Source organism: Ambystoma mexicanum, chromosome 1p, assembly GCF_040938575.1.
Source record: "Ambystoma mexicanum isolate Mex_15411 chromosome 1p, UKY_AmexF1_1, whole genome shotgun sequence".
Taxonomy (NCBI): Eukaryota; Metazoa; Chordata; class Amphibia; order Caudata; family Ambystomatidae; genus Ambystoma; species Ambystoma mexicanum.
The window spans coordinates 1,419,172,557-1,419,316,735 of record NC_090921.1 but is presented as its reverse complement, the minus strand read 5'-3'; positions in this window follow the sequence as shown (position 1 = coordinate 1,419,316,735).

Genomic DNA, 144,179 nt, shown 5'->3' with positions numbered 1-144,179 from the left:
CAGTACTGCCGTCCATTCTTCCTCACCCTACCCCAGTTCCCGCTGTTGATTCCTGGATTGAGACATTAATCAATGTGCACAAGGAAGCTAAAGAACACCTAGAAAAGGCCCGAAGAGACGTTAAACATTATGCCGACTCCAAAAGAAGGCCAGGACCTTCCTATTCAATAGATGATAATGTCTGGTTATCCTCAAAACTCCTACCACGTCACCTACGGCCAAATAAATTGGCTCCCAGGTTTTACGGACCCTTTTCTATAAAAGAAATTGTCAATCCAGTGGCCTTTCGACTCCGTCTACCAGAATCATGGAAGAGGATCCATCCAGTCTTCCACACTTCTCTGTTGAAACCATATGTTCAGCCCTCTCGAACTGCTCCACGATCTACCTCAGTGATTGTCAATGACCAACTCGAATACAAGGTCTCCAGAATTTGTGACTCTAGGTACTGACGTGGCCAACTACAATATTTGGTTGAATGGAAAGGGTATCCTCCTAGTGAACGCACCTGGGAACCCATGTCAAACATGAATGCCCCCCAGGCTGATTCGAAGACACCATTTTATCCATCCAGGCAAACCCGGAGGAGCTGGGCTTCAGAGGAGGCATACTGTCATGAACCATCGCCTGCGTCCATTCTGGACTTCGTGGTCCCTGACCCATAGAGGGCTGAATGCAGTAATCCTCCCAACATGGCCACCTGATACGGAATGCAGCCTGCCAGTCTTTGCGCTCCACGCTTTGCACACTACTAAACAGACACGCCCCGCGGCGCTCCGCGTCTGAATGCTACCGCTCGCTGTAGTTGGATGTGTGTTGCCGGAGTTCGCTCGGGGCTTTTTCCTCACTCCTGTTTCCCAGTTCCTTGAATCCTCCTCCTTCCTTCCTTCCCTCTAACTTACCTCCGAACTTCCTGGATTTTCCCCCGCAATCGAGTCACGGCGTTCCGTGCCTCCGAGTCCGGACACTATTCCTTCCTGGTTCTGTGTTGGACTTCTGAACGTATCCTGGAGTTGAAACATCTTTCTCACGCTGGAATCCGAAGACCAGCACACAGGCTTATATAAATCCCAGACCGTGCGAAAGAAGTCACCAAAGAAGATCACAAGCAAACCAGAAAAACAGGTGAGAAGGGGAGAGACTTGTGACACGAAACTCCACACGAGCCTCTGCAATATCTCCAAAGTGACAGAATCCGGGCCGGAAATGTAAGTAATTCCCGAATTACTTTCTTGATTCTGTCAATGCAAGGCGATCCTGTGGAGGTCAGATATGGCCAAAACAAGAAGAGTCCCCTCGCACAAGGTCTGGCTGACTTGCATGATTGTTCCAGAGAAAACTGTCTCGAGGACGAAATTCTTAAAAACAAGGACAACATGGAAGCATACCTCAATTCCCCACACAAAGTCTTTGAAGAAGACAAGTGTGAGGGAATGCCCACTGTCTATGTGGATGGATGCTCCTACCATATTGACAACAACCGGGAAAAAGAACTTGTGGCTGGCGTAGGGAATGCATGGGTGAACTAGACCCCAGAACCCTCCGCTGGGTACAAAATTGGTCCAGAAGTAGTCAAGTGGCAGAGTTGATGGCTGTGCATCAAGCCATCCTCACTGCTGTCCAACATCAACTCCACGAACTGGTCATAATCACAGATTCGGATTATGTACGGAATGGGTTCGTAGAGCACCTGGTTAACTGGAAAACCAGAGGCATGCTATGTGCTAATAATAAACCATTGAAACATGGAAAATTAATTCAAAATATTGCTGATCACCTCGAATGGGATGACCATCTACTGGAAAAAGATCAAGGGTCATTCCAAAGTAGAGGGACCAGACAAAACTGGAAATGATCTAGCTGATCAGCTGGCCAAAACCGGAGCCATCCAAGAGGATCTACTTGAGATTGAGTCCCTGTTGGTGGAAATCCAGTTCACTGCTATAACTAGGTCCCAGACAAATGCTCACAATGAACTCTCAACTGCACAATGGAGTAAGGAGACCCCAGATGCTGATTTGATTACGGCTCAAAAAGGGGATCTAATAAGGTAGGTTTTATCAACAGATTGAGGACCCTGAGAACTTTCCCCTGACGGATACCGATTACATAAGGAAAGAGGACCTCAGATTGTTGATGAAATGTCCAAAAATGTTCCGAATCCAAGACGGTTTGTTGGTAAGGAGATCCCTAGCTGGCCATGATCAGTGTGTGGTCCCTACCTCATTCCGAAGCCTGATGGTAAGTCACACTCATGAAGCGGCCACAGCCGGTCATAGGGGGTTTCATACAACACTTGAAATCTTAAGAGAGGTTGCATACTGGCCACACATGGGGCAGGATCTCGACCAATACTTGAAGGGGTGTTTTATGTGTACACAATTTCAGCCAACATCCCTCACACACCGTGCGCCTCTCCAAAAGAGGGGGATGACACTGCCATGGTCAGATTTGCAAGTTGATTTCATCGGGCTTGTGATCCGCTCCTCTAGGGGAAACAAGTACATGTTGACCGCAACATGCTTGTTTATTAAATGGGTGGAATGTCTCTCGGCCCCAAATTGCAAGGCAGAAACATCAGCTGCCCTGATGATCAACCACATCTTTTTGCGTTTTGGACTACCTCATAGGATCGAGTCAGACCGAGGTAGCCACTTTACTAGCGAAGGAATGACAAAGATGTGGGAGATACTTGGGGTCAAAAGGAAATTACACATTGCCTACCGGTAGCCTCTAGTGGTGCAGTAGAGAGATACAACAATACAATTGTGAGCATATTAAAAAAGTTTGTGGCAGATTCTGGGCCAAGTTGGGATATTCAATTACCTCTTGTCCTAATGGCCATCACATCTACCCCTTCATCTGCAACTAAAATGTCACCATTTGAGCTGATGACTGGACAGAGGATGTTGCTTCCTCAGCATCTGCTCCACAGAACCCAAGAGCAGACATTGATCAATGCCTCATCAACTCATGAGTATGTTGAAAATCTGAGAAAACACCTTCAACATGCTTTTGCCTATGCTCAGCGAAATCTCGAGCGATATGCCGACAGCATGAAGACCCACTATGGCTTAAAGAACACTAGAAAAGAATACCATGTAGGAGACCGGGTCTACTTATACAATTTCCAAAGGAACCAGGCCAAACAGTGCAAATGTATGCTTAGCTGGAGGGGCCCTTTTGAAATTGTAGACAAAATCTCACCAGTCGCCTACAAAATCCACATCCCCAAAGGCAGTTTGGCAGAGGAGAAAGATAAGTGGGTCCATATCAACCAACTGAAGTGTTGCCATCCTAGGCAAGGCACACTCTGCAGCAACTGGAGGAGTCCTCTGGAACCCCAGAGGGGGTCACTCCAGCTCCCTAGAATTCCCATTATAAAATATTCTATCTATATAGTCAATAAATTGCAAATAGAAAAATGTGCTCTGATATGTGAAATGTATGTGTCCGCCCCATTACACCAATAGTGGTGGGGAAATGTCTACAAATATGTTTTTGCTTTGTCATCCTAGAGTTGGAAACAATGGAGACTAAAACCAAAGTCTCCATTGAGACCCAGGGACTGGAAGCAAAGATCCAAGGGGACCGGGGTATCGCTCCATACTCACATCAGGACGGGGCGAGGAGAACTGGTCGATCCACCCCTGATGGGAGAAGGTGATGAATTTTGCAATTTGAACCAAAAGAAAAGATGATGAATTTTGCCATTTGAACCAAAAGAAAAGAAAGAGATCATCCCAGTCTCGCAACTGCTTTTGACGGATGGTCAACGCCAAATCGTGAGGCGGTGCTTGTGGGATGCATTGACCCACTAGGCTCTGCCCTGCGACTTCACTGTTTGCTGCTTTCACCAGAAACAGAATGGCCGCCAAAAAGCCCTGTGCGCTGAAAAACCTCTGAGAAGTGCGCAGGCAAAGCGGAAAAATAGGCTGCCAATCTACTTTGCCTGTGTCAGTGGTAGAACAGTAGACCACACTGCCAACACCTGTCATTGGGCTGCCCACAGAGTGAAATGGAGCTACCTGAAAAGGCAGTGCTTCACTGCCAGGAAAACCCAAAAGTGCTCTAAAATCCGTTTTTCCTTGGCTGTTGAAATTGCAAATTAATGGTTCCCAAACATAGGAAAAGATCCAACATCCTTGTTAGGTGTTAACCATCACCTTATTTAAGGAATCCCCATAAGCACAATGTCAGGAGAAGCAGATTTCATCACAAGAATATCCACATTAAAAAAAAGGCTTGCCTGGAAAAATCTGTCGGAATAGGGGCGAAGTACCGCCACCTGCCTGTATCAAAGATATCATTTACTTACACTGTTAGCTTAGACTTGTACATTAAGATCAAAGTGTTGAAAAAAGTGACTTGCCATCAAAAGCAATATAGGTTGCTACTAGTTAATCTCTATGTTTTAAAAAGACTGGAATTAGAGATCTGTTTGCCTATTTTGAAATGTAAGTTTATTTTATCAAGGACAAATTTAAACAAGTTGGGTTTTAAAGTGAACTAATACTAGCCAGAGGACTTCAAAGCACATTCCACAGTTTTCTCCAACAAAGGCAGCTATTGTTAAGGTGAGTATCACGAGAATGTTGCGTACCTGTCTGCTTGGTTGCTGATCTTGATGTGGCAGCCAGACTGACACCAGTTGCTAGATGAGCAAGTGACACGAGGAACCAGCCTCTCCTCCACCCAAGATTGATACTGGGTGGAAGATGGACCGACTCCCAACGTCACGGGATGCACTCTCCTGATTAGCATGACGTAGGGACTGTGCAGGCACAGACAGGAGAGGTGGGAGTTCGAAGTCCTTAGTCAGAAGATTCTTGCCAAAGGGTGAAATCCAAAAGAGCCACTCCCAGGAGAAATGAAGCAGATGCTGAGGCCGACTCAAGTCCAAGGCTGGCCAAAGATGATCACGAGGAGAAGATAGAGGCTGGTTGAACTCTGTCCACAGGAATGCGAGGAACTTGCAGGCAATAGGAAACAGGTCAGGATGAGACTGGCCAGACAGGTGAAACAACTGATTGTCCAAAAGTCCGGAACAAAGCAGGAGAGGACTCAGGCAGGAGGAAGGGAACTGATCCAGGAGCTGGAAGGCCCAAGTCCCAAGGAGGGAGCCTGAAGACTGGGAAGGGAACCCAAGGGAATCCAAACACAGGGAGAGGGAACCCACAGCCAAGCTAGGGTTGGACAGGTAAATGGCCCAGGGACCCGCTGGAGAGGGAGAACAGGTAAGGAGAGGAGAAACCAGGGCCAGTGCAGAAGGCAGGAGCAAACAGGAAAACTCGGGAGCCGAGCGAGCGGGCAACACGATCCGGAACAAACCGCGTTGAGACGCGACTTGCTCCTGATCACTGCTCCCTTTTATGGGTCGCCGGCACCCGTGAGGCTTGGGATGCAAGCCATTTCGTTGCCGGGCGCCGGCGGACCCAGAGCGAGGCTTGGAAGGTAAGCCCTTCCAATTGCGAGGGCCCAATCCATGGCGCATGCGCGGAATCGTGATTGCGTTTTCCCACGCATGCGCAGCGGAGTTCCAGCGCGGACCCCCGACGCTCTCCCTGTGGCGGATGCCCATGCATGAAAGCGCGGGTAGACACGCCAAGAGGTGGAGGGGAAAGCGGGTGCAGAGAATCCCGGTCTCCAGGTAAGTGGCGTGACACTATGCCCCCTCCCAGGAAGGCCCGGGGCCCTAGGTTTCCAAGGAAACCGACCATAGAACTCACGCACAAGGTGGGGAGCGTGCACATGCTGGTGCGGTTCCCAAGTACGATCACAAGCCTGGTACCCTTTCCAATCCACCAAAAAGTGGAGCACCCCCCTACGATAGCAGGCATCACAAATCTCCTGAACCTCAAATTCGGGAACACCTTGCACTAGGACAGAGGCTGGACGAGGACAAGAACGACCATAGGTGTCATGAACATAGGGCTTCAAAAGGGAGACATGAAAAACAGGGTGTACATGCCAAGAATGAGGCAACTGGAGACGGAAGGCCACACAGGACAGACGCTTGGTAATCTTAAATGGGCCAAAATACCGGGGAGCCAGCTTGACAGGCAAATTGCGAAGCGGCAGGTTCTTAGAGGACAACCAAACCCTATCCCCAACTCGAAAATCAGGTTCCTCACTCCTCCTCCTGTCAGCCTGAGATTTCATACGATCTTTAGCCTCCTTCAAAGTCTTGCGTGCCATTTCATGTTGCTGTTGGATGGTTGATATCAGGGCATCAGCAGAAGGGACTGCACTGGAAGGCACGGGATGGAAAGGCATCAATTTCGGATGCTGGCCTGTCGAACAATAGAACGGACTGACTCCAGTAGAAGAATGGACAGAATTGTTGTAGGATACCTCAGCAAGGTCTAGACACGCCTTCCAGTTGGACTGAGTAGCGTTAGCAAAACAACGGAGGTACTCTTCCAGAGTCTGATTAGTCCTTTCAGTGAGGCCATTGGTTTGTGGGTGATACCCAGAGCTCAAATCTCTGTGGATACTAAGATGGCCACACACCTTGCTCCAGAAAGAAGAGAGAAATTGAGAACCACGATCCGAAATAATCTTTTCAGGAAGGCCATGTAACCGATATATTTCATGTAGAAAGGCTGAAGCCATTTGAGTACCCATAGGTATTTTGTTGAAAGGGATGAAATGGGCATATTTAGTGAAACAGTCCACCATGACCATTATGCAAGTATACCCGTCAGAGGGAGGCAGATCCACAATGAAATCAGTGGCGATGTTGTGCCACGGTGTGGAAATCAGGACAGTAGCCGATGGGGAGTTTTTGTAGACCTTTATTACGCACTGGTTAAATATAATGTCTTAACCACGTGGTTGGACTCCAGGTTGTCCCACAGTTACTTCACTGTGAGTAAAAGGCACCAGGAGTTCCTCTCCGCTTGAAGTGTCTCCTGTTCTCACGGACCCGGATAGGCCCACCAGTTGCTCTCACTCTCCTCTCCTTCTCCCTGCAAAAAGCAACCAAACTGCCATTAGGCCAATCCCCTTTATATCCGGTGCTTGGGGGGAAAGAGGGCCAATCAGGGACAACTTCCCTCCCCCCCTTTCCGATTGGTGGGGACCCTAGGCACCCACCCTCTATGAGTAGAGCTGCCCTCTCCCCTCCTCCTCCTTTCCCTTGGCTGCCTGGTCCCGGCTCCCCCTCCCTGTTGTCAGCCACTCCCTGGTTGCTATCCCACCTGGGTCGTGTCTGACACACGCCCTCTCCATAGGTCCCGCCCCCCCAACATGGTGTCTCCCTTGAGGCATGCTCCCCGGAGGCCCGTCCTGCTCGAGGCTCCATGCTGCTGCTAGGGGTCTGCCCTGCTCGAGGTAAGGAGGGGGTTCTGGGTTGTCCCCCCTGTCTGGTTCCTGACCATGTGCATGGCGCTCCTCCGACGCCGAGCGGTTGGCACGAGCCGGGCTCTCGACTTCCCAAGCCCCGCCGCCGCTCGCCGGAGGCCTCCGATGCACGCCGTGTTCCCGGGTTGCTCAGCCGCAGCGCTAGTCGCCTGGGTCCTTGTGGGCGCACGCGGCACTGCGGCTGCAACGCCGGCACAGCCACGGAACGCCGACAAGGCTTTCCCGCTGACAGGGACACCTCCCTGGCGCCCCCCCTCAGCGCCGCACACGGCCGCGGTACAGCGGGCTCCTCTGCCCGGGCGTCCCGCTTTCCGGCGGCCACCCTCACATACCCCCACCACAGATCCAGGCCGGTCGGGCCGGATCGAACACCTGGACAAGTAATCCGCCACCAGCTGGAAGCTGGCAGGTCTATGTAAGGTAATGAAGTCGAAGGGCTGGAGGGACAGGAACCACCGCAGAACCCGTTGGTTGGTGTCCTTGTGTCTCGCCAACCACTGCAGCGGTGCATGGTCGGTATACAACGTAAACTTCCTCCCCAGTAGGTAATATCGTAAGGTGTCTACCGCCCACTTGATGGCGAGGCATTCCTTTTCGATCGTGGAATACGCTAACTCATGCGGGAGGAGCTTCCGGCTCACAAAACAGATCGGCCGTAGGAACCCGTCCACCTCCTGCGTCAGGACCGCCCCCAACCCCAGGCCAGAGGCATCCGTCTGCAGGAATAAATGCTTCCGGAAGTCAGGGCATACCAACAACGGGTGGGATGATATACTGCGCTCCAGCTCCTCGACGGCCAGCATGGCTGCGGGATTGGTCGACAGGTCCGGGGAACCCCTGATTTTTAACGCCTCGGTCAGCGGCGCAGCCAGGGAAGAAAAACCGGGAATAAAGCGTCTATAGTACCCTATAAACCCTAAGAAGGCCCTTATTTGTTTTCTGTTGGTTGGTACTGGGATCCCCTGAATAGCCTCGATTTTGGACACCTGTGGTCGAATCACTCCGCCACCGACTATATGTCCGAGGTACTTGGTTTCCTGGGTCCCTAGGACCGATTTCCCTGGGTTGATATGGAGTCCGGCCTGGGTCAGGGTGCCGACCACCTCGCGTAGATGGATCAGGTGGTCACTCCATGATGCGCTGTATATCACGATGTCACCCAGGTAGGCTGCAGTGTACTGGTCGTGGGGCTGCAGAAGGACGTCCATCAGCCTCTGGAAGGTGGCCGGAGCCCCATGCAACCCGAATGGTAGTACTTTATACTGAAAGAGCCCCTGGGGCGTAGCGAAGGCCGTCTTTTCTTTGTCAGATTCCCGTAGTGGGATCTGCCAGTAACCCTTGGTGAGGTCCAAGGTACTGAGGTAACGGGCAGCACCTAGCCTTTCCAGCAGTTCATCCATCCTGGCCATGGGATAGGCCTCGTAGTGAGATATCATGTTGAGCTGCCTAAAGTCCATACAAAATCGTACAGCCCCGTCTGGCTTGGTGGGTACGAGTACAATTGGAGAACACCACGCACTGGTTGATGGTTCAATAATGTCCAACCTAATCATATCTTCGATCTCCTTCCTAATGATCAACCTTCGGGCCTCTGGGATCCTGTAAGGTCTCAGCCGGACTATGTGTCCGCTTAGGGTTTCAATACGATGCTCCATTAGGCTGGTCCTTCCAGGTAAATGGGAGAAGGCGTTGCGGTGGGGTTTGAGCGTCTCCTGGATCTCGTTCTTCATGTGTTCCTTGAGTGTTTCCCCCCACTGCACCGCATCCAATTGGCCGGTTGCGTAGATCACCCCCGTACCCTGGGTGGCCAGAATGTCGACCGGGGCAGGCTCGGTCCATTTCTTCAGTAGGTTTATATGGTAGACCTTATGTGATGGGGTCCGGTCAGGTTGGTGTATCCGGTAATTCACTGGTCCCACCACGTCCTTCACCACATAAGGACCTCTCCACCGAGCCAACATTTTGTTCGTACTGGTGGGTAGCAACACCAGTACCTTATTCCCTGGTTCTAGCTTTCTTAGTCGACAGCCCTTGTTGTATGCCCTCTCCTGCCTGTCTTGGGCTATACCTAGATGGGTTTCTGCTAGTCCCCTCAAAGTAGACAGATGTTCCCTAAGGTCCTCGGCGTACTCGGTGAGGGATGTTTCCTTAGCGTTTTCTCAGTCCTCCTTGACCAGATCTAGGATTGTTCTGGGCTGCCTTTCAAACAGCAGCTCGAACGGCGAGAATCCTGTCGAGGATTGGGGAGTGTCCCTCAATACCATTAGGATCAGGGGTATGACCCTATCCCAGTCCTTCCCCTCTGGGCCTGTTACCCTTTTCATCATTTTCTTTATCGTTTGGTTATACCTCTCCACCAACCCATCCGTTTGGGGGTGGTAGACCGAGGTGTACAGCCGTCTGATCTGTAGTATTTCACAGACTTGTCGCATGACAGCCGACATGAAGTTTGTACCCTGATCGGTGAGGATTTCGGTGGGTAGGCCTACCCGTGCGAAGTAGGGGATGAGTTGGTCGCATACCTGGTTAGCCGACGTCCCCTTTAGGGGGAAGGCCTCGGGGTACCGGGTGGCATAATCCACAATGACCCCCAAACGGATGGGTTGGTGGAGAGGTATAACCAAACGATAAAGAAAATGATGAAAAGGGTATCGATATCCACGACTGACTGGCTCGAGCGGGCCTACCAGATCTATACCTATCCTTTGAAAGGGTATGGTGATTAGGGGCATCCGCTGTAGAGGTGCCTTGGCTGGCTTTTCCCCACTCGTCAGATGGCAGGTTTTGCATCCCTTACAGAATTTCGCCACCTCCCCATAGACCCCTGGCCAGTAGAAACGTTTTCGAATATTTTGCTGTGTCTTTAGGGAGGCCATGTGGCCCCCACACGGGTGATTATGTGCCAACTGGAGGACAATGCCCCTGTGTGTTTTGGGTAGGAGTAGTTGTTCCCTTCGTGCTCCTCCCTCCTCTTGGTAGACCCGATAGAGCAGGCCCTGTCTAGATGTAAAACCGGCTCCCTTGGTCAGGTCTGTGTCTCCATCTGTGATGGCTCTTTCGCGGGCAAGTGTTAAGGTAGGGTCCGTCAGGGTTTCTCCCCGGATGGAATCCTCATGGTCCTCGGGGTTCCAGGCTATCCGTTGGGTGGCATACATGGATGCGCATTTAGCAAGGCGAGCTTCCCTTCTTTTCCTAGCGGGTCTCTCCCGTCCCTGGGTGTTCGGGGGGATGGGTTCCCTGGCAAAGGGTGCTTCTTCCCACCATCCCTGGTCTAGGGCTTTGAGAGTCTGGTGGAAGTGGGGCAGATCGGTCCCAATCACCACTGGGGCAGGTAAGGAGGGGAGGACGGCAGCTTTCATCTCTGCAACGTTAGGGCCCACCTCTACTGTTATGGTTTTCATGGAGTAGGTCCTCACATCCCCATGTATACATCGAATTGGGATACTAACATTGGTGAGGTAAGGAGAATCACTTACGGTTGGTAGTACCGCCGTCTGCCAACTTCCACTGTCGAGTAGGGCCCTGGCTGGGTTCCCGTCTACCCGGACGTCCATCTCGTAGAGACCTCGGCAGCGTGGTCCTTGCTCCGTCCTCATGAATCCGATCTCCATCGGCTCGGTGCCTCTCTTCCGGGGACAAAACCGGGCTATATGGCCCCACTCGCCACAGTCATAACATTGCGGTTGCCGGTATCCCGTGGACAACGGGGTGGGCCGTGGGTCGGGACCGCTCCTCTTCTCCTCGGGTCTAGAAGGGCGTTCTTCCATTACTCTCCATTTGGGAGACACTACTCGCAGGCTCTTGGTTGTGAGGGGTTCCAACGGTGGCATCGGGTTGCGATTGGAAGAACCGACTCCAAAGGGTTTACCCGCCCCCCCGGCCTTTTGGTAGGCTGATGCTATGTCCACAGCCTCAGATAAGGTGAGTCTGTGATATTGTCGGACCCATCTTTACATCGGAGCGGGTAGGGCCTCGACGAACTGCTCCAGGGTGACCTTATCCAACACATCCTGTAGGCCCGTTCCCGGTGCTTGCAGCCATTTCTCGGTGAGGTCCTTAACACGGTAGAAGAGCTGTCGGGGGTTCTCCCCCGGTTTGAGTCTAGTGTCGCATAGCCTCATTCTGTAGGCTTCTTCGTCAAGTCCCAACCGGTCCAACACTGCCTTTTTGATTTCAGCGTAAGGCGTGGTTCCGTTTGGGTTAACGGCCTGGTAGGCACCTTGCATGATGCCAGACAAAAGGGGAGCGACATACTGGCCCCAGCGGTCCACCGGCCACTGAGCATTTCGGGCGATCCTCTCGAATGTGGTGAAAAAGAAAGCCGGGTCTTCGCCTTCCTTGAATTTCTGCAACACTGCGGAAGGGACCATGGGCTGGTTTCGGGTGCCGGTCACTGCATCCGTCAGGTGTTTTATCGTCTCTTGATGTTTGTCCTGAGATGTGGACTGCAGGGTACCCTGCATTTGTATTGCCTGCTGAAAGGCCTGGCGATCAGCGGCCGCCAGCTGGGCCTGAAGTTGGAAGAGCTGTTGTAACTGTTGTTGCCCCTCTGACAGTGTCTGTATTATTTTCTCCATCGCGTTCTCATTAATCCTGCCGACTACGCCACTTGTGGAAATCAGGACAGTAGCCGATGGGGAGTTTTTGTAGACCTTTATTACGCACTGGTTAAATGTAATGTCGTAACCACGGTGGTTGGACTCCAGGTTGTCCCACAGTTACTTCACTGTGAGTAAAAGGCACCAGGAGTTCCTCTCCGCTTGAAGTGTCTCCTGTTCTCACGGACCCGGATAGGCCCACCAGTTGCTCTCACTCCTCTCCTTCTCCCTGCAAAAAGCAACCAAACTGCCATTAGGCCAGTCCCCTTTATATCCGGTGCTTGGGGGGAAAGAGGGCCAATCAGGGACAACTTCCCTCCCCCCCTTTCCGATTGGTGGGGACCCTAGGCACCCACCCTCTATGAGTAGAGCTGCCCTCTCCCCTCCTCCTCCTTTCCCTTGGCTGCCTGGTCCCGGCTCCCCCTCCCTGTTGTCAGCCACTCCCTGGTTGCTATCCCACCTGGGTCGTGTCTGACACACGCCCTCTCCATAGGCCCCGCCCCCCAACATGGTGTCTCCCTTGAGGCATACTCCCCGGAGGCCCGTCCTGCTCGAGGCTCCATGCTGCTGCTAGGGGTCTGCCCTGCTCGAGGTAAGGAGGGGGTTCTGGGTTGTCCCCCCTGTCTGGTTCCTGACCATGTGCATGGCGCTCCTCCGACGCCGAGCGGTTGGCACGAGCCGGGCTCTCGACTTCCCAAGCCCCGCCGCCGCCGGAGGCCGCCGATGCACGCCGTGTTCCCGGGTTGCTTAGCCGCAGCGCTAGTGGCCCGGGTCCTTGTGGGCGCACGCGGCGGTGCGGCTGCAACGCCGGCACCGCCGCGGAACGCCGACAAGGCTTTCCCGCTGACAGGGACACCTCCCTGGCGCCCCCCCTCAGCGCCGCACACGGCCGCGGTACAGCGGGCTCATCTGCCCGGGCGTCCTGCTTTCCGGCGGCCACCCTCACATCCTCACACACGGATATGGTGCTAATTCCGTCGGTAAAAGCAATCCCAAAGGCTGTCTCCTGGGAACCTTGGACTGGGCGCAAACGGGGCAACTTTCCACGTACTTCTGGACCTCACCAGCCCATCCAGGCCACCAAAACTGTCGGGATATCAGTTCTTGCGTTGCTTTAACCCCTCGATGACCCCAATAGGTGAATCATGAAAGCCATGCAATATGCCATCTCGAATCGCCCCCTTGGGAATGTATAGCCTTTTCTGGAAAAACAGGAGGCCATCATGTTCGGATACCGATGTTTGTTGAAGTAGAGCCGGCCTTTCGGGATCCGTTTGAGTGGCATCTAATATCGACTGTAGGTGAGGAGACAACGTCAACAAGAAATGATGAGGAGAAATCAGCGGTCGATCCAGGCTGGAAGTCCCTTCTTCCTTCTCCAGGGATCGGGACAAGGCATCCGCCTTCAGGTTAGAAGTACCGGGGACGTAAGTGACATGAAACACAAATGGGGAGAAAAAGAAGGCCCACCTGGCTTGGCGAGGCGTTCGACATTGCAAGGAACGCAAATACTGCAAATTGCGATGATCAGTACGGACCTCCACAGAAAAGCGAGCCCCAAGTAGATGATGTCTCCATTCTTCAAATGTGGTTTTTATGGCCAACAGTTCTTTCTCGATATCCGCATAATTTCTCTCACTGGGGTTCAGCTTGCGTGAGAAGTAAGCCACTGGATGTTCAACTGACGTCACGGGATCCTTCTGCAGGAGAACAGCCCCAACGGCGAAGTCCGAAGCGTCTGCCTCCACAATGTAGGGTAATTCATCCTGAGGGTGACGCAGAATTGGAGCGGTCATGAAAGCTGACTTCAGGGTGTCGAATGCCCGTGTAGCAAGAGAATCCCACTTGTAAGTAATCTTGCTGCTGGTCAACCTGGTGAGAGGCACTGTGATTTGAGAGAAATGTGGGATAAAACGCCTGTAAAAATTGGCAAATCCCAAGAAGCGTTGTAAAGATTTTACATCATGGGGTTGTTTCCACTCTTGTATAGCTTGAACTTTCTTGGGATCCATTTCTATGTCAGTATGATTGATCACAAATCCCAGGAACTCTATTCTAGGTTGATGAAAGAAGCATTTCTCCGCCTTGGCGAACACATGATTGAGAGATAAGTGGCGAAGAACCTCACGTACATGCCCTACGTGTTCTTCAAAAGATCTGGAGAAGACCAAAATGTCGTCCAAATATATCCAGACCGAAATGGCAATCAGGTCACCGAAGATGCTATCCATGAATCGTTGGAAAATAGCTGGGGCATTGCACAGACCAAAGGGCATAACCCTATATTCAAAATGCCCAAAAGGTGTCTTAAATGCAGTTTTCCATTCGTCCCCGTTCTTGATACGAACTAGATGATAGGCTCCTCGTAAGTCAAGCTTGGTGAAATCCGGGCCGTGTGCAGGGTTTCCAGGATACTGCGAATCAAAGGTAATGGATATCGGTACTTTGTAGTTATGTCGTTCAATTGCCGGTAATCAACACAGGGTCTCAAAGTGCCTTCCTTCTTTTTCACAAAAAATAAGGGGAATCCTGCAGGCGACTTGGACGGTGTTATGTATCCTTTCCTTAAACAATCCAACAAATAGTCCTGTAGCACTTGTCTCTCGTCCTGAGTTAAAGCATACAGTTTCCCATGGGGAATCTCAAAGCCTGGCAACAACTCTATAGCACAATCAAACGAGCGATGAGGTGGCAAGGGTATATCTCCTGGTTCAGAAAATACATGTTCAAATTCGGCATATTCTTGTGGGATCTGAGAAATGGAACAAAGACTGACCCCCTTGCCAAGGGATTCCAAGGGAGTTGAGGAGACCTGAATCTGAGCTGACAAACTGCACTTCTGAGCGCAAAAAGTGGAAGAAAAGGTCAGGGTGTGAGTTCTCCAATTAATAACTGGATTATGATGTTGCAGCCAAGGTAACGCCAAGACCAATTTGTAGGTAGGGGACTTAATCACATCCAAAGCGAGATTTTCCAGGTGGTCAGCAATCTGAAGAGTCAGACCCACTGTGTGCAGTCGGACAGGTCCAGAAGATAAAGGGGTACCATCGATTACTTCTACGGGTATAGCTGTGTGTCTGGACAGGAGCGGGATCTTGTTGATGGTAGCAAATGTTTCATCGATGTAATTGCCTGAAGCCCCACTATCCAACAGCCCAAAAACTTCCAGAGTTTTGCCTGGCAATTGTACTTGAATCTTCAGAGTCAGTAAAACAGCTGGTTGCATGGGATGGAGCACAGAACAAGAGGTGGAAAGGTCTGAAAAAGGGATGAGACCTGTCGTTGCCCTTCCAATACACAAGAGGTCCTCTAGTTTTCCGCCTTCTTCTTCTGAGGGTGTAAAGGACACGTACCCAAGTAATGCCCAGCGGCGCCGCAGTAAAGACACAGGCGTAATGTCCTTCTCCGTCTCCTCTCTTCCTCTGATAAAGGACCCCTCATAGCTCCCAATTGCATAGGCTCTGTTCCAGACTCCGTAGAACCAAACGATCCGGCAGGTAAACTGGTCATTCTGGGATTAATTCTCTCAAACCGACGTCTCTCTGCCTTTCGTTCGGTTAGTCTTTGATCAATCCGGAGCACCTGATCGATTAAGTGTTGGAGGGTCTCTGGCTCAGGAATATGGAGTAGCTCATCCTTCCACTCCTCTCTCAGCCCTCGGCGAAACAGGGTCTTTTGTGTGATTTCTGGCCATTGAGAGTCGGTTGCCAGTTGGCGGAAGCGACTAATATATGTTATTATGTCGGCGTTCCCCTGCTTTATGTCCATCAGTTGATTCTGCGCAGCTGAGGCCAGGTTAGGCGTTTGAAAAACCTCCAGGAAAGCCTTCTCAAAGGCTACAAAGTCATTTAATATAGGACTGTTAGTGGCCACAAAAGGTGTTGGCCAGGCGAGAGCATTCCTATTTAAATTACCCAAGATGTATCCAATCTTGGCCTTATCATTATTGAAATGAGTAGACCTGAAAAGAAAATGAATTCGACAGTGGTTACAAAATTCTGCCACTCGTCGCGGATCTCCATCAAACTTGATTGGAGTTGTGTGTGCCAGGGAACCTTCAGCCTGTGAGGCACTCATTGCCCCTTGTGTTATCATTTGGCGTAATGTTTCATTTTCCTGGTGTAATGCGGTCATCTCAGCTCTGAGCGCTTGTAACTCATTCCGCATGTCTTGCGAGTCCTCCATCTCCAAATCTGAGGGCACGCGTCTCAATCTGTTAAGGTGAGTATCACGAGAATGTTGCGTACCTGTCTGCTTGGTTGCTGATCTTGATGTGGCAGCCACACTGACACCAGTTGCTAGATGTGCAAGTGACACGAGGAACCAGCCTCTCCTCCACCCAAGATTGATACTGGGTGGATGATGGACCGACTCCCAACGTCACGGGATGGACTCTCCTGATTAGCGTGACGTAGGGACTGTGCAGGCACAGACAGGAGAGGCGGGAGTTCTAAGTCCTTAGTCAGAAGATTCTTGCCAAAGGGTGAAATCCAAAAGAGCCAATCCCAGAAGAAATGAAGCAGATGCTGAGGCAAACTCAAGTCCAAGGCTGGCCAAAGATGATCACGAGGAGAAGACAGAGGCTGGTTGAACTCTGTCCACAGGAATGCGAGGAACTTGCAGGCAATAGGAAACAGGTCAGGATGAGACTGGCCAGACAGGTGAAACAACTGATTGTCCAAAAGTCCGGAACAAAGCAGGAGAGGACTCAGGCAGGAGGAAGGGAACTGATCTAGGAGCTGGAAGGCCCAAGTCCCAAGGAGGGAGCCTGAAGACTGGGAAGGGAACCCAAGGGAATCCAAACACAGGGAGAGTGAACCCACAGCCAAGCTAGGGCTGGACAGGTAAATGTCCCAGGGACCCGCTGGAGAGGGAGAACAGGTAAGGAGAGGAGAAACCAGGGCCAGTGCAGAAGGCAGGAGCAAACCGGAAAACTCGGGAGCCGAGCGAGCGGGCAACATGATCCGGAACAAACCGCGTTGAGACGCGACTTGCTCCTGATCACTGCTCCCTTTTATGGGTCACCGGCACCCGCGAGGCTTGGGATGCAAGCCGTTTCATTGCCGGGCGCAGGCCGACCCAGAGCGAGGCTTGGAAGGCAAGCCCTTCCAATCGAGAGGGCCCAATCCACGGCGCATGCGTGGAACCGTGACCGCGTTTTCCTGCGCATGCGCAGCGGAGTTCCAGTGCGGACCCCCGACGCTCTCCCCTTGGCGGATCCTCATGCGCGAAAGCACGGGTAGACACGCCAAGAGGTGGAGGGGAAAGCGGGTGCAGAGAATCCTGGTCTCCAGGTAAGTGGCGTGACAGCTATGGTGCTTCTCAGCAAAGCCAGAAACTCTCAGTTGGATGTTAATGGAGGGGGGAGGAGATTTTGCTGTGCTTCTCTGGGGAGAAACAATAGACTTCCTGGACTGAAAGGGTATGCAAATTCAAGTGTCAACAGAAGCCCCTGCCAGCAGGAAGAGAGGCCTGGATTGCTCTTAGCCCAAAAACCATGGGGGTGGGACCAGACAGATTTGTGTATCTTAACCCACAAGAAAATATCTTTTTTTTAAAAAAAAGACTCACAGAGAACTGTGCAAAATTTAAAAAATCTGTAAAATATAGGTTGTTAACATGAAAATTCTGCTCACAGTTTGAAACTACTCTGCACTCTGTGCTATGTTCAGAGACAGGACTACCGAAATTGTAATTTTATAGCAATTGTGTTGATGCTAGAAATATGAAACTTCACAGGATTAGGCCCAGATGTCATGCGCATATATGTAGAAAAATGTGGACAAATCTGACATTGGGTACCCAACCAAACGTGCGAAAACTGTCAAATCTGAACTAAAGCTCTCACCGAGATGGAACTCGGACGGATAATTGCTCTACTAAATCTGTGATGTAATTATGTATTGCTAGCAAGTTGGTTGCATTGTAAATATGCTTTATGTGAAAAATAGATTTACTGTACAGAAACAAAGGGGAGGTGCTCCCTGGATTGTATAATACAGCATCATCATGGCACCAGAGTTCCTTCTCAAATCAGGAGAGAACACTGACACTAAGCAATAGGATTCCTATTTCATTTGAAAATCTCAACTCTTTCTGAGAAAAACCGACCTCTACTAAAACCTCTGAAACTTCCGTACCATATATGCTAGAAACGAAATTTAAGTGTCAAATTGAAGCTAAAATCCTCCTTCTAGTTTTCCCGTAATTGCTTTTCTCACGCGTGAAAAGTTTGCCGCAAATCTTTCGTTTGGCTAAATTTCATCACGTGTAAAACAGCTATTCTTTGCACCCGACCTCAGAATTCAGTTTTCAACATTCTAGTTATTCAATCATCATTGCTAGTGTTTACCTGAAACTATACAAAGCGGCTCCCACTAGTTTTGAATCCAATTAAGTGAATTAAATCAATTTTTCAGTTTTTTTCCCATTAATTCAAAGCCACATTTAAAAGCATTTGACTAGTTTGCAATCATTCCTGTTTCTCTATCTATGCTTGCTTGGAGGGGGGGGGGAATTGGGACTGAAACTGTATTTGTTGAGTGTTTATTCCTGAAACCTGTTTTCTCTTCTTCCATCTCTTTATCTTACATATTGTGTGGAATCTGATAAAATGAGGAGCCTGGGATTGTTATCATTAGAAGAATCATAAGACCCATTGGAGAGAATAAGTACTCTTTGTTGCAGAACCAATACCCATTATTACCCATTGATAGAGAGTCATTATTTATTATTACCCAGCATTATCCCTTTAGGCATGGGTGCATCATGGTTAGCTATCCATTATTCATTCAGTTTAGTTCTGATTAGTATATTGTTGAAGTAGACACTATCCATATTATTAGACTGCCACTGTATCCATTAGCCATTGACATGTTATGCATTTGAAGACAGAAATAGGCCCTGTTGTATGAAGGGTTGGCTTTTAGAATGATATGTTTGCATTAGAATATAACACTTGCCATTAGGAGAGAAGCATGCTAGACACTTTGCCATTTGCAATAGAATGACACTTGCACCATATTTTAAAGTGCCATGTAGTGCTTTAGAGACATGGTATATTTGACATGTAGAGAAGATGTTATCTGTGTTTACATTGTAGCGCTTAGGCTGAGAGAAACGTATTGTTTGCAGGAGAGCAGAACGAATGAGGCCTGGAAATGACACAGTGCATATTTGAAATGCAATGAAGAGCCATTTAGAATGGCATTGTTATGCTTTGTAGTTACACATTTAGAGATATGTTTGACACACATGTATGTATGTTGAGTGTGTATTTAGAATGAGTTTGCATTATGTTAGCGCTTGCATTGCGAGAAGAAAATCGTAGACGCTAGAAAGCATTAGGCTGGCATTTGAATCCATTTTTGATGGAGACACACAGAAGTTGCCTGCGCCACTGGGTACAGCAAATATGTTATGAATTAGCAGTGTACCAGAAATTTGTAAACATTTGCTTGGCAGACACAGATAACATGAACCCTTGTCCGAGAAGGGAGCCTAATCAGCTTGAGCTGAGCTTTGCGGAGACAACACAAGGGTTGGGGCAATGAAGGGAGCGACATGGAGAGATATGAGGGAAGCCTTTTCACACAAGGAGTAGCTTTGAAAACAGGCACTAAGAGAGCATTTCGTAATGCAGACAGAGCCAACAGTGGAAGCAAATGGAGAAATAGGGAATTAGATGGTATTTTTCGCACCAGACACGCAAGGCCAAGTTAAAGAGATATGATGTTCTATGTCACACTGACAGAACACGCAGTGAAAGTACACGCAAACACAGGCTGGCAGGCATTGTTAATGGTGACACGAAGGGAATAGACATTCTTAGTAAAGAATGTAAGTAACCATAGAAATGGGTGCGTCATTGGAAACTATTACCAGAGCTGGAGAAAGAGGAGAGTGGCTAGTTCGAGGTAGTTGCTGTAGTTCTTGGTAGCTGCTGAGAGTCTGATGGAGGATGCAGCTAGACACTGATGGAGTTCATTCGAGCTAGCTGCTGATGGAGTTTGGCTGGAGAATGCAATCCTGAGAATGAGGGAGAGATGTTCAGTGCAGCAGAATCCGATGGCTTTGGGGCAGAGAGCTTGGCAGAGCTTGGCAGAAGCAGTTTTTGTGACCAGATCTTGGGGCCTGCCACTGCTGACTGACTGATTGAAGAGAGTAGCGGTAAGAGGAGAGATCTGGCTTGACAGATACAGAGCTGGAAACAGAGAGATACACAAGCAAATGGGAAGTATGGTTCATGGCTAGACAAACTGATTGATTATATTTAGTGGGGAATGAGTGGGGACACAATGGTGTGCCATGGAGATTGGGGGGACGTGCATCCCTGTGCCCCGCCCCACAATTACGCCCATGATTAGAATATGACACCATCTAGTTGTTGGTCAGACACTCACACAAACAGTTTTCAGTTTGGGAAAGGGGAGATCAGACAGGGATTATCTTAACTTAAAGAGAGTGAGTGTGAAGCATGGTGTGGATTGGTGTGGATTTGAAGAGAGGTTCGATTCTGTATGAAGGAGAGGATTGTTGGATGTTTGACACTTGCATGATAGGCTTGTATTTTAGACTGCATTAGAAACACACACTTGCATTAGACTGTATTAGAATGAAAGGCTTGCATTATAGGCTTGTATTAGCAACCTGAAAGGCTTATAGTTATTGCATGGTAGATTTGCACCAGAAACATAAAAGGTGCACATTCGATATAGGCTTATAGAGTTTTAGCATTGTTTGAATTATGCTTTGGCATTAGCATAAATAAATGTATTCCACTGTTATAATTGAATCGATTCATGTGTTGTTCTTTGTGTCTTGTTATTTATGTCCACAGTAGTAAGATAGGAGTATGTTGGTATTGTGTTGGTATTATTTGTTCTGTACAACATGGGTATGTTTCTAGAAGTAATCTAGGAGTAACACAGTGCACAAGGGGCCTGAGACATGGAGATTGGCGGTGGGGGTATAGGCGCCACATACACCTCCCTTAGGGGATTGTCAAAGATTGTCTGAGACCGGAGCATGCTTGCCTAGGGGGGGGCAAGACGATGATAGGGCTTTATTTTGCAGACTAACAATTGGGGGGGAATTGAGTAGTGTCCAGGGGGAAAGAGTGACATTTCAATTGACTGAACACACACAAAGGGCCTCATCACGAGTCTGGCAGTAACCCTTAAATGTGGCGGTAGCGCTATTACCGCCGCATTTAAGGGTCTGCCAGATCAGGGCTTTGGCGGATTTCCCCCCAGCTCTGAGCTGAGTGAAATCTGAGGCTAATTTGCCGATTTCCGGCGTGATTTTCGCCAGCGGGAAAACCACCGGCGGTAATAGTGCAAATTTTCCCCATTGGGCCCAATGGGGAATGAGGAATTCCCAAATGGGCCCAATGGGGAATGGGCAATAACCCTTCAGCCAAACCCGTGATCCGGCGCTAATAGCGCCGGGGGGGTTTGGCGGTAGCACTATTAGCGCCGGCGTTACCGCCCAACTCGTGATGCGGCCCAAAGTATTATTCTATGCTGCATTATTTTTCCTATCCATACTCCTTCTGATTAAAGAGATTGTTGATTGTAACATCACCCATTGGTGATCATTGTATAAATATTAATAGTGTGATATATATATTGTTCAGATTCATAAAATGAATCTTTTTTTAACTTTGCAAAACAGCCTGCTTCCTGGTACAGTGAGACCAGGGGGGATTCAAAGAGAGGGGCGTGATATAAGGGTACATCATTCAGATAAAAAGAACTTATAGACACAAATATATAATTAAGGGTTCCAGCTGTGCATCACACGCTAGGCATTGACTTAGGCGGAGTGCTGGGTTGAAATCACTTACACAATGGTGACAGGACCCAACTAACATCCTCTTAACAGTCATTTTCACTCAAGTCCTTGAAGAGATACCCTCTACTGTACCAATGTAACACATAAAACATATGTATAACACATTTTAAATGCATGCCTTAATATATACTATTCACACACAATAAATAAATATGCTTAAATTTCAATAGTCTGGCTGTGCAACATGTACAATAAGTCCACCTATGTGGTGGTTGACTCAACAGCCCATGCCAAATGTGAATTTAAAACACTGCAGGGGCACCATTTAACAACTTCTCTTAGTATAAAGGTTCACACATGCAATTGCCCCCAAAAAACACATTTTAATGGCATTTACCATCACATTGCCTTTCATAGAGTGAATATTGTTTTGTAACTACCGGATTTGACCTACATTACAAGTTCGTCTGGTTTTGAGGATCATTTTATTACAAATTGGAACTTTTTCCCCAAAAAGCAGAAGCTTGTGAGCAAATCCTTAAATAGGGCTATCAAATTAGTTAAAAGAATGAAACCTGGGGTAGCAATTGCCGGGATTGAAATACATGCAATTTGTTTTAGCTAGTAGACTGCATTGCAGCCTACAATTCTTTTCAGCTCTTCTTTATTTTACTAAATTGAGAATTTGATTTGTTTGTTTGAATTATTTTTAAATGAACAGTTTTCAAAAATAACTTCTCAAACATTGGTTATGAGATCATTGTTATTAAGGAAGTATATTGTACATGTACAACAGCTTGTTATACAATGCAAAGTGGATCTTATTTATGTAAAATTGTTGAGATTTTAATTCTTTGTTTGTAACCACGGCTCCTACCAATGAAACCTAATCTATTTTTCTGCATGTCCTTTTGACCATAGAAATGACACAATTGAGCTGTATGAAACCAAAGATCATACCAGAACCTCTGTTTTGTCAAAAACCAATGCAAACAGGAGTGTCGAAGTCCGAGAAGAACCTAACATGCAGCTCTCTATTTGGCTGTAGTGCAGCATTGTGACAGCAGCTACTGAAATTGGATGTTTTAGGCCTCCTACCCAGGGTTTCCCTGAAGCAAATCATGAGATGCTGAGGGCATCTCTGAGATGCCTTTGAGCAAATCTTTGTGAGTTACATTTGTACGTGAGCCCTTTAGTCATATCCAGATTTGCTTCAGTTTTAAGGTTTGTGAATCAGGTATCAGGTATTGAAGACAATTATTGGTGATCACACACATCCCCTCAATTGCCTGCTTGCATATCTTTTAGAGATAGTCCCACTAGTTCCAATCACTGTGCATGTTTCCCTCTTGCCCACCTTGGTATTTAGCAATGGAACATTCACAATGGGGGTGTGCAATAGCAGCTTAGTGTTCAGACCATCATCATAATTTCTAATTCAAATAAGGCAAGACTTCACAAACCTTGGAAATGTACTGACTATTCTTGAATGATTTATTTACAGTTAGACATGATATGACACGTGCTCTCCAAAAAAGTAAGCCAATCCCTGAAAATCCTAGAAGACAAGGTGGTAAAAAAGAAAACAGTAGAACAGTCATGGTGCTCCTGTGCTAGCTCCAAACATATATTTAGAAACAATTAAAACTATGAAAGAATGCCATAATTGTGTAAAGTCGTTATGACTAGATCCACTATCATACCCCATAACCTTATTCAGTAAATTAGGTTTTCTTCCTTTCACTAGATACCTTTTATGACTCTTGTCCTTTATTAAGAGTGCACTCCTCTATTGACCCCTGCCATTTCTCCGACCCAAAAATGCGATGGTACGTTTACCCCTCCTTGTGCAAAACCCAGAAACTTGTACTGTAGAAGCTCCTGGGAAGGGCAAATGCAATGTTAGCAAGGTGATATAAAGATATTGACTTACGTTATTAAGTCATTACCTTCAGCTCCCCTGCATTGTCAATTTCCTCATTAAGTTAGGACATAGTCCACAGATATTGCTTTGACCGGCAACAAGTTCACACAGTAGCATGCAAAAAAAAAACATATTGGATAAACTAAACATATCCTACTACAGCACCAGCACCAACACCATAACTGAGACTTTTAAATTGTTTAACTGCCCACAACTTTTACACTTAACAGACTTGGTTACAAAGTTGTTGCTTTTTTAGAAGGAATTGTATTTAAATTATAAGCAAGTTAATCTTGTACAGCTGGCACGCGTTTCAACCTACTGAAAGTCTTCTTCAGGGCTGTTTGTTTTATCAATAGTTTTACAATTTTTTCAATGTTACATAATTCAATATATTTATTATACAATCCATACAGAGCAAGTGGTTGTATCATATCAAAACAATTCAATAAAAGTGATTATAATAGCAAAAAAAAACAAGACATCACAGGCGAGGTAAACACACAAGGGTGTAACAGGGAGAAAAGGGAACAAAAACACAATTGTCAATAATCCATGAATGTCTTTCTCTGAACATTTTGAATTCTTCTATATCTGTCACGCCCTGGAGCAAGTGGCGCGTATGGGATCATTGGAAAGGGGGCCGCCATTAATTGTTCCATCACGTTTTCCTGCTGTGTCTGTTGCCGGTCTAGTTCTTTTGTTCCTATCCGTCACCAGTAGTTGATATTCAGCTACTTCCGGGTGATGGACGCGTTGCAACTTTCTATGTATCATCCTTCTTTGCACCGCTCTGCATCATTTCTCCTTGCGTAAACTACCAGCTTACCTGTTTTTCTCCTGCTCTTTGTTTCTTTCTTGTGGCTTACCTCCCGCTCATCTCTCTCCACCTCCCGAGCGGCTCCTCCCTCTCTTTCCCATTCTCCTGCTCGTTCCCCTTTGCTGCTGCTATTTTCCCTTGCTCTGCTTATTTTTCTTCTCCGTTTATTCTTCTGTTTAACGGTTTCACTCTTGTTCCTTATGTCCTCTTCAGAGTACAATTCCGGAGCATTTTTGTTCCTTTTCTGTTTGAGTTCTACAGCCCTCGACAAGCCGTGTCCAGCTTTCCTTCCATTGGGTGCACTCCTTGTCTTCAGCCATCACATCATCCTTCTTGTTTTTTTTTGTGCCTCTGGCTTTTTCCCCATCCCCGGTAGTCCCGGGGGATCGACCACCGTCCACGAATTCAGTGGAACAGTGGCGTCCTTCCGTGGCCGTGCGTATCACAAAAAAAAGGAGAAGCCCAGTCAGAAAGGAAGCAAGAAGTTGTACTCCCAACGGAAGGCCAAAGGTGAGGAGGAAAGGGAAGGAGGGGAGACAGATTTTTCTTCTGAAGATGAGGATATTGCAGACCCTTGTGATACTTTGCAACGCCAGGAACCCAACATGGCCACTCCACAACAAATACAAGAATTAGTAGCCGCGGTTCAGATTCTGAATCTGGAGGTTCAGAACTTAAAGAGCGCCAACGCTACCCTTCAACAGAGAATGACTGAGAGGAAACAACCTTCAGCTGATCTCCCCCCTCTACCGTAGTCTCAGGGAAATTTGACAGCTCACCCAAAAGGGTTAAGGAGTTTATGGATGCCTGTAATCTGCATTTTGCATTCTGAGCCAATACCTTTTCCTCTGATCATGCCAAGGTGGGGTTCATGATCACCCACATGACTGGCAATGCCCTGGGGTGGGCTACCACGTTAGTTAATCAAGCTGACCCTGTACTTCAGGATTGTAGCGCCTTCAAGACACTTCTTCAGCAGACATTTTTGAGAACAGAGAGCTCTTACTTGGCTTCAGAGGACCTTTTGGATATACGCCAAGGGAACTCAGATCTGTTATCCTATATTACATCTTTTAAACAAGTCGCTTCCGAGGCAGGATGGCAAGAGCAAGCTCAATACGCCATCTTTCGCAGAGGCCTAAGAGAAGATCTGAAAGACGAGCTTGCTCGCATAGCCTGACCTCCGGTGTTTGCTGATCTATTGACCGCAGTACTTCGCATAGATTTCCGCTTGATGGAACGCTGCTCCGAAAGAAGAAAGAACAAGAACTTGGGGTCTCTCCTAGAAGCCCTTTCCCCGACCTCCTCATCTACATCTCGACAGCCCAAAGAGGAGCCAATGCAAATAGGCACCACCCGAGCCCCTCTCACCCCTGAAGAGCGTAAGAGGCGAAGAGAAGGAAGTTTGTGCATGTATTGTGGGGCCTCCACTCATTTGTTGAGAGATTGCCCGGATGTACCACCTAGACGTTCGGGAAACGATCGCCCCCAGTAAGTGTTAGGACTAACTTCCGAGGGGCTCATACAAGTCCTTATGCTACCCTTTTGGTGACATCCTCCATGTTAACGGAAGACTTCCATCTCATGTTGATCCTTGTGACATTGAAGTTAGGAGATTCTGGATTGTGTAGCTGCCGGGAACTTCATTGATACACAGTGGGTGGAGAAGATGAGTCTACCCCACATCGCTAAGAAGGAAGACTAGAAAGTAGAAGATGTGGACGGTGAACCATTAAGTTCTGGCCTCATAACTCATACCACTGAGGAACTCACGATGAGCATACAACAACATTCGGAAAAGATCATATTTGACATCATCCGTGCCGCCCGGTTCCCTCTAATCCTCGGCATTGGCTGGTTACAGAAGCACAATCCTACAATCAATTGGACCAAGAACATTCTGAGCTTTCACTCCTCTTATTGTAAGTTAGAGTGTCTTCCAGAACCCCGATTCGAGACTATCAAGACTGTGTGCAGTTCAGAGTCGAGTACCATACATTGTCTGCCGAGCTACCTAAGTGACTACGCGGAAGTAGTCACGGAAAAGATTCCTCTAGAGTTACCACCACATCGGGCAGAAGATTGCTGTATTGAACTGACTCCTGGAGCTCTAGTACCCTTTGGTCATATATATCCTCTGTCTTTAGAAGAGAAGAAATATCTTAGAGAGTACCTAGACAATAATCTCTCCAACAAGTTGATTCAACCATCCAAATCTCCGACGGGAGCATCTTTATTTTTCATCCCCAAAAGGGGGTCCCAGGAATTGCGAACCTGTATTGATTACCGGGGCTTAAATAAGGTGACATTAAGGATCGGTACCCCATGCCGCTCATATCCGAAATCATACGAGCTGTCCAAGGTTAGACTGTTTTTACGAAATTAGGCCTACGCAATGCCTACCACCTGCTCTGAGTCAAGAAGGGTGACAAATGGAAGACAGCCTTACGTACCCCTTTTGGGCTTTACAAATACCAAGTAATGCCCTTTGGACTAGTTAATACCCCTTCCATATTCCAACGATTTATGGATCGTCTTTTCTCTGACTTACTTTGTCAGACAACCATCATATACTTGGATGACATCTTGGTATTCTCTCGCACCCAAAGAGAACATGAGGAGCATGTAAGGGAAGTCTTCCAGAGATTAAAAGAGAATCATCTCTCTGTCAAACTCAACAAATGTGTCTTTTCAGCCTCATCCATTCCTTACTTGGGCTTTATTTTGTCCGATGTTGGCGTCTCAATGGAACCCCAGAAGGTCTCCTCCATTCTGGAATGGCCCTCTCTGAAGATGGTTAAAGAGGTTCAAAGGTTTCTCGGGCTTGCGAACTTCTACCGGAAATTAATTCCTAATTTTTCTCAATTGGTTTTACCCATCACTACTCTCCTCAAGAAGTCCTCAGCTCCTTTCTGTTGGTCCCAGGACGCCGAAAAAAGCTTTTGTCACCTCAAGCAGTCCTTTTGTTCGGCACCCATATTACATCAGCCTGATCAAAGTCTTCCATTCATTGTGGAAACAGACGCATCCTCTGCTGCCATAGGGGCAGTATTATTACAGAAACACCAGGACAAGGAACATCCCGTTTCCTATTTTTCTAAAACACTCAACGCTAGCCAAAAGAACTATTCTGTTATTGAACGGGAGCTTTTGGCCATGAAGCTGGCCTGCCTGGAATGGCGTCACCTACTCCAGGGAGGAGAATACACCTTCATCATCCGTACGGATCATAAAAATCTACAGGTCCTAAAACAGTTTGAGTGTTACAATACCCGTCAGGCAAGATGGGCTCACTTCTTCGCACAGTTCAATTTTACCATCTCCTATATACCTGGTGCTCAAAACCTCCTGGCCGATGCTCTCTCTCGACGTTGTGACTACATCTCAGACACTGAACCGACAAAGGAACTCATGTTCCCCAAGACCAAGAAGATCGGTGTACTTTCCACCTTCTTACAGCAAGTCAGAGAAGCTTCTGGTGGTACTTTTGAAGTAGAAAAACACCCCAAGAACATGCATTATACCATCAATAATGGACTTTACTGTCATGATGCCTAACCCCGGCATCCGGACCAAGCCCATCAGCTCTGGAGCAGGCATCCAGATATTTAATAAAACCCCAGCAGCCCCGACTAGGGGCTGTCTGGGTTCAGTCCTGGCACCTTAGGCACCAGGCTCATAATAGAAATCAGTCCTGGCGCCATAGGCCCCAGGCTCATAGACATTACTTACCTCATGCGGACCATGCTGCAACTGAATCCAAGCCAACGTGAGGCTTGGATGGGACTATTTTGTTACAGGTACTATTTTTTACTCGGGTGTGGTTCTGGGGACTTCTTACCTGGAACTACTTTGGAGGCTATTTAAACCACGCCCGATCAGCAACACACGCTTCGCGTTATTCTGCATCCAGCAGCGTAACGCTCACCGTGCCTGCAGTCAGCATCCAGTCTTCAGCCACGCCCGTCTCGAATCCAGAGCTCCTAGAGAAAGAGGAAAGAAGAAGGAAAGGTTAGAACACCAACATTATTTCAATCCTTACCTGATTCCGGATCCATCACGTCTTCGAACTTGAAAAAGACATTATTTCTGCAGGCGTTACATCGCCAGCTGCAGCGCCACGCCGTACTCACCAGTCCTCACAGCATTTTTCGATCCGGCGCTGCCTCCATCATTTTCTTCGCCGAACTCCAGCACTTGGGGGAAAACAAATGAAACAACAAGGTGAGCCACGAGAGCCGACAAATACAACCTTTTACCACCATAGGCTTACCCGATTTACCACCGGAGGCATTACCCTTTAATACGCCTCATCTTCATTTGCCGCACCTATAAAGGGAGAAAACAACAAGTTAAACTCATGCAACTTTTACCGGTCAGTGTTGGGTAATACAGACTCTTACCTGAACGCCAGCAGCTGTCTCCAGGCAATATTCTTTGGAACCAGTTGCGATTCAACAAGGGAATGGAATAAGAGTGATCATCGGACATATTGAACTTTATAAACCCCGGAGTCAATATTCCTCCAGAACTCCTCCAGCACCTTCAAACCAGTGAAGTAACTGGTATCTACGCGCCCCTGCATGCCATGCAGGATGGAGAGCTCATCATTTAAAAACATAAGGTGAGGTTACTAAAAGGGGATATCGGAGGTGACAAGAGGGGAGAACGAGAACAGTGGGAAGGGCCATCACTAAAATCCACGGGTGGCTAAATCCCTTTCTCCACTTGCAGGAGAATACTTCTACGGATCAAGCAGACAAGGTTAGGTGGGCCAGTCCAGACAGTCATCTCGGCACTACGCATCACGTTGGTGGAGACCGCAGCTGTCCGGGTCCGATCGACGCCCCTGTGGGAACCAGGTGAGCGTAACAGAACGCAAAGCCTATCTACAAATCCCCACCCGGGCGTAATGGAAACCTCAGAAACCGACCAACTAGCCCTATTGTTAGGGGAACTTAGGGCAGAAGTGCACTCCGCACACCAAGAAACTAATGCCCTCAGGAGAGAACTGATTGTGTTAAAGGAGCGCACTGATGATCTTGCTAGACAATTGCTGCAAAACCCAGCTGGGCAAACATTACCTGGACTCGGGGGGAATCCAACTCCCGTTTTATCGAGCAATCCTGTGCAAGTGGTTCTACCTCGGAGTATTCCTTTAGCTCCACCCGAACGTTTTGCTGGGGACCCGAAAAAGTTCGCCGTGTTTAAGAACCAATGCCGCTTGTACTTTTTATGCAGACCTGGAGCTTTTCCAAACGACCAAGCCAAAGTAGCCTTTGTACTATCATACTTTAGTGGCAGCGCAGCGGATTGGTCAATTCCACTAGTCAACCAGGATGACCCTCTTCTTCGGGATTTTCAAGGTTTTCAAATAAGCATGGAAAGACTATTTGCCAGACATTCACAGGGACAGGCCCTGGATAACGAACTTGTATCCTTACGACAAGGTAACCAGGATCTACTAACCTATATCGCAACCTTCAATAGGTTGGTGGTGGAAACCGGATAGCCAGAGGTAAAACAAATTACATTATTTCATCGTGGACTTCGGGGTGAACTCAAAGATGGTTTGGCCCAAGTTGTGAACCCACCACAGGATTGCGCAGAATATATAGACTTAGTGGTCCAGTTAGACCACCGACTTCAGAATAGAAAGGCTGATCGAGCTAAGTTCGAGAATCGGGTATTGGTTAAACCCAATGTTACCCCCAAAGAAACAAATGCATCAGAACTGATGCAGATCGAGGGCGTTAAGGGACAATTGACTCAAAAGGAAAGAGAAAGGAGACGGCAGATGCAATTGTGTCTGTACTGTGGGGCCTCATGACATTTTCTACGGGATTGCCCTATAAAACCATCCAAGAAAGTAGTCGGAGTTGCTGATATAAATCAAACAGAGCCTGATCCGGGAAACTATCACGCCCGACAAGCGTAGAGGTCCGCTTGCCGGGCTTGGAGGATACTCAGACCTCACACCTCATCATGCCTATGGTCCTTATTGATCCAAGGCAGCCATCACGTATGCACGCAGTAAAGGCATACATTGATAGCGTGGCCGTAGGAAACTATATGGACCACAAATTGGCTTCTAGGATGAATGTACCTCTCTGAAAAAAAACCACTTCGGATGTCATCACCACAGTCGATGGAACCGAAATTGCCTCTGGGCCTGTAACTCATTCCACCACAGAGATGACACTGTTGGGTCAGGATGGGCATCGAGAGACTATTGTGTTTGATTTAATCAAAGCCCTGCAGTTCCAAATAATACTGGGGATACCTTGGTTGGAAACACATAATCCTTGTATTGATTGGCGAGAGAAGAGAATAACCTTCCCGGATTGTGCACACACCTGTTACCCGAAAAAACCCTTGAACAAAGGCCTGGCCACAGTTGCTACTCCAGTCATGCAGTTACCTCAGGAATATCAAGAATTCCAGGATGTTTTCCAAAAAGAACAGGCAAACACCTTACCACCTCACAGATCATACGATCGTCAAATCGACCTCATACCCGGTGCACAACCTCCATGTAGTAGGATCTACGCCCTTACGGAACCCGAAAATCTTCACCTACGACAATACTTGGACCAATACCTTGCTAATGGCTTCATTCGTCCACCCAAGTCCCCTGCATCCTCAGCTTTGTTCTTCGTGCCTAAAAAGGAAGGTGACCTCAGAACGTGCATAGTCTACCGCGCATTAAATCAGATCACGGTTAAGAACCGATACCCATTGCCTCTGATCCCCAAATTACTAGGCCAAGTAAAGGATGCTTGCATCTACCCTAAATTAGATCTCCGAGGGGCATATCATCTGGTACGTGTAAAGAAAGGCGACGAATGTAAGACTGTCTTTCGCACCAAGTACGGGTTATTCGAATACCAGGTGATGCCCTTCGGGTTGTGCAATGCACAAGCAGCCTTCCAGTTTTTTATGAACGATGTCCTTCGTGAACTCATTGACGTCTGTGTTGTCGTATACATAGACGATATTCTAGTGTACTCCTCCTCAGAATCAGACCATGTGAAGTACGTTCGTGCAGTCCTTGAGAAACTACGCCAGCACAAGTTAAACGCAAAATTGGAGAAATGTGTTTTTCATTCTACAGAAGTTGAATTCCTTGGATTTATCCTGACTCCAAAAGGAGTTCAAATGGACTCTCGAAGGTGGACGCAATCCTCAAGTGGCCCTCACCCAGGTCAGTTAAAGGGATACAAAGCATGCTTGGATTTGCTAATTTCTATCGCAGATTTATTCCTGAGTTCTCACATATTGTACACCCCATCACAGCACTTTTGCGAAAAAACAAACATTTTTTGTGGACTGAAGAGGCTGAAAGAGCCTTCCAAGAGCTAAAATCAAAATTCACGTCTGCACTTGTTTTAAAGCATCCACGCCCTGAGCTTCCATACATAGTTGAAACCGATGCATCCAGTTTAGCCATGGGACCTGTCCTGTCCCAGAAGGATCCTGAAACCGGTCAACTTCATCCAGTAGCTTTCTGGTCACGAAAGTTCTCTGCACCCGAGTTAAACTATGCGGTTACTGATAAGGAGTTATTAGCCATCAAGTCCGCCTTCAAGGCTTGGCGGCATTATCTTCTCGGTGGTAGGCATACCATCACTGTAATCACCGATCACAGGAATCTGCAGTATTTGAAAACAGCCAAGGCCCAATCATCGCGTCAACTTCGATGGGAATTATTCTTTGCCGAATTCGATTTCGTGATCACTTATCGACCAGGTTGTAAAAACGGCAAGGCAGATGCCTTATCCCGAATAGGGATGGGAGAAGGATATTCAAACCCGGAACCGGTGCCTATAATTTCAGAACAAAGAATTCTTGGCATAACTACTCTACAGACTTTAGAAGATATTCATTTAAAAATCCAACAACTTTTCGATCCTGCAGCCCTGCAGGACTGGGTAAAGAAAGGCAAAGATTATTCAGTCAACAATGACCTACCTTACTATCAAGGGCGTCTATTTCTACCACACAAGGAACTACAAGAACTAGTTATCTCCAATTATCATGATGCTCTGATGGAAGGACATCCAGGTATTGCAAAAACTGAAGCTAAAATTAAAAGACAATTCTGGTGGCCCACCTGGCGAAAAGACAGAGGCCCTCATTACGACCCTGGCGGAAATCAACCGACCGGACCGCCATAGCGTAAATAGCGTTTCCGCCATTGCACGATGGAGCAAAGTGCGGCTCATTCCGACCCATCGGGCACGAGCACCACGCCATGGCGGAAGTGCAAAGTCCAGCGATGGCGGAAATGACCCCAAAACGGCCCACACCACCGCCGTACGGCGCCCTAGGTGCAATACCGCCACCCATCTCAGCGGACACCGCAGTGAGCGCCAACCGGAAAGTACGGTGACCGTAAATATACGGAAACGGAAGTAAAAGCATGGTCCCGGAACGGGAAACATCACGCCGTACACCTATAAAACCACAAATTCCACACAACCATTAAAAATACTACCCTGAGACACATCCCAACCCATCATCCACCCTAGTGAAACCAAGAAAAATGGGAAAAGTAGCGAAGAAAGCATGCGACCGCAAGCGGCAGGTCCACTTCTCCCGTGAGGAACTCACCGTGCTCACAGAGACCCTCCAGGAGAATGCTGCCGCCGTCTTCTCCACGCAAATGACCAGGACGGCACTTGCGAACAAGAAGGCCATATGGGCCCTGGTGGCACAGCGGGTAAGTGCGGTGGGGACCGCACCCCGCAACCCACAGCAATGCAGAAAGCGATGGGACGACCTGCGGATACGCGTCCGTAGCATACTTTCTGCCAACCGCAACATTGCCACAGCCACCGGGGGAGGATCGGAATCACCCATCAAGTTGACCCCCTGGGAAGAAATCTGTGCCTCCACCATTGGAATGGAGAGCATAGAGGGAGTCGGAGGGATGGAGAAAGGAGTGCAGACATCCGAAGAATCAGGTAGGTGTCCCAAATAAAACAATGCCAAAACCACAATGTCCAATCATGTGAAGTACCACGTGCCCACATAGTGCAACAGTAACACATGTCCAGGAGAACGTCCACATACATAGGCCTGATAGCACACTTTAAAACTCACATCAAATACATAAATAATTAAAAATCCTAAAAACACCTCTACACGTGCAGCAGGCACACCCTAACTGCAGGCTGCCAAACAACTGCACCCTCACTCCACACACAAATGAAACCACCTCCAAGGCCCCGACCCAAATCACCCTCAGGTACCACCCCAATGCATGTGATACATTGCCATTCCAATTCCCACAGACCCATTAATAACGCTCGCCCTCCTTTACTCCACCACAGGGTCCGATCCAAACGACGAGCTCCAGGACACCCCTACCAGCACACCTGCAAAGAGGGCCAAGACCAACGGCCAAAGACCCTCCACCTCAGCTGCACGCATCAAGACACGGAAGCAGCACAAATCAAGTGGCAGCACAGAGGAGGGAACTCCAACAGGCACCCCAGCAGCCAGCATGCCCACAACACCACCACCACAGGTCCCCCCAATGGATGCCACAGTAGGCACTGCTTCTGGTGGCAGCAGCACCATAGGTGACACTGCATTAATGGCAGCATGCTCCGACACAGAAAACGGGGATGTCGAAGTCAGATCCATCCATGACCTGTCCCAATCCCCCTGTCTGTTCCATCCCGTACACCATGAGGATACCACGCAGGGGCACCCACAAGACGACTGGCCATCCCCCACAAGCCCTGTGGCAAGGCAACATGAGGTGAACAGCCACTCTGTGACACCACCGCAAATGGCCATGGCCCAGCAGAGGCAACAGTCCCTCGACCAGTTAATCGTGCAACAGCAGCAACTGGCCACGCTCCTCAAGGACCATGCCGATGAATGTGGGGGCACTAAGGCAGACATAGAAACATCAACTGAGACACTTAGGGCAGAAATGGAGAGAAGTACAGAGACACTAAGGGCACAAATGGAGAGTAGCACCGAGAGCCTGAGAGTACAAATGGAGAGAAGCACCGAGAGCCTGAGGGGGGAACTGCATGCGACGTCCAAAGACGTATGTGCCGAACTTGCCGCAGTGCGCCGTGTGCTCACTGAGCTCTCACAAACCCTTAGCGACATGCATGGACGTGAGCAGGCAGAGACATCATCCGTTGCAAGTCCGTCCAGGGCAGCCCCCAACGTAGATCTGGGAGGAACCTGCGCTCCACAGGCAGGGGTGCCCCTGATACCCGCAGAGGGGGCTTGCAATAGCGACTGCCCACTGACAATGAGCATCTTTGGACACTGGTGTTCGGGGGGGAGGTAGGAGGGTGGAGGGGGTGTGTTGGGCTCACTTGGGTGGCGGGTCGATAGGGTGTTTAACATGATATCACATATGCCATAAACAATGCACGATCATCCAATGAGATGTGTGGACATTGATCTTTGTGTACGAGGCCATTATAGGCGTACAGTCCATATTGTGCATGTTCCAGACACACACAGTGCCACGAGTCCCGTGTCCATGTATCAGCCACCAGGCGTGAGTGCTAGAAGCATGCATCTATGAGATGCTGACGAATGTCACGGCCCTCCTGTGCCTCGCAGACTCCTTGAGGTGCTGCCACATCCCCACCCTCATCATGACCATCTTCAGGTGCTTGCAGTTCTGCGTCAGGGGGCATGGGCACATTTCTACGTACGCACATGTTGTGTAGCATGACACATGCCATCACCATCTTTGCAACCTTCACATGGCGGTACAGGAGTGCCCCGCCAGACCTGCTGAGGCATCGGAAACGAGTCTTCAGTAGGCCGAATGCCTGTTCTATGACTACACGGGTACGTGAGTGGGCATGGTTGTAGTCCTCCTCATGCTGGTCCCGTGGGTTCCGGACTGGTGTGAGGAGCCATCTCTTCAGTGGATACCCGGCATCACCTGTATGTGGACAATAAACGAATTATGTGGAATGCCATTGCTATGTACGCACCCCCCCCCTTCCTGCCAGGTCATTGCCGCATCACATACCCCACATCATCATGCATGAAATGAGACTCACCGAGTAGCCAGGATCTGTTCCCTGCGTGTCGCTCCATGTAGCGTGGTATTGTAGAGTTCCTCAAGACCATAGAATCATGGGTTGATCCAGGGAATCGGGCACAACAATGTGTAATGATCCTGTTGGAGTCACACACCATTTGTACATTCAGAGAATGAAATTGTTTTCGGTTGCGGTACTGGGCCTCCATGGCATGTGGGACGACCAATTCCACATGGGTGCAGTCGATGGCACCAATGCAACCCGGTATGCCGGCAAGTGCATGGAATCCCACTTTTGTGTTGGTAATTTCCTGCTCCGAGCGTGGTAGAGAGATGTAGTCGTCTGCGTGCTGCAGGAGGGCATCGAGCACTTGCAATAGTGTCCGTGAGAACAGTGGCTGTGATATGCCATGCAACTGTCCGACTGTGTGCTGGTAGGTGCCTGTGGCCAGGAAGTGGAGTACAGACACCACCTTCAGTAGGGGTGGGATGGCGGTTGGGCTATCTATCATGCTGACAAGGTCAGCCTGTGTCATGTCCACAATGGCGGTTATGGTGTCCCGGTCCAAACGGTAGAGGGTGTGGATCTGCTCATCAGTGAGGTTGAACGGATGTGCTCGGAGGCGTGGGATTGCGGGCTGCCTGCGTGGTGGTAGTGGCTGTGCTGGCGGCCCTTGCTGGCCCTGCCTTGCCCTCCTCCTCCTCCTGCGTCTCCTCCGTGCGGCCGGTTGTAGTTGGTGTTCGTCTTCTTCTTGAAGTTGGAGTACTTGCAGTGCTATCAGGTCCCCCAGGGCCAACATAGCTAGTCCTGCCGGTAGCATTTCGGAGTGGGTGTGGTTGTGGGAGGAGACTGGGTGTGCAATTTATGTGTTTTCAGGCTGTATGGCCTCCACCTGTGGTGATTCATTCCACCTGTGCAAGCTGCTCTCCCCTTTGGGCGAGCACGTCCCGCACACAACGCTGCAATTCGACGAATGGCATCTTGCTATTACAATCATGTATTTGTACCCGATGGCAGTGTAACATTGGTTGATATGTTCATTCGGCTATGGTCCCATTGTTTCACATACTATCTTTGCAGTCGCGAACAGACTTGTGAAGGGTCAGTGGAACGTAGTACTCGAGTAACGGTGGACCCTCATGCAACACTGTACCGAGGTTCACCGACGGGCGGGGCGTCCCATTTGTGAGTGAAGGCAGTTGCCATTTTCACACACAGCCGCACTAGATGGATTAATTTGTGATTTCAAGCGGCCACAGATGCCTTTTCGACGTGATGTTGCAAATGAGGAATTCGAAGGGCGACGCTTTCGGTTTTCAGCTAGCGGCGAGGAGATGCCCAAAGGTCTGACTGCAAATATAACGTTCTATTGTTCAATGTCCTTGGGACAGGGGCCATGGCGAGGATGCAATGATTGATATGAATAGTTTGGGATGCGCAATAGCGAAGTGGGCGATGAGGCCGGACGTTCCCAAATACATGTTACTTCACAACACTGGAATTACGGGCTGGGGCACAGTGGATTTTGCAGGCTGCATAACGCACAGACTCAATGGAAATTTCACATGTTATGTGAGTATGGAAACAGGCGTTTTCATTACGGGATGAGGGAATGATGTATGGATGCATGGACAGATGATTTGATACAGAGTTTGCCATGTACAGGGCTTCTTGGAATCTATCCGCCTCCCCTGCGCTATGTGATGCAGGGCTGCCATAGTGGGACCATCGTCTATCTGGCCTTGTTGAGCCCTCCCTGTCTCGACGCGCCTTCAGACACTTGTGTCTATGCACGTTACCAATCCCATCTGATGGATTCTGTTTTAACAGACGCATGCACAGGTACACTCGTTTGTGATGGTGTTTTCACCTCGATATAGATAGTTATGATTCGCAAGTGGTTTTTGGGTGGTGATGATCCTTTGGAGTGGGCTAGCATGCATATGGCTGTGGATTTGGTGTGATCATTGAAGTGAGTAATTCAAATGTAGTTCTGATGGCCATACTATTCTTTTTCATTTCATTTGGTTGACAGGTATCTCCTCCCCTTTTGCCACTGCCATCTGTATGCCACTCCTGCAGATGGATTTTACTCCCGACACCTGCTGCTTCGTGTTAATCAGTGGAGCAGCATTACGATCTTATGGGACGATCGCCAATGGGCCACATGCCCTTACGCAGTACTAGTGGCTAGGAGCAACATTTCGGCCTTTCAGCTGGACTAGTGCCTCCCTATTGGGACGGCCCTGCGGTTCTAGGCGCTTCCATGTTGCCTTTTCGTACGAGAATGTAGCCCCTGTGTACCATGAAGGAACAGGGCGTCACACAAGAAGTAGCTGGTCATTTATTGCGGATGCAGCCCACAATGGTGAAATGTGTTTTGGAGTTCATGGCCTAATGGCTGTATGGGCTTGGTGAATTTGTTGTGCATTAAATTTCTATTCTGATATGAACCGTGTAGCGTTCTTCTTTGCAAGTGATGTGGCATATTCCTATTTGGGGAGCGATGTATTGTGAGGAGATCTGCCTTGGGTTCCAGCTTCGGAGTATAGTTGCGTGGTACTGTGCTGGGCGCGTTTGCCTACGAAGCCCAGTGAGGTCAGGGATAAGGGCTGCCAATATGACTGTTTTGATGATGTCATGCTGAGGGGCGGGGGATTAGCTTTTGTGTAACAGATGCCGGTCAGCCAGTTGGATTGGTGGAATGATGTGATTATCGGAATATTGCTGGTCACAGGTGCCTGTGTTTGCGTGCGTTTCTTGGTGGGAGACTGAGGTCATGTCCATTTCTATGGCTTCTGTATTCGTGCCATCTGTGCCCTGCAGCTCCCATTGGCCCCTCTTGAGATTCATTTGTTCGTTGGCAGGCATGGATGACTAGTACATTTCACTGGTTGCATTGTGTGACTTCATTGCACCTACGGGGAGTTTTACAATGTGGCCAGGGAGCGGTGTACAGGCACTCAGTGGGGCCGTTTACGGTTGGTTCGCGATGCCGTACTTCTCACCATGGCGGAATGGTACTTTCTGCCGTGCTTGATGGCGTTAGGTGCATGTCCGCTAGGGTCAGAATTCGCGTACCGTTGCGCCATGGTGGTAATTACGGTTTGGCATGGCGCGCGAGCGCGTACTTGGTGCAGTTAGCGTTGGCGTTCACTACGGTGTCGCTAATGGCATCGTACTTTGCGGTGACGGGTCATAATCACACCGAGCGCTATTCGATGGCGGTATTGCATTTCCGCCATCGTTTTTCGATTTCCGCCAGGGTCGTAATGAGGCCCAGAGTCATTTGTGCTATCTTGTGGTATCTGCGCCCAAAACAAAAGTTAAAAAAAAAAACAGCTGGTCTTTTACAACCTTTGGATATTTCTCCTACACCGTGGCATACTTTGTCTTTAGACTTTGTCGGGGGAAAATTCTGCCGGGGTCGGCCGGGCCGTCCGCAGACCTCCGGGCAGGGAGGCCCCAACTCCTCCCGTATATCCCAAAACCAACAGAGTATGAGACACACGCAAGAAGCAAGGTGGTTCTGCTGTTTATTAGACAAAACGGCAGGGATGGGTCAAGGATCGTACGCGTCCGTCCTGACACACACACAATCGTGGGGCTCGCAGGCCCTTTTTACCTTAGTATGACGCGCTACGTGCGTCACCTTAGAAAGTTTAGCAAAAACCTATCTCCACTCTGGATTGGTTACTCGAGTGGTAGAGTTAGTATAGCATACGTATAGAGAACAGTGTTAGTGGTTGAGGGTCAGTCAGGTGATATACTTGGGTTGTCCCCTCAATTTGATACATGAAAATCGTTACATGAAGACCCCTGAGGATTGGTCAATGCTAATGGCGTCAGTGATAAGAGCCCCATGTTCTGATTGGTCCGCTCGCGAGCCTCCCAGTCTGGGACCATCGCTGTTCCCAGCTCGCGGTGTACCTGTCATTTGCAACAATGTTTCACTATGGGTACGTGCAGACAATGTGAGGATTTATTCATATGCTGGAAGGCCGACTACTCCCACTGTCGCAGATGTCCATTGAGTCTTTTAATTGTATCTGCCTGTGTCTTGTAACGTGGGATTCAGGCATCTCCTTCCTCCTGGCCTTGGCATCCTGTCAGGTTTGGCTTGGTCACGTGAGGTGGGACCGTGGTTGAGGCAGAATTCTGCACAATTAATATTGTTTTTCCCCCTGTGTGCCTGGTTTAATTTGCAGGTGCGAACTTGACGTTGGTTTGCGGCGTGCGAGATTGCAACATTGTGACTTGGCTGTCTGCTCTCGACGGGCTCATTCTGCAGGGTCAGCAACCGGACTCTTGTTCATTTAATGTTCATGGAAGCTCTTGCTTGCGGCCTACTTGAGTCTGGTGTTATAGGTGGAACCGTCTAGTGCACAGGCGCTTTAGGTTGTGGTATCATATTGTATATTTCTTACTATGGCACCTGGGTTTAGCATAAGCGTGAGCAAGCTCTTTAGATGAGTTCATTGTGCATCTTGCGTTTCTGCATTTCGAAAAGCCTATGTGAAAAATAATAAAGATGCACGTCCGTGGGTGTGTTTGTCACCTATGTCGTAGCACTGAGTATGTTCTTCGTGTGGATTGGTGTGGGAGTGTCCAGTGTGCATGTTTGCACAGGTGTGCTGACCGTTGGCTAGGTCGTCATGGCATCTCTAATGATGTGTTGGTTTAGTCGAGTTGATCCATGCCGCAGGTGTCGGCATGGGCAGGGCGGGCTGCTGGGCAGGTAGGTGGGCACATGCGTAGGTTCCTGTACCAGGGTATTTGGTCGTCTGGTAGATAGGCAAACTCCTCTCGTGGCGGGTGTCTAGGCCGTGGTCCTCTAGGCCAAGCGCGAGAGGGGATTGGCGGGAGCCTGTTATTCCATTCTCCCACTTCAGTCCCCCCTCTGGTCGACTTGTCGACCACAAACATATCCTTTTCTTTATCTCCTCTCACTCTCCATATTTTAGTTATTCCTCCCAAATGTCCATAGTGGTTAACATGGTCTTCAAATGACCAATACATATATGCACAGGTTCCTCCAGGAGTGCAGTATACCCATTTCCCTATGTAGCTCCTTGGGTTTCTTGGGTTTTCGAGCTTCACAGATGGTGGGTCCAGGTGGTTGGTGATGATCAGGTTGCGCAACTTCTCTCTCTCTTTTATGATTGTGCCTGTGTGTTGGCCGTCATCTGTTGGCATCAAGGGGTGCATACCAACCATTTCGATCATCTCGTCTGTGGTGCGTGCCTTCCGGGCCTTCCAAAATCTTATTATGATCAGTGTAGCTCCAGCCAAAATAGTACATCCGACTATAATCTTCAGTCCATCCGACAGCCAAGATGGCATCCATGACCATAATATTGAAAACCAGCTCTCATCCTTTTTCACACCTTTACTTTCATCCATCATTTTGGAGTGCATCTGGGCCAATTGTGAAACTGCTTCTGTCAGTGTACCATTGTCAGCATCGTTGGCAGGGGTGAATGTGCAGCATGACTGTCTTATCTTTGCGCAAACTCCTCCTTCCATTGCTGTGAGGAGGTCCAGCACATATCTGTTCTGGAGTGCTACCATCCTCACAGCTCGCAGTTCCTCTTTTATTGCGTTGAATCCATTTACTGTAGAATTAATAGTCATCATTAGTTCCCATCGAGTTATCTGGAGCCATTTTGCGTTTGCGTAAGCCTGCAGTCCTGGATGTATTATTGAGGAGAAGAACATTGCTGCTCTGCTGAATAGTCTGTGTTCTGGCGGAATTGAAGTAAGTGCTGTTTCTGACCTTCCCCATAGGTAATTTCCTGTCAGAGGTTCCCCTTGTCTTTTCTTTCTATTCAGGACAGTATTATTGCTGTTGTTTTTGTTCTCTGGCCCCTTCTGAGGTTGTACCGATCTCTTCTTCCTCTTGTTCCCTTCATCCATTTTGGGGAAGTTCGCCACATTGACATGTTTCTGGGGTACCACTAGTGATGGTACATTAACGTGCACCATTGTGCATATACCATTCCACAGAGGGGGCAGTGTGTGGTATGCCTTTTCTCCACAGGCCCAGTAATGGTCCATTACTGCTGCTGTTCCTGCTCCCCCCTCAGGTAACTCCATCACGCTTGCACAGTTGGTGTTGTATCCTACGTCCACCTCTCCTTTATGTTGGTAGCATACCTTAGGCGCAGTTAATGGCAGTATTGTTATTGGGTCTTCATCCTTCTCCATCCACGTGAGCATGGGTACGTACTTGACCCAAGTCGTCCAACATCTATGGTTGTGTTCATCAATAGTTGAAATATTTTCTCTTGTTACCATGTTGCTGCCAACCACTCCTATGTCCCATCTGTTGTTCATGTACACCTTCCCTGTTGTTGTCACCAGTGGCCTTTCCCAACATCCTTTTTTACCAGGGACTTCAGTGGCGTACCAATCACATGGTAGGTACTGTAGTGTTACTTTCTTTGTTTCTCCTTTTTCGGGACCACTTGTTATGTATCTGAATGCTTCAGCATGTAAACTGCTCTTGTGGTAACTCAAATAAGTCTTGAGGAAGTTGTTTTCATATGGATATGTGTCTCGTGTTTTCCACACCAGTTGCACCACTGTCCCTTGAAATCTTCCTTTCGTTTGGAACAGTGCCAGGTATATTATACATCGTGCTATCTTTTCATCTATTTCCGTGGCAACGAATGTTCGAGAAGCGCTCATGGCGTATGGGATTAATGAGCAAATGTAGCAGCTGTCTTCTGTTGTCTGCTTACCTATGTGGGTCATGTGTTGGTACCATATGTTGTTTGAGATGTGTGCTGAATCTTGTATGTAGTTGTCAATACCTTTATTGTCTGAGTATGTGCTGCGTTTAACTCTATTTTCCTTGTGTGGGATTCTACTAGTACCACCTGACGTAACACCTGTTGCAGCTGGGGGTGGGGGTGTATTAGGTTTGGGTACAGCAATAATATTGATAGCATAGCTGTTCTGCCATACAGAGGCAGCCAAGAACCCGGTGATCATCAAAATCCCTATCAATTTTATTACAGAGGCTAATTTCACCGGCATTTTGCTCTTACCTTGCTGCAGTCCGGCAGCTTATTCTTGCGACGTTAAAGTTGCCCGCCTGAAAATTCTCAATATGCTTGTTATTAGTGTTAGTTATTGTTTTTAAGCTCTCCCTATCAAATAGTCATTCAGTGCCCAGGCAAAGAGCTGTTCCCACGCCAATCTAAGCGATCTATCTCTTAGGGCAGGCAAGTATGGTTGGAGGTGGGGCATTGAATGTTCTATGGCCAAGAGGAATGCTGTGTAGTAGACACGTACCCTCCTTCTTTTCAGGTACGTTGGCCTTTTTATTTCATATACAAATTGGTGTGACAATTCTTCTGGGTAGTTATCATCTGAGGGTACCATCTACTTCTAGGCAGTGAATTTGTTAGTTATCTACTTTCTTAGCAGTACAATAATACGCTGTACCTGCATGTGCGAGAGAAAAGAAAGAGAACATTCAAGTGTTTACATGTGTATATGTGCAAGACAATGTCCTTCAGTTCAGTTATTACTGCAGTGGGTAGGGGGTCGATGGGCAGAGAGTTTGGGGCTCAACTGGCGGAAGTCTCTTTACTCTTTGATCGTGTGACCATGGGGTGGGCGGTATGGGGATCACCCCTTTCTTTTCTAGTAGTTGTCTCTGGGGAATCTGGGGGGTGACAGGGTATGGAGACACTTAGGCCGTTAGCTGTGGTAGAAGTCTCTTCCTCCGTTGGTGACGCTGTTGTTGTTCTTTCAGTGGCCCTGTCGGTGGCGCTGGGGCGGGTCTGGAGTTTATAGATCTTTACGTTGTGTAGGTGATTCCAGGCACGTTTGTCCTGTAGCTTTACTGCTCTCGTTGATACCTCCTCTACCAGATGGGGACCAGTGAAGCGTGGGCTGTTCCACTTTCTGTTGAAATTGCGGAGTAGTACGTGGTCACCTTTAGCAACTTTGCACAGTCTTTCCTTTTCCAGTTCTTTGTCCGCGTCTCCTTGTCGATCGCTGTTAGACCCACCCCGCGTGCGCTCGAGCTGTTGAGACACAAACACTATACTAGTAATCAAAGAAGACACATATTGGTACATTTCATCACCAAGAACAGTTGCAGTATTTTCGTGGTCAGTGAATGCTCTTGATGTTGGCGTCAGGGGAAGGCGCATTTGACGTCCGGTAACCACCTCGTGAGGGGTGAGGTGGTGGTCGGAACCGGGTCTATTCCTTAGCTCAAATAGGGCTAGTGGAAGGCAATACAACCAACTCTTCTTTGTTGTTTGCTGTATTTTTGCAATCGCCTCCTTTAGTAGGCCATTCAGGCGTTCGCATAGACCGTTGGCCTGCGGGTGGTATGCACATGCAAATTTATGCTTGATGTTCAGTAAGGATGTGATGTGCTGGAACATTTCGTTTGCGAAATGCGGGCCATTATCTGACCGCAGTACCTCGCACACTCCCCACCTGGGGAAGACCTCCCTCACTAGGAATTTAGCTGCTCTGAATGCATCTGGGTGTGAACAGGGCCCTGCTTCAATCCACCTCGAGAATGGACATACTACTACAATCATATACCTATTTCCTTGACATACGTTGATCATATCAACATAGTCAATATGGAGATGTTGGAAGGGTCCCTATGGCCGGGGTATAGTACCTCTTATCACCTTCACAGTGTGACCGGCCGTAAACTGTTGACAGGTGAGACAATTGCTGATAAAATTTGACACATAAGAATTTAACTCGGGGCAGAACCAGTCTTCCCTAATTCGTGCTGCAATTACTTCCTTGCCTGTATGGGCTGGGTGGTGTAGTTGGCTCAGGGCGGTGTTCAATAGTGCCAGTGGTATTACAATCTTTTCAGTGTCACCCTGGCGCCATAGTGCGTCAGTTGGTGACATTGTGCATCCTCTTTTTACCCATATTTCTTTTTCTGCCATTGGTGCAACTGCTTGTAGCTCCATTATCTGTGTGGCTGGGAGATGGGTGTACCCTTCTCTTATCAACATCTCCTTAGCCATTCCCCTCCCTCTCCCTCTCTCTGACTCTGGGGGGTTCCATATCTCACCAAAATATGCAGCATACTTCGCATGTACGTCTGCTGCTGCATTCCCTCTTGAGACCTGATCTTCTCCATTGGTGTGTGCGGTACATTTGACCAAAGCTAATTCTTGGGGGTCATTTATTACGTCAATTAGTTCAGCCAATAAGAGAGCATGTTGCACTGGAGTGCCGTCGGCTCTCCTAAACCCTCTTCTTCTCCATTTCGACAGCCCTGAGTGGACAGTGGACGTAACATATGCGCTGTCAGAATATATGGTCACTCGTTTGTCAAAGCTTTCCTTCAACGCCAAGATCAGTGCAACCAGTTCTGCCGCTTGAGCAGAATAATGCTGTGGTAGTTGTACACATTTCATCGCCACACACACCGGTACCTCCATCATTTTTACCACCGCTGCCCCAGTCCTTCGTATCCCATCCCTTTGGTCGATTGTTGATGACCCATCAATGAACAGGAGCTCACCTCCTTCTAGTGCGTTCTCTTCAACCTTTCTAGTACATGAGTACATTTCAGTGATTTGCGTAAATCGTGTGCATAATCTCCTTCCTCAATTACTTCTGCTAAGAACCTTGCAGGGTTGACCGTGCTACATCTAACAATTGATAATTCAGCTCTGGATAAGATGATCTCATAACCTAATGCCCTCTGCGTGGTTAGGGTGGACTTAGGTTTATTCAATATTGCAAATAGTGCATGTTCCACAAATAGTGTGGTTGGGCACCCCATGGTGATTGCTGACGCTTTCTCTACCGCAAAAGCAGCTGCGGCGAGACCTTGTTCGCAAGGGAAATGACCTAGCATCACAGGATCTAAGTGGCCGCTGTAAAACGCCACTGGTTTGTAGCCCATGCTTGTTTTTTGAGCCAACACTGCTTTCATTACTGCTGAGTCGCAATGTGAAAATATAAAGAATTGTCGCTCATAATCTGGGGTGGCCAGTACCGGAGCAGTTGATATCGCATCTTTCAGTTCATCAAAAGCCTCTTTCATTTCCATTGTCCACCCCAACTTTTTCTCCCCTTTGTTAGCTACCTTTAACGCCTCAAGCAGGGGTCCTATGTATGAGCTGTAATCAAATACCCATGCTCTACAGTAGTTGCACAGACCCAGGAACTGCTGCAGTTCCCTCACTGTTTGTGGCACTGGTGTTTTTGAAATGGCCTGTGCTCTTTGTGGTGCAATCTTTCTTCCATGTTGGGATATGAGCTGACCAATGTAAAGTACCTGTTCCTGACAGTACTGTAACTTTTCCATGTCTACCTTGTAACCTTTTTCAGCCAATATTGTCAGCATCTTTAATGAGTCCTCTCTGCATGTTCTTTCGTTTGTGCTGCAAATTATTATGTCGTCAACATACTGTAACACTGTGCTTTCTACTTCAATGTTACCCAAATCCATCTGTATTACTCTGTAGAATATTGAGGGTGATTCGCAGTACCCTTGTGGCAGTCTGGTGTGTTTCCACTTTGTGTTTCTGTAAGTAAAGCTTGTCAGGTCTTGTGAGTCTGGGTGCAATGGTATTGAGAAAAAGGCAATGTTATCCTTACTCCCCCTATACTTTTTATGCACCCCACGTCATAGGGGCTAGTAGTCCATAATGATGTGGGTACTTTTGCCATATCCTCCTCAAAGAAGGGAACTGGGGTGGATGTGGGTGCCTCAAGTGCCATTGCAATTTTCTGTGCCACTTGTTTATACGCCACTCTTAGCCATATTTCCACACTCATCATAAACACCATTTCACCTTCTTCCTTTTCTTCTGAGAAGAGCTCCTCATCTGACACCTGGGTGAGTCTACATCCCTCTGCTAGTGCTATAACTGCCCTCCATGCTCTTCCTTCTCTGTCTTGGGCATGTACCGCAATGTAATCAGCTGTTGCTATAATGCTCTCTATGTTCACTGAAATCACCTTTCCTTCTGGTTCATTGGCTGGTGTTTCTGGTCTGAACAAATAGGCTTCTGGCCTCCTCCAGATCTTTCCTTCTATCCCTGGCATCCCTGCAAATGCCATGTCTGTCCCGTACTGGAATAGTTCACCATCTACTGGCTCAGCCCTAATCGCTGTCTGTCCCCAGTATGCTTGCATAATTTGTCGTGCTGTGAGCATGTTAATTCCTGGAGTAGAGCAAATTATGCCGTCTTCCGTAAAGGAGATTGTCATATTCAACCTGTTCATGATGTCTCTCCCCAGTATATTTACTGGTGAGTCCCTAGAATATAAAAGTGGGACTGACATGTCATAATCCCCTATCGATAAGGGAATGTTATCAGTAAAGGGAACCAACCCCCTAGCCCCAGAGAATCCGTGGGTGTTCATGGCTTCGCCTGACATCTTAAATTTACCTTCCCTTATGCAAGACCGGGTCGCCCCGGTGTCAACAAGGAATGACAATTTTTTGTCACCTATTGTTACCTCTATGCGTGGTTCCTCCGCACTATTAGGCGTTACCGACAGGATGGGACACACCAAGGCCGTCTGTGGGCTGTCCTATTGAGGGTACAACAATTGACCATTTCCTGTGTAAGGGTTGTGTCCCAGGACCCTCACCCTACCCAGTTGTGTTTGTTGTGCTTGGGGTTGTTGTGTTGTCGCTACCTGTTGTGGCAGTGAAAATGCCTGTGGCTGTTGTTGTGTTACTAGTTGTTGCTGTTCATTTCCCTGTTGCAACGTCTGCTGTTGCTGTATGCCCTGCTGTTCCTGTGTGTGCCTTAGTTGTCCCTGCTCGCTCCATGATGGTGTTCCTGGTCTTACTCTACAAGTGCGTGACATGTGCCCTACTAATGCACAAATCCAACACACCGGTGGTTCCCTACTCTGCCATGGAAAGCTTCCTGTGTTGTCCTGGTATACTGGTTGCCCGGTGGGATAGGAATTTCTAAGTCCTCCCACCTGCTGTTGTGTGTTATATCCATATCCTCTCCCTCTCATTATTCCACCTCTTCCCCTGTTGTAATTATAATACCCAGCTCCTGGCATTGAGTATCCTCCTCCCATGTTGGTCGTGTATGATTGGAGTGGCGGCACCTGTTGTGTTACAGTCTGTGAGGATGGTATTTGGGAGGGATCTTGTGCAGCCACTACTTGTGTGGGGCTTTGGGTCAGTGTTGCAGGTGTAGTTATTAGTGCCCCTTCCATTGTGTATTTAGTAAGTTTTTTCTGTACTAGTTTAGCCTCTTCCGCTTTCCGGTCCTCTTCCTTTTGCTTCATTTTTCCTTGCCATGTCCTACAATGATGCACTATTGTCAGTTGTATTTCTGGCCATGCTTTTGCTTCCATTCCCACTACTTTCTTCAGTTGTTTCTGAACTGCTTCTGGGAGCCCTTGTACTAGTATATGGTAGAATATTGCTGGTGTTTTGTCCCATTGTTCTCTAGTTTCCATGCACCACTTCTCTTGGATTTCCTGGATATAATCAACAGGATCTTCGTTCTCACGCATCTTGCGTGAGGTAATTGCTCCTATGTCTGATGTGTCTGGGTACTGTACCCTCAGTGCATGCCATAGTGCATGTCTGCAGTTTGCGAATGGTGCCCCATCGTGCAATGTGTTTGTTATTGTGACCCCAGTGAATCCCGCTCTCTTCCAAATGTCATCCGCTGCATCCCCTAATATAGATATTAGAAGGCCCTTTACATCTCCCACTGCCAGTTTCTGTCCTGCGGTGTGTTTTTCCATTTCATATATCCATTTACCCGCACCTCCACTTAATGATGGGAGCCTGCACTTTATATTTTCTTTGTCTGCATGCTTCCAAGGGACGTATTGTGGTCTAACCCCTCCCCTCTCCAGAAGTGGCATTAAGTTGTTTCTCGTTTTACCCCTTGGGTTCCATAAAATTGAGTCCCCACACCCCTCCTCTTCTTCTCTCTCTTCTACATCGTCAATTTCGTCCGTATTTCCCCTGCTCGTAACTCTTTCTTCTCCATCTTTTCCCCTTCTTTCATCATTTCCTGTATTTAATGTGGGCGTGTGTATTCGTCCTCCCTGCCTGCGTCTAGGGAGGTCTCTAAGCCTACCTGCATAGGGTGTCATTTCGTGTGTGAAGGGCGCGAGTTTGGTTGTACGTAATGAGCGTGAGGTGGTTGAGCATGTAGGGTGGGATGGTGACGGTGTGGCTTCATGTGTCTGTCTTTCCGCTATTTCTGGCTCTTCCTCCTCACTTCTCTCCAGTTCATCCTTTCTCCTACGGATCCATGGTGAGTCTGTATTGGTCCGGGTGGTGTATAATTTATCTAGGCTTTCCCTTTCACTAATTCTTCCTTCCTTCTCCATTCCTTCTTCCTCCTCACTACAAAAGTCATTTGTAAATGGCAGCCCCCACTCTGTCTTTTTCCCCTTGATCGTTACTGTTTTTAAGTCTATTAGGTCCGCTTCTCCCTTTTGTCCTTTATCAACCGCTCCCCTTTGCGCTGATGTTGTTGCTACTTCTGTGTCTCTATATACATACCTCCTTACTTCACTCTCCCCTCTCCTATCTTCTCTTTCCCCTTCATTTCTCTCCTCCATCTCTCTACCAATTTCCTCCCTTTTCCTTTTTAATTCCTCCATTACTTCACTACTCATCTTTTCCAATATTCTTTCATCCTCTTTCTTCCTTTCCCATCTCACCCGCTCCCGTTCTAATATACTCTCTATCACCCTCCCTTCTTCGTATTTCCTAGTTGTTTCTGATAGTAATCTCTTCTTCCACATTGCCATTTCTTTTTCTTTCTCTTCTTCTTCCTTTTTCCTCTCTCGTAGTACTGCTCTTGATACCCTTTCTGCTGCTGCTTTTACCCTTTCGGCTTCTCTCCTTTGCTCCTCAGTTCGTTCCCTTATTTTTTCCAACTCGTTCTTACCTTCTTTCCTTTCCCTCGCTCTCTCTCTTTCCTCCCTCTCGAGCTGTTTGATCAGTTCATTCTGCTCATCCCTTAACTCTGCTAGTCGTTCCTCCAAAATCTCTTCCTTTTGTCGTAACAGCTCTTCCCCTTTCATTTCACTCTCCCTGGTGTTATCCTCGTCCATTTTCCTTACTACCTCCTTCTCTTCTCCTGTTAATGAACTTCGTAATTTTAATAGTATCTGCGCAGCTACCCACTCATCATGTCCTATTTCCGCAGTTTGCTCTTCTCCAGTCCTCCCCTCCCCTGCTGGCGTCTTCCTATGAGCTGCATATGGTGGCGGGCTGTATGCCGGGTTCGAGTACCCCTCAGCCGCCCTTAACTGTTCTCTTTCTATTTCTCCTAGTTCTCTTAAAGGGTATAACCCCCCTCCCTGTGTTTTCACTACCTTCGCTAGGGGTATATCGTCGCTCTGTTCCTTTTTTATTTCATTTTCTTTTGAGTTATTATTCTTTTCTCCTCCCTCTTGTCCGTTCCCCGTGTTCTTTGGGCCTTCACTCTCCTTTTCCCCATTCTCTCCTTCCTCCTTAATCTCTTTTTCTTCCGGTGTTTCCCCCACAGTGAACATTCCATTTGGTCCTGGTCGGGACCCTTGGAACATCCTCCATAAGTTAAACGCCTCCACGTGGTGTGTCAACTTCTTCCCCTTGTATGTGTTATGCAGATGGTTTAATAGTGAATGTTGGGTATATGGATCGAAGCTACCATTAGGCAGCCATGGTGTTGTCATTTTGTTGTCCGTCCCCTGTGTCCATTCTATGCTATACTTGATCAGTTTCTCCCTATGGGGTGACAGTGTTTTACATATGTGTTGTAGTGGGGTAGTGAGGGTGTTCCCCCACCCTCCCGATCCTGCCCCGTATGACATAGTAGCGTTCCACTTGTTATCCTTCCCCTATTTGGTAGCTATTATCTTACTAACACTTGCAATACACAGCCTTATACCTTTACCTGGCCCCGTGAGTTTGGGGACTTGCGATAGTCCGCTACGGAAAACTATTAAAATATAGTATTTACATTTGTATATTCTCTTCTTTCTTTTCTTCCTTTACAGAACACCCTTACAGCCCCCTGCGGCCGAGGCGCACATAGCCCCCTGCGGCTGTGTACCCCTTGTGACGTTCTTATACAGTCGTCCTATTTTCATTTGCTCCTCCTCCCTCTTCTACACTTGCCGTGGCCGGCGTTCTCCGTGCGCAGCCACGTCCCCCGTTTCGCCTTCCCCCGATCAACTCGTTACCGTTTATCTCCGTTTCCACTCCCTTACCACAACTCTCTTCCCCACCACTCTCAGAAGGAAAGATGCCTTGTGCTCGAGATATCCTATGAAAGCCCTACTGGTGACGTCACCGATCTCTTCAAACTACTGGTAAGTTCTTAATACACTTGCAATCTACCCCCGTTAACCCCACCGTTGTCTTCCTGTCACGCCTGGAACAAGGTAATCAATAATATAATCGGACTGCGCATGCTGCGTCGCCTCGCGTGTGATACGCCCCTCGACAGGAGGGCTTAACCAGCCAATTATCTTCCGTATTGGGCAACCAACTAGCTACCGCCTACAGGGAAACGTCATCTACCTATCGAGTTTCTTGCTCGATCAATAGGGATCCTCATCTACTCGTTGATCAATAGTTACCAAATTGTAGGAAACCGCGCACACACACACCCTTACACGTAGTCGCGACCTAGGCCAATCAGTGTCTACGAGCGGCCGCACGTGATGTTTTCGTGCTCCGCCCCCTCTCTCGCGTAATGTAGCCGACTGCTCTCGCACTCGTTCGGCTACCATTCATTTCATTGCCAACACTAAATTGTCAAACCTTCGCCGCGCACCTGTGCAACACTTCCCACCTCCCGTATTTAATTCCTTCCCCCTCCCTCACAATTTCACATTGCTTGTTGTGCGTGGCATACTCACCAAGTTCTCTTGATGCGGGGCTGCTCGACTGCGTGCACCCCTCCAAGCGGCTCGCCACCTCCCCTCGTCTGGACCACGTCTGGACACTCGCCAACCGCGGGCGGGATACTTCTCAACCGGCTCCCGAAGGCCAATATCCGGATTGCGCTGTCCGGTCTTCTCGCAGTTCCGCGATGGTCCTGTAGTCCTCAGAAGGGGGCAGCGGCAGAGGGGGCCACGACGCCAGGCCTCCTCGCAACGATAGTACTTGGAAAATAAAATAAAAAGCAGAGCTTAAACAGATCTCAGCAGTGCCTCCAACTTGTCGGGGGGAAATTCTGCCGGGGTCGGCCGGGCGGTCCGCAGACCTCCGGGCAGGGAGGCCCCAACTCCTCCCGTATATCCCAAAACCAACAGAGTATGAGACACACGCAAGAAGCAAGGTGGTTCTGCTGTTTATTAGACAAAACGGCAGGGATGGGTCAAGGATCGTACTCGTCCGTCCTGACACACACACATACGTGGGGCTCGCAGGCCCTTTTTACCTTAGTATGACGCGCTACGTGCGTCACCTTAGAAAGTTTAGCAAAAACCTATCTCCACTCTGGATTGGTTACTCGAGTGGTAGGGTTAGTATAGCATACGTATAGAGAACGGTGTTAGTGGTTGAGGGTCAGTCAGGTGATATACTTGGGTTGTCCCCTCAATTTGATGCATGAAAATTGTTACATGAAGACCCCTGAGGATTGGTCAATGCTAATGGCGTCAGTGATAAGAGCCTCATGTTCTGATTGGTCCGCTCGCGAGCCTCCCAGTCTGGGACCATCGCTGTTCCCAGCTCGCGGTGTACCTGTCATTTGCAACAATGTTTCACTATGGGTACGTGCAGACAATGTGAGGATTTATTCATATGCTGGAAGGCCGACTACTCCCACTGTCGCAGATGTCCATTGAGTCTTTTAATTGTATCTGCCTGTGTCTTGTAACGTGGGATTCAGGCGTCTCCTTCCTCCTGGCCTTGGCATCCTGTCAGGTTTGGCTTGGTCACGTGAGGTGGGACCATGGTTGAGGCAGAATTCTGCACAATTAATATTGTTTTTCCCCCTGTGTGCCTGGTTTAATTTGCAGGTGCGACCTTGACGTTGGTTTGCGGCGTGCGAGATTGCAACATTGTGACTTGGCTGTCTGCTCTCGCCGGACTCATTCTGCAGGGTCAGCAACCGGACTCTTGTTCATTTAATGTTCATGGAAGCTCTTGCTTGCGGCCTACTTGAGTCTGGTGTTATAGGTGGAACCGTCTAGTGCACAGGCGCTTTAGGTTGTGGTATCATATTGTATATTTCTTACTATGGCACCTGGGTTTAGCATAAGCGTGAGCAAGCTCTTTAGATGAGTTCATTGTGCGTCTTGCGTTTCTGCATTTCGAAAAGCCTATGTGAAAAATAATAAAGATGCACGTCCGTGGGTGTGTTTGTCACCCATGTGGTAGCACTGAGTATGTTCTTCGTGTGGATTGGTGTGGGAGTGTCCAGTGTGCATGTTTGCACAGGTGTGCTGACCGTTGGCTAGGTCGTCATGGCATCTCTAATGATGTGTTGGTTTAGTCGAGTTGATCCATGCCGCAGGTGTCGGCATGGGCAGGGCGGGCTGCTGGGCAGGTAGGTGGGCACATCCGTAGGTTCCTGTACCAGGGTATTTGGTCGTCTGGTAGATAGGCAAACTCCTCTCGTGGCGGGTGTCTAGGCCGTGGTCCTCTAGGCCAAGCGCGAGAGGGGATTGGCGGGAGCCTGTTATTCCATTCTCCCACTTCACCTTTATTACTGATCTACCTCCATGTAATGGATTTAACAACATTCTAGTTATTGTGGATCTTTTTTCCAAGATGGCCCACTTTATTCCTTTAAAGGGATTACCTTCCGCTTCAATTTTGGCCAAGGAATTTCTCGAAAACATTGTTCTTATACATGGATTTCCTTCTGTATTGGTCTCTGACCGAGGTAGCCACTTCATTTCTCAATTTTGGAAAAGATGTTGTCAATTAGCGCAAATTGACGTGAGGTTATCAACCAGTCACCACCCCCAGACCGATGGTCAGACGTAGAGGACCAACCAGACTCTTGAACAGTACCTACGTTTCATGCTACACCAAACCGAAAGCAATTGGAAGGATATTTTATGGATTTCCGAATACGCATACAATAACTCTGTACATTCTGGAACCGGACAAAGCCCCTTTTATACCATATATGGACATCGGGCCTCATTACAACTCAGGCGTTAAGGGTTAACGCCACCGTTAACCCTTAACGCCTGATTCTGATTTTAACGCCTGCTTTTAGCAGGCGTTAAAATCCATGGCGCTAACCTGCCATGGTGCTAATTACGCCGCCGTAATTTACGGCGGCGTAATTAGCGCCTTCCCCACTCCCATTATGCCCTATGGGGCAAAAATGGGAATGGGGAAGGGAAAATGGGAAATGGGGATTTACCGCCCCACTCACCTTGGAATGGGGCGGTAAATCCGCCATCCACCATGGTGTAAACAGAGTCCCCATTAAAGTCCCCATCTACCCCACCTCACTCTTCCTTGTCACATTCCCCAACCACTCTCACTATTCCTCATCAGTCCCCCACTACCCCTTCCTCTTCCTCATCACAGTGCCAAACTACCCCATCTCATGCTTCCTCATTACAGTACTCCACTATTACCACCTTACTCTTCCTTTTTACATTCCCACACTACCATCCTACTCACTCTGCCACTAAATTACTCTTTATCATTGCAGTACACCTATACACTGACTCACTCTTCCTCGTGACAGTACCCCATTACCACCAAATTACTCTTCATCATCACAGCCTCCAGCTACCACATCTCATTCTTCCTCATCACAGTCCCTAACTACCACTCCTCACTTTTACCTCATCACAGTTCCCAAATACCCCACCTCAATCTTCCTCATCGCAGTCCCCAACTACACAGCTTCAGTCTTCCTCATCACAGTGCCCCACTAACCCCATCTTGATCTTCCTCGTCACAGTACACCACTACTAATCCCTTCTTATCTAATGAACACAAACAAAGATTAAATACTTGATAAGCCTGAAATTGTGTAGCTCAAGAACAGCTATTGAAACCAAATGATATGGCCTCAGGTATGTTATCAGAATAATAGACAGAACTACAGATTGTGCGGGTATAGTGCAACAAAGCCCTTGAAAGTCAGTGAAAACACTTTAGTTGAAGCACTAATAAGATGAAACAATCTGATGCAATGAAACCTTTGAAATTCAGTGAATAGGCTTCAGTTGAAGTGATGTTAAGGTGCCAATACAATGGCACACAACCTTTGAAATTTGGCAGGTGCTGCAAGCTACACCACCTTAACTATGAGGCTTGCATTCCACAACCCCCGTAAGCACCCTCACAACATCACTGATGATATCACATATGACATCACTTACAGCTTCATGAGTGACATCACTGGTACAGCAGATCAAGTTTTTTTAACCTGTATTTGTACATATTGCACAGATGCAATATACCCTGTATTTTGCGAAGGTCTGAAAACCTTTGTCAAACATTGTAAATAATGTTTGGGGAACTGCAGAAAGTCGAGGGTTTAGTTGCATCAGATTGTTTCACCTTCATGGTGCTTCAACTAAAGTGTTTTCACTGAATATACACATATACATATTTGCAATAAAATGGGCAACCTCGGTACAGCAGAGAAGAGTCCCTGATGTAGTTTCTTTGAAATCAGCAGTTAAAAGAGACTAAACTATTTGCCATAACAGATCATATAGACCATTCACTGTTTTATCACTTCTATGCGGAGGGTGTCACGAATTATGACCAATATGTCATGTGAAAAAAGGATGATTGCATAATCTTCAGTGCTTTTTTGCCAGACAGGCCAACTTGTGGAGCACTATGTTGCACAATAAACACTCGTACATCTTAGTTGTCATGCAAAACACACACAATATCAATACATAGTTATATTGTTCTCTTAGGAACCACGTAAAGGTATGCCTTTCACCAAAGTCTACTCATCCTTTGTGCTCACTTCCTATTCATGTTACAAAATGCAGAGAATTAACCTTTACAAAAACAGAAGATAAGTGCAAACCAGCCTCCTGTTACAGGAGGGAATTGTAGAGCTGACAATTGGCTTTAGAAAGGAGGCTCAAACTAGGGGTTAGAATAATGGAAGCAGTGGGAGGACAGAGGAGCATGCACAGGAATGCAAGGCCATGCAGAGAAGTGCCTGGTAAAGAGTGCTTGATTCCAGAATTGAAACTCTGGCTAAAAGAGGCTAATCCATTTGCCATAAAAGATTATCTATGCCATTCACTGTTGTATTGTTTCTGTGGGGTTGGTCTGACAGGTTAGGTCCAATATTTGCAAAACTAGAAAATTTGCTCAAAAGACAAAGGGGGTCATTACGACCTTGGCGGTAAGGGGTTAACGGCGCTGGTAAGGGTGCCGGTGCCGTTAACCCCTTACCGCTGCATTACGGGGTCCTTTAGCGGGTCCCGCTAAGGCCAGCTGGTTTTACCAGGGGCCCTTAGTGGGAGCTGTTAAAGGACCAGCATGCTAATAACGGGCCTGTTAATAATGGGCCCGTTATTAGCGTGGTCCCCATTCACATTGAGCCCTATGGGGGCTCGAATGGGAATGGGGAAGTATCGGGTCCGGGTTCCCTGAATGGGGAAATACCGGGTCCTCCAAGGTTGGAATGGCCTGGTAATTCCCCATTTAGGGAACCCGGACCCGGTATGTGGTATGTGGGTAGCCATGGCGCTAATAGCATCATGGCTACCTCCAACCTCGTAATGACCCCCAATGACAATTTCCTGGAGCAAAAAGCATGATTTTCAACTAATTTCTGTATCCACAATGTATTTCTCTGTTGCTCAGTATTGGAGGCAAGGTTTCAGGAATGGCTGTGTGGGTGGAGCGGTGGCATTTATGCCTTAGCTGAAACAACCGATTGAGATAGTGGTGTTTGATAAACACACCCAAACCTCCAACAATAAAGATTTCTGACTATAATGCACTGATGATCTCTGATGTGATTGCTATGTATGTGGTTGCCTATATCGCTGCAGGCTGTATGTCTTTAGTTGAGGTGAGGAATATATGTATCTGCCAACAAAAATTATTTTCTTGATTTAAAGGCATGAGCTGATTTCCATATATGCAGTGTTTCTGAACTGGAGGCAAAATTCCAGGGATTGTTAATAGGTGGCACTGTTGCTTGTGGGCTTAGCTCAAATTGCTTATTCTTCTCACATATATCATGGGCAATTAGGTTTCTATGTTTTTTAAACACACCAGATCATTAATCATGTCTATTAAACATACCTCAATAATATAGACATCGGTATGTCAGAATATACTGCATTGATGATTCTTAATGTGAGTGAGTGTGGAATGTACATGCAGTGGTTTGCATTGTTGAGATTTGTGTATATTGTGCTGATAGAAAATAGCACCGACCTATAAGACAAAGGCAATCTCATGGAGAAAACAAACGAGATGTTGTGCTAATTTGCATAACCATAAATCATTGCTCAGAGGCTCTGAACTGATGGTGAACTTACACACATGGTTATGAGGTGGCACTACTGCATGATTCTTACTCTTTCCGGTTATGTTTTAATATTTACAGGACCCTCTACCTTGCTCAAACCTTAATCAGCTATGAAATGTATATTAAGATGTATGCTGAGGACACCCAGATATATGGTGGGCCATTACAACCCCAGGTGTTGCCCCTGGGGCCCATAGTAACGAAGGCCCCTGGGGCATTACCATGGGCGGTAATGGCCCGCCGTCGAGATGCTTATTGCCAGTAGTACCCTGGGCCGTTAGACTGGGGTTCTAATGTTTTATTCCCGGGTGCAAGACTTGTTGTATTTCGCAGCTAGGAAAAAAACTGTTAAAAAAAGTTACACAAAAAATGGCTGCAGCGGACAAAAAACGTAGTCCGTTTTCTGTTTCCATGGCGGCCATAGTAAACAAAGAAAATGGCAGTCATGGAAGGGGAGACGGGAGTACGCATAGTCCCTTCTCCCTTTCCATGGTGGCCATTCACTTACATGGAAAAAAAAGTAAACAGAAAAAATGGCCATGATGGAACAGGGAGAAGGGACTACGTGTGGTCCCTTCTTCCTTTCCATGGTCGTCTGAAAAAAAAAAAAAGAAGACGACCACCGTTGCGAGGGACGTACAAGTACGTCTGGGGGATTACCGTCTGGTAAGGCTCACAAATGTACCAATCGGTACATTTGTTTGGAGCAAACATCCCCGTGCCGGGTACTAATTCAAATTACAACACAGCTCCGACGATCTCCAAATAGTTGCACATTGACCTTGATGTATTCATGGATGGAGGGCCACCCTCTTCTCTGGCTGAACAAGTAAAATGCTGTGATATTGCTAATAGGGCCCAAGGGCCCACTTCTGGTCCCATTTCCATAACCACAACCACTAGGACCTCTTCCAACTACCAAGTCAATAGTCAGCAATCTGCATGCTTCTTTGGCTAGAAATATGTCCTTCAAGGCCCAAGTAAATGCACTGTCAACATCCATTTCAGGTTCTCCCAGTTTGCGACATGTCAAGCCAAATTTCTGGAAAGGACACCATCCAGCGCTTAACTGTAAATATGCAAGGACGTTGGCTAGAAATGTATGTTAAATGAGCCGTACAACATGTGGGAAGTGCGTTTTGCCAATGGTTAAGTGCATGCTTGAGATTTTTCTCTTGGGATGTCATTGTTATGTCAATATATGTGCTGGCCATATTATGGCGATACCATTAAGAGATTATTTTCGATATCATGTTTTTACAAGAATTAAACATTTCTTGCTGAAAAGGGGCCTCAATTATACGTTGACAAACAAGGACCGGGAAATAGATGTTGTGGTGAAACCAGAAGTAAGAGTTCCTATTCAGACGTTTAAATGTAGCACATTTAGCTACTGCCTGCATTATGGGATGCATTATCGCCATCTCTCTGAATGCATTAGGTTTCCAACAAAGAGTTAATTCCCTGACGCATAACCGAGGAAGAACCCTTGATTGGATGGCTGATATAAACTGCCAGGTTAACGTCATTGCCAACAGCCCTTGTCCTTGGTCAGACCACAACATTGTGCACTTTACAATCACACCCACCACCCACATGACACAATTAGCCATCCATCTGCCCCCAACCCTAGCCTTCAGCGCTAAGAATATTACTAAAGAGTGCATTGCCCCACTCTTTAAACCACTCCTGTCAGAGGCACCATTTTCCACTGACCCAATATACTTGCCGACCTCTACTGTCAGACTTTGACAGCTGCCATTGACACCATTGCACCACTTAAGCCTCACAAATCAAAATCTTCAGCTCACAGAAACTCCTGGTTTATCCCGATCTCCTAAGACTCTGTGCTAATAAACAGCTAGCTGAAACCAATTGGAAAAATTATCCAACAGAAGCAAAGACATTCATGCTCTCACAGGCTGCTAAACTCTATAAAAAAGCAATCCTTGCTGCTAAAGCCTCCACCTACAATACCAGCATTGCCAATGCAAAATCAGACACTTGTGATATATTTGTCATACTTATGGAATCAGAATCCCTGTCTAAACCCGCAACCACTATCCTGAAAGATGACTCCTAGTGCACCACGATTCAGAACGCCATTCCCAATAAAATTGAAACATTACATAATAAAATTAACACCAAGCAATCCCTACCTAAACTCACACCCTCTCTTATACTTGACACAACTCTCTCCGCCTCCAGCCCCTAATTCCTGCCCTTGTTCAATTTTGCAAATGTCTCAGAAGATGATGTCAAATCTATCCTAAAAGGGCTAAAACCATCATGCTGTAAAAGCGACATTTGCCTTGCAGCCTTCATCAAAGACTGCACAGAAATCCTAGCACCCTTCATTGCCTCATTCATTAATGCAGCATTCACCTCCGGTACTGTCCCCATCAGCCTTAAAGAAGCATGGGTTCTCCCCCTCATTAAAAAACATTTGCTTGACCCTACGATCCATACTAACTACCACCCAAAAACAATAGTCCCCTTTCTACTGAAGATTCTGGACAGAGGGACTTATCTGCAAATCCAGAGCTACCTGGAAGATAATCATATCCTGGCTGTCAATCAGGCTTCTGCCCTAGCCATGTGATGGAATCAGTGCTATTAGGTCTGAAGATACAGATCGTTGAAATCAGGGACAATGGAAAGTCTTCATTTATGTTACTGCCTTTGACTTGGTGGACCATAAAATCCTCAGCCAGCACCTCTCCTTAGCAATCTTCTTCATCCTGGATCGACTCCTTCCTTAGCGACAGTCATTCAAGTTTTCTCCGAGATCGCTAGTGCCCCGCCAGCACCCATCACCTGTGGTGTACCCCAAGGATCCTGCATATCCCCAACGCTTTACAATATCTTTACTAAACCATTTTTCGTCCTCCTGGTCTCCATCATTATAACCTCCAAAAACTATGGCAATAACACACAAATCCTACTCCCCCTCTCTGGCAACTACATCAAAGACTCAACCACCCTAAACATCATACATACGACCATCCAAGGATTAAGAAGCTTGATACACAATATTCTTCCTTCAACATTGACAGCATCCTAATACCAGTCTCACCATTTGTGAAAATGCTAGGATATTATGGATTATGGATAATGGACAACAAGCCTGGTAAGACAGTTGGTCACACATCAGGTGACTTTACAGATGAAAAATGCAATAGCTATAGCAATGGGCTGCAAATATTCATTGAGTACAATACACACGCTTCCAAATAATGTAAGTGTTTGTGACAAGGAGCACAGGCAGACAGTTGCTGTGGAAAATACCCATGGGAAGAGTACAGGAAATCGTAGCTTCCCCCTCCAGCAGGGAAAGCTAACCACAAGCTGCAACTTTCTTTCTTAAACAGCGCATAGCAAGGTTGAGAGTTGCTTTTTAGACCATTTAGATCTGATAAGCAGTCAAGGGACAGGAAGCACCAACAGACATGTGTTACCCCTTCAGAAGCCCAGTTAATATAATGGAGTTTGAAGTTGTGTGGAAGAAAGTAACATGCTTTTCCCATTCACCGAACAGAAGCCCACTTAATATAGTGGAGACAACCAGTAGACACAGACAACAACTGTCTCTTAAGTAACACTGTTAAGTGTTAGGCCTTAACCTTCCAGGTAGTGGAAATGACACACACATGTTAAACAGACCAAGTCCTGTCTTAGATATAAAGCGCAAGTGGACTGAGGGGAAGGGATCAAACGTTAGCACAGCAATCAGCAGACTCAGGTCTTAGGGGCTGTTAAGAGATTGGTCACAGATCCCAGAGCAGAGGCGAGAGAGAGAGATAAGCAGATCCCTCCGGACAGGAAGCCATGGGCGGTTCATGTGCAGCACATCTTTTCCTAAAGCGTGAGTTAAATGTGGATGTCTTGCTGTGTGCATTTTGAGACTAAAGGCATTTGGTTGGTACACAACTCCATAGCATAGCATAGCTGAATATAGAATAAATCCCAAGTCACCCAGGCTGCTAAACTAAAATGATCACTTGTCCTTTTCTAGATAAATGTAAACCATGCTATTCGCTCACATAGCAGTTTCAATCATGTGTATGGTAATGTGCTATTTCGCAGTTGCTTTTTTAGATCATATGCAATGCAAATTAGAGCTTGTAGAAGGTAGATGTGATATTAAAAATATATGACCGTACTACCCTCATTTTCAATTGCATATTTCTGAGTAATGCATTAGAATGGTGTCTGTTTGAATCCAAAGAACTTCACTCCTTTCCTGGCAGCATTGGTTAAATTATGATAATGGGAGTAAACACTCAGGAAGGCTGTCCCAAGTGCTAGGTCACCTCCTGGGGTGCATATTAGTATAAAACATGACTTCTGACTCCATATCCAATTCCCACAGCCTCAACTGAGGTGGAGGTAGGGGGCAGGAATCAAGTTTGTCCACATGCAAGTAAGTCAAGGAGTGTACTTGAACTCCACACAAACCCTTTTCATGACAAGTAAATGCTATTGCCTCATCAATTTCATATACAACAAAACTAATCAATGCAGCCAGACCCTTCCTCTCTCCAGACAGTCGCCTCCCTATAGCCAGAGCTACAATAGGATCTAGGCTTGACGATTGCAATGTTCTTTATGCTGGCACCTCTGTTAACAATATTAGAAAGATGCAGAGTATACAAAACAACGCACTCCGAGCGGCTCTGAACATTCCTAAACTGGAGCATTTCACGGCAGCAAGAGAAAATGCCCACTGGCTCCCTTTTCGGGAGCCAATCATCTTTAAAACTCTCTCTATTATGCACAGATGCCTCTCTAAGGGCACTCCACCTACCTGTCACAGAAATACTTGGAAGTGGCCTCATCTAGACCTACCAGGACAGCCTACACTTGCTGCCTTACCCAGCCTAAAATTAAAAGGACCAACATTGGAGGCTCCAGCTTCCCTTCCATTGCGGCCAAACACTGGACCCTTTTCCCACCTGTCTTATTCAGCGGAGTGCTCTTACTGGACCTTTGGTAAAGGACTAAAAACACTGCTGTTCACCTGACTGTTGAAACTGAAGTGTCTAACCGGTTATTATCTGTGTATTTACTGCAACAGCGCCTTGATGCCCCTGGGCTTAGTGCGTTTTATAAATGTAAAAAATAAATAAATAAATGATGGGCGTATTTTGCAATTCTTTTATTTCAGTGAGTTGGTTAACCAAGTAACCTCACAGTTACAGCAATACCAAACTACCAACTTACAAGCAATTTCAAACTACCAACATTACGAAGCAACTCCTGGTTCAACGAAGAACTCATCTCACTGAGACGAGAAAAAAGAGCAGTAGTTCACCTAACATAAAAAAAACATCTATTGATTTTATCAACACGCTTTAGGCAGCCACCAAAACTTAAAAATCTGCTGTCATTGCCCACAAAGCAAATGAACTAAACTTGCGCATCAACAATGATGCTTACAATAGTAAAGAACTTTTTTCTATTATTAGAGAATTGGAAAAACCCATCTGTCCCTCTAGCCCCGTCTGCCCAAACAAAGCATGGTGCACAACCATCCAGAACGCCTTAGCTTCCAAAATCACTCTCTCCAAGAGAAAATATGAATGAAAAGAAAACATTTGGCTAATATAACTGAGGAACCCCTCAACACTTAGACCAGAAACAAAGATACTGTCAAGGATGGCACTCTATTAAGAGTGGCACAGGACACCCAGGAAGGGTTTGGGTGGTTGTGCCAAAGTAAAGTGCACAGATAAGTACATCTGAAAGAAAGGAGAAAGAAGAGTAGGCAAGTGTAATAAGGAAAAAAGATACAGAATGGATTCCCTCTTGGGGTGTATGCAGATATAGGAAAAGAGTATTCCACAAACCTTAGGAAAACTCTAACCTTCTGCATAGTTTGCTATAACAGAGGCCCACGCTGTTTGCTCATGGCTTGGAACAACAGCTATGGGTGTCTGTAACGTAGAAACTAGACAAGGGAAGGGGCAGAGGTCGCCTGACGGAAACCAACAGACAAGCTCTGTACAAGGGGTCTACAAACAGTACAAGAGAAGACACTACAGATAAATCCAGGGAAAAGGAAGTTGAATAGCAAACTAGCAGAAGGAAATTAAGGGAAAGCCGTATAACAGGATTGGATAGGGAGAAAGAACCGAGGGTTAAAAACAAGGAAGAAAGCAAGGGAGCAGCAGTCAGGAAACAGGGGAACTGTAATAACTGAAAGTAAACAATGAAGGTAAACTGATGTGGATAGCAGAGGATGGTAGGGTACAAAGTAGAAAGCTCAGAAAAGCAGGGAAGCAATGGGCATGCCCAAAAGGAGCAGGGCTGTAAGGAAGGAAGCCCTAAGGGATAGGGCTTAGGGCAGAGGAGTGAAGCAGGCTGAACGGCAAGGAGCCCAGAAGGGCCGGGCAGCAAGGAGTGAGCCCAGAGGAGTAGGGCAGCTGACTGTAGAAGGGTACAGGAGGACTGTAGAAGGCTGCTAGACTGGAAGCCCAGTGGACGAAGACTGTAGGTTGAAGGCAGTGGAGCGTGATCTGCTGCAAGGCAGGAGCCTGGGAGGCAATGGCGGAAGGTAGCAGCGGAGCGTGATCGGCTGCAAGGCAGGAGCCTGGAAGGCAAGGGCGGAAGGTAGCAGCGGAGCGTGATCGGCTGCAAGGCAGGAGCCTGGAAGGCAATGGCGGAAGGTAGCAGCGGAGCGTGATCGGCTGCTTGGCTGGAGCCTGGAAAGCAATGGCGGAAGGTAGCAGCGCAGCGTGGTCAGCTGCAAGGCTGGATCCTGGAAGGCAAGGACGGAAGGTAGCAGCGGAGAGTGATCGGCTGCTATGCAGAGGAACCGCATACAAAGATATGTAGCTCGAAGCAAAAAGGTGCTGGAAGGACTCTTAATGTAAGAGACTGACCCCCTGCAGGCAGCAGCTTTTATACTGCCAAGCCAGCACAGAGGCAGGCTAATTGGTTGCACCTGGCTAAGCACACCTGCCGACAATCGGCCACCTCGCTCTCTGTTCCTGAGCTGGTGGAAGCAGAGCAAATCCCTAAGGCTTATGGGTATTGTAATTCTGATTATGACCAATAGGAATAGCCAGGAATAGATGGTTATAACCAAGTGCATTGTGGTAATTGAAGTTTGTTGGAAAAAATAGAAAAGTACCAAAGTCTCGAAAATGGGAAATAAGGTCCATAATGATCGCCAATGTATGCGCCCATGGCGCAGGCATGACAGATACAGCCATCAAGTTCAATTTCACTATGTTCTCACAAGACCAAGTTCTCAAGACGGTCACCTGCCTCAAACGTTCCGATTGTAAAGGCGACAGCTTTCCCGCCAAATTTGTCAAGCGCTCTGCTCCTACCTTAGCACCTATTATTACTAATTTCATAAACGCCTCCATCAGTACCAATTCCATCCTTGCCAATATTAAAGAAGCTTGGGTCAGTCCCTCCTTAAAAAACCAACCTTAGATCCCACTATACCTACCTATTACAGACCCATAACCACGGTACCCTTCCTCCTCAAAATAATTGACAAAATTGCATACTCCCAAATCCAAGCACATCTAGAAAATAATCCTCTGTTAGGTGATAGACAATCAGGTTTTTGTCACAAGCACAGTACTGAGACAGCCCTATTAGATCTCAAAAACCAGAGGGACTCTATCAGAGACACAGGTAAACTAGGTATCCTCCTCTTACTTGATCTCTCCGCCGCGTTTTATTTGGTGGACCATGACAGACTATGTACAGCACTAGCTAACAACTTCCACTTCTCAACAGAAGCGACCGCTTGAGTCAAATCATTCTAGGAGTACCACAAGGTTCATGTCTCTTACCCACTTTATATAACGCATACACCAAACTTCTCTTCACAGCATTAGATGCCATGGGAGTTATCTACACAAATTTTGTGGACGATACTCAGATCCTCATCCCAATCACGTAAGATCTTGAACAGACTCTGCTAACATTAATCAAATCTACTCCCTCATCCAAGACTGGATGGCCACTAACAGTTTATGCCTCAATGGCGAAAAAACTGAGATCCTCATAATAGGATCTCCAGTTCGAATAAAAAGACTACACCCTGAATACACCTCTATCGTGATAGATGGCACCTCTATTCCAATATCCAAACAGGTCAAAACACTAGGTGTCTACTTGGAGTCAAACCTCATTATGAACAAACATGTCAACTTGCTTGCATCCTCCACTGCTTACATGGCCAAACTTATTGCCCTTAGCAGAAAATTCCTCACCTCTCAGAACTGCATAACTTTATCAAGAGCCCTTATACTCTCAAAGTTGGACTATTGCAATATAATGCGCTTAGGTCCCACTAAAAAGAATCTAGTTAAATTACAACTATTACAAACCAAAGAGCTAAGACCAGCTCTTGGAATAAAAAAAAAGAGACCACATCTTGCAGATCAGGAGAGAGGTGCACTGGCTGCCTATTCAAGCAACAATACTCTATACAACCCTTACCATCACACAAAAATGAATCACACAAGAAGCACCCACCTATCTCAATCACTGTGTTGCATGCAAAATCCCCACCAGCTCATTAAGATCCAGCGCCTGCACCCAGTTATCCCCCCCCCGGTTTAGGAACTCCAGAGCGGGGGAAGCTAGTTTCCCTGTCAAAGCAACAAGAATCTGGAATTTGCTCCAGCAGAACATTGATACTAAACCATCCCACACACATTCAAGAAACTGATAAAAACTTGGCTATTCAACAAGTTCTAATATCAGCCACCACACAAACTATGTTTAGGGCAAATGCGCTCCACTGTTTCTCTGGAATCTTAGGCGTTACTATGTACCATACAACATATCAATGTAATTGAACAAGCTGATGTCTTCTTGCCTATGGTTCCATCTCACTTTCTCTTTTTTCCTATGTAACCAGATAAGTACCGATGTATTCTCGTAACCTACACCGTGATACCCTTGGATTTGGACATACAACAAATGCAATAAAAACATAAATTTCATATTTTACAATTAATTCCTCATCCTAAACACTCAGTGTTAGACTATGAATTAATGAATTACATTGATGAAACAAATATATTAGATCCATTGAATAATATTCACACTAAACCATCAATAAAATAGGTAAATTAGCAACTTAGTTAAAATAGATAAAAATCACAGTTTTAAATTAATAAAGTTAGCAGCATTCAAAAATCTTAAAACAGCACTAGATCGTGCATTTTCTTTGTCACTCAAAACCCTTTAACAAAAGTCCCAAGTGGAAAGCCACCAAGCCCTCTACAAATAATCACTATGTGTTCAAGTGCTTGTGTCAAGTTACAGATGAAAATTCTTGACAAGATTGCCTATCTCCAAATTCAACAGTTGAAAATTCTTGACAAGATTGCATATCTCCAAATTCAAAAGTACTTGGAAGACTACAAACTCCTAGGAGCACGTCAATCAGGCTTCCGCCCCCAACTGGAACTGAGACCGCCCTTATCGACCTGAAGTCACAAGTCGATGAGTTGAGAGACAAAGGTAAAACAGCCCTCCTCCTACTTCTTGACCTCTCGGCTGCATTCGACCTTGTGGATTACAAAGTTCTACGTAGACACCTGTATTCAGCTGCCCATTTCTCCAGAGAGGCCATAACATGGATTGAGTCCTTCTTAAGTGACAGTACCATGAGGGTCTTCTCCCCTCCAGAAGCACCAAACCCCATTCCCATTACCTGTGGGGTGCCCCAAGGCTCTTGTGTCTCCCCCACATTATACAACATATTCACCAAGCCCCTTTTCGATGATATGGACCATCTTGGTATCACCTACACAAACTATGAAGATGATACCCAGATACTCCTCCCACTTTCTGGGGACTATGCTCAAGATTTGGCCTTGGTGAATAGGGTGTATCTCATCATCAAGGCATGGATGGCTACCCATGGTCTATGCCTGAATGATGACAAAACAGAGCTCATCATTTTGGGTACCCATACTAACCTCAAGAAACTAGGCCAAGATTACTCATCCTTCATAATTGATGGCAACCTTATAAAGGTGGTCAAGGAGGTAAAGATTCTAAGTTTCTACCTCGACTCCACCCTCTCCCTTGCTAAACAAGTAAACGCCATGGCCTCCGCCACGACCTACATTTGTAAGCTCATCTGAACTGGCAAACCCTTTCTATCTGATGACAATTGCATTACCATGGCTAGATCCCTGATTTTATCTAGGCTCGACTATTGCAATGCCTTATACATTTGTGCCAACAAATCAATTATCCAAAAGATACAAATCCTCCAAAATAATACCTTAAGAGCGTCACTTGGCGTGCCGAAAAGATCACACATATCGGTGATAAGGCGCCAAAATAATTGTCTTTCCACCATCAACAAAATGTAATTAATAACGGTCTCCCTGACTCAGAGAGCATTGAATAATACTGCCCCTAGTTATCTCATGAACAGATTCCAAAGAAGAATTTCCACCAGACCCTCAAGACTTATTAATACCAACTGCCTTACTATCCATAGATTCAAACTATCTAAGGTTGGTGGCTACAGTTTGCCCATCAAAGCTGCCCAACTTTGGAACTCCTTGCCACATCCCATTAGAGAAGATCAGTCCTATCTTAAGTTCAGACTAAGTTACATCAAATGGCTCAAGTCGAACGATAACTAATGTCCCCTTATGCGTATCCCACATCCTGTACCCATGTTTATATTCATGTACTCTTGCACATTACCTGTATATATTTTTGCATCCCTGTATCATATTTGTATTTACTTCGCTTCTGTATTCTTGTATATCCTTATTATATTTTCACCTATGCATATTTACCTGCATTCTTGTAAACACACATGCATTACCATGCCTGCATCTTATTACTATATCTGTAACCTATTAATCAAGCTGTGCATTACCTGTAACTGCTGCGCCCTGATACCCCAGGGTCTGGTGCGCATTACGAATGAATAAACAAAACAAAACAAACAAAACAAACCATCACATAAACTACAGGACTTTGATGTAGCAACAGCTCTCGTTCTAATAGAACTTGTAGGGATTAGGTTCAGTCTAAATCTTAGGAACTGTCCCCTCAGTGTAGAGTTTGGACATTTTAACAGATAGCAGGGACAAGTCCCCAATGGTTTATCTTGACCAGATAAACTGGAGTGGACTTTTAACGCCTGCAATAGGCTCAATGGTATTCATCCAATCCTTTAGAAACAGCCATTTCTAAACTTTAATTGGATTCAAACAAAGGTCATATTTTGTTTGCTATATCTTATCTAGAATTGCTTCAGCTCTGATATAGCAAGTCTTTCGGGGAGCTACATTATTTACAATGACAGACACTTGCCTAGAAGAAATATTTCTGTTTCTAAAGCAGTACAAACAGCAGTTGTTTAACTAAACCACCTAACAACTTTAAGGGGCTATTGGGTAATTGGGTATTATTGCTCTCTTCCACTGCCTCCCTGCACCCAAGAATTCCCCAAAGAGTTTTCTGGCTTTAAAGTTTCTTCTTGGCTGTAAACCAAGCCTAACCATTCACCCCCAAGACCACCACAAGGCAAGAGCCAGTGGTAAGGTGACCTCTCAGCATTAAATAACACAACTTTGGCAGCTCTGTTCAGTCTACACATGGCACTGCCAGGAACAGTAAGCATGATGTTTTATTCACACTTGGGGAAGGGCGCTCAGCCAATTAGGTGGCTGGAAACATGGGCAAGAACACATAGTGTATCGCCTGCATATCTACAGCCACCTGGGGCCCTTCTCTGGGTGTCACTATCTTGATTGTGGGGAAGCAATAGGGATCCCTTCCCTGTTGCCACCCCATGCCCCCTTTGCCGCATCCTAACCCACAAAGACACCCAGCACCCTTCACCCGCCCTATTAACTTCCTGGACCAGAGCTTTGTGCTCTGGTGCCGGCGCTCCCTCCCGTCCTCCGTGCCCACCATGGAAATAGAAAAGGGACAGAGTCTCTTTAATGTTTACTATGGAGGGGGCCACCTTGTTTTTTTTGTTTTCATGAGAGATTGTACTCACGCAATATGCGCTCAACCCAGTTCTCCCATTGGACCCCGGACAGAGCTCCGGGGAGCGGATACCAATCATCCCCTTGTTGGCGGGCGTTCATGAGCAGTAATGGTCAAAGTCTTCACTGAGGCCTTGCTTCACTGTTGCCTGCCTATGCTCAACCTGGTGGGTTGTCACTGACCATGAACACCTCACGATGCGTGGTTGATAGCTATAATAATGAATGTGCTACTCCATGATTCCCAAGGCAGCTGTGATTGATTTGAGCAGACCCTTTTGCATCCAACTTAAAATATCTAGTGCCCATTTTATATTAAAGAGTTGTATAGAGTTGTGCATACTGCTGGTAAAGGGCAGGGCTACCACCAATTGGTCCACTATGCCATTATTTAGAGAAGAAAATGTCAGGCACAGGCTCTCAAGGACAATAACATCCTTCTGGAAGAAGTCTCCTCAACATTCCAGGTGGATTGGAAGGGGCTACCATAATGCTGGGCAAGTCTCTTGCTAATGCTGTCCTACCTATGAATTGCCTGTTCTGATCCTTGATTTGCAATTAGGAAGATTATGGTTCAGAGGGAAATTACATCAACTCAAAGATCAGCTCATCACTCAAAGAAAACCACTTTCACCAATGGGAAAGTTGCCACAGAAGCAGCTATACCTCCTCCCTTCTCCCCGCAGATATATTTCTGACCGGGGTGAAGGTGTGGGGTGGTGGGGGTGGTAGGGTTGAAGCACACCTGGAGGAATAAGGGATAGGACAACCTTCCATGTTTTTCTAACCCATTTCAAGTGGATTGGGATTACTTTTTATTTAACCCAAAGCAGAGTTTTCTTCCCCAAGAGGGGATTTACTCTCCTTAGGGTATGATTGGTATAACAAGAATCCTGAAATATGTTTAAACTTGCATCTATAGTACCATTCCTGTAGAAGGACCGTATGTACATTTGTTGAATTTCTCTGAACAATGCTTTTTTTTTAAATAATGGGTAGCTACTTTTTGTTGGTGTTTGAGGTCAAACAAGGGACAACTCTTTGCTATGGTAAATATTGCCTCTGGTGGCATGCATGAGTGTATCAAATATGATAGTGAACTTCAGAGCATCAGAAATCCTAGTATGGCATGCTACCTGCCATATCTATAGCACACATCACTGACTGGTGTGGTGTTGAAGGCTTGTCCTAGACTGCTGCATGGCAGAGACTGTGAGTGGCTGAGTTGTGTCTTTTGTGGATCATGTTAGGTGTGATGCATGAGGGGCACAGATGTGCTCCGATATTAATGCTGCATTTTGTGTAGTGCTGATGCCAAGGCAGAGATGGAATATGCCAGCTCGTACAGAGTTAGCACATACCATCTCATTCTTGCAAAATTATGAATGAATGATTTGGCTGAACAGATGGGCTCTGCAGTTCTTGCGAGTTGGCGGCTCATTGCCATCAAGTCGGGAGGGGTAGGGCACAGGAAGGTGGCTATAAGGGTGGTTACAAGTTGTTATGGTGGAATATGTTGATGTTTTTATTTGGAAAAATATCAAAGTTCAATTGTCTGGTTCACCTGATGCAGAATATCAGTTTGTTGTTAGCTCTGAATTCAACCGCAGCCATCCCTCGGTCAGGTCATCTAACCCAGACTATGGTTTCAATTGGCAGCCCTTGATTGAAAGGGACATTAAGGTGCCTACAAACAGTTGCCGCTTAGTAAATGGTTAAAGTAACATACAACACAATTGCCATCTCCCTTGATGACACAGTGACATGTGAGGGAGCGAACCAGGCTCACCACAGGCATGGAACAGTGGAATCATCAGAGTCCTGAATCAAGAGGAGTGTGGAAAAGCGAGGTTGTCACTGGTCACCTCATTATTTTGGGCAAACACAATACTCCCTGCATTAAAAGTGTCCCCACAATGCTAGCCCAAGGCACAAATCTTTCTGGTCAAATTATAAAAAAAGAATTGCAATCCACCATTCAAACACTGCAGTTATTAAAAACTTCCAAGTGAAGAGGCATACTTGTGACAAATATAAAAAGCAAAGCCAAAACCAGTGAGAGTGTTTCATTGACCTCATGGTCACTGATCATCTCACCATGATAGGTCCTCCCTGAAAATAGGGCAAAACACCTAATATATATACGGTGCAACACACTCAACATCGAACTAGAAGTAAAGAAAGAGTAATATTCTCATTGGTTCAACAACTGTCCTCTGGTGGGGACAGGATCAAAAACTAGGACAGGATGAGTGACTAACTTTCACTCCCTAAGTTGGAGCTATTACTAGACTGTACTAGCATGCCACCTATCTAGTGCCACTATCTAAAAGTGGATCGAAAAAGAAGGATTTTTGTAGCTACAATATGCAGGTGGGAACATACAGTCAAATCTAATTATTTTGGCTTATGAGTCACTTCACTCTCACATGCCTCTTCCTCTCATTATCAATTACACTTAAAAAGTATTTTGGAAAGCCTAGAGACCTATCTTTGGCAAACCCACTTTTATAGGCCGATAGTCTGGGGATCCCTATTTCTTAAAATCAAATTGCTAAAAGATATGAAGACACACAAATGATCTGTGGTAGACCAATCAAAAATGCTAGTCCATCGAAGATCAAATCTAAACTGTATCCATTGGTGACTCGTTGGTTGCCATTGCTACAGTTTATGTTATCTACCAGTTTCAGTGGTTACGTATTTCTAATACCCACCTCCTTCAGGACTTTCTTCAGTTAACATTAGTGGTAAACTCAAAGTTGCTCTGTTCTGAGGCTTATGGGAATTGTTCCTTACCACATCTCGGTTGTGTCACATCACTGTTTTGAGATTGTAACCGCGACCCTCTGAAAGCAAAATTAAGGAATCATGGTGCTGTTGCACATCAAATACATTTAACAAGACGTTTTGCGTCTATTTGCAACCCCTGTGGGCAAGTGTTGTCGTAAAACACAGTCAATTCCACACTCAGTGACAAAGTTCTACATTGCAATAGTTAAGTCACTCTAGTTGGTCACAATCTCACTTGGATGATTAAAATCTATGGGCAGACAGACCTTAGTTTAGTTCATATGGCCAGCTGTCAAAGTACGGCTCAGGACCGTCAGTTGCTACTCAGGGTCATCAACTATTGGTCAGGTCTCACATATTTTCTTGATAAATCAGGTCTGCGAATAGAATTAGCCACCTAGCCAACCCGCCTCTGGTCTCATCACACACTTAGCAGCAGGCTGTGGCCACCAGTGCCTTGTAGTGCACAGGTGTGTAGGACAAAGATCAGTGCTGCTTAATGTTAGCACTGCATCCTCTGCCACATATATGCATGAGTGTACACATGGTTCGTTTTTAATTGCATACCTGTTAATTAATTCAGCCGCGTTCTGTGAGGATGAAGACCAATTCAGCCCCATGCTGTGGTCATAGTAGCGTGCAGTGATTGTTGTGGTCACGTCCTCTTCACAGACCACAAAATCATCTGTTCACACATGGGACGCATCTTTGCATTTCCTACGTGCGTTCGTTCGTCAAGGTCATGCAGCTCATGAACAGTGCACCGCAATCTGGAAAGTGCAGTTGCCTGAAGTTTCTAAAGGTGACTGCTGTCTAATTAACAATGAGATGATGCAGTCAGTGGGGAAATGTATATGTCACATCCTTGATGCCTCTGCTTGCATCAATCTGTGAAACAAAGACCAGAACTGAGACCTGAAGGGCATGGGGCATCCTGGTATTTGTAGTGTCAGGGACGAGTACTACCTTTGGAATGTTGATACAAGTTTCTGTCCACCCAATGCCATGGTTCCAGGCACAGCTACTTTTTGATCAGGATAGAGTGGGGTGTTGTAAGCAATGTACCTCTATGGTCTAGTATAGAGGTTGTAGTGACTGTAAGACTTCTATATTTGCCATACAGTTGAGTCATACAGACTGACTTGGTCTGTTTTGAGCCAATGCTCCTTTATGAATGTTGCTATGAGTTTATATTCATCCAGTGACACAAGTCCAGGCACATCTACCTTATTCTCAGGATAGAGTGCAGTGTTCTAGATGATGTGCCTCTATAGTCTAATATAGAGGCTCTAGTTACTGTAAGACGACTATGGTTTGCCATTCAATAGATTCATTCAAACCACCTTGGTCTGTTTTAAGCTGAAATATCCACTTTTGTTTCCTTTTTAATGGGAGGGTCTGTATATCTCCACCTCTCGATGGACAAATCATCTTTTCAATAATCGTCCAGCACAACTTCTTGTTCAGGTGTCGATTTAACTAAAAGTGTGCTACCAGTGGTGCATTTTCTCACCCCAATCTGATGCACGACATGTGCTCTTGGATTTGATTTTTAATCAGTCGACTAGTCATCCCCACATATTTAAGATTGCAGGGGCACAAGATTGAGTATATCTTGTTACTCTTGTTACAGTTTGTTAAGGTGTTTTGTTTCAGTAGAGTTGTCAGGCCCAAGTCTATCAGTAATGTATGTGACATTAGTGAACACACAGAACACTGGCCACATGATGAGTGTCCCTGTGGTCGACCTGTGCCCCAGATAGTGCCTTTGTGTTCCGTGACCGTCAGCGGCTGGTAAGACTGCTCCACTGTATCTTAAATATTCTTTCTTGTCTTGGTGACGTATCGTAGTTTGGGCAGATTAAAAGAGCTCACGTTGATTATGGGCCAAAGGTTCAAGATTTCCTTTTTTTATTTGGTTGGTTTTGCTTCATTAGCTCAATACAGCTATTATCTGTTGTTCTCCTGTAGGTCTCTTGTCTTGTAGTACAGTGGTTTCTTTTGTAGTATTAAGTGCTTTATCAGTCTCTTAGTGTATCCCCCCTCTTTAAAGTGGCCTGCCAGCGATTGTGCCTCTATGTCATAATCTGTTTATTCTGAGCAGTTTCTTCTGTTTCTCATAAATTGCCCGAAGGGTAAATTGTCCCGAAGGTTCTTCGGGTAAAAGCTGGTGTGTTCGAGCAGGGAGTTCCAGTCAGTGGGCCTCATTACGGGTCAGGCGGTAACCGTGCCGGTGCTACCGGTGGTTGCTGCCAGACCCGTAAAAAATTACTGGTGCCTGACTTCCCAGTGCCACTGGGCTATTCCAAGTTTGGCAGCTGGGAGGTCAGGCACCAGTAATTTAGTTAATCCACATTCCCATAAAGTCCCATAGGACTCTAGGGGAGTGGGGACACATAAGCACCGGCACTGTTCTTAATGGTGCCGGTGCTTCTGTGATGGCTTTGCCTGGCATGACCGCTGTGCCCGGTAGGGTCAGAGCTATCGGGCACAGCGGCTCTGGCAGGCAAACTCGTAGTTTGCTGGTCTGGAAACAACTGTGCCGGTAAGCTTACCGGCACCCTTGCTTCTGGACCGGCAGGTTCAGAATGAGGCCCAGTATCTTTTCAGAACATTGTGGTTATGAGGTTACCATTTTTTCTCTGATCTCCAGCACCCCGGCTAAACTGCACACTGTCCCCCGCAAGTCATGGCTGCAACCCTGCAAACTGCACAAGGTCCCTTGTAAGTAACAACTGCACCCCTGAAAAACTGCAGAGCATTCCCTCTACTCCAAAGCATCTACACTACTGCCAGATACCTCTAAGTCATAACAGCACCCTCTAGCCCTGACACCACTCACCAGCCCCTTCGCCTCCACCACTATGCCCAGGAAGGCCCCTCAAGTCCTGACACCACCCACCAGCCCCCATCACCTCTGCTACTGCCACCAGGCAGCCCCCTCAAGTCCTGATACCACATACCAGCTCCCTTCACCTCTGCCACCACCCCAGGCAGCTCCATCAGGTCCTGGCACCACCCACCAGCCCCCCTCACCTCTGGGGTAGTCCCAGGCAGCACCCTCAAGTACTGGCATCAGCCACCAGCCCCCCTCTCCTCTGCCACTACCCCATGCATCCCTCAAGTCCTGACACCACTTACCAGCCCACCTCACCTCCTCTGCTAACACAGGCAGACCCATCAAGTCCTGACACCACCCACCAGCCCCCTCATCTACACCACTAGCCCCAAGCAGCTGCCTCAAGTCCTGACACCACCCACCAGCCTTCCTCACCTCCACCACTACCCCCAGGCCGCCCCTTCAAATCCTGACACCACCCACCAGCCCCCATTGTCTCTGCCACTTCCCCAGGCAGCTCCCTCAAGCTCTGACACCACCCACCAGCTCCCCTCGCTCTCCGCTACCACCCCCAGGCAGCCCCTTCAAGTCCTAACACCACCCACCAGTCCCCCTCATCTCTGCTACTACCCCCAGGAAGCCCCCTCAAGTCCTGATACCACTGACCAGCCCCCCTCACTGCTTCCACTACCCCTGGAAGCGCCCTGACACTACACCCCACTACCCGCAACCCCTGAGCTCTGCAAGCAGCCCCAGGCCAGCCCTGCTGATCGACATACCTACCAGTCCAATGTTGATGAACAACTCACCAAAACAACACCGCCCTGTAGCAAACATGAAGTACACTGGCCACAAATCCCCCTCCAACTTGAACCACTGTGAACACTGCTTCAGAATTCATGTCTGGAGCTCATCATAGGACACCCTGGTACATCACATTCAGCTTCACATCAACAGGACAGAATAACTTTATGTCCTTGTGCCATTGCAATGGACTCAAAATACTGCAGGTGAATGCCCATGGAGACCCTAAGTCTGAGAAATCACATGTATTGTGTATCGGCATAGTAGCTCGTACAAAGGAATGAACAAAGTAAGTCAAGTAGGGATTCAGGATTGACAAAGACCCCATAAGTGACACAAGCACAACTGGCATGTGGCTTGGGTGACGTGAAGGCTATCTGAGAGTCTGCAAGTCAAGAAGATGGACAATGTGCACATGCAGACCAAATAACATAGAATCACTGAATCCCGCATTAGAGTGGCTGATGTGTATCATGATATGATACCAGGTTGTGGGTGATTGCAGATGTGTATGGGTGTTTATGTCTTGTGAGGGACGCAACTACCAAACCATGAGTGCACAAGTGATGAGTGCAGCACACACATCCACTGGGAGTCCCCCACCCATGAGACTGTCATAGTTGAAATGCAAAACAAAAACATAGTAAAAGAAATTTTGCACGTAGACAAAAAGGGACTGCAACATGTGTGTGATCATTAAAAACATAAATCTGTATTAAGAAATGCACCCAAAAAAATCAAAACATGGGGAAGGGTGAAATGTCCAGGGCTGAAACAAAAACAAAATCCAAAATGAAACCTAACACTAGGAACTATGTACACAGGCAACAGACCTACAGGTCCTCAGTGCGTCCTGTGGGGTAGAGTCACATTCAGCATCTTCTTCCTGGAGGTGGACCCCTGTCCTTTCCCGGAGGACTTGCAGGCCCTCCATCATCTTCCTCTTCATTCCTGCATGCTGCCTCCAGGATGGCAGCCCGCCCCAATGACCGCTGTTTCTCTGCCATCAGCTGCCAATGTAATAGTTACTGTATGCACACCAGTTTATGGAGCAACCTCCTCTCCTGCCAAACGCCAATCTCATCCTGCCTCAGTTGCCTCCTTGGTGTATATTGGCCATGCATGGAGTGCCTATGCACACTCCTTATTGGCTGCTGCCTGGCTGAGTTCAAACTGCACAGGTACTACCGCCATCTAGATGGCAAATGTCGAAGGGCACAGTACCAGCATTGTCCTGAAGTGCCATCTGTGTGACCACTGCCTGTCCCTGTGTTGGTGCCTGGGCATGCACAGCAACCACCTCATCTGTCACACGTAGGACTTCCACTGCAGGCAGGGACATACTCAGCACCAGACTGGGCGGTGTGAGTGGGATTGGTGTACAGGGGGCTGTGATGGAATGCAGCAAGGAAGGCTGCCTGGAGGACGACTGGAGCACAGATTTGGAAGTGGAAGAGGGGGCAATTGAATGTGCCAGCGCACAGAGACCAGCCGAGAGCAGTGCTCTTACCATCTGGCCCAGGTATTGGCACTTTGACTCTTGATGCTGAACCAATTCCTTCACAAGTACCTGACACAGCATCACAAATCATGCCCGTCTGCCTCACCAGACCAGCCGGCAGAGCCTGCACTACTTCTTGGGTGGCCTCCTATGGCACAATGAGGGGCTCGATCTGGGTGGAGGCATCCATGAAGGCGGTCACTGCCACAGCAGATGGACTAGGGACAGGAGGTTTGCAGCAACCTCTACGGTTCAATGCAAATCCTCGTGTCCATGGCCTTCCTCCTCCACCACCACCTAGATCACCTTGGATGACTCCAGTGAGTCTTCCTCCCTCGATTAACCCTCTGTCCCTGCTCCCTAGCTCACAGCCGCTGAGGAGTCTGCCACCATAATTACCTCCTATGACTTACACCCAGCAGCACCACCTGATGGAACTAGTGCTCCCCCAGCCAACTCTCCCTCAGAAGAGGTGGTGTTAATGGTGGCTGTCTCGGGCGGGCGCCTAGGTCTGGTGGCCCGGTCCCTGCCCTTCCGCTCCACAGCAAGGCCTCTGCCCTCTTCACAAGCTGAAGGAACTGTGTATAATTGGACAAATGATATTGACATCAGTCATCAGTGTCAATGCATGTGTGGCATGCACAACATAAACAGTAACAATCATGCAGCACGTGTCAACCAGCAACTGACCCACACACACAATGCACATACACACAGGCATGCCCATGCAATCTGCATGACTACTGTCACATGAGTGTAGTGTCAACGATGAATCACAGTCATGACGCCTGCACATGTCACCACTGCACATTGCCTTGTTACCACAAAACCAAAAACATGCAACACCACTTTACCAATCCAAATTGACAGAAGTATGACATGCAGCCAGGGGCATGGGAACTGCACCCTGGCACCTATCCACCCAATGACAGCCAGCAACATGCATCTGTGACAGCCTGACCTGCAAGCAAAAAGCATGTACCAACACACATATCTGTGGATCTGTTGCTTCTGTCATGTGGGCCTAAACATACATATTGCATGTACACACATCAATTTGTGCAACAAATGCAGTAGGATGATACATCACATCCCATCCCTCAGACGTCAATGCTCCAACTTGATATTCACAGACATCCATGCACATGTGTCATTCTCAGATGAGGTGTGTGGATGGACTCACTTGCAGTTCTGCAACACATGGAGTTGTCCTTCATGCATGTCACTCACCTGGCCACAACATAACAGGCAGGGATCCGTACTGTCCCTGCGCTTGGTGCATGATCACACAGAACATGTGCCCGAGTTCAACAAGTCACTTAGGACAAATATAGCAAATACCCATGCATATTTCAGAAAACAATGTCTGCCACCACATACGCCCAGCATTGGCATGAGACAGCATGCTGCTTTGTCTCACAGCTACACATATGTTGTATACAGAATGAGGCACCTGCAATCATGCATGCCACACATACACTGTAGAGCGTTACTCCACATAGCTACGCACCGCAGCATCCAAGCGTCATTTCCACAAACAGATCTGGGAGTGAAGGTCAGGGTAAAACCTCTCAAGGCCCTCAAGTTGGTTCTGTGACAATGAGCTGCAGCCCGCATGGTACACCTCCACAGTGGGCTCCATGGCGAGGACTGCCTCTGCCTGCGTATGGAAACAGGACTTGAGGTAATCCCATCTCTTCCTGATTGTCTTCAGCGAATGGTCTGCCAATGGCAGCAGTGATGTTTTCCTAGACCTGCTGACGTCCTTCATGACCCAGCTGCGTTGTAGGGTGGAAGAGGGTATCATAGGCATGCAGGCCCGATCCACCAGGATGCCAACTTCTGTGGGGGTGAAGTTGGCAGCCCTCAGCCTTGCTGACATGGGGGTGCTGCTCTCTCCCGAGTAGATAGATGGTCCTGACATGGCAACTGCAGGACAGCTGGCACTCCAAGATAGTTCTATGATATGGTTTTATATGATATGATAAGTCATTTATAGCACACCTGGACACAAGTGTTTCTAGGCGCAACAAGACAAGGAAGGGAGGTCAGAAGGGGGACAAAACAACAATCTTTCTAGGCCTTGTATCATTCAGATCGCGTAAGTGTGGGGGAGACAGGGGGGGGAATTGTCAGGGGCGGTGGGGAGAGGACATTGCAAAGGAACTAGTAAGTACAGCCAGGAGGTGGATTATAAGTGCAGAGCATCAGAGAACTGTAGATTTACAGATACAGGGGCTGATCACGACTTTGGCGGTAACGCCGGCAGTATTACTGCTGGTGGTATTAGCCCTACCGCCGAACTCCCCGGCGCTAATAGTGCCAGATCACGAGTTCGGTGGTAATGTTAATCCCCATTCCCCATTGAGCCCGTTCGGGAATGCCCCATTCCCCAATGGGCTCAATGTGGAATTTTTGCACTCTTACCGCCGGCGGATTTCGCGCCGGCAGTAATAGCGCGAATATTCGGCAGATTTCCCCCCAGCTCAGAGCTGGGGCAAAATCTGCCGAAGTCCTGATTTGGTGGACCCTTAAATACAGCGATAATAGCGCTATCGCCGGATTTAAGGGTTACCGCCAAAGTCGTGATGAAGCCCACAGTCCCTTAAGTGGATGGGACGATCAGAGGGAGTGCAAGGGCAACCAGTCATGCAGGAGCCTCGTCCCGTAAATTCAGCGGATGACAAGTTAACTAGTATGCGCAGCAGACACAGACATCAGCAAGGGAGAGGGAGAGAGAAAGCAGAAGTGAAAAGGAAGGTCTTGAATTGCTTCCATAAACTTAGGTGGTTCTGCTCTAGTTTGAGAGAGGCAGGGAGGCTGTTCTAGAGGGAGACCCCAGCCCAAGACAGAGATCTACCCCCCACTCTCTGCCGGGAGAAGTGTCAGACCTTCATTGAGTTGGAGGTGGATGAGCAGTGGGCTCGAGAAGGAAGATGATTAGGAAGAGAAAGTTGTATGTACTGTGGTCCCCGGCACCAGAAAGCCTTGTGGACAATGCAGAGGGTCTTGAACCTGATCTTTGCAGCCACAGGGATCCCATGGCAAGATTTTAGGGCTGAAGAGATATGATCTCTGGGCTTGAGACCAAGGACAAGTCTCGCAGTCCTGTTTTGGATAAGTTGTAGAGGGCAAAGAGTTGAGGCAGACAGATTTAGAAAGAGGCTGTTGGAGTAGTCAATCCTATAGAGGATAAGGTCTCTGGAGACAGTGAGCTTTTGGGGGAAAGTGAGAAAAGGCAGAATATCTCTGAGGAGATGCAGCTGATAGTGGGACTTCTTAAAGATGTAAGAGATGTGAGGAGAGAAGGAGAGGATGGAGTCGAAGAAGACCCCAAGGTCCTTAGCCTCACTGGAAGGAGCAGGTAGAGGGTCCAGGGTGGGCAGCCAGAGTGAGAGCGGGAAGGCGGGAGCAGGCATCCCAATGAGGAGGATCTCAGTATTACTGGAATTAAGGCAGAGATTGTTGGCGTCACACCATTTCTGAATTCAGGACAGACAGTCAGGTATGAGAGAACGAGCAGTAGAGTGTTGGTAGCAAGCAAGCACTCACATTCAATCAGGCAGCAGCAGATATGGAGTGCTTGAGGTAAGGCAGGGCTGGAGGAGGCAAAGACAATAGCATGCAGGCACGAGGAACTCGGGTGTGCATATCCCATCCAAGACAGACAAAAACAAAGTAAAGGCCCTTAGAGTGTAGGTTACGTGCCACACGCTGGAAGAAACGTGTCTATGCAGCTCACAGTAATGACAGTGCTATCTAAGGGATGCAATGCACATCACCAGTTGTGTGTGTAAAGGTACGAAGATAGAAGAGTTTTGCATAAACGCATTTGGGTGCTATGCAGGTTGTTTCCTTCAAGTCACGTGTACCGCATTTTTCTTTTTGGCGGTTGCCTCTGTGCATACGTTCATGTATTTTTGTCAATTTTAAGGCCTACAGTGTGTCACGTAAGCAATTTTTGTATTCAGGGTGCCACTGCGTATCACATACCACTTTTGTCACCTTTTGGAAGCTTTCCGGTTATTGTGTATGCAATTGTTTTACTGGAGTGCCTCTGTGTGTCGCGTGCCGCATATTTTTGCTTTTGGTGTACATTGGAGCCTTGCTGGACGATGGATCTACGCAGTACATCACATAGACTGTTCCCTTCCTCATATTGCCCAGAACAATATATTTGTGTGCACTCCATTCATCATTTCATCTGCAGCATGAGTGGAAATGCCCCAAAAAGGAAAGGGAGTACATTGTGAGGAAACATCTGCCCTAGCCCCAGGAGGACGTGGTGTGCCTCAGCCCAGAGGGGACCCAGCACCGTGATGTGGACATAATCAGATGCAGACAGGTGAAGCAGCACCACCTAGAGCCACATGGTCCAAGAATGGATGGACTGCAGAGCAGGTAGGGGCTCCACCCCAAGACACAGCACAGGAGAAGCGTCATCAGAGGAAGAGACGCAACACGGATGAGAAGCTCAGATCCTCATTGATTATGTTACCGATCACCATCATGAGATGTACCAGCATGCGGGGAGCACCTATAAACCCGCGCAACGAATGGTGCATTGGCAGAATGTCACAATACTCATCAACGCCTTAGGTGTGGAGATGCGCAGTGCTGAACAAGTCTAGAAATGGATTAATGATCTCACATGAAGGACCAAGCATAAGCTTGGTTTCAACCTGGCCTCTGCACTGGCCACTGGAGAGTGACCAGCAGAAGAGGAGCAGCTGACTCCAATTGAAGAGGCTACAAGTCAACTCATCACCTATGCGCAGGTGCAAGGCGTGGGAGATGTGTAGACCTATGAGGACACATCTGGTGAGTGGCATTTGTGTGCTTTTTATCTGTGGACATCATAGGTGACCAACCCATGTATGTGTAGTAACACAGCTAGCTCCAGTTGTCATCGATCCGTGGGTAATACATGTTTGTTACTGTGTAGACGTCTGTCACATGGCCTGCTTTCAGGGAGGTTTCTCTGTGGTTCACATGTGTTGCCACATGTGGCAACTGTCTGTTGGCCTTCACAGCTATACCAGTATTTGCATGCAGGGTGTTAATGTCCGTAATATGTGCAAATTGCAAGGATCCATTACGTGCATCCCTGACAGGCACACATCACTCACAGGGCACACCTCTCTGTCAAACCAAGAAATGACATATCCACATGTTTCGATCATTTCCACATTCCTGGGGCTTGTCACTTTGCATTGTACATCAATTACATGCAATTAAGTTGGCCGCACACATCATTTGCTGCTGAGTTGCATGTTTGTACTGTCACCTGCTCTTAGGGGATTCCTTGTCAGAATGCATATCTGAACTGCCTGTCATGACACACTGTGGTGTGACCAGCCTGCCGGGGGCCTTAGTGCCCACAGAAAACGCCCAGTATAGCAGGTGTTCAGTAGATGCAACTTGACTTGTATATTGCAAGGGGCAACACTAGACGAAACATAGTGGAAAACAACTGATGGTGGGTCATCATGCCAAGGTGGCCAGTCTGGTACTCTCCAATTGAAATGTCTATAGGCAGCCCATCCAAAAGGTTACAGGCATACATAATGCCAATGAGCTTGCCTGTCTGCATTTCATGTCATGTATGTGCATTTTCCAATAGCAAATATGATGTTTCAGTTCAAGTTTCTATCACCAGTTTCACATGTAAGGCCAGTATGTGGTCATCAGGCGATGCATGACTGACACATGCCTTGTTGCTTGCATCACTGTTGGTGACTGTTAGGAAAGATTTCATATTGTAGGTAATTTTCCTTCCATGTGGCAACCCCCAAACTAGTTGCTGTTGTTTTACATCCTGATCTAGACTTTGCCAGAGAAGCGCAGCCTTCCGCCGTACTCCTCTGGGCTTTCGCTCCATTCTTACGGGGAAACTGACATGCCCTTAAGACAGTCAGTACTGGGAAACGTTGCTTTCCGTAGTTCTCTTCTCATGTTGCAGCTTACGCGCAACATGGCACAAGAGTGCACCGTAACTTACATTACCGCGCTCTTGGGTCTCTAGTCATTCTACAGGCCCTAGAAACTCTCGATGGATTTATAACGAACTGTTCAAGTATGTCACGGACAGGACTGGTGGCAGCAATCGTTTCTTTATGTTTTGAACTCCCCTTTGCCCTGTTAACCGCGCTTCCCGCGTTTGGCCGAAATGGGTGGCCTGGCTTCCAAAATGGCCATGCCACGAGGTTCTTTGTCCTGTCCATTGGCCGTCTTGCCCCTTCACCTTCCCCAGGTCGAGCCGACCCGGGCCATCCTTATTTGGGCATGAACTTTCCTGCGAAACACAGATGCTTTTGCGGGCTTCTGCATGCCTTGTGTGTGCCTCCAGGATGTGGGCTGGGATGTTTGGTCCCAATACACATCCTGGGTGCCAGAAAGTCTAGTGTGTCTTGAATGCCTGGGACCACCGTGGTCCGTGATAGGTCCACATACGGTATGAGTGTTTTGTGAGCAGATCTCCCATTGGGTCCTCTCCGTTTTGGCGCAAAAGGAACTCTGGATAAGAGGAGGCTGGAAACACCACTACCATGTCGATCTCCTGAGTTCTCACGAACTAAGGATACAGGAGCCAAGTATCCTGCAACTAAGAGGCTGAACCGAGGAATCGCTGGTGACCCGCTGAAGGACTGCTCCTCTGCACTGCTGTGGCCCTGTGAGACCATTCTGCCTCTGATCGAACGAGAAGGCCTGTACTGGTACTTCGACCCGTTGGAATGGTGGGAACAACTATTCTCGGCATCTTCATCATCTCCTGCACGGAAGCCTTCGGAAGCATCCCTGGGCCATCCAGTGGACTGACCAGCCTACTCAGGAGCCTTGCTCTGTCACCGCCGTCAGGTTTCTGTTGTATTCCGAGTCCTTGCCACTCTCACACGATTCGTACACTTGGCATTCCCAGGTCTGAAGTGAGAAATGTGCATTAGGCTGAAATACACACGGCCGCTGCGTTGCCCTGCTGTGGTAACAATCTGTGTGGGTTCACTGCGTTTGGGACATCCTCAACTTTAACTTCTCCTGCTGCGGAATCTACACGATGCTGAGACGTCCCCTGCTCATATCTGAACCTGCCAGCCCTGAAACTGACGCGGAGAAGCCTGGGTCTGCCTGCATCGGGGACCGGTGAGTAGCAATGCTAGTAACCGGTCGCCCTCCTGCAGTAGCCTGTAGCTTTTCCTCGCTGTGTTAAACAGCACGCCTTTTTCGCACTCGCGCTCTGCTTCTGCCCGCAAGTGGAGGCCGCGTTTGAGCAGCGGAGATCTGTTCGCCCTCCTTTGTTCACCGCTCTGAACTGCCTGAATTCCTTGAAGAGACTCCCCTTGGCCCATTGGCACCAGCTTGTGCAGGTACTTTTGAGCACAAGGCTCCACTCTTCATAGGGCTCGGACTTCATTCTAGTTAGGTGGCCTCTGAAGGCGAACTGGGTCTAACGATAACTTGCACTGCCTGTTTTCCTCCCCATCTAGGTAGTCTGCATATTTCGTGCTTCTAACTCTTTAGACCCTTCGGTAATTGTATATATATTGTATCTGATTGTGATGTATTGGTTTACTTGAATTTTACTGTGATTCTTTACTATGGTCAAGGTTACAAAGGCCTTGTAATAAATGTGTCTATATTTTTAATATAACACCTGCTTGGAGTAATTTGTAAGTGTCCTTGCTTTGTGTGCTCATTGCGGGCTTTCAGTCACCCTCACCCCTCTTGAGACCTAGTCTTGACCGCCGCCATTGCTACCCGGATTGGTCTGGCTTGTCCAGAGGTTACCCTGTTCCAAGAAACTAGGCTGGCCTTCTGAACCTCTGCCCCTCCAGTCCAGAAATCCATCTTAACAAATTGGTGTACAGCGGTGGGATACGACTGAAGGTATCCAGTGTTGCGCACGAGCGAAGGCATTTCAAGTTATTCCTACCAGGACACGTATAACTTTTAAAAGGCCATAGTCCTATCTAACAGTATGGAAACAAATACCTTGTTAACTTTAAATGCTTCTAAATCCGAAACATTGAAAAAGATGTGTGCGGAGAGAGGTGTCTCCTCTCAAGGCACCAAATTGGATATGATCCAAAGAATCGTGGCGTGGCAAGAAGCTCAGCTTGACGCTATAGCTTCCGAGGACAGTGAAGAAGGAGGTGGGGCTGCTCTCACTGGTAGAACTGACATTCTGCCGCTGCACTGGTCAACCGCGACCATGAGGACAGGGAGGATGAGATGTCTAATGTTTCCTCTGCCAGTGTCGATGGGGAGGCCATGCTTGAATTCAAGAAGCAAGAGCTGCTGTTTAGGCAGAAGGAGCTTGATTTCAGTATGGCCAAACTAAAAATCGAACAGGCAGAAAAACAGAAAGACAGGGATCACCAGTTGGAACTGGCCAAGCTTCAGGTTGCAAATGGATCCAAGGCACCTGGACATGGGTCTGGGGCCTCCTCTCATCCAAGGTTTCCAAAAGATCTGCTCAGTGTGTATGAGGAAAAGAATGACATTATGGACGGGCTGAATACGTTTGAGTATGCATGTGAAGTTCAACAAGTTGACAATGCTGATAAAATTGCCTGGTTACTCAGCAGACTGCCCCATTCTGGCTGCAGTGCCGTTATGGAAATATCGAAGGCTGAGCAAGCAGATTTTGCAATGTTGAAGCAAACTCCCATTTTAAAGTTTGGAAAGACTCCTGCCCAATATTTAAAACGATTCCGAGAGTATAAGAAAAAAGAAGGTGGTACTTGGGTATCTTATCTAACCAAATCCTTAAAAGACTTGACTGGCTGGGTCGAAGGTTATAAGGCTTCTACCTTTGAAGGCATGATAAGTCTTGTCATGCTGGAGCATATTTTTGCATCTTCTTCCCCGGAGCTTAAGCAGCATTTGGCGGATTCTAAGGAGATAGATCCAAAGAAACTTGTCATTGCAGCAGATTTATGGGTGTCACATCGAGTGTCCCATAAGGACAAAACTCATCATGGTAAGCAGGAGGAAGGGAAAAAGTCCAAAGATAAGGAGGGTGGAGAATTTGATAAATCTTCTTCTCAAAAGGGCCACAAAAAGAAAAATAAGGGTAAGACACAAGAGAACTCAGAGGGTAGTGGAGGTCAGCCTCCGAAACAGAACTCTGGTTATAATAAGCCTCCCTATGTAAACAGACCCAATGGATCTTGTTTTGCTTGTGGAGCAACTGACCACGTGAAGGGGGATCCCCGGTGTAAGGTTAAACCTTTGGGGGTCCACTCCGCTAATCTGGCCTTCTGCTCCTACGAGGAAGAAGAGATTACAGGAGCATCCTTCTCCTCAGACTCCTTCCCCATTGGGATAGAAGCAGAGGTAGTTTTAGTTTCCCTGGGTTCCTGGGAGCCTAAAGTCGCAGAGGCTTATGCTAGGATTCCAGATAACACCAAGCACTACTTTAAAGACATTGTGCTGATCAATGGAGTAGATACTCCAGCTCTTAGGGATAGTGGGTGCAGTCGAACTGTAGTGGATTCTACCTTGGTAGACTCAGAGGAAGTTGCCAGAGCTACTCTGATGCCCACTAAGTTGGCTGACGGCCCACCTCGCATGTTTCCAGTAATACCTGTAAATCTTAATTTAAATGGCACAGCAGTCAGGATTCCAGTGAGCATTCAGAGAAACGTCCCAGGAAAGGTCTTGTTGGGCAACGATCTCAGAGCTTTAGGGCTCATAGGAGACACTGCTGACAGACCCTGCACACGGTCTCAAACACGGGCAGCATTGGCCAAGACCAATGCGCTGCCCCTGCCAAAGGGGAAACCCAAGGCTAAAGGAGCAAAGAAACCAAAACGTGGGAAAGAAAACATTCCCCCAAACTCACCTACCACTACGGTGGAGGAAGTTGGTCAATCGCCCGGACCTGACGAGGAGGCCGCGATACCTGAAGTATTTGACCCCAATGACCATCCTGAACTAAAAGACTTGTTAGTAGAAGGTGGTCCTGACAGGGAAGAATTCAGTAAAGGCCAACGTGAGTGCCCATCTCTGGAAGGCCTAAGGAGACAGGCCTGCTCCCAGCCTGAGGGTGGACCTCCTGGGAAGCATCGGATTTCTTGGGAAGGTGGACTCCTGTACAGTGAGCCCACAGAGTCTACAGAAGGAGACCATAGGAGGTTGGTGGTTCCCCTTGCTGTAAAACACTTCCTCCTGCAGCTGGCGCATGAAGTGCCCCTTGCTGGTCACCTTGGTATTAAGAGGACCAAGCAAAGGTTATCCATACACTTCTACTGGCCCAAGATGGGGGTGCAAGTAGAAAGTCACTGCAGGAGTTGTGCCTCCTGCCAGTTATCTGGTAAGAGTGGCTCAACAATCCAAGCTCCCTTGGTACCACTCCCAGTTGTGGGAATACCATTCGAAAGGGTAGGGATCGACATTGTTGGTGCCGTTGACCCGCAAACATCCTCAGGCAATAGGTTTATCCTGGTGCTGGTCGACTATGCTACCAGATATCCTGAGGCCATCCCATTGAAAACTGTAACTGCCAAGTCAGTTGCAAAAGCGTTACTTGGAATCTTTACTATGGTTGGCTTCCCTAAAGAGGTTGTGTCTGACAGAGGCAGCAACTTTATGTCAAAGTACATGCAGGCTATGTGGAAATAATGTGGGGTCACCTACAAGTTCTCTTCCGCATACCACCCCCAGACCAATGGTCTGGTGGAACAGTTCAACAGAACGTTAAAGAGTATGATTGGGGCTCTGGAAGTACCTCAAGGAAGAAAATGGGATCTTCTTTTACCATGCTTACTGTTTGCCTAGTGAGAGGTACCACAGGAGGGTGTTGGCTTCAGCCCCTTCGAACTTCTGTTTGGTCACCCTGTGCGGGGACCCTTAGCTATAGTCAAGGAGGGATGGGAGATGCACACTCCCCCTATTACTACCAACGTAGTCAACTATGTGTTAGGGCTCAGAAAACAGATAGTACTTCTGATGGGTCTCGCTAGTGACAAGTTGAAGGCAGGACAAGCGCTGGTGAAACATTGGTACGACCAGAAAGCTTCCCTCATCAACTTTACACCTGGTCAGCAAGTCCTGATCATGAATCCCATAAGGCCTAGAGCTTTACAGGACAAATGGTCAGGCCCTTACACAGTGGTGGATCCCCTGGGTGAGGTAAACTATTTAGTGAACCTTGGAAGGCCTGGACAGGCTCCAAAAGTGTTCCACGTAAATAGGCTGAAGGCTTTCATCCCAAGGGTCGAAATCGCAGCACTGCTACTGGCTTTAGATGTTGAGGAAGAGGAGTCTGAACCTCTCCCCGACCTGTTCCAAAGCGGTCCTTCAGATAGCTACTTTGAGGGTGTCCGAGTGGCCCCTCACCTGACTTCTGATCAACAGGCTGATGTGAAAAGTTTGCTTAGGCAATTTTCCCCCCTGTTTTCGCAGTCCCCTGGTTTGACACCTTGGTGCAAACATAACATAGACACAGGAGACAGAGTTCCTATCAAAAGTAGAGGATACAGGATGTCAGACAAAGTACAGTCTTCCATTAAGACAGAGGTCAAAACAATGTTAGATCTTGGGGTGATTGAACCCTCTAGTAGTCCTTGGTCCAGCCCTGTGGTTTTGGTTCCAAAAGCAGGCACTTCTGAATTGAGGTTCTGCGTGGATTACAGGGCTCTGAATGCTGTCACCAAGACAGATGCACACCCCTTGCCTCGAACAGATGAGCTGGTGGATACCTTGGGTGCCTCCAAGTACCTCAGCACATTTGACCTCACTGCTGGCTATTGGCAAATAGCCTTAGCAGAACATGCCAAGGAGACAACAGCGTTTTCCACTCCAGATGGTCTTTACCAATTCAGGCTAATGCTGTTCGGGTTGAAGAATGCACCTGCCACATTCCAGGGGCTTGTGAATCATGTGTTGAATGGGTTGGATGAATTCTGTCTTGCATATCTGGATGATATAGCAGTTTTCAGCGCCACCTGGGAAGACCATGTGAAACACCTCAGGATTGTGCTACAGGCTCTTCAGAAAGCACACTTGACCATAAAGGCTAGTAAATGCCAGATTGGACAAGGCTCAGTGGTTTACCTTGGAAATGAAGTAGGTGGAGGGAGGATACAGCCTCTATCCAGTAAAGTACAAGCAGTACAAGACTGGCCTACCCCCACTACACAGACCCAAGTGAGAGCCTTCTTAGGACTCACTGGGTATTACCGCAACTTCATGGCAGACTATGGCACCATAGCTGCCCCTCTGACTGTCCTCACCACTCCGAAGAAACCCAAGAAGGTAACTTGGACCGACGAGTGTGAGAAGGCCTTCAACGGCTTAAAGGACTCCTTGTGCCAGGCCACTGTCCTTAGGGCCCCTGATTATCAAAGACCTTTTATTGTGCAGACAGATGCCTCTGACACTGGGATAGGAGCTGTACTATCGCAAGTAGATGAGAAGGGTAAGGAACACCCTATTGGTTTCATTAGTCGCCATCTTAAGGACAGAGAGCTCAGATGGTCCCCAGTAGAGAAAGAATGCTTCTCTGTTGTGTGGGCCCTACGGAAGCTGAGGCCCTACCTCTATGGGACCCACTTCACTGTGCAAACTGACCATAAGCCCTTAAAGTGGCTGATGAACATGAAGGGAGAGAATCCAAAGTTGCTTAGGTGGTCCATAAGTCTACAGGGCTTTGACTTCACTATTGAACATAGGCCAGGTGTCCAACATAGCAATGCTGATGGGTTGTCCAGAATGTTTAACCGACCTGAACAAGAGACTCATCCAGGGGTGGATTAGTTCCCCCTGTCCTTAGTCTGGGAGGGGCGAGTGTTAGGAAAGATTTCATGTTGTAGGTAATTTTCCTTCCATGTGGCAACCCCCAAACTTTTTGCTGTTGTTTTACACCCTGATCTAGACTTTGCCAGAGAAGCACAGCCTTCTGCCGCACTCCTCTGGGCTTTCTCTCCATTCTTACGGGAAACTGACATGCCCTTAAGACAGTCAGTACCGGGAAACGTTGTTTTCCGTAGTTCTTTTCTCATGTTGCAGCTTTCGCGCAACAAGGCACAAGAGTGCACTGTAACTTACATTACCGCGTTCTTGGGTCTCTAGTCATTCTACAGGGCCTAGAAACTCTCGATGGATTTATAATGAACTGAGCAAGTATGTCACGGGCGGGACTGGTGGCAGCAATCGTTTCTTTATGTTTTGAACTCCCTTTTGCCCTGTTAACCGCGCTTCCCGCCTTTGGCCAAAATGGGTGGCCTGGCTTCCAAAATGGCCATGCCACGAGGTTCTTTGTCCTGTCCATTGACCGTCTTGCCCCTTCACTTTCCCCAGGTCGAGCTGACCCGGGGCCATCCTTATTTGGGCATGTGCTTTCCCGCGAAACACAGATGCTTTTGCGGGCTTCTGCATGCCTTGTGTGTGCTTCCAGGATGTGGGCTGGGATGTCTGGTCCCAATACACATCCTGGGTGCCAGAGAGTCTAGTGTGTCTTGAATGCCTGGGACCACCGTGGTCCGTGATAGGTCCACGTATGGTATGAGTGTTTTGTGAGCAGATCTCCCATTCGGTCCTCTCCGTTTTGGCGCAAAAGGAACTCTGGATAAGAGGAGGCTGGAAACACCACTACCATGTCGATCTCCTGAGTTCCCACGTAGAAAGGATACAGGAGCCAAGTATCCTGCAACTAAGAGGCTGAACCGAGGAATCGCTGGTGACAGTCTGAAGGACTGCTCCTCTGCACTGCTGTCGCCCTGTGAGACCATTCTGCCTCTGATCGAACGAGAAGGCCTGTACTGGTACTTCGACCCTTTGGAATAGTGGGAACAACTATTCTCGGCATCTTCATCATCTCCTGCACGTAAGCTTCGGAAGCGTCCCTGGGCCATCCAGTGGACTGACCAGCCTAGCCAGGAGCCTTGCTCTGTCACCGCCGTCAGGTTGCTGTTGTATTCCGAGTCCTTGCCACTCTCACACGATTCATACACTTGGCATTCCCAGGTCTGAAGTGAGAAGTGTGCATTAGGCTGAAATACGCACGGCCGCTGCGTTGCCCTGCTGTGGTAACAATCTGTGTGGGTTCACTGCATTTGGGACATCCTCAACTCTAACTTCTGCTGCTGCGGAATCTACACGACGCCGAGACGTCCCCTGCTCGTATCTGAACCTGCCAGCCCTGAAACTGACGCGGAGAAGCCTGGGTCTGCTTGCATCGGGGACCGGTGAGTAGCAACACTAGGAACCGGTCACCCTCCTGCAGTATCCTGTAGCTTTTCCTCTCTGTGTTAAACAGCACGCCTTTTTCGCACTCGCGCTCTGCTTCTGCCCGCAAGTGGAGGCCGCGCTTGAGTAGCGGAAATCTGTCCGCCCTCCTTTGTTCACCGCTCTAAACTGCCTGATTTCCTTGAAGAGAGTCCCCTTGGCCCATTGGCACCAGCGTGTGCAGGTACTTTTGAGCACAAGACTCCACTCTTCGTAGGGCTCGGACTTCCTTCTAGTTAGGTGGCCACTGAAGGCGAAATGGGTCTAACGATTACTTGCACTGCCTGTTTTCCTCCCCATCTAGGTGGTCTGCAAATTTCGTGCTTCTAACGCTTTAGACCCTTCGGTAATTGTATATATATTGTATCTGATTGTGATGTGTTGGTTTACTTGACTTTTACCGTGATTCTTTACTATGGTCAATGTTACAAAGGCCTTGTAATAAATGTGTCTATATTTTTAATATAACACCTGCTTGGAGTAATTTGTAAGTGTCCTTGCTTTGTGTGCTCATTGCGGGCTTTCAGTCACCCTCACCCCTCTTGAGACCTAGTCTTGACCGCCGCCATCGCTACCCTGATTGGTATGGCTTGTCCAGAGGTTACCCTGTTCCAAGAAACTAGGCTGGCCTTCTAAACCTCTGCCCCTCCAGGACAGAGTCCAGAAATCCATCTTAACAGTGACACTCACACAAACATTGACCTGTCTGTGTCCTTGAGTCATACATACAACATTAAATGTTGTCAGGACTAGTACGACAGTCGCTTGTTTTGTCCCTCTCTCTCCATTCTCCTCCCCCCTCCCTCACCTCTTGTTAATCTCCGGCTCTACCAGAAATGTCGTCAGGCCTAGTACGGTACTGGCCTTTCTGTTTCCCATTTCCTTCCTATCTGTGTTTTAGCTCTTGCACCATCTGAAATGTTGTCAGGCCGAGTACGATAGTTAATTTCACATTCTTGTTGTTCATGGCCTGTAAGAATGTCATCGGGGCTCATTATGAGTATGCCCGTCCGGTAACAGCAACGCCGGTAAGCTACTGGCACCGCTGTTACAGGACCGGCATACACCGAGTTCTACGTGCGTGTGCCTTCTCGCCCACCAGGTCTGGTTTTCCCTTGTTCCCCCCCTTGCCGTGAAGTGCTTCGAAACACATTGTGTAGGTGCTATATAAATAAACTATCATATCATATCATACTCGTGCTGACATATGGATTCTCTTTGATGTGGAATGATATGGCAGCAACATCGCCTACTCAGATTTGACATGAGGCCTCTGTTGCTCCTCGTGTCATGAGATTTGCATGTGATGGTTCTTTGTCTGAGCATGCCCGGTAAACAATACTAACACATCTTTGGAGGATGCTGCTCATTGACATGGACTGATGCCCCAACAATATCACACATGCAGGATGAATGAATGTAGGGAAAGGATGTTGCACCTATATTCGGTTCCCAGTCCAAGGATGGCCTTTAGAAGTATGAATGACAAAAGCTGCTCTTGACATGTCGCATGGGGTCCACCTTTACAGTGACACTGCAAAGTCACCATTATGCATGCTTCATGGCTGATACGTGCCCAACAAACCATGCTTCGTCTGACAGTGCTGCCATTAGCGTCTCAAGTAAGTTCTGGCCTGCACACAGTGCATACGATGTTGTAGCAGTGTGGTATATGTGTTTGGTACTGTAGAGTGTTGCATATGTGGTGATTTGAGTGATTGAGTGGGGGTACAGTATGGCACACTCATTATAGCTGCATATGTCAATGTTCAGAGTGCACTGTTGCATGTATAATTTATACCATGCTGGCTCAATGGACTACTGAGTTGTACGGTCACACTGTGCCAGGCCATATATGGTGGCCAACCAGAACACACAATGTGACGTGTCACTGCACATTGTGTGACATGACAGCGCCAGTTGCATGACAGTGCCATTCAATGTGACACTCAATGCCTGTCAGTCACTCACTCATGTTTAGTCATTGCATGACATTTCACATGACAATCTCAAGTGAAGTGCACTGTCATCACACACAATGTGCATGGACACTGCATTTACATGAATTCAACTAGGCAAACAGCAGGGGACTTGTACCCACATACTATAGCTCACAGGGAGCTGGTAGACCTGGTGTCAGCATTGACAAGACATCAGACGTTAACAGTCATATGTCTATTCACATATTTTGCCCATGACAGGAAGGCCTTGACTGTGAGAGTTGTGATTTTGTCTGTGCAATCATCGTTGCTGCACACATATCATGTCATTGGCCCTCATTACGACCCTGGCGGAAAGTAACTGACCCGACCGCCATAGCGTAAATAGCGTTTCCGCCATTGCACGATGGAGTAAAGTGCGGCTAATTCCGACCCATCGGGCACGAGCATTACGCCATGGCGGAAGTGCAAAGTCCGCGATGGCGGAAATGTCCCCAAAACGCCCCTCTCCGCCGTCGTACGGCGCCCTAGGTGCAATTCCGCCACCCATCATAGCGGTCACCGTAATGAGCGCCAATCGCAAAATACGGTGACCGTAAATATACGGAAACGGAAGTAAAAACATGGGGCCGGAACGGGAAACAGCACGCCGCACACCTATAAAATCAGAATCCCAACACAACCATTAAAAATCCGACCCTGAGACACATCCCAACCCGACAGCCACCCCAGTTAAAACAAACAAAATGGGAAAAGTCGCAAAAAAAGCGTGCGACCGCAAGCTGCAGGTCCACATCTCCCATGAGGAACTCACCGTGCTCACAGAGACCCTCCAGGAGAATGCTGCCGTCGTCTTCTCGACGCAAATGACCAGGACGGCACTTGCGAACAAGAAGGCCACATGGGCCCTGGTGGCACAGCGGGTAAGTGCGGTGGGGACCGCACCCCGCAACCCACAGCAATGCAGAAAGCGATGGGACGACTTGCGGATACGCGTACGGAGCATACTATCAGCCAACCGTAACATTGCCACAGCTACCGGGGGAGGATCGAAATCACCCATCAAGTTGACCCCCTGGGAAGAAATCTGTGCCTCCACCATTGGAATGGAGAGTATAGAGGGAGTCGGAGGGATGGAGAAAGGAGTGCAGACATCCGAAGAATCAGGTAGGTGGGCCAAATAAAACAATGCCAAATCCACAATGTCCAATCATGTGAAGTACCATGTGGCCACATAGTGCAACAGAAACACATGTCCAGGAGAACGGCCACATACATTGGCCTGATAGCGCACTTTAAAAGTCAAATTAAATACATAAATAATTAAAAATCCTAAAAACACCCTCTACACGTGCAGCATGCACACCCAACTGCAGGCTGCAAAACAACTGCATCCTCAATCAACACAAAAATGAAACCACCTCCAAGGCCCTGACCCAAATCACCCTCAGGTACCACCCCAATGCATGTGATACATTGCCATTCCAATTTCCACAGACCCATAAATAACGCTCGCCCTCCTTTACTCCACCACAGGGTCCGAGTCAAACGACGAGCTGCAGGACACCCCTACCAGCACACCTGCAAAGAGGGCCAAGACCAACGGCCAAAGACCCTCCACCTCAGCTGCACGGATCAAGACACGGCAGCAGCCCAAATCAAGTGGCAGCACACAGGAGGGGACGCCAACAGGCACCCCAGCAGCCAGCATGCCCACACCAGCAGCACCACAGGTCCCCCCAATGGATGCCACAGAAGGCACTGCTTCTGATGGCAGCAGCACCATAGGTGACACTGCATTAATGCCAGCATGCTCCGACACAGACAACGGTGCTGTCGATGTAGGACCCATCCATGACCTGTCTCAATCCCCCTGTTTGTTTCATCCCCTACACCATGAGGATACCACGCAGGGGCACCCACAAGACGACGACTGGCCATCCCCCACAAGCCCTGTGGCAAGGCAACATGAGTTGATCAGCCCCTCTGTGACACCACCGCAAATGGCCATGGCACAGCAGAGGCAACAGTCCCTCGACCAGGTGATCGTGCAACAGCAGCAACTGGCCACGCTCCTCAAGGACCATGCTGATGAATGTGGGGGTACTAAGGCAGCCATAGAAACATCTACTGAGACACTTAGGGCACAAATGGAGAGAAGCACCGAGAGCCTGAGGGTACAAATGGAGAGAAGCACCGAGAGCCTGAGGGGGGAACTGCATGCGACGTCCAAAGACGTATGTGCTGAACTTGCCGCTGTGCGCCGTGTGCTCAATGACCTCTCACAAACCCTTAGGGACATGCATGAACGTGAGCAGGCAGAGACATCATCCGTTGCAAGTTCCGTCCAGGGCAGCCCCCAACGTAGATCTGGGAGGAACCTGCGCTCCACAGGCAGGGGTGCCCCTGATACCCGGAGAGGGGGCTTGCAATAGCGTCTGCCCACTGACAATGAGCATCTTTGGACACTGGTGTTCGGGGGGGAGGTAGGAGGGTGGAGGGGGGGTGTTGGGCTTACATGGGTGGCGGGTCGATGGGGTGTGTAACATGATTTCACATATGCTATAAACATTGCACAATCAACCAATGAGACGTGTGGACATTGATCTTTGTGTACGAGGCCTTCATAGGCGTACAGTCCACATTGTGCATGTTCCAGACACACACAGTGCCACAAGTCCCGTGTCCATGTATCAGCCACCAGGCGTGAGTGCTAGAAGCATGAATCTATGATACTCTGACGAATTTCACGGGCCTCCTGTGCCTCGCGGACTCCCTGAGGTGCTGCCACATCCCCAGCCTCATCATGACCATCTTCAGGTGCGTGCAGTTCTGCGTCAGGGGGCATGGGCACATTTCTACGTACGCACATGTTGTGTAGCATGACACATGCCATGACTATCTTTGCAACCTTCTCATGGCGGTACAGGAGTGCCCCGCCAGACCTGCTGAGGCAGCGGAAACGAGCCTTCAGTAGGCCGAATGCCTGTTCTATGACTACACAGGTACGTGAGTGGGCATGGTTGTAGTCCTCCTCATGCTGGTCCTGTGGGTTCCGGAGTGGTGTAAGGAGCCATCTCTTCAGTGGATACCGGGCATCACCTGTATGTGGACAAGAAAGGATGTTTGTGGAATGACATTGCTACGTACGCATCCCCCCCCCTTCCTGCCAGGTCATTGCCGCATCACATACCCCACATTATCATGCATGGAATGAGACTCACCGAGTAGCCAGGATCTGTTCCCTGCGTGTCGCTCCATGTAGCGTGGTATCGTAGAGTTCCTCAAGACCATAGAATCATGGGTTGATCCAGGAAATCGGGCACAACAATGTGTGAAGATCCTGTTGGAGTCACACACCATCTGTACATTAAGAGAATGATATTGCTTCCGGTTGCGGTACTGGGCCTCCATGGCATGTGGGACAACCAATTCCACATGGGTGCAGTCGATGGCACCAATGCAACCCGGTATGCCGGCCAGTGCATGGAATCCAACTTTTGTGTTTGTAATCTCCTGCTCCGAGCGTGGTAAAGAGATGTAGTCGTCTGCGTGCTTCAGGAGGGCATCGAGCACTTGCAATAGTGTCCGTGAGAACAGTGGCTGTGAAATGCCATGCAACTGTCCGACTGTGTGCTGGTAGGTGCCTGTGGCCAGGAAGTGGAGTACAGACACCACCTTCAGTAGGGGTGGGATGGCGGTTGGGCTATCTATCATGCTGACAAGGTCAGCGTGTGTCATGTCCACAATGGAGATTATGGTGTCCCGGTCCAAACGGTAGAGGGTGTGGATCTGCTCAGCAGTGAGGTTGAACGGATGAGCTCGGAGGCGTGGGATTGCGGGCTGCCTGCGTGGTGGTAGTGGCTGTGCTGGTGGGCCTTGCTGGCCCTGCCTTGCCCTCCTCCTCCTCCTGCGTCTCCTCTGTGCGGCCGGTTGTTGTAGTAGTTGGTGTTCGTCTTCTTCCTGGAGTTGGAGTACTTGCAGTGCTATCAGGTCTCCCAGGCCCAACATCGCTAGGCCTGCCGGTAGCATTTTGGAGTGGGTGTGGTTGTGGGAGGGGGTTGGGTGTGCCATTTATGTGTTCTCAGGCTGTATAGCCTCCACCTGTGGTGATTCATTCCACCTGTGCCAGCTGCAATCCCCTTTGGGCGAGCACTGTACCGAGGTTCACCGACGGGCGGGGCGTCCCATTTGTGAGTGAAGCCAGTTGCCATTTTCACACACTGCCGCACTACATGGATGATTCTGTGATTTCGAGCGCCCACGGATGCCTTTTCGACGTGATGTTGCAAATGAGGAATTCGAAGGACAGCGCTTTCAGTTTTCAGCTAGCGGCGAGGAGACGCCCACAGGTCTGACTGCAAATATAACGTTCTATTGTTTAATGTCCTTGGGACAGGGGCCATGGCGAGAATGCAATGATTGATATGAATAGTATGGGATGCGCAATAGCGTAGTGGACGATAAGGCAGGACGTTCCCAAATACATGTTACTTCACATCACTAGAATTCCGGGCTGGAGCACAGTGGATTTTGCAGGCTGCATTACGCACAGACTCAATGGAGATTTCAAATGTTATGTGAGTAAATAATCAGGCGTTTTAATACCGGGATGAGGGAATGATGTATGGATGCATGGACAGATGATTTAATGGAGAGTTTGCCATGTACATGGCTTATTGGTATCTATCCCCTTCCCCTGCGCTATGTGATGCAGAGCTGCCATAGTGGGACCATCGTCTATCTGCCCTTGTTGGACCCTCCCTGTCTCGACGCGCCTTCCAACACTTGTGTCTATGCACGTTACTAATCCCATCTCATGGATTCTGCTTTAACAGACGCATGCACACAAACACTCGTTTGTAATAGTGTTTTCACCTCGATTGATATTGTTGTGATTGGCAAGTGATTCATGGGTGGAAATAATCCTTTTGAGTGGGCTAGCATGCATATGGCTGTAGACTTGGTGTGATCATTGAAGTGAGTGATTCAAATGAAGTACTGATGGCCATGCTATTGTTTTTCATTTCATTTGGGTGACAGGTATCTCCTCCCCTTTTGCCGCTGCCATCTGTATGCCACTCCTGCAGATGGCTTTTACTCCCGACACCTGCTGCTTCGAGTTCATCAGTGGAGCACCATTACGATCTTATGGGACGATCGCCAATGGGCCACATGCCCTTACGCAGTACTAGTGGCTAGGAGCAACATATCGACCTTTCAGCTGGACTAGTGCCTACCTAATGGGACGGGCCTGCGGTTCTATGCGCTTCCATGTTGCCTTTTTGGACGTGAATGTAGCCCATGTGTACCATGAGGGAACAGGGCGTCACACAAGGAGTAGCTGGTCATTTATTGCGGATGCAGCACACAGTGATGTAGATATTTTGGGGTTCATGACCTAATGGCTGTATGGGCTTGGTGAATTTGATGTGCATTAAAATTTTAGTCTGATGTTGACCGTGTAGCATTATTCTTTGGAAGTAATGTAGCATATTCCTATTTGTGGAGCGATGTATTGTGAGTAGATCTGCATTGGGTTCCGGCTTCTGAGTATAGTTGCGTGGTACTGTACTGGCCGCGTTTGCCTACGAAGCCCACTAAGGTCAGGGATAGGGGCTGCCATCATGACTGTTTTAATGTTGTCATGCTCAGGGGCGGGGGATTAGCTTTTGTGTAACAGATGCCGGTCAGCCAGGTCGATTGGTGGAATGATGTGATTATCAGATAATGGCTGGTCACAGGTGCCTGTGTTTGCGTGCGTTTCTTGGAGGGAGACTGAGGTCATGTCCATTGGAATAGCTTCTGTATTCGTGCCATCTGTGCCCTGCAGCTCCCATTGGCCCCTCTTGAGATGAGCCTGGCTGCTCAGTCACTCTGCCAACTTGTGTGGTACATGCTTATCCTGATGGTTGGTTTGTTTACTGGCATGTGTACAGGGCTGGTGCAGTCTCCCTAAGGATACTGCTTTGAATGTTGCCTTACACTGGTGTCAGGCGATGGGGGCCTGTTGTTGTTTTGTCTCATCTTTCAGTTCATTTTGCTGTACTTGAACCTTCGCATGCCTGTGCTGCATCAGTACGGCAATGGTGACATGCCAAATATGGATGGCCACTCACAAGGCACTTGGTGCCCCTACATTCATTTGTTCGTTGGCATGCGTGGGTGACTTGTGCATTTCACTGGTTGCATTTTACTTCATTGCACCTACGAGGTGTTGTGCAATGTGGCCAGGGAGTGGTGTACAGGCACTCAGTTGGGCCATTTACGGTTGGTTCACGATGCCGTATTTCTCGCCATGGCGGATTGGTACTTTCCGCCATGCTTGATGGCATTATGTAAATGTCCGCTAGGGTCAGCATTCGCGTACCGTTGCGCCATGGTGGTAATTACGGTTTTGCATGTCGCGCGTGCGCGTACTTGGTGCAGTTAGCGTTGGCGTTCACTATGGTGTCGCTAATGGCATCGTACTTTACGGTGACGGGTCATAGTCGCAACGAGCGGTATTCGATGGCGGTATTGCATTTCCGCCATCGTTTTTCGATTTCCGCCAGGGTCGTAATGAGGGCCATTGACTGTACATGAACTAAGGTCTATGGAATAACACAATGGTCCCTGCTGTCCATAACAAGGTACAGAGTCACATTTCGAAAGACATCTCACCATGGTTGGAATCTTGGGAGGATGGAGAGGAAGTAGATGGCGAGGGAATGCATGTGGGCCAGGTCCCAATGCATCCACTGGAGAACTTTACCAAGTACATCACATTGTGCCTTACTCTGGCATGCAGAATGTGTGGCAATGTAGTGAAATGTGTGAACAGTCTTCATGTGGATATTGACATGACATGGTTCTCAAGTACATGCTTGTGATCACATGCTGTTTGTCACATTTTGTTCTTGGTAGTATATGTGGATTTATCTGGCTAGCCTATGCCATGTATTGGCCTTCAACATTATGGTAACACATGTGCAGTACTTCTCCTGGGGTTGTGTACTCAAATTCCTGTTGTGTGGACCATCTGTCATGAGTAGGCCACATGTGTAAGGTTATGTCCACACTAACTGCCTGGGCACGACACAGGGGTGTGGGACCGGGGCATAAGTCGAAAAAAGCCATTCATCTGTGGCCTACTGCTCACAGTGTGACAAGTCACAATGTCTGATGTATGGACGTACAGCCATATTCACTCTGTATGCACTTGTATATTTTTATGAGGATACACATGACTCAGAATGTTGCTGTCTGTCCATGTGATAATGCAGTGGCAGTAGAGGAAGAGAAGGAGGAGGAGGAGGAGGAGGAGGTGCGTCGGTCCACCAGTGGAGGCTGTGGTGTTATTCGCCATGAAAATCCACATGTGCTACAGGCAATCATCTGTCTTGCTGCTGCTTCTTCAGGCTCTTCTGACTCTCCTGATTTTGATGCAGAACCAAAAGTGGATGACTCACGGAGGGAAAAGGTGAGTGTCTTAATGGGCAGATTGCATTGGTGCAGCAGGCTTCACAAGGCCAGTCAGTGGTGTGCCCGCGTCCGCGGTGGTTACGGCTGCAAGAACTCCCTCCCATGAGTTGGTGTCAGATTCTGGGCCAGATGTCAAACAGAGTATTGCAAACCTGCAGCCAACAACAGGGGCCCTGCAGCAAAGTGCCTGGTCCCATGCATCCCACCGCTGTGGGCCCTGCAGTGACCCGGGATGTGCAACAGCAGATAATCGAGCAGTCCTCAAGGCTCTCCCACAGACAAGGTATTGCGGCCAACATCAAGGGCCGGCAGGCTCATCTGAAGTGTCTGCAGGACTCCCTTCATGCAGATACTAAGGCACATAGAGAGTCCCTGATGCAGGATATGTCGGCATATCATAGATCCAAACACTGTGAGATGGAGAGCTTTTGGGCTTCACTGCATGTTATGTTATGTTATGTTATGTTACTTTGCATTTATATAGCGCTCTATATATCAATGGTATGACCTCAAAGCGCTGGTAGGTTGAACGCCCTTGGGAACCGTGGTTCTGGTCAGTAGAGAGAGATAGTGTCATAGGCTGCGTGGGTGCACCAGATATGTGTGCAGCTGATGTAATTGCCTGGTGGTAGCCACATCCTAGCGTTAGGTGTGGTGATGGAGATATCAGTTGAATGTGTGCAGTCTGGTGGGTGGGCACCCAGACTGGGCTCTGGCTGCGTTAGGCCTGAAGGACGCATATGTGAGTGACTAGGCCGGAATGTGCTCGGCTAGCTGTGTTTTATTAGGGTGATGAGGAGTTCATGGTGTAGTATTTGTATGTGAACAGCTAGGCCGCATTAATCAGGGGTGTAGCTGTGTTCTAGATGAATGATGGTTTATAGTAGAGAGTAACCATAGTGATGTGATATGATGACTATCTTTGAAGCGCCCAAGACCAGGCAGGTGAACAGGATGGCAGGGAACATAGCAACACACAGACACATTGAGACAGGGGGCTGGGCTTACAGCGACAGGGGGGTTACGGATATATAGCAACAGCATGGGAACAGGAAGGCAGGGTGCACAGTGATACACATGTTAACATTTACATTCATGTTTCTATCCAGATGCGACTTAGGCTAATAGTTACAGCTCCACCCAAGTGTGGGGCATGCAATATTCGCATCTCCATCCAGAAGCGACTCAGGCCAACGCTCACAATCTTGTCAGGGTCTGGCGCAAGCTAATGTTCACAGTTCTAACTGAGTACTCCATTAATTCCATCCATTTAAATCCATTTCATCCACTCAATCCTTTTCTTCCATTCCATCCATTCCACCCACTTCATCCGTGCCATCCATTTCATCCACTCCACCCATTTCATCTATTCCATCCATTCCATCCACTCCACCCATTCCATACATTTAATCTATTTGTTACATTCTGTTCCTCAACAAAATCCATCGGTTCCACCCACTCCATCCATTTCTATCCGTTTCATCCATTCTATCAGTTTCATCTACCCTATCCGTTTCATCCACCCTCTGCCACCCCATGAACTCTCAGCCACATGGGCCCAGCTCCACAAATAGATGGATGCCTTGAGGCAGATACTGCCTCAGCAACCGGAGTGGTCATGAGTGGGCATACATACAGACTCTGTGGCCATTCAGTAAGAGGTGCAGCATGTCCTCACCGCCTTTGGAGTGCTAGTGCATACATCTGTGTCATGGCTGGCCCTAGCCGATGAAGACCAGGCTTCGGCACTGTGTGGACTGGATCTTCCACCACCCTCACAAACACCTGATGATCCAACACAGGATGGTGGTCCCAGCAACCCCACTCCACCTCAACCACCCCTGCCGTGATATTCATGGAGGATTTGTTTTTATCATTTTCTTTTGGTGTATATTTTTGTGGTCCACTCATGTGGATATGTTCATGCACCCTCCCCCACCTTCTCCCCATCTAGGGTGGTCATTTCTTTACCCCCAGTCCAGGATGCTAATTTTTTTTTTCAACTGCCAGGGTGGTCTCAATTTTTTATTTACTACCCCCTTGTCCGGGATAGACACATTGTTCGGATTATTTCATACCCCTGTCCAGGATGGTGGCATATGTTGTTGTTTTGCCGTTTCTGGGATGCACCATTTTTTATTTTGTATCTGACCTTGAGAAATATGCTGTTGCCCTCTCAAGGGACTGTTCACTGGAGTACTGGACATGCAGCCATAAAGTTATGTGAAATGTGATGGTTGATTTGTTTTCAACAGGATCACATATGCAGGTAATAATGGGTAAATAGTATTTTTGTACATATTTTTTTCTCGGGTGGATAGCTCAGGGGCAACGCGCTCACGTTGGAAGCAAGACAATGTGGAGCAACAGATGTTAGATCCCTGAGTCTGCACTTAGAAACCGCTGGGTATTAAATGTGTTGTAAATAACCAATCACAATTACATATGTGCAGTATGCATGATTTGCAACTATGGCTGATGCCATACAATATCCCATGTTGTTGCAGTAATCCTGATTCACCAAGTGATTGCACTCCATGAGGGGTCCACCCTGCACCCTTTCCCCTCCCTAGTATGCCCTCTGTCAGGCACTGGCCCGGTATAGGCCGATTTTACCAACAAAAAATGCTCACAATGAGCAAAAGTTCTTAAAATGCTACCACCAAAGGTTCGAACACCAAAAGTTCGACCCTTTGGTGGTAGCATTGTAAAAAATAATGGGGGCTGTGGGGTGTCCTCCGCATCGCCCCGCTCACTAAACTTCATGGTATAGTGAGTGGGGGTTGTGGGGGACACCCCCGTAGCCGCCCCGCTCATTACTCTTCATGGTATAGTGAGCAAGAGTTGCGGGGGGATACCCCTGCATCCTTCCGTTTGAAAAAAAAAAAGAAACGGTGGCTGCGGAGGTTTCCTGTGTCCCCCACATCGCCCCGCTCACTATACTTTATGGTATAGTGAGCAGGGGCTGCGGGGGACACCCCCGCAGACTTCCGTTAAAAAAAATAAAGAAAAGAAAAGGACCCTGTGGCGCCGGTTCCCGATCACAGAAGTGAAAGGGAACTGGCGCTGCAGGAAGCCAGCGTGAAGATGAAGGTAAGTGGTGTTTGTTTATGTTGCGGGTGTGGGTGGGGGTGTGCTAAGGGTGTGGGTGGTGGGGGTGTTATGGGTGTGTTGTGTGTGAGTATGTATGTATGTTCACATGAGAATGGTGCAAACCTTTGGTAGTTCACACCTTTCTCATGCGTACGTTTCGGCTGCGGTAGTTTCAGCCACGGCCAAATCACTTAGATTCACTGGCCCACCATTCACAGCTGCAGAAGTACAGTTTCCGGTGGAGGTGGTGAGGGAATCACATCAGGGCAGATCTGTCAGCAGGTAAGGTTGAGCACTGTCAATAATGTAATGTCTGTATAAGTGGTCACCACAATCTTTGCATGGATTCTGACACATTAGATTTTCTGCGGGTGTAATCATTTTGTCACTGTGAATGTCAGTGCAGATGTGTGTTTGTCCACATGCATGTGTGTGTATATACCCTTGTACATGTGTGAATTAATTTTCAGGTTGTACTTCCACAATTGACAGCCAGATAATGTTAATGTGCTGCACTTATCACACTTGCACCATTGGCTGTATTTGCCACATTCAACATCAACATACTCATTCATGTCCTGCATTCTCTGTTCATGTGGACTCTGCTTTTTATTTGTTCACCTCTTGCCTCACTGAGCATTATGATGTCTTCTTATTGCCACTCTTCACGTCCACCCACCCCATGTGTCTCACGAGGACCTGCAGATGTAATTCCTGTCCACACTATTGTTTGACCTGTGCCAGAGCCCACGCAACATCCTTATCCGCTCAGATGACCTGCCCTGCTACAAGTCCATATCTGATACACACATCCATTCTCAGGTCTATACAACCTTGGCTGCTCCCCTTCATGGCCTTGTTTGAAAACAGAGTTCTGGCCATTTCTCTCCATTGACTACACAGGACAGGTTTGGCACACTTGGCGCACATAGGTCTGTTCTGTTTTGCACATGTGGACCCCTGAAAGACTTAACCTGTGTTCTACAATCACATCACTTGTTGTTCATTGTTGTTTTCTATATTTTCTCACCTCCTGAATGTACTGTATGACTTGTGTTTCTATTACTTGTTGCTCTGATCCAGAACTGTGAGTGACTGCATGGTATGTGTGTGTACATTGTAGTCCCATGCATGTGGTACTTTGTCTGCCCCCCAAGCTTCTGTTAATCTGTTTTCGCTGTAGATGTTGCCAGTGTACCCTATGATCCCTGCCCCCTTCCTGGGAATGTCTTGTCCAGGGTGAGTGGTCCATTTGCAGGTGAGGCAACAGCTGGGTATTGTTGTCATGTCCATTTAGTGTGGAGTCCTATGGGGGTAGGGGGTTGGTGGTTGGTGCCGAGTCTGGCATTGTGGTTGAAAGGATTTTTGTGTGTGGATGTTGCAGAAATGGGTCTCTTTCTGGTTTACCTTCCAAGGTGATTTTGGCGTCTTGTTTTTGTGATGCAGAGCGGAGGATTGCTCTCTCACAAGTGGACTTTGGTTACCAGTCTGCCCTTCTCACTCACCCCCTATTGTCCTTTTTGGACCCCAATATGTGCTATTTCTCCATCAATGTGTCTTTCTGTCTCTGTCTTCCTCTCTTCACCCCCTTCTCTCTGCCCTCACCCACTGTATTGACCACCATGTCTCTCTTCATCTCCCCTCCAGACAGACTCCTCCTTCTGACACAATTCCCTTGTCCCTCGCTCTCTCCACTCTGCAGCTACACATTTGTCACTCTGTCTCCTGTCATCCTCTTGCCCTTTGTCATCCTTCGCATTGGCTCACACACTTGTACCTCCACTCCCCAGGCCTTCACCTACTTACATTTGATGTCCTTTTACTCCCCTGCAGCCATGGGTATGCCTGCAATCAATGGCCTGTATTGTGTCCATATCACTGGGCCAACTGACACCTATTTCCAGTGTGCACGTGGTGCTGTGATTGAAATCTGTTTGCTTCACTGGCAGTGTTGCTCTGCCAATGAGTTTAGATGTAGCTAGAATTATTGTTGTTCATGCTGTGTTATTTGTACTTCTGGAAATTGACACCGGGTGGTCTATGGTCATTACCTTGTTCCATGCAGGAGTTGTCAAGGCTGTCCAGTTCCTTGGTTTTGATGCAATCCATGTCTTTGCAAAGTTAGAATGTTGTTTCAGGTGTAATGCTGTGGATGCGAGACAGTTGGGTACCTTGTGCAGGTAAGTTCAAGGCACTCAGGGGGGCATGAGTTGTGGTATCATTGGTGGTGGGGTGCCTGGCACTGTGTGGAGTGATTTTGTATCGCCTTGGACTGAGTAAGCAGGTCCAGTCTCATGAGTGCGGGAAAACATTGTGTTGGTAGGGTGGTGAGTCTATGCTTGCTGTTTTTGCATGGCAATCAGGGAGGCACTGGTTGAAAGGTGATTGTTGTGAGGGAGGCTGTCACTTTGGGGTGTTTATTGTTGAGTTATCCTCAGGTGAACAGGTCTAGCTGCATGGGTGCAGGGACACATGGTGATGGGATTCTGGCGAGTGATTGATTGCATTGTTTACATGCATTGTTTACATGTGTCTTGCCTGCCGCACAGCATTCCGTTCACTCAGCTTTTCATGGCATGTCTACCCACGCTGGCAGTGCACTTCTGGCACTTCAGCCCCTTCTGGGGATGCTGTGCTAGGACTAATCCACATACAGCACACTATTGCAGGACATTTGTGGGATGCCATGTTTACCCCAGGCATCAGGCACCATTGGCTTGGTGTTGTTGTTTGCCATGGAGATATGTACCATGCACTGCACACCAGCAGATTGTTTGCTACCTGTTGACAGATGCTCAATGCCTCTCAATGCTCCCGTCAGTTCCCGGCTCATTGGTCCCCGCTCACTCCAGTTCCTCTGAGCTTTGCCTTCCCTTCCTCTTGCCTGTTCCAGGCTCCCTTTTGAGTGCAAGTCTCTTGACCTCTGTTTCTCATTCCTTTCTCTTTTCTGCTTGTCTCTTTTATGCCAGTTGCCTCTCTGACCTGCTTCCCTCTGACTGTGGCCTGTTTGCCCAGTTGCTTTCAGCCAGATCCTGTCTTCACTGCAATTGATGAGATGTTTGCATTCCGTTGTCTTGGACATGTCATCATTGACTTCCTTGCAAGTGTTTACTGCACTGCCCAGATGCCACGTTAATCAGGGTTTGCCATGTCGTGGCATTGGGAGTGCTTAGAAGGGGATCTTGTGTGTCCTACCTCTCAGGGATGTCTATTTGGGAGTCCTGTCAGTGTCAATCTGACTCCAGCGGGATCTGAGTGTTTGCAATGGACCCTCACCAGAGCAAGGGGTAAGTGGTACCTGGTCCTTCACTGCATGGCACTCTGCGGCACAGGCGGTATAGGTGTCATGGGTGGGGAAGGTTTCACTGTGTGGGTGTATTAATTATATTGGCCTGAGAAGATTGGGTGTGACTGCATGGGTGCAGGGACATATGGTGATGGGTGGCTGGAGAGTTATTGCTTGCATTTGTGGCATTGTGCTCAGGGGGGCCCATGTTGCATTGTAATTGGGTGCATAGATGTGTTTACTGCTCTGACCTTGTGTTGTTTTTGTAATACTGAGGCATTCTGCGAGGGAAGAGGGTTGATGATTTTCTGGAGAACAGTATTGTTTAGATGCCTGCACGCAACATGGCTGCAGATTTGATGGTTTGTAAGCCTATGTAGTGGATGAGGGATGCATTCCAAGGTAAAGCTGCAGCAGGCTCACATGGGGAAAGGTGTGAGGTAAGATGTACATCTTTCTTATAGTGAACCAGTAATTTTCTCATTATATATTTCTATTTTTATGTAGATTAGTATTGTGGATATAATTGTTGTGAGGCAATGGGGTGGCCACTCAAGCAGTATATTGTTGTGAGTCGTGCATAGGGTGGCCTGGCAGTCCACACAGGTATTGGTTGTGGTTTTCATTTGGTGATGTGCATCCCCACTTGTGTTCTCCTGTGTGTTGTTGGGGGTCTGCATGCACTATTGTTGGTGTTTGCCATGTGAAAGTGGTACGGGATTTGGTTGCTTGTGTTGTGTGCTTTGGTGTGTGCAACATGGATACTGCTGTTTACAGTTGCTAAGACTGTGTCTGTTGCAGTTTATTTTATGGCTATGGCCACAATGTTTGCCTCTCCCAGAAAAACATTCTCAGGGTGTTTTTATGGGCACGTAGGTTTGGCCCCAAAGTCATCAGTGTATGGCGCCAGGGATGTATGTGCTCCAAAGGGGCAGATTTTCATTTGAAGTATGTTTGCACAAGCTGATTGTGTGCAGCCTCTCCCTGTGGCCTTTGTCCAAACAAGGAAAAGGGTGGTGCCTGTGGCTGAGGGCGATGACCCTCCTGCTTATCAACTAGTATGCCACGCCGTGTGGTAACATTGTGTAGGACACATGCTGACACAATGATTTTACATACTACTGGTGGGGCATATAGCAATACACGCCAGAGTGGGCAACAAAGTGTAAACATGATTTCAGCACTCTGAATATGCGCTCCATAATGCCCCTATTGGCTATATGTGATGCATTGTACCTTACCTTGGCTGGTGTGGCAGGATTCCTCAATGGTGTGAGCAGGAATCTTGATAGCTGGTAGGCAATGTCCCCTGCAAATGTGTTGGTTGGTTTCGTCATTTGTTGTCCTGGTCAGTTGTTTACTGTGTCACATGACTGCATGCATGTGCATGACAGATGATACTCACCTAGAAGCCAGCTGTTGCCGAACTTTCCAGATGCAGTGCCCGGTAGAGTGGAGACTGGCGGTAGATGCAACTGTCATGTGTACTTCCGGAAAAATTGGTGTTCACTTGCATGAGTCCTTTTGCTTCACAGATTACCTGCGCATTGATGGAATGCCAATGCTTCTGGTTGCGGTAAATGTGCTCCATCAATCCGGGGGGCATAGTGCAACATGAGTACAATCAATGGCTCCAAGTACACGTGGCAAGTGTTCTACTGCATAGAACTCCTGGCACACTCTGCATTTCCTGCAGTGTACGCGTCATGTATATGTGCATATGCACAGTTGGATGTGATGTTATGGAGGCCAACACCTGGTGGAAACAGTGGGATTGTGTGGACTAAGATATTCCACAAACAATAGCTGTGGTACATTCAAAGGAGCCTGTGGCTATGAAATGGATTGCTGACAGCACCTTTCCCAGGGGGCTGAGAGAAGATGGTAGGGATGCAGGGTTATCTTCCCACTCCCTGGCCAGTCCTAGTATGACATGGGGTGCGAAGCGGTAACTTGCATACACATGGTTGTCTGGCATCCCAAACAGCGTGGGACGTGTTGGCGAAATACAGGATCTCCACATCCTCCTCTTCCTTCTGTGCCCAACTACGATGGCTCCCAGTATTCCTGCATTCATTGTGACTAATCGATGTTGGAATGGTGTGCATTGCATGCTTTATACACGTTTCCTTTATGCATTGTACTTTACGTGTACTATCATGTGGCGATGAAATCAGGAGTTTTGTGTGTGACTTTTCTCGTTGTCACATTGCACATCCATTTCCAGCAAGGTCAACCATCATTTAACATGGACAAACAATGGAAGGATTCTTCCTCCCTCTGGTGCCAATACCCGTCTCATCCATTTGCTATAGTTATACAAGCTTGGGGCTCCCCACAATCTAATCCAGTGGAACACTGGTCTAAATCACAGCTCTTCAACAATACTCTGCAATTGGAATTCAATTGGTAACAGCACTTTGGGGTACTTAATCGTAAAAGGAACAATGTTTTTTAGAAACTATTTCTCACTGAAGCAAGACTTCTGGCATACTTAGGCCCCCAAATGTCTGCTCAATACATGGCTGATGTGTTTGCCTGTAGCTGATACAATTTAAGACCGGGGCTGAAGCCCCTGCCTTCGAGTTGCGGTAAAATGCAAATATTGCCCCACAATTCCTTGCAAGAGTCACACAGAACTTGTCAAGTTGTGCTGACCAAGATCTGCTGTCTGTAATTCTGGTTCCCAAATAATCATAAAGACAAGCCAGTTCAAGTTTGCGGCCCTCTACACTAAAATTCAAGGTACAATGTCTTGAGTTTTTGGGTTTGAAGAGTATGGCTTTTGTTTTCCATATACTTTTTTAAAATGTAATTTATTAATAAAACTATCAACCATTTTCTACAGGCCCATCGGTGAAGTACCCAACAAGACAACATTGTTCGCGAAGAAGAAGGCTGTAAACCTATAGTTGCCTATTTTCGGTGGGTTCAGATAAGTTAACTACAGATCTTCAATCAACTCATTAATATAAATAAAAAACAAGCACATTTGATGGGATGTTTCCATCTTTGTTAGATTGTGCTGCGTCCCCATATAGTCCCTCAAAAGGCACCCGTTGTACCTCTGGAGGAATACTACACTGCACAATATTTTCACCCCGCAGATCCTTATCTGTAACAAGATTCTGGAACTCAACTGAATCCCTTTTCTAGGAAGCACATAAAAGTTGTTCCCAATGCTCTCTTTCAAATTTTTTTTTTTCTTTTTGTTGGTGGCCCTTGTAGTTACCCCGAAGCAAACACAAATGATCTTTATCTATTATCAGGCTGTTGTTAAGATAATTTACCAAGTTCTTTTGTTATCGATAGTATGCATTACATGTCATACCATGATGCCTTTTTAAGGGCTTGCTTTTTAACTAAGCGCTTTCCATAGGCAAAAGGTGGTGCCACAGATTTTTACAAAGAAGTCAAACTCAGATAGCAAAGCTCTTTTTTGAAATTCTACTTCACAAATGACTTCTATTTTATTTAATGCGGCTTTGTGTATTTCAAGTATTCTAGCAGAGTCTAAGAATTAAGACCATTTCATAGAACTACGAGCTTGTCCCCCCCCTAATTGAATTGCCCCAGTTCTGCTCTTTATATCTACCTGTCCTACACTGCTCCCCTAAAATTGGAAAGTTAACAACAAAGGCTTGTGATCAATATCATATAGGTCAAGTATCTCTAAACCTTTTACCAGTTTCCAATCTTGGGCTGAAATTAATAGGTAATCGATCCTAGAAGAACAATTACTACCTTAATATGTACATTTGGCTGTTGGTCCTCGTCTAGGCGTTCATTAAAGGCCCACAAATTAAGTCCATGAATTATACCGGAAACAGCAGTTGCCTGACCGTGCATTCTAGATGGGTAGCTCAATATTGCATCCAGGATGTCCTAAGCAGTATCTTGGTGTTCCCAAATTCCTTCTAGGGCCCTAACCATCTCATATTGGAGATTAAAGTCTCCAACAACAAGTATGCAGGAGGTACACATTGCTTTGCTCCCGCATATTAACTATTTCTTGCATGTTTGTAAATATATTGCGAGGGGGAAACCTATTTGGCCGATTATAAATGTTAAATAGGAATAATCCCTGACCTCCTCACATTTTTACCAATAACATTTGAAGTCTTCAATTCCTGTATCAATTACTTCAACAGCCCAGTTCAAGCCAACATCAATCCAGGTTTCTTGCAGACATATAACTCCATAAGCCCAAATAAATGTGAACCAATCTGGGTCATCCAAGTTCTTCCCCACCCCAGCTATGTTCCATGACACCATCTCAACAACCTGGTTGGACATCTGTAAGGGACCATTTCTCTCCTCTGTGAGTCAAACCACTTCATGTAACCCTTCCTCCACCTCAACAATAAAATGTGCTATTGACTCTACTACATTAGAGCTGGAATCTCTTCCATTAATAGCAAGAAGGGTCTTAAGATGATATTAGTACCCAGCAGCATGTATGTTCTATAACCGATAAGTCCTTCTTCAAGGATCTGAAATAATCAAAAGATAAAAATAACATGTAATCTGTTTATAATTTTTGTCCATGGATCTAACGCAACATTATATAGCCATCAGTCTCAATGTAGTATAACACACATGCCTGTGAGTATTGCTAAAACTGTCCTGAAAAGATATATATACAATGGTCTTTATTCCTTTGCTAATGCCGTATCAAGCTTATCATAGTTAGATACATGTTCTGGGCTACCTCCCATATGTTCATGCAAGAAATAGTTACATACCTCCACTTCTATTTATGCTAGACATGATGGTTTTAGCATGGTTCCATCTCTACCTTGGAATGAGGACAATTGTTTTTCACTTTGGAGCACTACACATTCACATGCTTTTGTGGATAAAAGATGCTCCCAAATGTGGCCATGACAGTGATACCACTGTTTTAAAGTTTATTGAAAAATACATTACCCTCGACAGCCCTTCAAAAACCACACACAGTGGCCAACATTCACAAATGTTACGCTTCCAAATACATAAGTGTGGCAAATACTGCTGACATAGATCTAAAAACAAAGGTAAGTACGTTGGCTTTCCTAGAGAAGTAAAAGGACAGGTAAATAGCTTGATGTCTTCTGCTAGATGCAGTGCAAAAGGCAAAACCCCAAAAAACACATACAACATTAAATGGGATGAAGCATCCAAGTACATCAATGATTACAATGCAATCATTGCCCTCTTGTGGAATACAAATATAGATATAAAATACATTGCAGACAACACCACTACCATTTCAAGATATGTCACAGCCTACCACACCAAAGCTGAGAAAACAGAGATAAAAGACACCTGGGATAACATATCATCTGACAAAACACTGTCATAGAAATTGTACAGCTTCATTATAAAAATGCTCTCCCATAGTGAATGTGGGTGCTACGAAGCTGCAGACTGTTTAACATGTATCGACAAAAATCTGAACCCATTGTCTGGCTAAGCCTTGGTTCAGATTCATTGATATTGATATTGATATTTTATTTCTATCGCGCTCATATACAAGTTGTTTCATCACGAAAAAAGTTCTAAAATCCTACCAAGAGATAGAAACAATAGCCACAAATTTCTCAACTTGTGAAGGAAGCCTAGTGAAACTTACCACACCGAGCCAAATTAATCATATTAAGTTATCATTGAAATCTCTGCAACATAGAACTTTATTACGTGGCCATACTGCAACTTTTTAATCATCAGAGAAAAGAAGAATTATTAGGAGACCTGACTCATTTGAAGCTGCCTTCAAAGCAAGTGAAAGCTGTTTATAACAAATGTCAATTAAAAAAATACAAAGAAATGTTGGACAATGAACATCAACAAGATGAAGAAATTGAAGCTCTACTAGATAAAGACACTCCTGAGGCCAGTCAACCTTCCCTTACAGGAAAAGAACCACTTGGAGAACAACTCATTTTAAATGAAGCAGAAATAGACATGACTGAGATAGAAAATACTATGTATCAATCTAAACAATCTGAAGAAGACTTGTCAGTGCTCAAATCACAACTAAATGATGAACAACTCACCATTTATCTAGAAGTCACTGAAGAAATTGAACATGGTTTTAAACATGAAACATGAATCTAAAACGTGTAGCTCTAAACCTCTGCTCCTGTATGTAAGGGGTGAAGCTGGCTCTAGAAAAACGGTCTTAATTAAAATAATCAGCACATTTCTAGAAGACTTAACAAACAACAATCTTTCAGCTGTTTTAACAGCCCCTACAGATGTAGCTGCTTACATCATAGGAGGTGTAACTTTAAACCGACTACTGCTCCTCCCAGTAGAACACTAAAATAAATGAGAATACTAGAAATTATCAACAGAAGCTGCTACTGAAGTACACAGAATTCTGAGACAAATAAAACTGCTCCTGATAGACGAAGTAAGCATGGTTCCCAGCCTCATGTTTGCTTTAATGCATCTCAGAATGCAAGAAGTCCTAAAAAACAGACTACAAAGTACTGCTTGGAGAAAAACACGTTATTGTTTTTGGTAGACCTCCTACAGTTAACACCAGTACATATCAACCTATTTTCAAAACGTTAGGACACAAACAATGCTGTAACAAACTCAGCATCATTGGAAATGTAAATCTCTGGCAACATTTTCTCTACAGAGTACTAACCCAAAACATGTGTCAGTCTGCAGACCTCACCAATGCTACCATTTTAAGAAGCATTACTAAATGCTTACTAAAGATGCACAATTCATCTTACATACTAGACTAATCTATGGCCTATATGGGCAAAACACATCTGATCCTAATGCCATGAAACAATTGCCTCAACAAAATATAAAATGCAGGTCCTTGATGCCAGCCCTTGCAAGCTGTAGACAAGTCTATGATACAATGTTGAAAAAAGGCAACCCATACTGCATATCAGCTCCACAGACAATCCAGAAGTGCATGGCATGACAATCCCTATGTGTCAACAAGCAACAGCATGACTAAATAGCTTAGAAAAATGTATCTTCAACACAGCTTTATTAGAAAAAGTATTAACTCTGTGTCTAAACTGCAGAGTAATTCTAAAACATAACCTTGAACTAGAACAATGTTTAGTCAATGGAGCAATTGGAACAGTTGTTGGCTTTCAAACATATCCACATGACAACATTCAGTTTGTCAACATCCACTTTGACAAACTTGAAGAAGTTAAAAAATAGACTGCACAATACCACTTTTACTTCTTTTGAAAGACAAGTATGTATGCATAGAACAATTCTCTTTAATTCGCGTATATGCTATCACTATTTTAAAAATGCACGGTCTAACCTTGGATCAGGCATTGATTGACATTGGCAGCACAGTCTTTAAAGAACCCTTGATCAGGCATTAATTGACATTGGCAACACAGTCTTCAAAGAAGGTATGAGTTACGGAGCACTTCCACATCTGTGTCACTCAATCTGTGTACACTCAATGGTCTATTCCTAGTTAACTCTGATGCAAACAAAGTGAACACTGACATTCCTTGCATCCTAGAATACAACAGGCTATGTGCACTGTACACCCCATCTAGATGCGTACCCTATACCTCACAGAAGAAAACCTTGAAAAAGAAAACTAAAGCAAACAGAACCTATAACAGATATTCCAACAATACCGCTAAAGAAACAAAGAACAACTGCTGATCCATCAAACAATACAACCACAAAACTGTCTTGTACAAAAATAACTGCACATCTATCAGAAGACAAAGAGACAAATGGCCCATCAAAGGATACAGAGGCACAACTCTCTGGTCCATATAAATTACAGCAACACAACTGGAGTAACTTGTTATGCAAATGTAACAATCAATCTTCTCTTCCAATTGCCACCAATTTTTCACCACATTTACTTAAACGGCTCAAACCAGTTGTGTTTGCAAATGCTCGTCCTTCATGGGAATGCCACAAATAATCATGACAGCACTTCCAGAGCCTCAGTTATAAGACAAGATTTGGACTACTGTACAGGAATTGTAAAATTCACCGTAAAAAGACAAGAAGATCCACAAGAATTCCTAATGTACTTACTCTAAGTACTGGAAACCAAAAACATCCCTATAAATGAAATCTTGCAGATTTCATACACATGTAAATATACATACACTCTCTGCAACCATGTTTCACAAGGGCACATCCATAATGAACGATTTGTGTTTGTATTCATACCAAATTCTGAATCCATTCCATTTCACCAGCTTCTCCAGAATGCAAATTAGAGCATATTAAACCATTGTTGTAATTCAGACAATCGTTCCAGCATAGAAATAAACTCACATTGCCACTATGTGATACTAATGTTTCTAAGGTGCAATGCAAATGGTACCAAAAACAACAGCTGTAAGCTTACAGGCTTGACACACGGCCTAGTATCTCCTGGCAAGAAAACCTTCAGAACAGTGGGCATAATCTACCACAATCGTGCTACAATCACTTCAGACCACTATCCTGCATATGTCAAAAAAAGAAGGGTTTGTTTGAATGTAAAGACACCTCCATTACTACACCACATAGGTTACCAGAAAATCTAACAAAGGCCTACTTAATATTCCTTCAACCCAAATTAAGTCACTACACTGTAGCACAATAAACAGTTGGAATACATCAACAGGTATCTAGCTACACCCATAATACTACAATAGTACTTTTTAATGCCGAAATAGAATACTCCAACATGTATCTAAATACTTAAAAAATACCCTTCATGGCAATACAGTTCAAATAAGCCATTGCAGATCTTGTTAGTGCAATACGCCTTGTAAAACACAATGGCCCTCATTACGACCCTGGCGGAAATCGCGGTGCAAAATGCACCTTGGAGCACGGCGGAAAGCTGCCGATAGCGCCATGGGGGTTGGCGGATTTTCCGCCCCATTCCGACCTTGGCGGGGCGGTAAATCCCCATCCCCCATTTTACCCTTCCCCATTCCCATTTTTGCCCCATAGGGTATAATGGGAGTGGGGAAGGCGTTAATTACGCCACCTCAAAATACGGTGGCGTAATTAACGACAAGGTCCCGTAGCGCCATGGATTTCTCCGCCCGGAAAAACCAGGCGGAAAACGCTCCATGGCGCTACCGAATCTCGTAGTAGGGCGGACGGGTCCGCCGCGAATAACGCTGGCGTAAACCCACTCCGCCAGGGTCGTAATGAGGCCCAATATAATTACAATATGCCAACGTTAACACCAAATCTAACAAATGCATACTTAATATTCTATCACCCCAAATTTACTCTCTAAACTATAGTACAATAAAAAGTTAGAACATGCCAACAGGTATATAACTACATCTAAAATACTACAATAGCACTTTTAAAGCCCAAAATAGTTAAAATACTCCAACAGGTATCTAACTACTTCTAAAATACCTTTCTTTGCTATATGAAGCATGTGTCAGTTGAGGCTTTCACCGCTATTTTCTCTCCTCCTCCTACACCTTTGGCTGACACACTCTGACACAGCACTCTCTTATCTTCATCTCGCTATCTCTAACACTCTTGACATCCTTGGCCCTACCATGAGGATCCGTTTGAAGCCCACATCCAAGTCCAACTCTTTGTATGATTCAGACCTCGCCACCCTTAAAGGCATGTGCAGGGATGGTGAGAGGAAGTGTAGGGCATCAAGCACACCCTCTGACAAACTGGCCTGCCGCCTGCTCCAAAGGCAGCACAGACTATCTGTCCTCTCTAAGAAGAGAGCCTATATGAAAGCCTGCGTCTCTGCAGCCTCTAACAACTTGGCCAAACTTTTCAAAATCTGCAAGAAGCTGGCCAACCATGTTGCAGTCTCCACCTCTCCTCATCCCTCGCAGGCCCTCTGCACGGCTCTGGCTTCTCATTTCACCACTAAAACTCAGGACATCCTGTCCACTCTCTCTCCCTCCTTTTCACCCTGTTAACACCCCTGGCCCCTCTTTGGCCGTCTCTTCTCCTCCTTTCTCCTCCTTTCCCCTGTTCACCCCTGACGTTGTTTTTAATCAGGTCTGATCTATGGAAGTCTTGTCAAAGCAGGTTCTTCCATGCTCGTCCAGAACCATCAAGGATCACATCAACACCCTTGCTCCAGTCTTGGCCAATTTCTGCAATCACCTTTTTGCCACTGGAACCTTCCCTCCCCCCCTTAAGCACTACCTTGTGTACCCCCTTCCAAAGAAGCTCTTTGCCGATCCTTCCTCCCGAGCAAATTATTGCCCAATCTCCATCACTCCTTTCCTGGGCAAACTCCTGGAAAAGCTAGACATTTCCCAGCTCAATCTGCAAACCAAATCTGTTGGTCGTCTCCATGACAAGCAGTCTGGCCTCAGAGCTGCCAGAAGCACAGAAACTGTTCTCCTGAACACCGTGAAGACCTGCACTCTAATCTTGACTCCAACCTTCCTTCAGTCCTCATTCTCCTTGATCTATCCTCTGCTTTCGACACAGTCAACCACGCCATCCTGCTCAGTCATCTCCACAACACCCTGGGTATCTCTGGTCAGGCCCTGGCCTGGTTGAGCTTCATTCTCCCTGACTGACCCTCCCAGGTCCAACTTGGGTCTTTCCTCTCTTCTATCCCTCTTTCAATATGTGGTGTTCCCCTGGGGTCTAACCTTTCTCTTCAGCTTTTTCAACCACTACCTGGCACCTCTTGTCCACTGCATCACTACATTCTGCTCTAACTTTCAGTGTTATGTGGATGACACCCAGCTCTACTTGAGGCTCCTCTCAGTCACCTCTGCTCCTTCTCTCATACCAGGCTGTCCAACTCTCTGAGGGCCAGGTGCTTCTCTAAGCAGAGAGTGGCAGTAGATCTCTTTCCTCAGCTGGGGCCTCCCTCTGGAACAAACTTGAGCAGAACCACCTCTGGTTCTGGAAGAAACTCAAGACCTTCCTTTTCACTTCCGCTTTCTCTCTTCCTCACCCTTGCTGATGTCCCTTACTGCTCGGCACACTGGTCACCTGGACAACCAATGAAACTCAGGACCAGTCTCCTGCACATGTCCAGTTGCCCTTGCACTGCCTCTGGACACCCCAAGCGCTTAAGGGTCTGTATCTGCAACCCTACAATCCCCTATCCCCATGCACTTATGAGCCAGCCTCTGGCAGCACTTATTGAGCTACCTTCAATTCACCCCCCAGATCTTCTCCCCGTCCCTCCTCCCTGCACTTGTGTGATCTGAATGACACAAGGCCTACTAAGATAAGCACTACCCTCAATTGTACTACAATCATAAATACCATATACACTTAAATTATATCATTCCACCGTATTACAAATATAGTATACACTCCTAGAAACCTATAATTACTATATACATATTACTATACTATGTGTTGCCAGTGACTAGATTCTTGGGGGCATGGCATACGCCCATGCCCCCAAGAATCTGGCCACTTTCCACAACAGCCACAATAGAATCAAACCATATAACAAGTATGTTAAATACACCTTCAAATAACAAGACTCGCCCTGAACCCCCTGCAATTCAAATTATGTTTGTGGACACTAAAAGTGACCGCGGACTCGGCGGAACCTGCAAACCCTTTTTTCACCTATAAAAACAGCTCCATATCAACTTTATTCTACTTCCCCACCCAGCTCCTCTTTCGGCTACCAAATAACCCCAAATGTGTTTTCCACACTTTTTCCTCACCACGCTCTCCGCGGACACAGGCGGCTGTCCGTGGATCCAACCTGTCGACCGTTCCCAAAAATATGACGCAGCTCACATTTTTCACCATTCAATCAGCGGACGCGTACAATGTCCGCAGACATCAAACTGAACCCCGATTGTTCCAAAGGTGTCTGCGGACCCCGAATCAGGAAATTTTTCTGCAGACTGGACCCAGATATCACACATTTCTTTTGACATACTTTTTGGGTTTAGATTTACACAAAATTTTAAAAAGCACACTTTCGGGACTATGCCGCTACACCTAGCACCTAGCACAAATTTGGTGAAAATCCATCCAGCTGTAGGCGCAAGCAAATGTTGTTTTTTTTCATCGCATATGAGGATTTCCACAAATTTGGGGACCCCTGTTCTAAGTTTGCCCCCCGTATAAAACCGCACCAAACTTCAGAAAATCATTCTGAGGGTGCCATATACTTTTTTCAAAGGTTTGGTGAGCATTCGTCTGGAGGGGGTTGGGGGGGGTGTTATGAGCAGGCCAAAAAAAGGGCTCTTTCTATGAGTTGAGCAACTGAAACATAAATACAGGGCTGCTATTGCAGGCCCTTAATAAGAAATCGTAAAAAGAAATTGAAGAATCATATTATATGGCAGAGACATTGGTGGTTCGTCTGGTTTCTGACAAGTAGCTTGTCGGAATAATTCATATGCACTCTAACCTCGAGTCTATAGGGGTTTCCATTGTGCACCAAATAATTTGATTTAAATATAAAGAAGCTGTAAAATATTTTTAGAAGAGTGTGGGCCAACTCATTACAGTCTTCCACTACTAGGATTGTTGCCACCCTTGGCACAGAGACATTTTACCAGTGCTTATCTGCCAATCAGGCCACATTGATAGTAGAGTCCTTTAGTGGCAAATTTGGTACCCCATTCATGAAGGTGGCAATGCATGCAGCCACCTAATATTGCTTGTTTTTTTCATCCTTCTCTTTCTGTGTTCCACTTCTTCCAGCTTACTAAAGTGTAAGGATATTCTGGGAGGCACTTCAAGTCTCTGGTCTCTACCACACAAGACTACACTGAGCAGCACGGTCTGGAAGGAAACCCAATTCCGGTCCCGAACTTAGAGGGCGGAGTCCGGCTTGAAGCACGATATAAGAAACAAATGTACAATTAACTGCAGGTGGTATCAACATTACAGAGATCTGAAGTAGACAAACAGGTTTGCACCAAACTTGATGAAGGCACCTCGACACAAATCCAGGAGTCAATTGTGTACCCGGCACCTGCATATTGCTTGGTCTGTTTGGGCCAGCAGACCCCAGACTGCCATGCCTCATCCGACAAAGGATATGCCCCTAATGCATTCAAATTAATTTTATTGCATGCTTGCTTAACAACATAATGCACCTGAAAGATGCAACAAAATACCTTGAAGATAAATACATGGGAACCTCAAATCTATAGTAAATGTTTGTTGCAATTATTATTACTGATTTTAGGATCAATAGTCCGGAACATTCTGTTAACACGTACCTTTCTCTGGTCCAGCTATTCAGGACTGGATTAAGGCAATAATCAATGGCTCATCATGTTCGTAGAAAGAAGTAACATCGGAATACAAAGACTGTGCACAACACGTTTCACATCAATGGCCGTCGGCCGCCGGATTGCTACGGAGGATTGCAGTGTTTGCAAATGCTTAGGGGAAAGGACTGTGCACCGCCTGCAATGTGATCTTCTGTTGTTTGAAATGGTTAGGGCGCAAGGTGCATGTGTGCCCTACCCTTTAAGTTAAGATAACAGTCCAAACTAATTTCTACCAAAGCAGGATCAATGAACACTCGAGGCATCAGCCCTTGACAACATGCTCCTCACCTGAATTAAATTGACTATAGACACCTTTCCACGCCCCCACTGTCTCATTACCTCTGTAAACAATATCGGAATCGGCCCCACCCAGCAGACTGGCATTGAATGTTGTTATAGTCCCTCATGCCATATGAAGATTTGTCGCATTTAAAGATTGGTCGGAGATTTAAAACTACACCAAATTAATACAATGAAATGACTGCATTTCGTCAGAGGCTGATTAAGATGGCGCCATTCCCTCCAGACACATATTTTGCCTCAGTTTTATTAACACAACGAAACTGAAGGTAAACAAAATGTGGCACCATTAGCTCATTATGCTGTAGACACTGTGGTGATGGGTTATATCAACTGTAATTTAGATAGTGCACATCTGCCAATGGTTCATAAATCTGGACAAGAATATTTGTCGATAAACTGAACTACCTAAATGTTGGCCTTTTTTTAAACTAACTTTCCCACACCTTCATAATGGTTCTGGCAAAGTGATTCGGGTGAGTTCAGGCCAAACATTATACACCGGGCTGCATAGTTTGATTTCAGAATCAGTCTTGTTAAAGCAGACGCAGAGGCAGAAGATGTCACCACAGTTGAGAGAATAGATTTTAGTTGAGGGACAGTGAGTAGACAGTTTTAGAAAATTAAAGTAGCATTTAGTTGAGGGATGTGTAGAAAACTGAAATAGGATAGGCCATTTTTTGTGACTAACGCTTAAATGACATAAACGCAGATGTCATTGGGGAGCTTATGCTCACAGAATTTTTAGAAGGCAGCAATAGAGTGTTGTATTTCTATGACAAGTCAACACACTTATTTCCTATGTGGAAAAGTTATGTGCATCATGTCTTTGTATCGCGACTACTGCCATATTTTGTGGCATCAAAATGCTGTCGTTAGGGAGGGACTTCAGGAGAGAATAGCCCGCAAAAATGACAGAAGGTGGCATAGAATTACATGCAGCAGTAGTAGCAGAAAGGAACTGTTCAGGGAGCATTCTGAGCTAGTTAGTAAAAGTAGAAAACGATATGTGTACGGAGCTCTTGTGCAACAGTCTAGAGTTAAGAGCTCTGCTATACATTGCATGCAACATACAAGCAAACGGTGGCAGCTGCGACAAAGCTGAAATAAGCTTTTGTGACACATCAGGGGTGCTTCACTAGAGAGAAGAAAGCCAGCAACGTTGTATGAACCCCCAGTCAAACTGTCTATGGTTTAAGACTCTGCTGTGGCCTTCATGCAATGTGCCTGCACAAATAATCGTATGCAGACACATGCAGATTAAGGGCAATTATAGAAGCTGGGAATCCAGATGAAGTAAATTAAAGGAAAGACATGCAAGATGCAGAGAAATACACTGCTCCGACCATATTCAGAAGCATACTTGAGCTGTGCTCCAGTAAAGCCCCATGAAGCAGAGGCTTGAACTGTGCTTTAGCATAGCCCTACACAGCAGAGGCATGAGCTGCCTTCCAGCACAGCGTATGCAGCAGATGCTTGAGCTGCACCCCAGCATGGACCTATGGAGCAGAGGACTCTGCTACGCTCGAGCACAGTCCCATGCAGCAAAGGTCTCAGCTGCTCCTCAGCACAGCCCTAAGCAACATAGGCTTGAGTTGTGCTCCGGCACAGCTTAAGTCCCTATGCCACAGGGACTTGAGCTGTGCTGCAGCACAGCCCTATGCAGTAGGGGCTTGATCCGTGCTCCAACACAGTTCTATGTAGCAAAGGGTTTGGGCTGCACTGCAGCACCGTCCCATGAAGCAGGGATTTGAGTTGTGCTCAGACTGTCCTATTTACCCTATTATTCTGCGAGGGATTGAGCTGTGTCTTAGACCTTTTGGGTGGCAGAAGGAGATTATTGTCAGTGGCTGTAGTTGAGCATCTCATATCACTTCTAGGGAGTAGATAACCCTGGTGGCCACCTTGTATGACGTAAACGCACATGCGATAGCTTGACATAGTAAGGAGATTAGAATGATATAATTTGTTGGAGGTGACAGCAGGCAAAGAGATAACACTCATACACTGGGCCTCATTAGGAGTATGACGGTCTGGAAACAAGGGTGCCCCGAAGTTTACCGGCACCATTGTTTACCAGACTGCCGCACTCCGAGTCTGCCTGTGGCCCCATTAGGCAGACTCATCATGGAATCTCCGGCACAGTTTCTAACAGTGTCGGTGCTTCCGTGAACCCATTCGCATGAAGTCCTATGAGACTCCATGGGAATGGGCAATAAGATTCTCCGGCACCTAGCTTCCCGTTCCACTGGGACTTGTAATGCACCGATGTCACCGTGAAGCTAGGTGATGGAAACATTTTACAAGGTCGACGGCAACCCACCAGTTGCACCCGTGGGTTACCGCCAGCCTTGTAATGAGGCCCAGTGTCTGTTACTAAGTACACCGTCTTTGTAGAACATTAGACAGGTTGACCTTATATTCATTGGCTGTAACCGAGTGATTATCTCAGTACCAGAGAGGAGAGAACCCCAGTGACCACCTTGCAAGACATTAACACACATTCCATTGCTTGTCAGAATGAGAATTAGATGACATAATTCATCCCGTAAATAGCGGCATGGCGCGAATAGCACACAATCACAAGCCATGCAGACATGCTAATAGCGGCATGGTAAAGCCCCAAAAACCCCTTACCGGCATCTCGCTAATACCGGCATCGCAAACCACCCGTTAAGAGAACTGAGCAGTGTTCCCACCTGCCATAGGTGGACACAATCAGCACAGGTGGAGGCAATGGAGACTGTGGCAGCACAAAAGGAGCACACCACACCCCTTCACACACCCCTTCCCACACCAAGATGGTTCCAATACTAGCAGCATTACATGGGCTGGAGGACATGATTGCAGTGCAGCAGCAACAACAACAGGCAGCACAGAGGAGATGCAGGAGGAGGAGGAGGAGGGCAAGACAGGCGCACCAAGCACCACCAGGGCACCTAGTAATACCACAGAGGCAGCCACCAATCCCCAGGATCTGAGCCAGTCCATTTAACCTAACCCCTGAGCAGATACACACCCTGTAGCATCTGGACCGGGATACCATCACCAGCATCGTGGACATGATACATGACGACATTGTGAGCATCATAGACATCAGAACTGCCATCCCCCTCTACTGAAGGTGGTGACTGTGCTCCACGCCCTGGCCACAGGCACCTACCAGCATACAGTGGGGCAGATGCATGGCAACTCACAACCAGTATTCTCACGCACGCTGAACCAGGTACTCAATGCCCTCCTGAAGCATGCACATGAACACATATTCCTGCCACGGACTGCCCAGGAGATCGCAAACACCAAAATTGGCTTCCATTCACTGGCAGGCATCCCAAGTTGCATCAGGGCCATTAACTGTACCCATGTGGAATTGGTGGTCCCACATCACAATGAAGTAGTCTACCGAAACAGAAAGCAATTCCACTCCATCAATGTCCAAATGGTATGTGACGCAAACAAGATAATCGCACATTGTTGTGCCCGATTTCCCGGATCAACCCATTATTCTATGGTCCTGCAGAACTCAACCATACAACGCTACATGGAGCGACAAGGCGGACAACGTTCGTGGCTACTTGGTGAGTAGCAGGGCAAGCACATGGCAGTGTGATTGGGGGGGGAGAGATACATACTCCAACTGGGTGTGATTGGGGGGGAGAGATACATACTCCAACTGGGTGTGATTGGGGGAGAGATATATACTCCAACTGGGTGTGATTGGGGGGGAGAGTTACATACTCCAACTGGGTGTGATTGGGGGGGGAGAGATACATACTCCAACTGGGTGTTGACTGTCATCCGTAGGATAAATGGACATACAGATGTATGCCAATGTCTATCAGGGAAGGCCACAATGTTCTTGTGAAGAACCCACATGCAATTTGAAGCTGCACAACACTGAGAACAATCCAGGTTTCCAAATATTACACATCCATCCACATCCACATTGCACATCATGCCACACCACATAATACACAAATCAGCAACATGGCGTCAAGATAGTTATACAGAATGAGCGCAGCACAACATCAATACAGCAATGTGCCCTTGAATGCATGCAAAGGGATCACCCCTAGCCATAGCATTGAACCACACACCTATAGCACCACTGAAGTGATGCTTCACAGCATGGCAACATCGATGTCGGAATGGCAGTACACTAGCAGTGTGGTACCAAATTTGCCTGGGCCCAGGGACACCAAAAACCTGGCCTCACCCAGGACATGTCAATTACTGTCGGAGGCATGAATTGGGCATGTCCACTTGCAGGGTCAAGCTCACCTTTGCACATTGCAGTCACACTGATCGTCTGCATGCATGCTGGTAATCGTGGATTTCAATCACAATGCAAAGTTGGGTGAACAGTAACAGGTTCCCATTCTTCCCCCCATACAGGTGATGCCGGCTATCCCCTGAAGAGGTGGCACCTTACCCCTGTACGGAACCCACAGAACAGGCACGAAGAGGACTACAATCATGCACATACCCGTACCTGCGTCGTGATTGAGCAGGCATTTGGCCTTTTGAAGACACGGTTCAGGTGCATAAGCAGGTCGGGTGGGGCTCTCCTGTACAGCCATGAGAAGGTGGCCAAGATCACCATGGCATGTGTCATGCTGCACAATATGTGTATCAGATGGAATGTGCCACTGCCCCCTGACGTTGAAATGCAACTACCTGATGAGGATGATGATGGTGATGAGGACGGAGGTGACGGGGATGCTGGTCATGCAAGAGGTGATGCCCAGGAGGGACGCGATGTGCGACAGCATCTGATCAACCAAATATTCTGAGACACATGGTTTAACTCTGTAGGATGGATATGGGTATTAGTGCACTGGTGTCTGTGGTGAAGCGCACAATGGGCCCTGTCACCAATAAAGTACACATACACAATGACGAAGTCCAAGCCTGTATTTCAACTAGTCACCAGTGTATTAAGGTATAATGAGATGAAAAAGTGCATGTCCCCAACTATCTCACCACCCTTTCAACCACCCCACCCCCCACAACACTCCCGAAACACATTTTCCCCCCTACCCCCACAACGCTCCCGAAACACCCTTTCCCCCCTCCACCCACAACACTCCCGAAACACCCTTTCCCCCCTCCCCCCACAACACTCCCGAAACACCCTTTCCCCCCTCCCCCCACAACACTCCCGAAACACCCTGCCCCCCCCACAACACTCCTGAAACACCCTTTCCCCTCCCCCCACAACAACCCCATGTGTGGCTTGCACAATGTTGGTGTCCTGCTGCACACGTGCCAGCTAGACCCTGCTGTCCCTATTTCCCATTGCCACCACCACCATTAGGGGGATGGGATGATGTGTGCCTCGTGGTGCGCATGGAGCGGCGGAGGGGGCTTGTCTGCCTTGAACTTGCAGATGATGAGGTGGCTGTCTGTCCCTGTGGTGGTGGTGGGAACTGGCGGTCCATCGTGTCTGCTATGCGCGTGAGGACCTGCCTCAGTTGGCCAATCTCCACGCACTGCCTGTTGGTACAGGCTTCCATCGCCTCGCTCGAGTGCCTAGCAGTCTCCGTGATCTCCCCCCTGAGACGGGCAGCCTCTTCCACATGCTGCCCAATCAGAACTGTAATGTCCTCCTGGCGCTGCCTGATGGTGGCCAGGTCCTGGCCACTGTGGCCAGCTCGTGGTGTGGCTGCTGCGCCTTCCTCTACATCCCAGAAATCAGGTGAGGCCACCGGTGGGCTCCAGCACCCTTCCGGGTTCTCCTCGCCAGACTAGCCATGGACACTGGATCCTAGTGTTGGCCGTGGAGTTGCTTCTGGGCTTCCAGGGGGGACTGGGGTGTGCATTTGCATGGTGAACTCTATAGGGTCCTCCACATCTGACAGCGGCGCTGTGGCTGCTGCCTCACCAGTGGAACTTGTGGCAGCGGAGGGTGGGCCCTCCGTGGGTATAACCTGTGGTGGGGGGTTCACATCAGTGGATGTGGCAATTGTTGCTGGCGTAGACTGCGGTATTGGTGCAGTGGCGCTCTTGCAATGTTTGACCCTCTGCGGGCCTCACTCCTCCCTGTGCCCCTTGATGTGGTGGGGGTGTCTCCTGTCTCCTATGCCCTGGGTTTTTTCTTGGCAGGGGGAGCCTGAGTCGCAGTGGCAGGTTCTTCGCTGTCTGTATGTGAGCCTGTGGGGGACAAAGAGGGGGATGGCATTGGTGATGGTTCAACGTGCTTCATGCAGATTCAGTTCATCATGCTGTTCTGTGCATTGGGACTTAATTGGTGGGGATTCAGGTGATGGGGCTGTTGAGTGGGTCAGCCATGCATGGGTCTGTGTGGCACTTGTCTATGGTGATGTGTGCATGTGTGTGTGTTGGGGTGTGACACTCACATGGGCAGAGTTGTGTGCATGTATGATTGTGACCGCATCCATGAGGTGAATCTGGGCTCACATTTGGGGGGGTGCCTCAACATTCACAGTGCATTGTTTCATGTGTACACTCACCTCCATTGGATGTAGTGGCCACACCATGCTCCATGCTCCCGACTCCCTCGATTGATTTGACGCCAATCGTGCTGTTGCAGGTCTCCTCCCACTCCTTCAACTTAATTGGTGAATCAGCGCCACCTCCTGTGGCCATGGCCAGCTGGCGATTCGCAGACAGTATGCTGCGGACCCGGAGGCGGAGATCGTCCCACCGCTTCCTGCCCTCCCTGATGGTGCGGGTGGTGGTGCCCACCGCACTCACTTTCAGGGCGACCTCTGCCCAGATGGCCTTTTTCTGGATCAGGGTCTCCCGCTGCATGTCGTTGGCAAATACCACATCAGAGTTTGCTGCTAGGGTCTCTGTCAGCATTATGAGTTCCTCGTTCGTAAGCTTCTCTTTACGCTGGCGGTCGGTGTTTTTTTTTTATGGCCTTTGGATGGTGAACGGATCCTTGTGGCTTTGGGATAGCACAGTTGTCGAAACAGGTCCAGGGGGCAGAGGATAGTAATGGATTGTGTTTTTAAAGATGGTCGCCGTGCTCTTTCCCGTTCCTGTGCGATGATGCTATTTCCAGTTCCGCTATTTAACGGTGACCGATATTTGTGTGGTGCAGGAGGTCGGAAGTGCTATCAACGCTTTCGTTGGTGCCGCTAAGGTTTTTTTGGGGTCTTTAACGGCATTGCGGTAGGGTCATTACCGGCATGGCGCTATGCTCGTGTCCGCGTACTCGTAATGGTACGCAATTAGTGGCCTCTTGCCAAGGCGGCATGCCGGTAAATGTCGTTTAACGCGTACCGTGTAATGAGCCCCTAGACCTCTTTTTGGCACTGGAAAGTCTTTGACATCTTTTTCAGTAAGGTGCATTCTGTGGCTATAACTGAGAGCTTTGCCATCTTGTGGCCAGTCCATATACGTGTTGCCTGCGTAAAGAAATGTGTAGAAATCATTTTGCAAATGATAAGTCCATGAAGAGTCTCAGAAATAATGTTATGCAAAAGACTGCTTTCACTGGCTGTAACTGACTGCACCATCTCAATACCCAGTAGGAGAAAATTGCAAATCCAACATGAGGCGAGGTAAAGATATGCGCCTTTTCTATCCAGATCGAAGAAAATACAAATGCAATAACAACATTGTTTGAAGACAGTACCAAGCAGGAGATTAATTAATATTTTATTATGCACTTAAAACTAGAGACCAGCCTCTAAGCGTTGGACCAGGATTTCAACTTGTGCGTCCCTGTGTTGTCTTGCTTCCAACACAAACGCATTGCCCCTGAAATATCATCCAGACCCATTACATTCCGGATTCCCAATTACATTCAATATATGCAACCAACTGAAGGGTCTTTGTGCGGCCAGTCCACATACTGGTAATCAGCATAGAAAATAATTAGACAATTGTAGTGATGAAAACGGCTTAGTAATCTTGTTGCCAATTAAAACTCTTAGAAATCACTTATACAATAGAGTGTTTTAGCAGAGACCGTTGTCTTTTTGTGGCCAGTCAAGATACTTGTTGCTAGCAAATCATTTTAGCAATGACAAATCTTTGAAATCATTTTGGTCAATTACATGCCTTTAGTGGCTGCCATTTACAGTGTTGTCTTTTTGTGGCCAGACCATAAACAAATAAAAAAGTGCTGAAATTGGTTGAAGACAACATGAAATTGAGCACCAAAGTGTGCAAGCAGGAGCTAGAAGCAAGCTGCCCGAGAGTGTTTAGTACTAGTCACTGTCGTTGCTGTCTGCGATGGAGGAGGAGGTTCAGTCATCTGTCTCTGGGGAAGAAGTAGTAAAGGTGCAGATTGCACATACTGATGAGCCAGGACAAACAACAATCAGTGTAGAGCTTGGGGATCCAGAACACACAGCCCACACTCTAGAGGGGCATGATAATTCAGTAGACGAAACACAGAGGCTAGAAGAGGATGCTGATCTATTAGAAATGGCACATGAGAGTGGCACAGGTTATTGGATGTTCCTGTCCATAACTAGCCAGAGTGTAATGATAATGATTGACTCATCTGAGTAAAAGCACCACCAACACATGGTTCTGCAAACCACTAATACAGAGAATGAGGGGGGTGTTGCTACAGTTACAGGGATGGGAGGAAAAGACGATACATCTTGACCATCTGTGGAGAATGTCTTTCAAACACATTCTGTAAGATCTGGAAGTGCTAAATGTCAGCGTGTGGTAGACAGAACACCAACCCCAGTACCACAGCCACCATCTCTACAACAAGCTTCACACTGAGGTGTGCTTAGTGGGCCATGTCCCGGGAGGATAGCTCAGTGACAACGTGCTCGCCTTCTCAGCAAGACAAAACGAAGCAACACAGGTTCGATCCCCAGGTCCGCGCTTAGAAACCTCTGGGTATTTAAGCGCATTATAAATACACAACTAAGACAAAAAAACAATTACGTAACTAAAAAAAAACAATTCCTGTAACAGCTTAATAGTAATAATAGATTACTATGTACTTATTTATTGTATTGTTTTATATTTGTTAGCTTATTTTATTGGTCTTTTATCTATTTTCTGTTGAGTGTAATTTTATGGCATATTTTTTGTTGTAAAGATGATTGATATGATTTACTGTGTACTTTGATGAATTTTGTATCCAAATAAAGTTTGCTGATGATTATGATTACAATGATGATGATGTTGGTGGTGGTGATTATGACATAATGTAGGGGTGTTTGGGGAGATACTAAGCTTGATTTGCATATAATCTTTTCCCTTTTTGTAATGACGTGGCATGCAAAGAGCAGTGGTCTGGAGGGTTGGCCAGAGTGATGCCAAAGGCTAAGATTAATTCTAAACCTTCCAGCCATCACCTCTTTTGTTTTGTTTTATTCATGCAGAGTGTGACAGGTATACCCAGAAATGGTTCCTGTGCCTGCTAAGCCTGGAGTCCCAAGCTACTCCTCACTGATGATGCCCAGTGAGGCAGAAACATGTCTGGGGTACTTGTTATCTTGTGCCAAAGGGATGTGACCCAGTAGTTCAGGCTGGACTGTCCCTTTTAGGATTGGACCAAGCCTGAATTGCATATTGTCTTCCCCCTTTCTGTAAGGGTTTGGCAGGAAAAGAATGACTGTCTGGAGGGTTGCCCAGAGTGATGCCAGAGTTTAAGATTCATTCTAAACCTTCCAGCCATCACCTATTTAGTTTTGCCTTAGAGTGTTCTTATTCACCATTTACCTACTGGTAATGATGATAATTGACCTCAGCTACTGACCCCCTACCCCATGTAGGGAAATCTATACAAAAGGAAAAGATGCAAAGCAAAACTCTACATTTAATAAAGATTATATGGGCCACTTTGCTGGGCTAGAGCTAGGGTGACCTACTTGGGAGTGAAACTAACGGTGCATTATAAGACCTGGATATTTTAATGTTATGGATCTCTGAAAAATGATGATTGAGGATTTAGGAAGATGTCATCTTCAAAATGTATCATGGTAATCCAAAATTGCAGCTGTGAACATGACCTTATTGCCAAGAGTTCTGTACATGTTTGTGCCCTCTGTAAGGAAGACATGGTATCAAACAGTAAGATAGACACAAGTGATCTTAGTTCAAGGGTGTTTATTGAACTTCAGTCGGGTTTGAAAAATGCCTATCTAATCCTAAATTGAAAGATGGGAGCAAGCAACAACCATCAAATAATAGTAAAGCAGTCCTAGTCTTGTCATAATAAACGTGCCTATACTAATAAACCTATTGCCAATCCTTACTTTTAAATACAAATGGTGTGGGAAACAATGTTATGCAAAAGAAAAGTGTTCAAGAAAGGATATGTCAGGATATTCAAGCCGTTTGCTTCCCTTCCCCACGTTTTCGGCACGAGACAAGGCAGCACACTCAAGCTTAGCACAGTCTCTGGCTTCTCTAGCACGAGGGTGCAGTTTAAAACTTGAACATCAAGGCCTTCTGTGCCAAAGTCTCTTTGCCATTCAACATCTCTTTTCCAGTGGGCCTGATGGAACACGACAAACATCAAAGTTCCTTTCTTCTTAGGATTTCATATGTAAAAATTCTCAAATGTCATTTTCTTTTCACTCCAGTTCCCCCTGCGCCAGGCTCAGACCCACTTTAACACACAACTTTCAGTGTATCTCCCTCTGCCGGGCTCGGACGAACTTTATCTACTTCGCCACAAACATTCTTTACTGTATCAATATCAAAGACTTTCAAATGTGTGCAGGATTTACCTTGACCTTTAACTTTTCAGCTGGATACCTTACAGAGACCTTCGATTGAGCACACACAAGGTGCTGGACCACTCTGTCAAAGGTATCGTATCTTGGTTTCCAAGTTCAATCAGTCATTCAGCAGTTCAACTTTACTTGCGTCTTCTATCACAAGTATTTCAAACAATGGTCGTTCCAGCACTCGCCATACAATGTTGCCACTTGCAACCTTGGCTGGAAGTCTTGTATGAGACTGTATACAAATATATGTTTAGACTTGTTTAAGAGCAAGAATATACTAACAGAGCCCCCAATAAAAGGCAGATAATGTGGATTGCACTAGGTGACTAATACTGTATATATTATTCTGGTAAAGACCTACAATGTGTTATTTAGCCTAGAGGAAGTCATTGAACTGGCGAAGCAAAAGACATGTGTCCCAAACGGTTATTGTTGGCTTATAAGGTAGTATAAAACCTAGGATCAGATGATTGCAATTGAAGTAACAACTGAATATGAAGTTATATTCACAAAGTATGTACCTAATTAAACCATTATTCACGTGATACACAAGAGTGTGCATATTTCCATTGAAAAAATAACAGGAACTGAATGCACAACTGTGGGGAGATACATTTGTTCTTTATGTTTGCTTATCTGACTGTGCAGGTGTTACAGTTATCTCCATGTGTGTTGCAGACAGTGTACAATTTAAAGAAACACAATGCAATTAAATATAAATTACGGTTGTTGAAGTGACACTTGGCAACACTGACATACTCATAGAGCTATGCTATTTCTGCTTTCTTATTTTCAATGCTGCGAATCAGCATGATAAAAATTAAAAACTTGCAGAGACTTGAAGTGTAAATCTTTGAGCTAGATTGCAAACATGTCATAATGGTGCCCCTGTTTAAAGAACCAATTAGAATATTGCAACTTGAAAAAGATAAGTAATTTTAAAAGCTACATTTGTGAATGAAACCACATTTTTGGACTAGACAGCAACATTCCAATATCTCTGGCCACAGTAACAGTGATGAGGGGATGTTTTCCAAAGCAAATGTGACCCAGGCTTTGAAGTGAGCGATACACTTTGTGATACTGCCTGGATTCACAAAAGTGGCTGAATGTTCTTTGTTCTGAGAACAGGCTTTGCAGGAAAACAAATGTTACTCATTAACAAACTCTGCCACTGGGTGTAACCAATAACTCCCTAATAATACAAGGGATATATTCTGAGAAGCAGGCTCGCAGTGGACTTTCACCAAGTAATCAGCAACTTTCATCTCAAACAGGTCTTCTAGAGGGGGATACCAGTCACGCTAACAGAGATCTGATGTATGACATCAGGGATATCCATATGGTGGAATCACTCTAAGCAAGTGAACCTCAAAGAACTCTCTGACACGGTGTCCCATGAAATCCAGGGGTTATAAAGGACCCAGCTCCGAGTTTGAAAGGGATCAACATTACATGGCCTGTTGTCAGGCAACGGATTGGAAATATCACTAATATTTTGTGAATGTGTCATATGGGAAGGACATTAATTGCAGTTTTACAATTTTGCATATGGGATAAAATGTTCTGGAATACTTATATATATTTTTTAAAACATTCAGCAAGAATAACTTTATCAGTTGAATTTAAAATGATATTTTTTATATTTGTTTAAATATCCAAATTAGACAAATGTAGATATCTTTGCTCAAAAATGTTGCACATCAGTGATTCATGAATCCTAGCAACCATGCCACTAGGCTGTGATTATGAGAGCGAAATAGAATCCTTGTATGAAAGGATCAGAGAATGAAAAGCACAAATCTGCCAAAACGTCCCATGGCGTGCTGAGATAAAATTATTTGATTTGACCAAGTGAGAGTGATCTGGAAAGATTGTCAAGAGAGTATAGCAATACCAAAACCATTGAACCGTTATTACATGCTTATTGAATTAAATACTTTTCAGGACTACCTCTTATGGAGTGATCATCTATTTGATAGATGTCTAATTACAAGAGCTTGATTTAAATGTACACTCTCAGACGCAGCTACTGCAGTTTCACCAGCCTTTGCAACTGAACAAAATGTATAATGTATTCTGTTGAACCTAAAGACCTGTTTCACTTTTTGTTTTTAGTCCAGCCTAGTTGCAGAGAAGATCCAGAACAGTAACACATATTTTAAGGGAGCTGGTTTTTTACAGTGCTGCCCAGCTTTATGCCATTTACTAAGGGTTGATTCCCCACTAATTGGATGGGCTTCACTGTCTTATCGGCATCATGCCTTAAAAACCATTAGTTGCCATTTATTGTTGTAATTAATATTTTATTGAATTATGCTGATTTTCTTCTATTTTAACCTGTATTGATATTTGTTATGTTTTTCTTCATGAGCTTTTTCATCTGTTTTTTGAAACTTTTGCATTCCTAAATAAACCAATGATGATATGACAGTAACATGGCAAACTAATAGCACTGAAACAGATGTGAGGAACACAATGTTTTAGAAAATCAACATTGTGTATTGTAAACATCACCAGGATGAGATTGCATCCAATGGGAGGGAAATTGGGTTTAGAAGTCACTTCATTCGACTGCCCTCTTCATTAATATGCCCAATGAGCATGAACGGGATGGTTTAGTGTGATGTCACTTTTGGAACACTATCCAGTCACATCCACTGATCGATAGAAATAGAGAAATGATACACACCTCTAAAGGAGTGGTTTCTAATCTTTAAATGTCCAAACCCATAGATTGAAGGAGCAAACATACCCACTGACACTGATGGACAGTTTGACATGCTGAAGGAGATTTAAACAAGAATCGATAACAGCAGGGAGGATAATAGAATAGCCTGTCTTCCCTTGGACTCATTTTGGATTGCTGGCAGACCAGTGAAAGAGAGGCTCACAAGATTTAACACAAGCCTTCCACAGTGGACAAATGAAACAGGCCCAATGCAGAAGGGTTGAAACCAGTCAGTAAAAGGAAAATGACCCATCTTGATGATTGATGCCTACCTGTTACAGATGGGAACATTTTACCAGTTCCATATCTCTTGCGCTAGAATCAGACGTTATTCAAAGCATCTGCCACAGTAAGAAGCACTACTCAGTGTCCAGCAATATGCCAAGCAATACGGCCACCCCACATCATTGTATAGGAAACTAACCAACACGCCTTGATAAAGACCCCCATGTGGTCGAAACACGTGTCAGGTCTTGAAACATTACACAACATTGGCACAATGGAATCTCCAAGCTCTCATTATTCTTTGAATTGAAACATGACAAACGCAATTGAAGTCTTCCCTGACATGTGAACCATGTGTACACAGCCAACTTGGTAAGAATCCCCAACCCTTCTGCAACCATGGAACAGCACTCTCAAAATACAATACACCCTAATAGGGAACGCAAATAAATAAGACATATATTGTCCTAATAGCATAATCTTACAAACAAATCCAGAGGAGATGCCAACCAGTGCTCCTCAGTATTACCCATTTTTATGATTTTTTTTTTGCATTGTGACATTACTACGAAATCAAAGGCCCAATAAATATCAGGGCCAACAAAACCAAGAATGTATTTACAAAACACCAAAGAAGCTTTGTTTGTAGATACAAAATTTGTCAACACATTTCGGATTCATAAATCCATGCTCAGGGCTCGAAGCTCATTGTTCAAATCATTCCCTTTTTTTCAAAATCAATACAAAATCATCTGTGCACCTGCATACATATGCAGACGTGCTCAGTAGAATAAGAAACCCAACTTCGAGTGGTAGAGGAAGAAGGTGGAAAGTGTAAAGGGCTGGCTAGATTGTCACTTGTTGTAGCTTTCTGTTGATCTAAATGAGATGAAGACCCGTAGTCCCGAGTAATTCCATCCACATTTCTGTAGTGTCCGTGTCGGACACTGTGCCAGCCATCCTGCACAAGTTGCCATAGCACTGCTTCAAGACCACAATGGCAACCCTCTTGAAATCTACTTTGCATATGTTGGGTCAGGTAATTGAAAACTCGTCAACATGACCAATTTGTTGCAACAGTAACATCTGGGATTTTGAGTGCTGCAGCTGCTGTCTGTTGTCTATTGTGTGCTATTGAGTTTTGAAAATGAATTTTAAAAATAAAAAGCCACAAGAAAAACTACAAAGGACTATTGTCTATCTATACAGATGGAATCCTAACGTTTTTCTTTCCAGTATTATATGAAAGCACAGAACACTTATCAGTAGTTTTCACTGAATATTTGGCGACCCACGGTCTGATGGAAGTATTCCATCAGAAACACTTCTTTTCTGTATTTTTTCCAGTATAGTGTATACTGGGTCACTTGGGGAGGCCATTAATTGCGCAAGGAAAATTATCAGTGATTATATGAACTTAGAGTAAAATAGCGGTGCCCGCTCATATCTTTTGTTATTGAGTTTTGAGGGGGCCACCAAGAATGTTGGCCAGCACAGTGTATCAAACAGCGATGTGCTGCCAGTGGACTAACTGCTAGAACTCAACCTCTCTAATATGATTGGATCGCATGAGTTGGTTGGCATGGCATAAGGTCTCAATCTTACGTGCAGATCCATACAGAGCCTCAATGAAAGAATACACTAACAGTGGAGGCGGGGGTGATTTTTCTCATCGGTGGGGCATAAATATTTCCAATGAATGTATGCAAGTAACCAAGAGTAGGGAGTAAGCTCCACCAACCGAACGGTATTCGGGGGGTTCCCGCATGAGATTTTTTTTTTAAATAATCATTTTAAAATAGTGAATTTTGCAACACTTTTTTTGGAAATATTAATAAAAAGGCATCACATGTACAATCTGTTTTGGAGGGCAGCACAAGAACATGATTCAATAGATTCCACATCACAAACAGTACACATGATCATTTTCTAGCTCATTTTAAGACAACATGTGCCAGTACTCTGCTAGTGTAGGCTAACATTGTAATGCTGGCAGTGCCACAACATATGTCATTATTTAACCAGTGTAAAAAGGCATATCACTGTTGGTTGTTCCCAATAATGGCACTATTGCCACTGTAAAAAGATATGTTAATGCTACCTGTGCCGACAAAATGTCTATATTCCCACACAAGAAGCCATTCCCATGCCACTGAAAGTAAACATGCCCTTGTTGGTTGAGCCAATAGAGGCCTGTATACCCACTTAAGAAGACTCACTTTGGCTATCATGACACGAAGAAAAGGCACATGCAGGCAGTGCCCATGAAGGACAGTATCTCCACACAAGAAGACTTATGTTGACTTTGCTGATATTGCCAGTAATACTGCCATACCACTTCAAGAAAACACATCCATATTGACTGTGCCCATTGTAGGCCAGTTTCCTCACATAAGGACACTCATTTTGGCTTTGTCCATACTGCTAGTAATAATGCCATTCAATTGCAAACAAACATACTAGCCATGTCCTTATAGGTTAGTATCCCCACACACAAAAGAACTCCTATTTTTGTGTGCTATAAATCCATGCCACTGCAAGAAAGCCCATCCATGTTTCCTGTGCCTATAAAAGCCCCACAAAACAGGCACACTTTGATTTTACCCAAAAGGCCAGTAATAATGCAATGCCATTTCAGGAACGCATCTCCATGCTGGTTATGTCCATGTAGGTCAGTATATCCATGTTAAAAGGCTCACTTTGACTTGACCGATAATGCCAGTAATAATGTCATGCCACGAACATTTAAATGTTTATGCTGACTTTGCTAATATAGGCCATATCCTCACATAAGAACACTCACTTGGGCTTTACTCATAATGCCATGCGAGTACAAGAAAACATGTCCATGCTGGCTTTGCCGATAAAAGCCGGGACCAACATGAAAGAACACTTATTTTGCCCATAATGCCAGTAATAATGCCATGCTAGCTCAAAGGTTATGTCCTTGCTAGTGGTTCCCATGTAGGCCAGTATCCCCATATACGAGCATTCTCTTTGGCTACGCCTATAATACTATGTCATTGCAAGAAAACATGTCTATGATTCGGACTTTATAGGCTAGTATTGCCGAATAAAATGATTCCTTTTGGCTTTGTCCATAATGCCTTTAAATAATCTGTGCCAGTTCAAGTAAAACAAGTTCATATGTACCCCTCCCCAATGAACACAGCATGGTCCTACTGTGGCTCCTCTGATCATGGGTGAATCCAACCAAGCCCCACACTGGCTCCTCATGTTCACAGGCATTTATCATTCTCACTCACATTCACAGGTCTTCTCTGCTGTATTCACATGCATTCATTCAAACTCGCTCACTCACATTCCCTGGCCCTATGTTGCCAGGCCACATGCTTCATACACGTGCATTCACATACACTGAATTAGCAGAAACGTTCATGTTCACAAAGGCATGTACACATTCACACACACACACACACACACACAAATACACCCATGTACACACATACAGGCACAACACTGCTCATGGATTCATCATTGATGCAACTTGGACTCCCACTCTCAAAGTTTTTCCTCAGGATGACATGCTTCAAGTTTATTGTAGGGAGGAACCTGAGTCCTTGTGCCTAATGTAGCTGCAAAGATCCTGGATAACACCACCCCTGGTGGCACCGCTTCCAGGCCTCCTCACTAATGTAGAGGTTTAGGTACACATACCTCCAAGAGGCATTTTAGGGTGCAGTACCCTAGCCAGCATGGTCACTGGACAGTAATATGTTAGCAGTCGTGGTCAGATGCAGAGAGTAGAATTAGAATAGATGAGGTAGAATGTTCAGGAGAGAATCTGTATGGAGAAAAGATGGTTGAAACAATGAACGTAATTATTAAATAAACCTTTCTAACAAGAAGCTGAATTCATTGGGGATAGTTCAGTTCGGGCATGGAGGTGCCCCACTGGTTCCCTGTGCCAGATATTGGCCTCTGCTCCTCTTGATGACACGGTTCGCTGCCGCAACATATACAGACCTGTGTGAGACACGGAGAACAGTGAGGTACTTGTGTAGAGGCGAAAACTGACTCAGCATTATTTGTGAACAGGGGGAGCTAATTAAGAGGACATAGCTCTACCGAAATGTCTCGAGCCCTGTGTGATGCACACGTGTGCTCTCCTGCCTCTTTGCCCATCCACCTCAAAGAGAAAAAAAGCAAGTGGAAGTAAGAACAAGGATCTTTGCAATTTGAAGAGGACATGAAGTGACTAAAGGTGACACAGATGAAGCAGAGTATAAACACATAAATGAAAAGACAAAGAAAAGACAAAGAAAAAAAGGGGCAGTAGCAGCAGTAAGCGTAGAAGGTGCTGGAGATGGAAGGGAAGGTCCCTTCCTAACCTCCATGATGTTACAGAACGTTTATCGTCCAATGGCCTTTCTACCAGCTCCTGGAGACCCCCCCTTGTCATAGAAATGATGGACAAAGTCATTTGTGTAGAATGCAGCTTCGGTGTACCGGGCAAATTACAGGGTTAAAAGCAAAAAGTCCCTTCTAATGCATAGTCTGGGCACTGCTGGCCAAGTAAGGTTTGATTACCTCCCTGATCTCTCTCCTGAAGAGTCTGAAGATCTGAATGAATTTGCCAAAATGGATAAACTCTATGAAACAAACCCCAGTGTCATTTTGGAGATATAAATTCGGGAAGGGAGTACAAAGGGAAGCTCAATCAGTGGAACAGTTCATCACATTGCTTTGAGGTCTTGCTAGAATGTGCAATTTTGGACAGCAGCCAGAAAGAAAGACTCAGAGATCAATGTATGCTTCAGTGCAGGGACAGCAAGAACAGAGAACAACTATTGTCTAAGGGAGAGCCCCCTCTGGATGAAGTCCTCTGGATAGCCAAGGAAGTTGATTATACAAAAAATTGTCTTCAAAGGAGCCAAAGTCACAGAAACGGTTTCTGAAATATCCAATACTCAACCCAAAACCAATATGGCAAGCACAAATTATGTAATCCAATAAGCAAGCAGAAATGTGAGATATGGCACCAATACACCAATTCAGAAGCAATGCTTCAGATGTGACTCAGGGGGTAACTTTGCAAACAGTCCCACTTGTCCAGACCTGGAAGCAAAGTGTGCCAGGTTCAAAGGAAATGACATATGACTAAATGCAGCAGGTTACAGACAATCAATCTCTTTGAAGTGATGTATTAGTATGCTGAAGAGGCTATGTTTGCAGTACGAGATGAGAAAGAAGACTTAGATGGCCCTAGAGACAGTGTAAAGATTAACAGGAAATTAGCGAAGGTGATGATCGATTAAGGTGCAAAGTACACCCTTTTCCTTAAAGCTATGTTTGATTGGCTGTTTCCAGAAGAAAAACGTGTGGATGTAGACATTAGAGCATTAGCACATGGAGATGTGAAGATAGTGGTTTGTGGGAAATTTTGAGCTCAGAGGAAGAGCTGCCACTAGCAAAGTTTATGTTCCAGATAACGGATGTAGCCCCTTTGTTGAGCTGGTTCCAACAGAAAAGACTTCTAATTAAACTGAATCCAATGCATGGGTCAGTGATGTACTTTGACGATAGTAAAATAAAGGAATTATTCAGCAAATAAAGTAAGGTGTTTGAAGGGGTTTGTGCACCAAAATCGGAATATGCCAAGGTTCCGAGCCTGTAGTACACAAAGTCAGGAACATTCACATGGCCATTTGGGAAAAAGTGAAAGAAGAGCTGTGAAAACTTTTAAACAATGGAATCATTGAGAGAATTAAAACCTCTGAGTGGGTTTCCCTGTTGGTCATAGTAGCAAAGCTGAATGGAAAATGAAGGTTCTGTGTAGATCTCTGATCCCTAACAGCGCGTCCCAAATATGGTGATGCCTGAGTATTTTCATCCTTGGACTTCACTTCTGCATATCACAAAATTAGACATCATCGATTTTCTAAGGGACAGACATCGTTTTTTTATGCCTGAACATCTTTTCCATTTTGTGTGCATGCCGTTTGGCCTAGTGTTGGCTGCATCATTTTTCCAGCGAATCATGTACAAAATCTTCAAGAAGGAGCCAGGAGTCATATGCATCCAGAATGACATATTAGTGTTTGATGAAGACCAAAAGACACATGATGAAAGGTTGAACAGTGTGAGCGATGAAGGCATTAGCGGAGAATGGCCTCACCTTGAGGAGAAATGCACATTTAATGAGCATGAAATTGACTAATCCCAGCAAGAGGCATTAATCCGAAAACGGATTTAGTCAACAACATTAAAGGAACGCCTGTACCCAACGATAAAGACAAACTGTTAATTTCTAGGAATGGTGGAATATTATTACAAATGTATACCAAACTTTGCGGACAAAGTGGTAAACGTGAGATCTCTGCCTAACGACAGACCCAAATATAAATGGAATGCAGAATGTGCCAAGGAGTTTGTCATTAACAAATCTGCCCTGAACCAAACACCATCACTTAAAAATGTCACAGTGGGAATGCAAACGGTATTATCAACAGATGCCAGCAGTACTGGTTTAGGTGCACTCATAATACAAGTAGAAGACAACAAGGAACAAGTCATAGCCTTCACTTCCAGGCTACTCAAAGAGGCAGAGCTCAATTAAGTGATCGATAGAAAGGTTTTGAAAATGTTTCAGTAGACCAAATTTCATAGTCTGCACAGACCACAAACCACTGAGAGAGACACTACAGAAGAAAGGCTTAGAGTTTCTTCAAGGATAAAGAGATCAGTGATATCGCTCTAGCAACATGCATTCGATGTGGTGACCCTGGAAAAAAGAATATACCTGAAGGCTGTTTGTCACATTCTGAGGCACATATTGAGGCCAATTACCAGGATGAGGAGGATGATGAAGAAGACGACTGTTTTCAGAGTGTTGAACAGGTGATGGTTTCAAAGGATGAATGGGATGCCTGTCTGGAAGAGGATGAATTGTTGAAAATAGAGAGAGATGATGGAGAGAGGATCTACATCAAAAGAATGCTTAGTGGGGACAAATTTAGAGGGCATATGGTCCATTAGGGGTGAGATGCAAACAAGGGGCACATGTTTCACGCGCAGCGACAGAATAATGCCTCCCCATGGAGTGTGGTAGAAAACTATACATGTGTCCCATGAAGGTCATCAAGGTATTGCTAAAACCAAGCAGAGTGTTCAAACTGAATTTTGGTGGCATGGATGTGATTTAGAGATTGACATGGTGGTGAGCAATTGAGTTTCATGTGATTTCATTGAGAAAAGTCAAAGGTCGAGGGAAAGTTCCATGACACCAATATCCATTCCTTGAATGGCCTGGGAGATAGTTGATATGGATATAATTGGGCCAATCCATAGTGAAGGTGTGCCTCAAACTGTATTGTCTTAGTAGACACATTGCCAAGTGGGTGGACGTGAAAATAACCAGGAGTATAACCAGAAGTGAAGTCATGGGTTTCATGGAAGAAGTCTTCAAACGGGAAGGGTATCATAAAGAAATATTGAACCTATACTGGTGTACTGTTTAAACCTAGTGACATGCAGGATTGTCTTGAAGCGAATAAGCTGCACATCTCAGGGATTATGTTGTTTATGGTTTAAAGGGAGGCGTGTAGTATACTAGCAGTCCTGGTGAGATGTGCAGAGTGTACAATACGAATTGAGAAGGTAGAATGTGTCGAAGAAAAGGCAGATTGTGAAGAGACAGTTGATAGGATGGGTCATACATTGCTGGTAGGGATTTTGAAGTAATGGAATTAATTACTCGGGAGGATAGCTCAGTGGCAACATGCTCATCCTGGAAGCAAGACCACACGGATCAAAACAGGTTCGATCCCCGGGTCCGCGCTCAGAAACCTCTGGGTATTAAGCACGTTATAAATAACCAATCATATCAATCATAATTATGAAATAAATGTGTCCTACACCCAGCTGAGTTCATTGTGGATACTTCATGGCCCATGTGTCAGGTCTGTTTCTTGACTGGCGCAGAGGCAGCACAAACACCTACCTCCCTGTTAGGTCTTGACACCTGGATCTGAATGTACCACAGGCTTCCGCAACCTGCCGAGGAAAGAGGATTAGGGACCATTGGGTAGATAGGTTGAGGGTTTCAGGATCACCGGAAGGGGGTTTGGTAGAGGTTGTGGATGGGGAAGGGGGCTTTAGGGTAACAAGCTCCTCGGCTCATGCAGCTGCTTCCAAATGTGGTGTTTGCACTCCACCCTTGCATACACTGCTTGCACACACACTCTGTTTGACCAAGATTTTACTGAGCTTTTGCTTGGAGCTCCCAACCAGATACTGAGCTGAGTGGACACACTCAGGGGTGCACTGGATTGGAAGAAGCCTGTGCCTGGGGCTTATAACCAGAAGACAGGGGGCCAAACGTTACTGATGCTGCTGTAATTCTAATGCTCTTATGCCAGAGTCCCTAGTGATCAGCTAGCACCTTGCAACGGGCTCATACATTTCCTGGCTGACTTACATGAAGCTTATTACATTGTACTCTGATCAACACAACAATAGTATTGCCTTTACAGGGAAACAAACAAAAGAACTGCTACTTAGCTGCGGATGTCTTACCCATTCCTGGCCAGGACGAGTTTGTGCAGATCTGAGAAGTGTTCAATGAGCTCTGCTGGAAAATACCAAAGGAAATAATTAATTTGCGGAGCAAAAACGTTGCTGTTACCCTAGAACTACTGGCATGCCTTGCGGCTACTGTTTCCGTGACCTCGTCGTTCATGGTTACTTTCACCGCAATCCCAAGAGTCCTGGCACTATGTTTCACACATTGCCAGTTCAAGTGCCCACATGAGTTTCATGCACATTAGTCTATGCAGATTAATCTATGCTTGCTAGTTAGTCTTTCCCCAATGCAGCATACTCTGCTAAGCACTACAGTGTCAGCCGTGAGTCAGAGCTATGCGCTTCACTTATCTGTGCTGAAGAGCGGGGCCTGTGTTTGTTCAGGCGGGTCGATGCCCCATATAGTCTGCCTGCCGGAGCACTGATAGGCATGTCTTATGCCTCTGAGTTCCAGTATTGCAAGCAACACCCCTCGGGCGCGGCCCACACATGCACACACGGCTGTTAGCATGCTCATGAGCACACCGGCCTGCTGGGAATTGTAGCCTTTGGGCATTTCTTAGCCCCTGGACGCTCTTCCTGAATGAAAGGATGAAGAATCCTCTTGGAATAACTAGTGGAAGGCTTACACATGTACAATCTGGCATCATTTACATTGCACACATTCCCTACAGCTTGCCTAGCCCTGACACCATGCAGGGCTAGGATAACATATCAATGCACCAAGCCACTTAAATAGGACTTTTCTCCCTTATATTTATTAGGAGCAGGAAGAAGGCTCACAGGACTGGGAATGCACAGCAAAATCTACAAGAGAGACCACAGTATGCAACTCTAATGTGCATGCGACTGCACTTGCACTGTCTCTCAGAGACCAAAGAATCAGCTGGATAAAATGTGGCTGAAAGTGTTTCTGGAAACTGTGATGAAATGACTACTGTTCCATAGGAGTATACAGATAAACTGCCCACTCAGCCCCACACAATGAGTTAATTCTTCTACGCCTCTGTCTTCCTCCAGCACGGCCCTCTCCCACGCTGCAGGAGGCCAGGAGCCCTCCCACCACCACCAGGTATTAAGGTAAGCCCCATTGGGCCCTGTGGGAATAACTGCACCTACAACAACAGTGATGCACTGCAGGAAAACGCACTGTGCGTTTAGAGCAGAAAAAAAGAAAAAGAAAATACTTTTATTGCCATCAAGCATTCTTTATCAAACGCCTATTGCAGTGCTCCATGACTGCTTTGTGTGCCTTTTACTGCTGGCCATCTATTCTGTCCTGCATTGGCCCGATCCAAAGGCCTTGTCTGTGGCTGCCCCTACCTACATTCTTCTTCGCCTCAGCTGTCCTCCAGCATGGGCCACTCCCATGCTACACGAGGCCAGGAGTCCCTCCCGACCCCACCAACAGGTACTAAGGTAAGCACTGTTGGGCTCTGTGGGAATAACTGCACCCACAACAACAGCGGTGCATTTTGAGCAGAAAAGAAAAGAAAGAAAAAGAAAAGACTTGTATTGCCATCAAACATTCTTTATCCTAACACCTGTTGCAGC